The sequence below is a fragment of the Chelmon rostratus genome, chromosome 2 (assembly GCF_017976325.1).
Source record: "Chelmon rostratus isolate fCheRos1 chromosome 2, fCheRos1.pri, whole genome shotgun sequence".
Classification (NCBI taxonomy): Eukaryota; Metazoa; Chordata; class Actinopteri; order Chaetodontiformes; family Chaetodontidae; genus Chelmon; species Chelmon rostratus.
Window position 1 is genome coordinate 15,248,598 of NC_055659.1, and position 138,921 is coordinate 15,387,518.

Here is a 138,921-nt window from a genome sequence, read left to right on the forward strand (position 1 = left end):
ACATTTTGGAGCGGATCCAAATCACTATTAGATGCTGCATCCGGCCTTGATCTAGTATATCCAACCAATCCAGTAGATGGTAGCACAGCTCATCTGTGGAGATGCGGTGACTTGTGTTGCCAGTTTGAGCGGTTTTCCGCACAATTGCATGGTTTTGGGTCGCAATGCGCGAGGTAAGATTGGTAGGATTTGGACTGGTTTACCTTGAGTTTAGTTGTTTTTTTAATACTTAAAAAATAAAGTATGTTAAGAATATATTGACAAAGTATATTCCTTAACTATGCGGACACATCCAATTACAAAGCAGGACTCTGATATGACCCAATTTTGATTGATTGTGCTGATAGATGAGTTACGGTCGCACTCACGCGCAGGTTAACCTGTAAACACACACGAGCTGCGGTGTTTTTGCAAACCTGTACTTTCATTGTGACAGAAATCTCTGCGCTTGTAACTTTTGGCTTCTTGATTGCTTGTCAGCTACTTCTCACTCTTTCTCCCTGTCTCTTTCGTGTGTGTGTGTGTGTGTGTGTGTGTGTGCAATTTAAAGGACCAGTGTGTATTATTTGAGGAGATCTCAGAAATGTGATATAATATTCATAAGTATGCTTTCATAGGGTATAATTACCTGAAAACAAGTACTGTAGGATACACCCAAGCCTCCACCTTCACCTCCTGCTGGGCTCAACACCCCTCAACCAACAGAAAGTCAGGGTGGAGGATATGGTGGGTGTGGCAGCTCCTCATATGATGGCTGTTCAACCTTCCCTCTCTCTCACCACACTACCTGCCTTACCAGCGGCCTGAGTCTAACGCTGTCACCATGCTGCTCCTCCACACCCATTAAGACCCTACACCTAAAAATTCAACTGAATTTCCATGTGCATCACTGCAGAGACACACTTGTATATTATGCATGTCTTGTATTAATCTGATTATCTCAACATAAGTACCCTGCTCACACACAACTCACACACGTTTACATCACTTCACACAGCACAACACCACTCATTGCATTAGTAAGCCGTGTGTGACAGCAGTGACGGAGCCTTCTTCTCCACAGACAGGTGTGATGACGGTTCCTCACACAGAGACAGGTGTGATAGATGCCCCCTCACACACACGCAGACTCCAGTAACTGTGCCCGTGTGCGCCGTGTGTCACCCGCCACAGGTGTACGAGGTCAGCCCTGCCTCCTGGATGCTCCAACACCAGCGTCCACATCACTGGCCTCTTCTGCTGGAGTCAGTGCAGCATGAATTCATCAAATATCAAATACCTTTAATTAAACAATCAGCAAAATAAAGCAAATATTTAATGGAAAATATTTCACCTGAACTTAATCAGGAATACAAACAGCACTTCGATATGTGAAAAACTAACAGAGCACCACAGAGATCAAATCATCACTTTGAAAGCCATCACATTATTGGTTAAACACAGGAAAACAGCAGGCACATGCTAAAAGCAGCCAACTGGCAAATGAGCAGCATATACAGTGTAGACAGAAGGTGGTCACTGCTATGGAACATGGAACATGTACAGTGTATAAGTCGTCTTCACATTTTCCCATTTTGCCTGTTATCTGATACATGACATTGGAGGATTGTTATGCTGTACAGACTGTAAAACTGTATATAAATACAATTGACTTGATTTAATTTCCTGAATAAGCCTAAGAATAGCTCCATCATAGCTTCATCTGTCCAACACTTTGGTCCATAGCAAGAAATTACCCATAGCTACTGGCCAGATTCCCATGAAATTTGCTGTGGATTCACAGACTCCAACAGAAAGTTTTTAATGTTTTCTGAGATTCTCTGACCCTTTGTCATCGGTGCCATGATGTTTTTTATCAGGTTCATGAAAGCTGCCATTGTCTCCAGGAGTACAGCAGTACTTCTTCTCTTACTTTCATGTTAACGTGCTGCAGCAACAAGTAAACTTGTTTCTTCCTGTAAAAAGTATTGGAGGGGGGTGTGCTGTTGTAATTCAGGGGTCATCTGAAGTGAAACAGCAATTGAAACTTGCCTGATCCCTTTCATGATGAGGTAACTTCATGTTACCATTAAAGGACCCACATATTACAGGACAGTACAACTTTTGTTATGCAGTTTAGTGGCTTGTCTGCAGAGGAAATATGGAGGCTTTCCATTTGTGATGCTCAGATGCACAACATGAGCTGCAAACAGAGAAGCAACATTTAAAACCAGCTCCATCTGCTGGACAGAAAGAATTTGCTAAAGGCGCATGTCTTTGGGGTTTAATGATTATAATAATAAAATTAGATCGAATTACTAAATTTTGTTTCAGAAGGAGAAATACAATACAGGACATTATAATACTCGCAGAGTTTACTCAAAATTCTCCCTCAAACCACGAAGCAGATCCAAGCTGTCACAAAATCTTCAAGTTCATGAGTGCGTTTGAGTACTTTACTGTACATTTGATACAGGAATTTCTGCCACTTAAGAATAATATTAATAAAGGCAGGCCCCGCATTATTAGATCTCTCCTGTGTCTACATCTCTATTTAATATCTTTGCTATTTTAGTTTATGCTGTGTTCGCATGGTGCATATTCTTAAGTCAAATCACCACAAGCTGACGCACAGAAATCTCCATCACAGCGCAGGAGAGAAAACTTGGTCCAGAAGCAGCCTGGAGATATGTTACAACTAGGATTTTAAAATAAGACTGATGTGCACGTGCAGTGTGACTTCTTTGACAGCTGTCTTATTGATTTACAAAGTGAAACGCGTCACCTCCTCGCACCTGGACGTCACTGCTGTGTGGTTGATGCAAAACCGCGCTGCGCACGTGATGTTGTTCTTAATTGCTCACCGAAAACCGTGCGTGACATTAATTCGTCCCTCCACGCTGAGGTGAGACAGAATCATTGTTGCGGCGTTATAAGAGCCCCGCTAAGGCGTGTTCGGTCACTCGCTCGAACTTGTGGTCGCACGGCTGCAGCCAATCGTTAAGAGGCCGAACGCCGTCACGCGCACGCTTCAGGCGCGTGCTCGAGGTTGTGCAGTAAAGGAGAGTTATTTGGGGAGGTGGGCTGACCTGCGTGGTTCGCTGTCGGACTTCATCAAGTCACTTTTTACCTGTTTTACCATCAACTTCGATTAACAATGTCGCATGCCGATGCGCAGAAGGTAAATTACACTTGTATGTTATACAGTCAGCACTTTATCTTAGAGTTTAATTCCCTTGTTTGGGTTGTAGAATTAAGCAGAAAATTCTCGCAGGAAAGCGGAATACATGGAGGCTGTGTAGTAAATATGAGGTGCAGTGCTGTTTGAAGATCTTTTTTTTATCAAAGTAACAATAAAACAAAACTTTGTCATAGTGGACATATTGTCATACGCCGCAGGTGTAATTCTGATATTTCCTCTCCAGTTGCAGGTTGTGCACTTGCTTAAATAAATAATCTATCTATATCTGTTTGTATCAACAGAGCAGTTCACTGACATTGGTGTTAATGGTGGCATCTGCAGCCATTGGAGGAACTCTTCAGTATGGCTACAACCTCGCCATAATGAACGCTCCCACAACTGTAAGGTTTTTTGCAGCCAAATTGCATGTGTGTGTGTGTGTGTGTGTGTGTTCACACACCAGCAGATTTCACAGTGTCTCTCAGAATTAATTATTCATTCAAATATACCCATATAGGATATTTACTTATTGATAGAGCTGATAGGGCCCTGCAGGGTTACCACTCAAAAAGTTCCATCTACCAGTGTGAACATGTACTTTAATATTTGCATTGTGGTAAATAAATACTGCTGATACTTGTGTAATTTGTGTATGATGCTTTTCAATAAGTGCTGTGTGTGTGTGTGTGTGTGTGTGTGTGTGTGTGTGTGTGTGTGTGTTTTGTACGAGCTGAGTAGACCAGCATCACTGCTATTTCATATTTGGGTCGCAGTGTGAATTGGCACAAACAAGAATTAGGCTACTTGTTTCTGTGATTAGTCTTTCTCACTGTAACGCATCCAATTGCATTGTGCTGTTGAAACTAATTCTGGATGCAGGATCTTTCCTCAGTGCTTTGTTGAGCCGAGCAGCTGCACTGAAACATGAAAGCACAAACTTCCATAAGCAGCAAACAATTCTGCAACTCGCCAACAGAAACACATGTTTTATGACAGACGGACAAACTAAAAGACCTCACAAACTCTGTTGGCTGAGGTAATCAGTGTCAGTTTTAACCACTGCTCTGTTTGCAGGTATGTGTGTGTTTGATTAACTTAGTGAGACTTCAGTGGCCGACTGTCTTGTCTTTCCTCACAGTTTATCCAAACCTTTATCAATGAGACATTCCTGGAGCGCTGGGACATGCAGTTGGAGGACTACCAGGTGACCCTGCTCTGGACAATTATCGTTTCCATCTTCTCGTTGGGGGGCTTTGCAGGGGCTCTTATCGCGGGACCTATGACCATACGCTTTGGGAGGTAACATAAGATGCTGCATTGTGCTTATGTATAGAAATGTGTGAATGCATGAGTGCAGAAGATTAAAAATGGAGATTTTCACTGCAGTGTGCAGAGAGTGAATGATACACCTGTTGATATGCACATGTATGAACAAATAAAGAGACTGTTTACTTTCCTGGATACATACATATGACACTGGAATGAGTTTTGGTCCATCCATGGTCTATTTTCAGCTGTGGATGAATACGCATTTTATGTTGTGGTTAGTTTTTACAGCAGCAGGATGGGGTATGTCAGATTGATTCAAAATAAACTACCATGTTCGTCATAATGAAGGAACCGTCATCTATTGCAACATGATGTGTTTTTATTACTTTTTGGACAACAATGGAGCTGTATGGCTCAGAGGAATAAGATATATCCAGCTTGTTGGTAGGATGTATTCATTGCTGGTTTGGGGAAATTCATACAATCAGTATACCCACATGGTATTCCTGCAAGATGGCCAAACAGAAAGTCCATGAGTCTGTATTTCACTCTTTGACCAATAAGTCATGAGTTGTTAGCGATCTATTTATTTTGTCTCCTTCTTTTCTCTTCCCAAGGAAGAAATGCTTGTTGTTGAACAACATTTTCCTCATGAGCGGCGCACTCTTAGCTGTGACAAGCAGAGCTGCCAAGTCTTTTGAGATGATCATTTTGTCACGTGTCCTGGTTGGGATAAACGCCGGTATGTCATTTCTGTCAGTAAATATTTCTGTTTGCCTTTAAATACCTGTTTATACTGTCAGAATTTCTTCTTATGTCCTGTATATTCATAATGCAGGTAGCAGGCTGAACTGAGAACTGAACTAAAGTGAGACATTTAAGTAATAATGGAAACAAGAAAGGAAAGAAAAACAGGCGTTCAACAGAAACCTCACTGTGTGTTTGCAGGGATCAGCATGAATGTGCAGCCCATGTATTTCGGCGAAAGTGCGCCGAAGCACTTAAGGGGGGCTATCTCCTTGTCGTCAGCTGTTTTCACAGCGTTTGGTGTTGTGTTAGGACAGGTGGTTGGACTCAGGTATGAATGGTGACAAATTTTCATCAAAAAGCCCTTAGCTTTTACCACAAATAATGAACAATATGTGCCGTAGATTAGCTGTCCACAGTAACTCTCTTGATTATTAATTTATTTATAGAGAGATTTTGGGCAGTGAGCCGTGTTGGCAGTACCTTCTTGCCAGTAATGCCATTCCCGGCTTCATTCAGCTCCTCACCCTGCCGTGGTTCCCGGAGAGCCCCAGATACCTGCTCATCGACCGGGGGGACAAGGAGGCTTGCATTAACGGTGTGTAGAGTAATATGCTAATACAACATATGTAAATATTAGAGAAAAGCACAAAACAGATCTGGATAGCAGAATTGGTTTGTTCTTATTAGTCCCAGAAATCATCTTACAACCCATCAGACGTATTTTGGTTCCCCTTGCAACTGCTGGATTAGTAGCCACAGAACGAAATTAGCAAGCTTTGTATAAGATTAAGCTAAAACTAGCTTCACGTCAACTGTACAGTTTTTTTTTATCCTTTGAGTTGAGTGAGAATATGTTCTGTACTTTAGAACGCAGTATTTTTACACTGTTGTATTAGTACAACAAAGGTAAAAGGACCTGAGCACTTCTTCCACTTCTATTGTCAACTCAGCACATCAGTTTTATTAAACATATATATATACACACACACACATACATATACATTTATATATATATATATATATATATATACACACACACACACACACGCATATACATATACATATAGAAACATACAGAATAATGGTTATAGCCACAGAATAATGTCATGAAATTTGTGCTTTTTTCTTGGTCAGCTTTGAGACGACTGCGAGGCTGTGAGGTCCAGAGCAGCGAGCTTGATGAAATCCTGCAGGAGCAAGCTGAGGCAAAGGGCATGAGGTCCAGCCGACCCTGGGAGCTCTTCACTGACCGCTCAGTGCGCTGGCAGCTCATCTCAGTCATGGTCATCAGCAGTGCCATGCAGCTCTGCGGTAATGACTCGGTAAGAAGAGCCGCACCAGTGTTATTGTCAGATAGATTTTTACAGTGTGTTCATTGAAAATACCTTTACGTAACCCATGAGGATCACTGTTACTGTTCCGGAGCTACAGCAACAGTGTCAGATGTTGCTCTGGTGCTTTGCTCCGTCAGACGGTTGATTAGAAATTTGAGATGTTCCATCAGCGGATTGTGTCTTGTCGGGTTTTTTTACGTTCCTGCAGGTCATATTAATAATGTACGCTGGTGTTGGCATCGGTTCCTGTAATGTGAAATGACTGATGTGTAAAGACAGCCTATTGTTTTGAATGTGTATTATGTACTGAAAGTATTTTCTTAGTAGTTTTTGCTCTGTATACACAGTACAAGTGTTAATAACACGTCTTAACTGATTTTCAAAGCTGCAACAAGCTGCCTTCTCTTCAGAAAGTGCTGACTACAGGCTTGGCAGTTTTAGGGAGGGGACAGGGTATTAACATAGTTTCTCTTTGTACCAAATGCTGCATTAATCAGCTTATAAACAGTTGAAACACTTGTAATGATGCTCTGCAGAACTCTAATGTCTTTTTATGTTCTTTGTCGTTCAGATTTACTTCTATGCATCATATGTGTTCAAAGAGGCTGGAATATCTGACGATAAAATCCAGTATATCACAATTGGCACTGGTACATGTGAATTCACAGCGTGTATCATGTGTGTAAGTATCCGACATTAAAACGCATGTTATGTAACCGGCTGGAGGTAAAGAGAGACTGTTGTTAGCATATCTCACTCACAGGACAAGGATCAGCCCCCTGTAGGCCTTTTGTACAAACAGTAGGTTTTACATTTCATTTCACAGTCGAGATCACCAGGACATATGATGTTAAACTAACACCGTATGAACACTTCTCAGTAAGACACATATTTCTGAGTAGCTACAAAGAAGAGGAACAGATCTGGGGCTGACATGAGGGAAAGAGGGAAACATGTAGTTCCTAGATTATCCTTGAATCGACTATATTTTGACACTTGAAAAGAAAATGTTATGTTCAAGGTATATTTTGACATTTTGGGAAAAAGGTGGTTAGATTAGCTTAGCATAAAGACTGGAAACTGGTAGAAACAGCTAGCCTGGCTCTGTCCTAATGTACCAAAAGCTATCAGCACTTCTACAGCGCAATAACTGACTTCCTCTGGTCGGCTAGCAAACTCACGGTTTAGACAAGATTTCATGAAGTTAGTTGCTTCACCTAGCCAAGAAATATTCTGGCGCAAAACCTCCTTTTAAAAAGCAATCAAAAGATGTAACATGTTAATCAGGAAACTAAAGACAGATCAAAACAAAGCTAAGATAGCTGTCTCTCTGTTTCCAGTTTCCAGCTAAGCTAACCAGCTGCTACCTCCAGATACAGATTTACTGCACTGGTCGATATTTTCATCTAACTCTGTGCAAGCAAGAGAATATGCATATTTCCCAAAATGCCAGACTATTCCTTCAAAGAGCAGTGTGCAATGATTAGTATCATGATGTCTACCAACAGAACGTTTTCTGGTTCAAAGTAAATTAATCCTGATTAACTTTTAATCAAGTTCTAAATGAAAAAAAAAACAATATCTAATCACTATGTGCATATTGTATGCATATAGTTCCTATTTTTACATAGTATTAGTGCATGTAGTAAGTATTATTTTTTGCAGTAAATATACCATGAGCTCACAAATGCAGCACATTAATATCCATTCACTACAGGAAGTCCCTTATTTGTATTTGTTCTGTGGTTACTGCTGTGGACTTAATGTACTTTACTGTAAAGTTTTACATATAATTTAATAAAACAGCAACAGAGTCTGATGTACATATTTGGATGTTTCCCAGAACCTGCTGATAGAGCGCAAAGGCCGGAGGTTCATGCTGATGGGAGGGTTCATCCTGATGACCATCTGGGCTATTGTCTTCACAATTGCTCTGTTGTTAGAGGTATTATAAATCACTTACATGGTCTAAACAAAAAGCTTTCTCATGTCAAATCATGCATGTAGCTTCAATGTTAAAGTAAACAATGATAACCGTGATTATTATATGAGTTTTTTATGGTGAACTGGTACTAATAACTTAATAATTATTATAGTCTGGTTCAGATTAGAGGTCAGTTTAATGGGTGTTACATTGTGTTTGTGATTGTTTACTTTTTGTTGACCAAATGCTAAACGAGACAATAACTGTATCCGACATTAAGACAATTTCGACAACTCACAGTTATTGACAGCAAACAGATTTTGCCTTTAAAATCAAACTCACTGTAGATGTAAATGAAAACACAGAGATGCTGTATAAATGAATATGATGAGTGTGAGAGCAGTGAACTCAGTGAAATCCATTTCAGTGTGTAAGTCAGTCCACGAGGAGGCGTCGTGGTTTAATGTTCAGGCTTACGAAAATATTTGATTTTTGAAGAATTTAGGTAAAAGGAAGATGATATCAGAAATTTGACTGGATTTGCACTACATGATTTGGAGTTTGAGCAGTTTCTAATTTAAGTTACTTATACTAACTTAAAGACTTATCACAAACCTCTGGTCAATCTGTGGAACATTTAAGTGTCAGAGTGCGAGATCTGATTTCTTTCTTCTTGCTTGTGAAGTGCTCACTGTGCATATTTGACTTTCCTCCCCACATGCAAACAGCACCATATATCCTGGATGCCATACCTGAGCATGACCTGCATCTTCACCTACATTCTCAGCTTTGGCATGGGACCAGGTCGGTGTTTGGAGGCTTTCTTTATGAGGGTTTTGTGAGAAACAGACTCACAAAATGCCATCTCCAGGTGCAGTAATGAAATTAAAATAGCCAGTCTTCTCTCTTGAATGTCATCAAGACGGACCAGTTAAGGACTTGATTCATTGGGTCAATATCTTCAATACACTTCAATACACTTTCAATACAGAAGTCTTTACTGCAGCTATTTCAATGTAACTCCATAACATTAACTCAGATGTTGAGGGCCTTCTCACATCTACATGAGCCATAAATACAGCAGTTCCCTGCAAGTGTCAGCAGCTGCTAACATTTGCATACAAGTGTAAACTGTCTCCTCAGAGCACATTTCAGGTCATATACTCTCAGTAGTCTCAGTTACTATCAGTTTATCAGGTACATTTAGTTAACAACTGTCCTGCACTCGTCCATGCATATATATTTGTAAGGATGTGATCAAGAAGCTAACTCTGATCATGTTTTATATTTCAGCTGGAGTGACCGGCGTTCTGCCCACAGAGATCTTTAATCAGACTGCTCGGCCTGCAGCCTACATGATCGCCGGCTCCATGATGTGGCTCAACCTTTTTATCATTGGAATGATCTTCCCTTTTCTAGTGGTCAGTCTGCCAATATGTCCTTTTAGCTGTCAGCATCTGTCCATATGTACATTAATTCATCCATTTAACAAACATGCAGTGACAGTAAACAAGTATACATACAGAGTGGTTTGCTCTAAAATTATCTAAATTTAAAACACAGTGTACATACTCCTACAGCATTATTAATAAGTCATTATTTAAAACACACTGGTTTATGGGTGGTATTCTGACTGGGGATATACTGCTCTCTATCTCTGTTTTCTGTCTGTTTCCTTCTATAGCTCATACTGTAATAGCCAAAAATGCTTTTTCTAGTTTTAAAATTTTCAGCCACCTGACATGAGGCAATAAGTAATGGTTAGGAGACAGCAAGTTATCAAGCAGGTTAAAATGCAGCATGAAAGAAATATTTATATGTAGGCACCCTACAGCGCCCTCCAGAGTTCAGAGTCTCAAAGTGAGGAAATGAGGGATCAGGAATTTCTGTCAGGATGCTCTTGGCTTTATCTCTGATCTCTGAAACAGTCTCTCTATTATATGGAGCTTGAAGTTAAGGTTTTATTTAATAACTAACCATAATATTATATATAATAATTATATATGTATGTATTGCACCTTTCATACAAGAATTGTAGCTCAAAGTGCTAAACAACAAGGAAATCACATACAAATGCAACTGCTTCATATAAAAGACATATAGAATAAATATAAGAATAAGGATGATACTTAATGAATAGACAATGGAGAATAAGACTCACTTGATAATAATAATAATAAGATATAAGCAAGGATAAATACAGCAGCATCAAAGGCCTACAAACTCTGTTATTCTTTTAATACAATGGTAGTCAGCAATTTGAGACATAATAGGTGAGAACTTAAAGTATTTCACGTTGTGTGCGCCTCTGAAGCAAACAAGCAAAACAGTGTCTCCCAGTTTGCACACAGATTTACCACCAGTCTCGATTATTTTCCCACTAATACAAGTCGTTTTGGCATTCTTCATATGTTTTCATATACAAGTACAGGAAACACACAGAATTAGACATTTCGTTAGTCATTTATATCACATCTTTCATCAGTCTGATTGATCTTTCTGTTACCTTTCTTTTACAGAGCGAGTTGAGTGAGTTCTGCTTTGTGCCTTTCGGAGCAGTCTGCCTGGTGTCTGCTCTGTTTGTCGGCCTGTTTCTGCCTGAGACCAAAGGCAAGTCTCTGTCGGCCATCACAAGTGAATTCCACAAGCTCAACTTCAAAGGCCAGGACAGAAAGTGTGACCCACAAAGTCAAGCTCAGTATCAGCTGGGTGAAGTGTGTCTCTCCACGGCCTTGTAGACAAACTGTTTTCTCCTAAACCACACAGTCAAATCCACTGAATGCCTCACTTTAGGACCTGATCTGCTTGAGCTGGAAGAAGTCCTGCATGGTCTGACAGGAACGGGCGGAAATGTTCACTGTCAAATCACCAAAAGCAACTTAGATCCGCTGTAACTCCTTAATCTGGAGTGTGTTTTCTATGAAGAAAATATAGAAGAATTAACTTTGACGCCTTCACATGTATACACTTCTGTTTCCTACTCTAGTGATTGATATGAGACAACAGTAATATAAACTTCTGTTTTTTCAGATACCTGTGGCAGACGATGAGATCATCTGCTACACAGGAAGTGAAGTGTTTTATGTATCAGATGAAGCAAAGGTGGTCGTTCAGAATTAATTGAAAAATAATGGATTGTTAGCCTGAACACTTGTGTCACCATAGCTGAAAAAACACTGAACACATTTATTTATAAGGATGTTTTAGCACATAAAGAGTAATGCATTTTATTGCAATCCTGTTTAATGGGACAAAGAATATAGTTGTCAGGCATGCTGCCAGCAGAGTAGCAATGAACATGACAAACTATCAGTGGTGGAAGAAGTGCTCATATCTTTTACTGAAGTAAAAGTAGCAATACCGTTCTATAAAATACTCTGTCACATGTAAAGGTCCTACATTCAAGACTTCAATTAAGGGAAAGTGCAACAGTATTAACAGCAAAAATAGTGTTTAAAGTGTTAAAAGTGCTCGTTGGGCAGAAGAGTCCCTGTTCAGAGAGTCATATTATTGAAATTCAAATTAATACATTTTAATCTTACAGCTGGTGGAGGTGGACAACATTTAACTACTTAATATACTGCTAGGCAATTAAATATCATATTCTGTAAATTGATTTTATGTTTTATTTGCGAAATCTTAATCTATAACTAACTGGTAACCATTGCTGTTTATAAATGTAGTGGAGTAAAAAAGTGCAATAAGTAAAGTAAATAGCATAAAATTAAAATACTCAAAGTGAAATTACCAAAAAATGTAATTCAGTACAGTACTTGAGTAAGTGTACTTAGTTACTCTCCACCACTGCAGACTGTGTCATGGCTCAATCGGGATGTGAAAGGTAAGCTGTAGACCTACAGGCTGCTGAAGTCAGTTCTGTGTGGCAGATAGATCGCCATATCAAAGAGAATGTATTTAATTTCAGTGAATTTGCACCTTATTGAGTATAAATTGTCAGTGTGCACACATACATTCATGAATTCATTCATGCATTAGAATGACTGAATTTGTGAAATTTAACGTTTTTACATGTGTGCAATGTGTTGTGTGTGTGCTGAATATTTCTTTCATTCTTTTTTGTTTAAATGATCTAATTCTGAGCCAATAAAGTATCTTATATTATTAACATTGCTTTCTTTTTGTATTTCATTTAAGCATTTCACTTTTTATAAGCATTATAAAACCTCAATAAAATGACCCAACAAAAACATGACATAGTCATGCTGTGTGGAGAATAATCTTTTCTAACAGGAAATGAACTGAAAAAGAGGAAATGACAGTAAAAAGCAAGATGATTAATAAATATATTGTGCACATTTGACACGGTCATTCACAAATGTGAGCAGCTGTTTGACAGATTGCCCTGTTACAATTCAGAGAAAACGAGATAAAGAGATAAACTGAATATCCATGTCACATAAGGGTGTGTGGACGATGTGAGCAGGCAGGGCAGGGCTGTTTTACTTTACAAAGAAAGTCTCTGTAGTGCTTTACATTTCAAAAAAGAGACCTAACAACATCAAGCATATATGCATCACAATGGCAGAATAGTGAAAATAATGAAAAGCAACCAAGTTTTATACACACCGATAATACCTGCACACACATTCACACTAACACTTTTCATAGGCCTGAGAAAACAGAAAGGTTTACACACACACATGCACACACATACACACTCAATTACAATTTGAAAAAAACAAACAAAAGATCTGGTGGCTATTTGCAAAAACAATAGATAAATGGATTATAGTTTTTTATTCAAGATGTCCTGACTGTAGGTATCTGGTACAGATGCTGGATCCTACAATTCCCATAGTGTAACTCGACCGTGTCCTTCATCGGACCCCCCATACCTGGTGAACACCCACATATTTCAACTGTCACAACCCCAGTTTGTAATGCAGACGTCACTCTGACAGGGTTGTGTCCCCCTGGCCTGTCAAAGCTCCTCCACAGCCACATGGGGAGATTATGCAACTTCAATGAGTAACCTCATCTTCATGCGTGAAATCAGTGGAGTGCCTCTTTAATATGTGATGTTTTGTATGTGCACGAGTACTAATGATGTTTAAAGTACAAGCTCCATGTGACCGTAAATATGCAGAAACTGCAGGTCCTTTTTTTTTTTTTCTCCATCTAAGTATGTTTGGGATTTCTTTTTTTCCTGTCTGTAATGTCTAACCAGTGCATGTAATATACTCACATGACTTGTAACACCTACAAGACTCAACCAGACGGGCCAGGTTGGATCTAGTGCAGCGTCTAGTCGCCCCTATTGTAAGCGACGGAACATGACAATCTTGCTCAAGAACATGAATGGACAACTAAAGTCTATCGATGTGTAACTTCAGGACGCATCCTTCATATATGCTGGTCTGCTGGTCCTTCTGCAGCCAGCATTCATGGAGCCAGAGCAAAAAATGCATGGTGCAGTCAGAAAGGTAGGTGAATGCTGTTACATTGCTGCACTGTTTGTGAACTTACATCTGAAAACTTTTTCCATCAGAACTGCAGATTAAAAAACCTCCACTTAGCGCATATACAGTTTGGGAAACACTTTATTGTGTCATTCAGAAGGCGCAAGCAAAAGAAGAAATCACATTCATCATCTGTCAAGTTTTAGGGACAAAATAAACACAGAAACCTCGAGCAAATACAGAAAAAACCTTGTTTGTATTTTTTGTATTTGCTGTGAATTTTCTTTCATGTTGTCTTTGCACGTTGGGTATTTAAAACTTAATATCAATCACTTAATCAAACTTTATTATCTATGTTCATGCCTTCAAAGCACTTTACAGATGAAGCTGCTAAATAGTACAAATGTAATACAGCTAAACAATTTGAATGCAACACTAAAACCAACAAAATAAATAAAAATAGATCATTATGGATTTATAGAATGCATTTATAGATCACCTCTTGTAATAATTCAAGGGTCAGTTCACCTAAATCTCAAAACAATAAGAGACATTTAAAAACCTCAAAACATATAACTAAAGCTGCATAGCTAAATGTCAGTACAGTAACACAAGACAAGACAAGACAAGGCAATCTGTATTCATAAAACACATTTCAGTGCAAATACACTTAATGTAAATAAAGTGTACATACATGCAGTGGTGGAAATCAGATGTTTTACTACAATAAAAATGTAAATTCTGCAAAATAGAAATACTCCATTATAAGTAAGCATCTCACTTACAGTAGAATTATTAACTGTCCTTAAAATCTTGAAATGCCCTTCAAGTATCAAAAGTAAAAGTTCTCATAAAGCAGAACAATAAGCCTGAGCATTTATTAGCATTTATGAGCATTTATTATTGAGTATCATATAGATTATTTTCACTAATAAACATTTTACTGTTGTAGTTGTAAGTGGAGCTGATTTTAACTATTTTACATGTTCGGTGGTATAATCTAATAGGAAGAAGAAGAAAAAGAAGAGGAAGGCTCATCATCATATGATTTCTATGCAAAATATTAATGTGTGAAATAACTAGTAATTATACTTCATATACTACTTTTAGAAACATCTAAAAAAAATCATCATATTTTTACAATTTAAACAGGAAGTTTAAAGATTTTATACATTTTCTTCTTCTATAACATTTTGTGTCTGCATTTATAACAAGAAAGTGAAGCTGTTCAGCTTAAACTAACATCTGTAACGGAGCAGAACAATGAGGAACTGGTGAGAACCCAGTGTGGCGTCTACCGAGCTGCCTGAAGGTTAATACATGTGGGTGACATTTCTGATGATGAAACACATGTTTGGGCCCCATATTCCCTCTCCTGTTGTCCTCTCCTGCAGCGTCTAATTAGGTCCTGTAAGTAACCACTGTAAGACCAAACAGGTCACCGTGGTTTTCACTTTACATTCCAGCTGCAGTACTGGAGGCTGTATCTGCTGACGCTGGTCCTGGGGATTGGGGGATCGTTTCAGTATGGCTTTCAAGTTTCTGTCATCGCTTCTCCGGCAGTGGTAAGATTTCTATCAGCTGGGTGCAAAGCATGCATGAAAACTTGTGTGTGTGTGTCTGCACACAGTTACTGTAGATTTCAGGTCTTATTTCCATGTGCTGTCATTCTCCTAACAAGCAGGCAATCCCTTGACCTCTCTGACCTTTCCTCAGCACGTTCAGAGTTTTGTGAACCACACATGGATGCTGAGGTACCGAGCTCCAGTGGCTGATTCTACCAACCAGCTCATCTGGTCCTTCATCGTGGCTGTGTTGAGTCTTGGATCCTGGGCAGGCGCCGTTCACAGCGGCAGCCTTCCCGTCACTTACGGCCGGTGAGAGACACTCACACACATCATGGTTATATTGCCTAACAATGCATCTACGGGGAGATAGGCTTGTTAAATAATAGCAACCAAAAAATCCCATCTGTTAAATGCAAATATCATTACTTGTATAAAACGTAATGGAATGTGCTCATAGATTGATTATGTGTTGCTTTTTTTTTTCTATTTAGGACAGTGCACATTGATGAACATTGCCGTAAATGTGCCAGTTTATAGCTGATTAGCAAATTTTCAACTGTAGTCCTTGGGCAGAATGTTAATTGCCTAATAAAACAACATGGAAGTACACATTAAAAACATGGAAATACACATTACATAAAAATACAATTACAAAATACACATTTCAAAATTACATTCACAAGCACACAATTGAGTACAGTCCAACTTAACGAGATCAAGTGGTCTCAGTCTACTAAATGGTCACACTTCTGGTAATCCTTTAACCAGTCTTTGAGCTTTCCTTTACAAGACGAATATGTAAGACATTAGCAGTGCAAACTCCCATTTAATAAAATCTTTCTTTCGATTTTGCAGGAAAAAAGCTCTGCTGTTCAGCAACACCGTGGGGATCGTAGCCGCTCTCCTAATGCTCTTCAGCCGCATGGCCAAATCTTTTGAGATGGTCTTGCTGGGAAGATTTCTCTCCGGATATAATGTTGGTACGTTCTGACCATGTGCAGGGCTGCAATGGTTTGATATTCACTCGGAACATAGCACAGTTTCACAGCATACAATATTACACAATTAATATTAATATCCTTGTCATTAGTTGACCTTTAAAGGAATGAAAACTGATTGTTTTGGGGGGCTTTTTATTATAATTTCACAAAATTTTACACCCTGACAGACATGAAATATTTTTTTAATCACACCTAAACATCAGAATTCAACACGTAGAAGGGTAAATGAACATGGTAGGATAACTGTCAGTTTTCACACTGCTGCAGCTTGGGTAGTGTGTGTCTGCGTGTGAGTGTGTTACCTGTTTTTGAGGTTTTTGTCAGCCTTTCGGGTTGTGTTTTTATCCCTTCATCCCGCTGTGCTCCGCAGGCCTTGGCCTGAGCGTGCACCTCATGTACCTCGGGGAGAGTTCTCCAAAGAAACTGCGAGGTTTCCTGACTCTCACGACCTCAATCTTCGTCGGATTTGGAAAAGTCATGGGTCAAATAATTGGCATCAAGTAAGAACCGACTGTTGGCACTTTAAACTCAGTAATATTTACACAAAAACGAGCTAGTCAAGACAAACTGGGCAGAAAAGCAACGTCTTACTCACTTACTTATTAAGGAGACCAAGTTACTCTTAAACATTTCCACTGCAGTTGTCCATTTAGTGTCTTGCTGTTGTGATCAAAGACTTTTTCTTGTTCCCAACTAAAGTACACGACATTGTCGACCTGGTCTTACTAAATAGCACCGAGTGATTTGTCTGGGTTATGTATTAAAATCTTAATCACTGATTTACAGTTTTTCCCTTTTTCTGCTACTTTTTTGCACTCTGTTGAGGGAGATGATGGGCACAGAAGAAATGTGGCCATATCTCTTAGCTGTTAGTGGCATTCCTGCCATCCTGCAGTCTGTGACGCTGCTGTTCTTCCCTGAGGCACCACGATACCTTTACATTGACAAAGGAGACACTGAAGGCACCAGGAAGGGTGAGTGGACACAAAGGACTCTGTTTCCACGCATCACGCTGGATTATAAAGTCTGCTCAAACATTACTGCAAGTTTAGAAGCTCTTGTCTGTCAAAGAGGAGACTTTTAAAGCTGGAGTTGGTAGACGTAGAATCATTATCCAGACACATTATACTTCAGCACAGTCCTTGAGTAAATAAAGTAAAGACAGCTAACTTTTACTATATCTAGACTGGGTCATGAATGAACATCAGATTCATCACGTCTAACCTGTGTGTGTGTGTGTGTGTGATTGTGCATGGAAGCCTTGCAGTGGCTGTGGCAGCACGACGACTTAAAGCAGGAGCTGGACGACATGCAGAAGGAGCGAGAGAGCGCACGGGGACAGAGGGCAAAGACTGTGAAGGACGTCCTCACCTCCCGCTGTGTGAGATGGCAGCTGCTGACTCTGGTCGTCCCCTGTGCTGGTGTCCAGTTCTGCGGCATCAACGCCGTACGCTCATTTCAAACCCCACATGAACATGTCAATTCACACAACACAGCCCCTCACATCTCTCTCTCTCGTGCAGCTGTATTTCTACGCCTTCGACATCTTCCGTGAGTCAGGGGTGCCAGAGGACCAGATGCATTACTTGTCCATCGGTCTTGGAGCAACAGAGCTCCTCACTGTGATGCTGTGTGTAAGTACTGTACGTCTTCAGCCTGGCATGAATCTGGTCCTCAAAGGAGACTGAAATCTTGGTTTGGGTTATGGATGATGCACAAATATTTATGTCACAGAGCTCACCTTGTGGACTTTTCCTAAAACATAACATACATTATAAGCAGAGAGAGAGAAAACTTGGATAAGAGGAAAATGATAAAGGTTCAGAAATCCCCATGTTTTCTTTTACTAAATAAAATGTCAATTTGTCTCATATGTTGGGATACTACCTTTGTATATAATTTTGAAAAATCAATGAATTCAATCTCTAAAAAAAAGAGAAGGGTAAAAACAGATTAATTAGTTTGATATACTAGAAGGTGGAAAGTGATGATGTCACGTCTCATGTCAGTCTTTCCTGATAGATCGTGCTGGCAGAAAGAAGCTGATGGGGTATGGCTATCTATTTATGGGCGTCACCATGTCCATACTTACTGTAACGCTGTCCTTCAAGGTAAATACACTCCACCAGAAGTGCACCTTCCTCTTTGCTGCATTGCAGATGATAAATTATGTTTCTCTCATACAGGACCTGAACTCATGGATCCCGTACGTGAACATCGCCCTGATCTTTTGCGTCATCTGCATTTACGGGCTTGGACCTTGTGAGTTTTCTCATGCTTCTTCAGCTCACAGGTGAATCATTTCACAGGCGTTTTTCATCCAGCGTAAAACATATTGTTTTATCTTCCTTCAGCGGGAGTGTCTATGACTCTCCCTGCCGACCTCTTCCTACAAGCCTGGCGACCTTCTGCCTATGTGATCAGTGGGACCATCAGCTGGCTGAGCATGTTCCTTGTGGGTCTGTTGTTCAGCTACGTTGTGGTGAGATATCTGCTGTGTATCATCTCAAATAATCCACATACATCTCTCTGTTTGGCTGCTTTATCTAACACAGTCTGATTTCATGTGTGCCTCTGCAGGATGGACTCGGCCAGTTCTGCTTCCTGATTTTTGTGGCTTACACTTTTCTCAGTGCAGCATTTCTTTTATATTTTGTCCCAGAGACCAAAGGAAAGACAATGGTAGAAATTATGGAGGACTTCAGCAAATTGAATTACAAGAAAAGAGGCGCTGACATTGAGATGACTGGCACTGATCTAACAACTAAATTATAACTTTTTAAAATAGTTTATCAATTTAAATTTTTTTTTTGCATAAACCTTTTCTTGGGTTAAGCTGTAAAAGAAAAAAAAAACACAATTGTGTGTCACATTTAAGTCAAATATATTTATTACCTTGTAGTATAACCATCTAACTGATCATTTGAAACTTTGAAACCAGATCTGTCAGTAAGGATGTGGAGTTTGTAAATATATTCAAACGGAAAATAAAACATTTGCAATTGCATCTGAATACTGTCTCTCATATTATATTTAGTTACTAGATTTAATTGGTATTCACTACTGTAAATAATACAGTTTGAGCACATTTTAACCAAGATGAAGTCTAAGTTTTTCCTTGCTACCATTGGTTACTCGTTGGGTCTGTATGATCTAGACCTGCTCTATGTGAATAGTGTAACAGCACTCATTGCCCCTTGGATTGGAGTCGAAATGTTTTCATGTTTCTACAACCAAGTCCAGCTGCCCTTGATTCAGCCCTCCTTGGATAACCATGAACTGGATGACTGAGTATCTTGGCAAATGAGACCCTACGGCGGTCACTAAGAACGCAAAGGGCACTCTCTGGAGGCAGTGTTTGGGTTGTCCGCTCTAGGCTACAGTGGAAACATGGCAGTGCAACATGGGGGACTGTGTGGAAGACCACCTGCTCCCTCTGCAGATATAAAGAGCTCATTCTAAGGTAACGAAAACACAATGAATTTTATTTTCAGGTTATTATACAAAAGAAGAAATACTTATGAATATTACATTCCATTTCTGCCAGTAGATCCCCCTGAATCCCACACACTGGGACCTTTAAGACTCCCCAACAACACAGAAGCATAGCGTCCCAGACTGCCCCAAAGTAGCTGTAAAATTGCAACATCAGGTTAGCCCCCCCTCCAGTGAGGGGCTCCAAGCTCCTGATGGCCAGTCCTGGCCTAGATGGATTCACTGTCTCATTATCTACCAGTAATAATTACAAGAGAAAAGGTAGGAGCTTTTTCAATTGCAATTTATTTGACGCTCATCTCTGTACCAACAAGAGAGATGAGACTCCATAACAGAGTACAAAAACAAATATCTATAGAAAAGTATGCTTATATTGAAATATGTCCAAAGACGTTATAACAAAACATGTAGCTCACATGTTTTAAGAGCAGTCTTGTTGAGTACGATGATAAAATACCAAGTTAACATATTGTACATTTTGTGTGTTTTTATACAAAAGTGTCAATGCAAGTCACTCTGTACAATTTCTTAACCTTTAGAAAAGAGGACCTTTTTTAATCCACTGCTGTGCACAATCAGTATTTGGAAGGCACTTTGCAACAGACCAAAAGCAGAAAGCAAAACATTTAGGCCTAAATAATCCTTGAAAATCATCTTCTACACTCCAGTACCAACATGAGCGAAAACAAAATCATACATCCCAGTGAAGAAAAACACTCAAACAAAAAGGAACAGCATTTCCTTACAGCATCTTTCACTTGTTTTCGAACAACTGATAACAAAACAACCCTTATTACCTTTTGAAGGAGTAAATACTAGTGCAGAGTGGATCAAAAAAGGACAGAAAAAAAAAAAAAACTTGGTCAAAGACTTGAGTCGTGCAGCTGGCAGCGTGAGCACTGCCAGAGCAGAGTGACAGTACAGTGAAACCATTACTGCCACCAACCAGTGATCGACATTCAGTCCCCAGCTCAGCTCGCATGCCAAAACATGCAGTTTACACTTTCAATCAAATGGCCATAACTTAACACCCCTCCTCATGACAGACAAGAAAAAAAAATCTATATATGTACAGGACCACCACTGACAAACACTGATCATATTGGTTGGTTCATATATATTTATATATATATATTTATAGAATGTGTATATGAATGGTATATACACGTGTTACAATCACAACATAACCATAAATAATATAGGAATGCACTGAATTTAAGAGACTAAATTACTCACAAATAATAATTAAACAGAAAGCAGGAAATACAGATCAAACACAGAAACAGACACACACAGACATGTACACTCTTTTTTCCTTTTTCTTTTTACAAAACACACAAACGCACGCACGCACACACACACACACACGCACGCACGCACGCACACACACACATAAGCCCCTTCCTTGTTGGACTGTGTTTGATTTGTATCATAATACAGATTTTACAACACAAGAAAAGACAGCTACTGAGCAAAATGTTCATCTGATGTGTGAGTTGTATGAGAGATCAAAAAGGGACAATAATTTAGTATGGATACAATCTGACAGTGATCCAAAACCTAATTAAACTTTACATATGGTGTGCTGATCTTCACACACAATTTCTCATCACATCCTGTCTGATTTTTGGGTTGTTTTTTTTTTTTTTTTTTTCTGAGATGTAAAACCACTTCAGTATCATTTCTACACTGGACGTGGAGCAAGTTTTTAAAATCAAAGCAAAGCAGTAAAGTGGATGTGAGGTTCCCGTTGCGTTTTGATTTGAGGAACCATTCAACAAAGTTTGTTCTCATCGCAGGAATGTCTTGGACATAACAGTTTGGATCAAAACATTTTCACTGTAAGACACCCAGATGGATAAGCTTGTGCCTTAACCTAGCGACTACTAGTGCAAACCACAAGACATGTCACCTACTAACAGAACAAGGCAATCTGACAGGAGGTGGGTGAGCAACACAAGAAGAGGAAGAGACTCTGGAGACTTAAAGTGAGCTTCATTACGTGACACACCAATAGTAACACTACGTTTGGTCGTTCCAGAGGCTGGTGGATCGGGGTGCGACTCCTTGGTCTAACACACAAATAACCACGCGTCTCCGTTTAACATAATTTAGAGTGACAAATTATCAAAATGAGCAAATCAAAAGATTTTCATTTGACAATTAAAACAAAAACTGTACACAAAACTGAGGGCATGAATAAGTTAATAAAATATAATCTACATTTCTCAGAATATATACTGAAAATATACCTGACCTTGGTCCCTGTTTAATGTACACAACTGATTGAACACCGAACAAACACAACTTGGAAAACTTGTCATTGTAGGGCCGGAGGAGGATACAAAACTCATTCCTAACAAGCTCAAGGCATGTTTCAAGACAAAATTTACAGATTAAAAATTGTTATCCCAGGAAAATTCATTTTCAAAAGGTAATCCTGTACACAGTATAGATCAGAGTAACAATGGCTTTCCTCTCCTTACTTTTGCAATTTTTTTGCATGAAAAATCCATTTTACGAATCATCACATCAAAAAAAATGGTAAAGGGCTTTTCACATCCGAGTGAGCTGCCAGCAGATCTGCATCAATGCGAGCACATCACTCCAGCTGCCACGTCAGCGTGACAACTCTGCGCTCAACCACAGCAACACAACCACTCTGGTTAATGGTGAATGGTAACACTCCTCAAAGGCTTTGCTCAAGTACTGGAAATACACAGTTTACCAGTAGAACTACAGAAAAACAGAACAGCAACAAAAAAATTAACAACTACAAATGAGAAAGCTGTGGCGCTAATGGAGCTTTAAATACAATTTTTTCCCACTGACATTCTGCAGGCATTTCTCATTTCTGACAGAAAGAGCGTCTGTCTTCTACTTGTGAATCTGTTATGACTTTTTACTCTTTAAGTCTGACAAAGTTGGCGCAAGATTTAACTCGGTTATGACACAAAAAAACACTATGGTGTTACTTTCTTCTGTGAGGTAGCTTATTTAGTTTCATTTTAGCTGAAATCATATATCCGTGGTGCTTCGTGTGGATCATGTTAAAATTCTAATTTAAAGTTTTATTGACACACATTTTAAAAGTGCTTCACAACTGTAACCCTGTCAACAGTAACTCATTAAGGACCTTGACAGCTATCAATGCTAATAAGTGACCAGCAAACTGACACTTTCTGTATGAAGCCAAAGAAAACTGCCAATTCTAAACGTGTCGTGAAATATGCCTCGGGCCTGTTAGGAATGGTTCTTGGACTAGTTAATAAATCTAAAGAAAACCTGCCAATTCAAATCCCTGTCCTTAAGAAAAACAACATCCTTCTTAAAAAGATGCAGAGAAACAACATAAATACAGAATTCACCAACATACAAGAAGTAATTACTTGTTTCAAAGTTGCAGTAAATAATTCATCTCATGTCAAGAAACATTTGTGCAGCTAAGAAAGCTCAACGACACACAAGCCAAAAACAAATGAAAGTATACCAAACATAACTTCAACAGATCCACATCAGATAAAGGACATAAAACCTTCATGTCGTTTCCTTATAAAGAAAATTCAAACACCGTACACGCACTTTTCATACTCTGAAAAAGTAGAAAAAGTAGGAATCGTATGGCAGTCTGTGACAAAAATATCGCATACACATTAAGCAATGTCAGGAACAGAAAAAGTAGTCTTGAGGCAAAGTTATTCCCAAATACAGAGCATCTTCTGTGGGCAACCCGGCTTTGTCCTAAGAGTGAGAGGCTTTGCAAGAACTTTAGCAAATATGTCACTTCCCTCCAAAGTCGATCCCACTTTGACCGGCCTCGGCATCCACCAGTGAAGAGGCGAACGCAGACTGGACTATCTGAAAGCCAAATGATTCGAGCAGAGACATGTTTTGTTGAGGGGAGAAGGGAGAGGTCAGGGTGGGAGCCAGCTCGTTCAAGCCCGACCCTGAACCCCCCTGGGCCTTCTGGGCTTTGTGAACTCTGTGCTGGTGCTTGTTGAGGTAGGACTTGGTGCGGAAGGCCTGGCCGCAGATCCCGCAGGTAAACTTCTTCTCAGGGTCCGTCTTGGCTTTGGATCCCTCTGGAGACCCCAAGGCCCCCGCAGAGGCTCCGTTGCAGGCTAAAGAGGGCATCTCGAGCTCCGGCCCGTCGGGTTTGTGTGGAGATTTAAGATCGTCCCCGTTGGACAACTCCCCAAATGAAGGATCTGATTCTTCTGATTCCAGATGAGGACATTTCCCAGCGTTTTCCTGCCCGTCTGTGGTAAACACAGCATGGATAGCAAGGAGGAGAGAGAGAGATAGAGAGAGAGAGAGACGGGGAGAGAGGGAGAGAGAGAGAGATAGAGAGAGAGAGAGAGAGAGAGAGGGAGAGAGAATGGGAGGAAAGGGAGGCATGAATTAGGACAAATTGATTATAAAACAGGTTTTGTCTAATATTTTAATCCAGTAGATTGTTGTTACCTGCAAAAACTTCAAAAATTACCTTGACAACTTTCATGAGAAGGCCCCCAAGCACAAGTAGAACTTGTCACTATTAATTTTACAGCTCAATCACTAAATACAGTAAAAAGAACAGACACACTTCTTCCAATATGTGGCTACAGTATTAAATATACAATCATCCATCTCAGTCCTTTGCCCAGTGTCCACTGACAATTCTGCCGTGCTCATCCAACCAGTGGGCAGTGCTAGCGCCATGCCCCCACCCACCCCGTTGCTGGACTGTACTGACCTGCGGCAGGCCCATGGACGGGGAAGCCAGGCAACCCGCCAGAGCGACACTCCCAGAAATATGGAGGCCCACCTGCCTTCCCCATGAGCAGCTCAGGCTGCACGCCCAAGGCAGGAGGGCCAGGCTGGGGAAGAATTGGGTGTCCAGAGAGCCCATGAAAGCGACCCTCTGCCTCAGACGAGGTGAGAAGCAGCTGGCGACTGGCACACAGGTCTACACAACACCCGGCCAGGGAGAAAGGAAGGGGAGGAGGGGGGCAGACATAACAGGTCGGCGGAAACCACACGAACAGAATTACCTTCATTTCATCACTAGTATTGGAAAAGCTGTCTGTAAACAAAGCAAGCTAGACAGATTTACTAGTTTGAATGCTGTTGAGTGATGAATTAATTACCTTTCTCCTCTTTTCCCCTCTAGCAAATACCAAATCACTGAACTCAGTGACTTGATTATGAAATGACCATCAAAATCACTGACTGCAACAGTTGATGTACAGTATGTGCTACTTTTGTCAGATAAAATCAAACAAATTGTGACCTTTCACATGGGGACAATTTGACTTGTTAAACACAGGTGGGATTAAAAACATTAAAAATGACCACATTTAATAAAGGAGTAACAATGCCAGGACCCTGCTATTGTGCATGCTGGCTCACTGACACACGTGCATGAACAGGGAGCCCCCATTCATGCAGTTAGTTTCATCTGTGCGTCCTGCTGTGACATGTCAGAAGATCGCAGTGAGAAAAGCCCATACTGTGTATAACAAAGGACAGTGTTCACACACACAACTGTTCTTCTCACAAATGACACTAAATGAAGACTGCAGTAAATATAGGGACAGTACACCCATCTGGCTATGACCATTTTCAAGGGTAAATAAGATTTTCAGCTTTTTTTCCGCTCATGTAATGAGCTTTGTCACTCAGAATTAAATCATTAAAACCAAATGATTGCCAAGAATCCTCAGCTCACCAAATACTGAGTGGTGTTTATTTAAATTTCATATCAATATTCAAGTCAAGTCAATTTCATTTATGTAACCCACTATCACAAATATGCCTCAGGGGCTTTATAAAACATTAACCGCACAGCGTACAACACCCCCTCTATTATTAGACCCTCGATTCAGATAAGTAGTAGTAGTCAGCCTTGTTTGCTTTGCGACTTTGCGAGTCATGCTCAGCAGCACTTTAACTGCTTATATGACATCCATCTGCCACGTGAGTCAATAGTGCACAAATACAAACTGTTATCCACAGTGTTGAAGGAAAACACATTCATACTACTGTAACAAAAGGTCTGCTCATTTAGTGACACCACAGAATGACTCAACCAATCATCTCATCCCTCCATCTTGGAAATAAGCAGAAAAAAGACAAACTTGCAGCATAGTCTGAGCAGGCAAACAAAAACCATGAATGCTTCCCAGAGGACACACATGAAAAACAAGACTGACCATTTGACATTTTGACTATGCATATCTGTGAGTCACTGCATAATGCGACATGCTGTTCATGTCACAAACTGGCTGGCAGATGCTATGACAACCACAACTGATTTTATCATCCTGTACTCACCTCAGAGGAAAGTGCTTACCCACTGACTTCTAATGAGCTTTTCAAGTCTCCACTTGCCAAAGCAGGAAGCTTTTCCCCAGTTAGACCAGAACCGATAAGGTCAACATGGTGCTAATGGATTCCTATTTGTGGTACTGAGACTGATAATATCACTCATTAAAAAGACAATTTATCAAAATAACTCTAGCCCACAAGAGGATAATGGCAAACATCTATAAAAGCACCTGCAGCAAAACGCCTACCATGATGCAATTTAGAAGATGGTAAACAGTGACAAGGGCAGGATCAGTTTTAACGATTAATTAGGCGGCTAATGGTTTCACTTTATATCCGTTTTGGAAGCAAAACAGCTCTCATTATAACCAATAATTTGGTTAGTCAACCTAAGCTTGGCGTATTTTTCAAATTTCACTGATTATTCATGTAATTGGAGAAAGTCATTCACAAGTTCAATGAGAAAATGTAAATATTGTCTTCCCTATTATTTTAGCCAATCGTGGTTGCGGCTCACAGCTCACTGTGCACTGTCTCTATGCAACTGCCTCTCCCACAACAAGAGAACAACTATATAAGTTTCAATGAATCCAGGGCAAATGGTGTTCACATTGGGACGATCATGCAACACTGTGCATTGCTGAACAACTGCTGATGGGCCAGCCAAGCGGAAAACAGACACTGTTAACCATAGGATGCCATGGCCATGCTGGACACACACTCACAAATCAAAAAAAAAAAAAAAAAAAGAAAAAAAAAGAAAAAAGACTCAGCACCAAATTCATGGTAAAGTGTAAAAAGCATCAACTATGTGTGGATAACTTCTGCGTGTGGCGATAAGAACTTAAAATTTGTTTGCATTTAAATCAGATTTCCAGCCAAATAACAATAGAGTGTTTTAGGAGCATAGGTGGACATATTACCAGATGTCCTTAAACCATGTGTGAGTAAATGAGTCGTCTGCCTATTGACCTGAACTTTATGTGGCGCTACTGACTAAAAATGGGATAGAGAATTATTAGAGAAAATGTATTCAAAGAGGTGTGCAATTCTTCCAGCTGTTTTCCCTCTACCGAATCACCACAAAGGTTCTGTTTACACTAACCCCTCTGACTAAAAGACACCAGTTAGCTAGCAGAGAGACAACCAGCACATTAAATAGCACAACAGTAAATGTTTGAGCGAAAAGCTTGGCAGCAGGAGTTGATGTATGCTTGTGTTTTAAACATACACAAAGATGCAGCAGCATGTTTCTCCAAAAAGCAGCAGAGCAAATGAAAAGCCAGAAACATGAAAGTTTGGGATGGGGCGGGCGGCTGCTTGCCTTCCACTGAGCACTGGCGTCCCATGTGGTAAGGGTTGCCGTTGTGCATCTGCAGTTCCCCCCTTGGCTCAGGGAAGGTGTGCATTGTGGCAGAGGGGGGCAGTGGAGAGCCATGGTGTGTCTTTATATGCACCTTAAGGTAGGACGCAGTGGAGAAACCTGGGACCAAAAGAACAAAGAACAAGGCAGTTGTGTGACACACTCGAGGCCTCTGACTACGAGGAGGGGCGTCCTGTTACACAACGACAGGCGATTCGATGAAGATGATCCGATAGATGTCTGGTTTGATTTGACCAGAATAACTCTGGAACACAAATGATTAACTGAGGGGAAGTTAAATAAATATCCATCTCTTTGAATTTCATCTCTCAACAGTAAAGAGCATCTTGGGCAAGAGAAGTGTGCAGCACATTCTGAAGAGATGTTCTTCATGAACTAATCACTTTCTTTTATGCTTTTTCCATTCTTTGATTATCAACTGACGCATCAGCAGGTCCATAAGAAGGCTGCTTGCCACTTAGACCTGATAAAGGACATAATACCTGATGTATTTTGCTTAAACTCAGCTTTCCTCCACTGACTTTTTATTGCTGGTTTTAAAAGATGTTTTAATCTCTTCCCCTTCATTCCATTATTTCAGTTGCAGCTTCGTACATTTCATGTTTCTTATCTTGTTTGTACTTGTATTTGTAAATGAAACATTACTCTTATTGGCTTGTGTTCAAAGCACACTGGATGCAAACCTGTCATTGGACCTCCCTGTATACATGAAGGTTAAATTAGTGAAAGAAATGGAGTGTCCATCACGCATGATTTCAACGCCAGTGTTCGTGCTCTGTGGGTACAAAAAAGCAGAAGCCTGAAAAACATTTTCAGGTTGTAGCGCCAAGAGTTTATGTACAAGATGAAGGCCAACTTTCAGACATATTTGTTGCATTCAGTATGTGCCTTTTATCCCAGTCCACAGAGCAGACAAAAAAAAAAGATTAGAAATATTTTCAATATTTTGTACAACTCAATGCAGCCTGTCCCTGAAAGTCACAGTGCGTGGTCCAGATGCAATGATTTGAACTGAAACGTAGCTTTTACGCTCACAAGGAAGAGGCAATAATAAGGTGCTGAGTTTACAAAAATTGCATTTTGAGTAGCACCATCAACTCGGGAAACAGAAGTCGCCCAAAAGGGACGCCACACACCCTGAACAAGAGACAGCCATGTCGTTCATTCCAGTGACCTTCCTTACTTACAAGAACCCAGAGCAGAATACAAAAGCTGGGTTGCAACAAGCTTTGACCCTCTGAATGTCCATGACTTCAATGCCGCCTGAATATTTGTCTGGACAGGAAGAGCTTGAAACAGTGTGGTCTGTCGTGACGTATTCTAAATAATTACCTTTGTTGCAAATGCCACAGTAGTTATGCGATCCTTCACTGTGTTTCTTGAGGTGGTCTGTCATGTAGGCAGCTCGCAGAAACTTGCCACAAACTTTGCAGGGGATTTTGTCCTCATGGCATGCAAGGTGTGACCGGAGGCGATCTCTTGTAGCAAAAGAGGCGTTACAAATCTGCAATATGGAAATCAACATGTTAACACCTTTCTCACACATTTTGGTTTAAAGGCATTATTAGCTGGGTTGTGAGTTATAAAGTCTGGTACATAGATCCTAAATGTCACCTGGCACTTGTGGGGTCTCTCTGTTGTGTGAACCTGTTTGATATGTCCATTCAGGTGGTCTGGTCTGGAAAGAAAAAACGAAAATGACATTTGTCTTTGTCAAGTAGAGGCATGACTAATTTCTAATACATTTTCACAGAGCTAAATGTGCCCTTTCCTACCATTAGCATTATTCGTTTTACACTCATTTTTATTAATCTTTCTTAACTACTTCCTAAAGAGTAGCAACCAAAACATAAGCATGCACTACTCTGAAGATATTTTACCACCAATCTTAGAGATTGAAGAACAAAAGCTGCAGTTCTTGACTAATGTGATGTTTGCACCAACATCAGCACCAAGAACCCATAGCAGAGTTAGCCAAAAACCCAAACTTTCATCCTCTGAATGTCCATGACTTCACTCTAGTGGGTGTTGACCTTTCTGCGCAAACTAACGTGAAATGACTGCCTCTATTGGGACCACATGCTATTCGTGTGGGATTTTGTGAACTTAAAATTATTATATGCATGTTTTCTTTATATCTAAACATTGCATTTTATTTGTGTGGTGTCACGATATGTCTTGTAAAATATCTGAGGCTGACTCACATACTGAATTTGTCATATCTAGTAAAAAACTGAAAACAATGCAGCATAAAGAAAATAATACAGTTGGGTATGTCATGAAACACCGGTCCCAGGTTAGTATCAAATCATGGCTGTTTTGGTTATGTGGCATGCGCTGCAACCATTCACCGACCAAGTGCTGAGCTGACAGCTCCAAAAACTCTCCGTAGTAACTTTTTTTTAATTGAATGAATTTAGCAAACCTGATGGCTCTGCCACAAACTTCCACCCTCTCCCTCATCATTCTTTTTAGCAGTTAGCATGAGACTACTTGTGACTTCTTTTATCATCTGCATGTATTTCACCCTCCACAGCAGTAGGGGGTGACAGTGAGTTTGCAACAGGGCCTGAGAACGCTGAGCCTGGGAAACTGGTTTGAGTGGTTGAAGCCAAATCACACAGACGACACGCACTGAAGTCACTCAGTGACAGTTGTGCAGTTTCTGCCATAACAAAGCGAAAGATTGGTGTATGCTGATGTTTAAGAGTGTGTCATGGCTTGCAGAAAGAGCCCTTTTTAAAATTAATGTTGACACACAAACACACACATTCTTACTTCAGGGTTTGACCTCTGACCCGTCTCTGTTAATTGGTACCAACTCACGAGAAAGACTGCTAATTTATCTTAACTAATTTCGTTGTTTTTGGACTCGATCCCGACTTCAGGCTGCTGGTGGCTAACGAGCTGACTACATTACGTGTGTGTCTGTGCATCTCAATAGCTGATTAACAGCACGAACAACGCTGCCAACTGTGCACTGTTTGGTTTGGTTTTTTTGCAACTGTAAATCACAGGTCACGACGTCAGTGGGTCAACTCACCTTGAAAACCCTTTACCACAGCTTTGGCACACATAAGGTTTCCCGACAGACCCGTCATGGGACCGCACATGGTACGACATCCTGTCCTTGCGTTTGAACCGGAGCCCGCACACATGGCATGCGTACGGCTTCTCCCCGGAATGAGAGAGCTTGTGTCGGTTCAGGTGGTAAACGTCGCGGAAAACTTTGCCGCAAATGTCACAGCCGACATGCCGTCTGGTCCTCTCTCGCTTGCGGCCGTTGTCCAGCGTCAGCCCTCCGTGTAACTGCACGCCGTTTTCCACCAGACCTGGCTGAGAAATTAAAGGCATGCCGCCCGCTGTTGACAGGCTGTCACCGACGTTGTTTACAGTGCCGGTGTGGGCTCCATGTTGCGCTTCGTGGTTCTTCAAGCGGGAAGCCTCTGTAAAAGCTTTACCGCAAGTCCCGCAAGGAAACAGCCCATTGTCTTTCTGGGTGCTGTGATTAAAGTGTACAGCCTCCACTACCCCACCAGCTTTCTTTGGTCTCCCCCTGCTCCTTTTCGACCCAGGGGAGGCAGCGTCGTGCTGAAACGCGTTCCCCGGTATTTCCGCTGATGGGGAAACAGGCAGTCCTTCAACAGGCTCCAACATCGGCACCGACGACTCGCCGCCGTCCTCCAATAACACGGCGGCCGTGCCTTCACTCCCGTCCACATGCATTTGTGCATTGTTAGCAAAGCTCTGACCGTTCACCAGCATTCCCGTTCCGTTTACCAGATCCTGTTGTGCCACCGGGAAACCCAGCTCGGTGGCTCCCGTGGCCTGGAAAAGGCTGGCGTCTCCTCCGCGTGAGGTCGGGACGAGGATTTGCACGTTGGACTGTTTGATTACCTCCTGACATATCTCAATGACTGACCGCATCAGCAGAAACTTGGCAGCTGTCATCAACTCCGGGAAGCATTCCAGTCGCACCACAATCCTGGAGGTGTAAGCGAAGTCCAAAACGTCTTTAAAAACTTTCGGGCTAATGGTGTGCATCTCCAGCTCCTTGGCGTCGCCGTCGCCCTCCGCCTGGCGGCTGAACACCGATTCGAAATACTCGCTGCACGCGGCCAACACAGCCTTGTGGGCAGGGAAGCTCTCCTCGCCGACGCGTAAGATCACATCGCAGAACCTGCCTCCATCTTTCCTCTGAACGTTGAGGTTGTGTAGCATCTCCGCACTGTGCTTGCTCACCTGGTAGGTGTACGAAGAAGTCCAAGACGGCTCCGCTACCTTCTCCATGCCGAATTCATCCAATAACAATGGTTGTTAGCGACGACGGTGGGAGAAATGACGGATTTTGTGTAACGATTTCGAGCCGTTGATTCCAGCTAGCTACAGGATCCAAAACCAACCGCCCCTCCCCGTCGTTTTAGCATCTAACGTTAAACGTTAGCAGTAGCAACAGCAGGGAAAAATGGCAGCCCCCCAGCTTCCTGTGAACTTTGACCCTGGTTTCTTGAGGGGTGGGGGTCGCTGTTGTTTCGTGAAAAATGTCTCTCTCGGGTTTGATACTGAATGTGTATTTTTGAAATGATTTCCTCATTGCAATGGCAGTTGGGGGAGTAGAGCCCCAGCACCGCAGGGGTCTTTCATGTCTTTAGCTATGCCAAAATGTGAACACGCAGGTCTCTTCCTGCCTGGTCTGTTTGTAAAACCCCTCCCCCAACCAACCATGAACACGAAAAGCCCCTTTTCCTTCTCTGGACCAGCGCAGTCTGTAAGCCCATTCAAAACACATGTCAAAGCATTACACTGTGCCAGTCACCTCAGGTAAGTCCTGGCTCGACCAAAACACGCACAAAAAAAGTACCCGTGAAATTGGACGTAAAAGGAAACGAACGAGATTAGACGCTCATATCAGTATAACCCAGTATTACTGAAAAAATAAGTGGAAATAACCGAATAGCTAGTTTGGAATGTATGGATAACAGTGTTTGTCATTTTTAAACAGGTTTCAGGGCGTCAAATTTCATTTTCTAAAATCAGTTTAGATTTTTGGACCTTTAAGTCGAGAGACTCCTATACTGAGTTACCACTGATTTTGTCTACTACATACATGAGGGTGGCAGAGTATTAGAAGCTTTAATACAATCCACTCTACAACCACCTTGAAAATTAGAATAATAAAACACTTGACAGTCTCAATACCCAACATTGCAAGCTTAAAGATGGGATTTATTGCAACCCATTGCATTGGATTAGAGTCTGATCAATACTGTTTTTATATCAGATGTTTTTAAAAACAAGGATATATTATATGTAATTACTTAATTGTGACCAAGTTGTGCAATTAAAAGTTGTAAATAATGGACAATACTTCTTAAAATACCTCAGGCATGACATTTCTGCACTGACACTTTTCAATTACTGTCCCACACATAGTCGCCAATGCTGTGGTATCTGCAATAAGCTAATGTCTGCAGATGCCTATCATCCTGGCCAATTAATCGGTCTAGCTCCAAACTGGATTGTAGACTTGTACTAAAAAAAAGTTATCCAATTAAGTTGCTCAAGCAGCCAACCATGACTGCTTAGTATCCTTACATAAATGCAATTAGTGGTTGTATTCCAACAAATAGTTTGGATGAGATTAAGAGGACCTGCAAGACAACCTTTAGTATTTCTCCTGACAAGTACAGCCAACATAGAGCAGACAATAGACTACTCTGTTCAGATTTACACTCAGTGGTCTGAGTATACATTCAGTACATGAACAACAAATACAAATCCATTTAAAACAATTAAGCAAACTGTTTTACTGAAGATTTTATTTATTAATTCTATTTGTGCTTTTTATAACTTATAGCACATAAACTGAATCCCAACCACCCTCAAAAAAAAATGACAACGTGAGCAGTGCTGCACCCCCCTAGTGACAGGTTGGATGGGAGAGGATACAGTTTAAAAGAAAGGAAAACAAACAAACAAAAAAGGCACAACCAGCGCTAGCTGCATCCCCTGGAGTTGTCTTGAAATGCACCAGCCAGTCACATGGACAGAAAAGGGCCACTAGCCATGCCACAAAGGAAGGGTAAAGTATACACTTAAGTTACCCATCAATCCAACATTTCTCACTAGCAGTAGCCCTTTATCTGTGAACTTCAGGGGGGGAATTAAAGTTGAACAAGACAAAGGAATGCTACCAGCTCTTGGTGACTTTGTCTCACAGTTTTCAGTTGAACTGCAGGATAGTTTCACCTTCCCCCATACCAAGAAAAGGAAAAAATAGCTATATACAGGGAGAATAAGATTCTTTCCCATGGTCTGTACAATTGGGCCTATACATTATTTACTGCGTAGAGCCAAATACAAATAAAAAAAAAAAGGAAAAAAATTCACTCAGTCGGCAAAACTCCTCGCCATCGCTCGTCCTTCTATTTCTGCTGACAAGCCACTTCAAAAGCAGTGACTTCACGGTTGAAGACAAAGCATGGCAGGGTTAGACTGTCCAGGTCTGTGCTCTTTCAAATTAAAGTTCACATTTTTATGGTAGGAGGAGGTGGAGATGGGCAAAAAGACAAAAACAAAAAAAATCTTGCTATCCAGTACAGTGTTTATTTTCTCATGGCCGGAACTCCAGCTCATCCACACTTATGACCTTTGCCGGCATGGAGGGGAGTGGCTGTTCTAGCACGTCTGATCCGAACCACTTGGCAAGGCCTAGAGGGGAGCTGCCCCCATGTCGCTGGGAGCCGTTTGTCCGGTGAGGGCCTTGGCTCTGTGACTGAGGGCCTGGGACACTTGGATGTACTGCAAGGAGACAAAATGATAGTTTAATTTAAATGTTAGAACATTAAAAAAAATGGAAATGAAAAATGAAATGAAATGAAAAAAATTGAAGTGAAAATTGAAATACCTCTTAGAAGTCCTAAATAAATTTAAACTAAACTATTTCTTACTTTTATCACACTTTTATTTTTAGGTTATTCTATATGGCACAAATATGATGCAATGCAAGACACGACTGTAGTTTTGTTTGACGACAGAACAACAGTTTTCTGATTGGCTCTACCTGCTTTGCAAACTCAAAGCCTGAAAATGACAAAATACTCTCCGTACAGTTCCACATACAGAATCTAACTTATCGAGTTCAACGTACAACTAGACAGACTCATGTTGAAAACCTACAGATAATCCAAATCTAGAGCGGCCATAAGGCTGCCACTATTGCATCCCCATACTTAGTCGTAATATTTGACTTTACTTCCACTCACTTGGTCTCTGTTGCTGAAGTTGCTGCTGCATTACTGCTAACTGCATCTGAGTATTGGCTCTGGGAGGTAGAAGTGGATGCCCTGATGCACTTAAGGGGTACAGCGGTTGTCCAAGCAGGGCAGGAGGCAAGCCTTGAAGTTGTGCAAGGTCAACATGTGGAGGAAATATACCTGGTGTGTGCAATTAAAGAATTACATCAGAGGTCATTAAAGTGAGATGTTGAACATCAGGTACTTTACAAAAAGTCATTACAGTTAAAAACACAAAGAAGTTTTACAAAAGATGAGAACATGGAGAAAACAAAACACTAACCTGCTTGCACAAGAGCAGGTCCAAGTTGCTGGGGTTGGATACCCTGCGCCAGCATTCGCTGAACCACATTTGGGTGGAGCTGGGGAGGAGGGCGCACCATAGGTACATGGGATAGCAGCGGTACCGGATAGATGGGGCGAGGGAAAGATGAGGAGTGTCCTGGAGGTGCCATGGTGGACGTATGGTGTCCAGCGGAGCCAGGCCTGAGGCGCTCCTGGTCCTTGTTTGACAAGGTCTGCGAGCCAGCCTTTCCTCCCCCAGACTGGGCAGCATTCCCATCCATCACTTCCAGGTATAGATTTGGGGAGCCGCTGTCTGTAATCACACCCCAAATCCCAATGTTACAGTGTTGTAGTACTTGGGCTAAGTTCAAATCAGGATTTGTGGGTAGTTTAATGTCTGTACCATCTTGACAGTGCGTTGCTGCCTCTTCCTTGGTCTCCGAACGACTTGATGGCTCATCTCTAATTTTGTCTTTTGTCGCATACATTTTGCGGATCACAGATGTGGGTGTAAATGACGGGGACAACTGAAGTAAAAAAAAAAAAACAAAAAAAACATTGATACTGGTTGTATCAAGAGGTGAAAATACAGATGAAAGTTGAAAGTCTCTAACTTTCATTGGCAACTCAGAACAACGATGCCTGAAAGGTTATGCTCACCATGCTGGTGACAGCATTGGCTGGAGAGTTTCTTCCAGCGGGCTGAGGGCCTGGACCAGGGGAGCGATTTGCACGCTGCAGTCTGTGGACCACAAGCACATCAGCCATATGTAACTACCAGATGTTAGACAATCCTGGCTATTTGGCTTGGGTGCATACATTCAGTACATCGATGTGTGGCAATATGTAGCAAAATATTGCCCATGATTGTCAAGAGAATTTTATTCTTTTTACATTGTATGCAGTACTGCTGTAATGTGCAGCACACCAAGCTGCATTTTCCATCATTCCAGTTACTGCAAAAAATTAACAGAACAAGTAGCCCAATACAAATGTGTCCTCATAGGACATGAATCTCACTGATTAACTAGAGCAGTATTAATCACATTCAACTCTAATTATTTCTCTATGAATACATATTATACAGTATTTAAAAACAGGTTAAAAAAAACCCAAAAACTAACCTATTTCGAAAAGATTTATCCTGTGGTTGCTTGTAGCCAGACTGGAACGAGTGGTGGGCATGAAGCGCAAGATCCTGTTGGAATGCCAGAGCTTCAAGGTCTGCCTGATTCACGGGCATGGACAGCGCCCTCATCTGGACAAACAAAATACACACAAGTGAAGAGATCTTGCTTCAAGGCAGTCAATGTGACCTCTTTTTCACTGAAAACTGATATACTATGCAGGCAAGCTGAGAAACGCTACATGCAATTAAATGTTAAAATATGAAATATGTGTGGTTATCTTTTCATATCCAAGCCATCAGTGCCATTCTTATTACTGTTTACACCAAAAACAGGTGCAATTTAATTATATGTACAGTAATAAAGCAATTAATCCAAGCTAACATCTTCAAACATTTGTTACCTGTTGCTGTGCAGCAGAGCCAGGGCTGATAGACCTGTGTACATCAGCAAACTGTTCTGGCAGCATAGGCTGAGGACCAACAGGAAAACCTTGAGGTAGGTCAGGGAGAAAAACTATAAATGATCCAGCTTGTCTGACCAACACCATCTATGTCATGCAATCAGGGCTGTAAGTAAGTTTGGAGCTTGACAATGACACACTTAATATTGCTTCACATATAAAGTTTTCCATTGTATGTATTGTATTAAAATCTATCCAAGAATATTTAATTAGCAATACATTGCTTGAGGCAGTCCTGATGACATTTCATTAAAAAACATTTGCGATTCCATAATTCCAGGTACTCTTCTGAGCTCATTTCTGATGATGCACTCATGAAGTCTGTAGCTAAAGCCTTATGATTTTAAAAGACAGAAAGGTCAATGCATACAATGTACATTCCTCCCAATTCCAAGTTATGGTTTTGCAGCGAACTTACCTGCTGAAGGTTGCAACCGACTGTTAAAGTAGTCAGGTGAGGGTGCCCTCTGTGGAAAGAGAGGGGGTGACGGGCCCTTATGTAGTAGGCCATGTAGAGGGGCCGAGGTCGTTGGGCCCTCAGAGTTGCCCAACAGATTGCCAAGTATTGAAGGGGAGCCACTACGAGCAGGACCTCCCAAGAGCTCCTATAATATCAGCACACGCACACGTTCCAATATAAACAAGGCTCAATTCACTTTGTTATTGGTCTGGCAGTCAGATTTAGGTGCAAAACTACTGTTCATAAAATGTGGGACTGTGCATTTTCCCCTCATTAAGTTGCTAAATTGGGACCTAGCAACCATTCACAACAGCTCTAGTAAAGAAGCGCTGCTGGACGCAGCAGTACAAGGTTATAATGTTCTTAGACATTTAATCTTTATGTTTTGGTTGCCCCCCCAAACACAATCTGAACTAGTCAAGTTTAACAAGTGCATATACTGTGCGCTGTTGCAGATTTTTGCTGCAGGCACAGCCTCTATTTTAAATATAGTATTGAAATAAGGCTGCCTCGGTCTGACTGCAACAAAGGTGAATAATAAGTTTCAAATGTAATTTTTCTCCAGCAGGAGTGTGCAGAGGTTCAGTCTGACATGCTGTCTGGAGGCTACAGGATTCCCACACTTGCAATCATTTTTGAGCCCTATTTCGAGGGTCTATACCAGGCATGTCAAACTCATTCCATAAAGGGCCGTGTGGCTGCAGGTTTTTGTTCTAAGCAAGGAGGAGCACACCAGGCCAACCAATCAACATTAAGGGTTCACTTAGTTATCAGCTGAAGACTGAGATCAGCTGATTAATTGATTCCAGCCTGGTGTGCTCCTCCTTGGTTGCAACGAAAACCTGCAGCCACACGGCCCTTTATGGAATCAGTTTGACATGCCTGGTCTATACAGTGCAGTGTTGAAGCATTGAAGGGCTAGCAAGTCTTGCTACAGCAATGCATATTTTCATGTACCCAGTAGGGTAGTCTTAAAAGTTGTCATTTAAGCAGCCTTTGTCTGAATTCAAAACATTGTAGACCTGAACTGAAATGGACAGAAGACAGAACAGGTTGGAAACTGGAAATGGACTCAAGGACAATGTATAATCACAATGTATGATACAATGAATATAACTTGCGCCAGCCTCAATTCTGTTAATAGGAACTCAGTTGCCCTGTGAAGACCTCTAGCCTATAATAAACATTTACAACATCTGCTTGAGAGGATAGTCAACATACACACCTGAAATATGTTTTTCTGCTGCTGAGCAGGCACTGGAGCTTCAGACATTGTCACCACTGCTGGGTCTGAAGGCTGCTGCATTGTACAGGGAGAAAGACTTTGTTGCAGGTGCAATACAACCAACAATAATTTCCTTGTAAAAACCCATCTCAGTAAGAAATGTAGAGCTTTAGGGAGGCATTTTAAAGTACATCAATGGCATGCAAATTGGCCCTCAAGTATCTGACCACCTGGTGTAAAATTTGCACGTTTATCCAATATAAAATTAGTGAAATCTCCTTAACCTGCTAAACTGCAAGACCACTGAGATGGATTTGTACATGCAAGTCACAATCAACTTCTCCATCCAACCTCTAAAACCATTAAACAAATTTATGCCCATCACTTTCAAGTCCATTCATGAAATTTTCAACAAGTGGATTAATCTAGGTTAAGTTTAAAAAGCTTGCATGCAGCAACACACGAGGACAGACTTGTATGAACCGCTACCAGTTTCACTGCAACATACAAAATGTTGTTGGTTGTCCAGTCTAAGTCTGGGTCAATATAAACAAAGATATTAAAATACTTACATTGTTTGTGTTGGTTTTAGGGTGAGTTGGCAGAGTTCCACTTGCCTTCATGCTGCTGACCAGTTTATTAAAGGCCGACATGTCGGAGTCACGTGAGTGTGGACGGGTGCTGGTGCCACCAGTTAAAGCCTCCTCTAAATGTTCAGCCATGAAGGGCGTGCCATTTCCCCTCTGTGGAGGTGGCACCTTTCGCACCTGTGGTTCTGAGCCCAGCTTCATCCCCTTCATCTCTCCCTCCACTTCCTCCAGCGAGAGAACAGCTCCACAGTTAGCTGGGGACAGATGGGTATAATTAAACTTTATGTAGCACTTTTCAAAACAAAAAAGGAAAAAATGGCAATAAAAAAAAACAAATAGAAGTCAGCTCAGATGCCTGAACAAAGACAGTCTGGTCACCGTTAACAGCCGTTCAGATACTCAAAGGGCTGCATCGGTTTGCAGCTTGTTACTACAGGTGCCAGTGAGACTATGAAATGTAAAATAAGTCCAGTTTCATAAGCCATCATATGCCTTGATCTATTTCAGACATCCAAACACTGCACAGAGATTTATGATGCTACGCGACAGATTTTAACAACTCAAAAGAGTTACTACAGCAACAATCATTTCATCTGGTCTCAATGACCATGAAGTCATTCACATTACAAAATAATTTACCAAAAACATGCACATGGATGCATTTGAAGTTAAACAAATCACATATGTAAGTATTTACATGAAAGCTGTAAAAGCAATAGTACAAAATTTTAACATTGACAAAAAATCCAGTCTCTTCAGAGCGTATTAGCAACCTGGCAGCTGGATGCTGGACACAGCATTAGGAATGCAACTGTAAATATCTGGAAGAACAGAACGGTCGAGAGAAGTCTTAAAAGCCATGAACACCACTGACCTACCTAAACTTTAATCTCTAACAGTTCAAATATGGATATTCTTTTGTTTTTAAATTACGACACCATCAAACTAGGGTTGGGCAATATGACAACGCAGGCATTGAGACAAAAGACTTGTCAAAACATATATTGCTATACCTTTTCCACAGAGGTATCAATCCAGTTAATATATCTGGTAGTTCTAGGCAATGCTACAGGTCAGTGAGCAGGACAAGTGTATGGCCATACTGGATTTATAGGAGTTTGTTTCAGTTACTCAGATATGTATTTCACTGGATTACCCAGAAACATCCGCATCTGGTTTTTCCGTCAGAAATGTGTTCTCAGTTGAATTTTTATTAAGTGCACTGCAATCACAACACACGTTACCATGCACAAATTAAACCCATATTGCCGAACCATGCATGAACAAGTTATCTAGTACTCGGCAGTAAAAATTATGACATGGTATAACTGCAGATGTTTTAGTGAACTGGCACTCACTGCTTTCCCGTAGCCGAGCCTTGTTGACTGACAGGGTGGAAAGAAGAGGCTTCAGGTCTATTTTGGCCTTGTGCAGCAGCTCCAGGATGTCCACCTTCTCCTTACACTCAGATGACTGAATAGGTGTGAAGTATGGGGCAGGGCCGTGGTGACCAGGGGACGTGCAACGGGGCTCAAGCCCTTCAGAGGACCAAAACAGTCCAAGATTTAGGAAATCCATCACAGAAACAAAAGCAAAAATCTAATATGCAATCATTGGAGAATGGCAAAGTAAAAGAGCAGGTTGGTGACGAACTTCAACGATTTTAATGCCATGCCCAAAGACTGGGGTACAGTCAAGGTTGGCTCGTTTCAGTAGTGTATTTTCATACAGTAAGGAACAATAATGCCCTGAATGTACTTCCAGGGGCTTGTTCCGTGCTGCAGACTTATTGAAATATTTGGAGAATAAAATCATGCACATTGAAATTTACCTGCAAGTTTTTCCAGTTCCTCGTGAGGAGTGGACCTCAGACTGCTGGACCGGCTGCCTGAGGGGCTCATGTTACTGGAGAACCACTGACTGAAGCGACTAGCCGATACAGGGCCCTCCCCCAAAACGTCCTCTATCATCTGTAAGACACAAACAGGCACAGCTGAGACAGAGTGGAAAACAAAAATGGGCAGACCGAAGAGTACAAGGACAAAGGTGACACTTACGTTTAGAGCGTTTTCCATCGATTTAGCACAAAATGCGCTAGAAGACTGAGGTCAGTGTCAGTGAATGCATTGCTGTTTGACCATGTGTTGTTTTTATGCCACAAACCAATTAGTACACAACTCTTCGATATTAAGTCTGCGGACAGGTTCACTTAGGTGTCCAATTAGTAGCAGGCCTAATGTAGCTATAATGATGGGCATAAATTTGGATCATTGATACCTTTTTAACCCCATGCAGTAGCCCACAGACAAAAAAAAGAAAGTGCACCATTCAGTGACAATTCCCACCATATAGCAAGTTCAATGAGATCAAGCCAATGCAGCAGAGGTAATCTTGTGCTGAAACAAAGTATCTGCAAACTTAATACCAGGCTTCAAAAAGGCTCGTTTATTTATTAAAAAACATGAACCTGAGCAGACTTTGGAATCTGTCAGGTGAAAACTGTGTCACAACTGTCAACCTAGCCTCTAAAATGTGCTTCATCATGATATAAATACATGGAAAAGCCAGTCTGGTTTGAGGGGAAGGTATAGATACTCGACCTGAAAACCTCTACTGGTTGGCTTGGCGCAAAATACTATGTAAGAAGGAAAAAGGAGTTATAAATGCCATCCCATCTGTGATATTCACACCTTTAAACATCAACAAAACCACACAGTGCACCCCAAGTACTTACAGAGGCCAGTCCTGGCATGGTCTTCTCCAGATTGAAGAATTCATTGAAGTCAAAGTCTCCAGCTGATTGTTCAGGCAGAACATCAGGGTGGGGAACCTCCTGATCAGCAGAGGACTGCAAAATCACATCTTGCTCTCCGGCCTGTCCACCGTTACATTCCACTGCTGCACACAATAAATGTGAAAACAAAAACCCAAATCTTAAGAATCCCTAATGTGATAGCAGTCACACTACACAAGATATTAAAATAATATCACACCATTAAAGTATCTGAAGTAACAAAATACAAAAATTGGGCAAACTGAATTCTGTAGAACAAGGCCTTTACATGCCTTCTTTTAAAGACTCTGCCCGCTTTCTTGACCGCTTGGACTTGCGTTTATCATCTTCCAGGATTTTGTCGTCAAATCCGATGAGCTCAATTGTCTCAGACTGGCTGGTGGGACCCCCAGAGAACCACTCTGGCTCCTCCTCTGCATAAGAGTCATTCCTTCTCCTTTCACTAAACACACGTTTGTCACCAAAATCTCTCTGCAAAGGATCAGACAAGACAAACATAAGGTCACTGTGTTTGTACTTCTCATGTTGCTCAGAGTTAGATCAAATGAAATGGACCATTCTTGAAATACACTCTGGAGAAACTGCACTGAGGAAGCAGGATTCCTCGGTCTAAGCAGCACCTTCCTCATTCTAATAAGTAGCAAGTAAGTCATGACTGCTTTTCTAAAATGTGATAAACTAGAATGATATCCAATTCTCATAAAACATTTTCAAAGTTTAAGGCTCTATTTCACCTGCTCATTTCTCTTGTCAGCTTCCTTTACACGTTTCATAGGTAGTTTTTTGAGACACTATGAAGGGCATATGCACCTGTGATTTGGTGGACTTTCTTGGCAACCTACTTAAATTAGCACTGCAAAGAAATGCCAACCTGAACACACTGAATGCTTCGCATCTCAATGCTGAGGGAAACACATTATTGATAAACGGACAGCAATGAGCACCAACCCTGAATCTTTTATCCTTAAAGTCCCTCTCACGTTCCCTCTCTTTCTCTGCACGAGCTTCTCTCTCAAAGGCTCGGGCAGCAATTATGCGGCCACTGCCGATTCTGCGTGCGGCTCCTAGACGGAGACTCTCATTCTCCTTATTTTCCAGGGGGCTGATTGGCCTGCGGGCATGAGGTGCAAGTGCAGCGTTGCCTTGACATCCACCTCCAAAGCTGCGTCGCTGCGGGCTCAGTATGACATCCAGATCATCCTCCTTTAACCGCTCACGAGGATCTGAACACAGTGCAGTAGACAGGCTCAGTTTTACATATTTAAAGTACATAGAAAAAAAAACACCCAAAGTCACATCCTTACAAAACCTACAATCCAGAACCAGCCGAGATTGAAGTTTGGGTTTTAACTTTGTCACAAAAAATATAATTTCTTCCTCATATATACATTGCTTTGAACCGATGTTTTTCTCGGTCATGAAATCCAAGTTTATAGCACAATAGACGCATGAGTTTGATGTCATTGTTTGGCAATACGTTGCTGTCAGAAAAAAATGCTGGTATCAATAAAAGGAATTGATAAGCTCGGAGGGATCAGATTCAGATGGTTCTAACAATTTAGAACTGGTTTTCAACTGACAACAGGGCTTGATTCCCATCCTCACCTACAGACAGGAAGATAATTTAAATGATTTCTATGACATTTACCTGGGATTCTTCGTTTCAAAGGAACTCTCTCATCAACATAGTCCTTCTTAAAACCTTCCACTGGAGAGCTACGCTCTGAAGCGGGATACAGTGAAGCATGCCACTTCTCAGGGTCCCAGACACCATCACTGTAACAAAAACACCATTAGAACCACCATTTGGATAAATGCTTGGCTAAAATGATTCCTGAGTAAAAATCTCAACTATTTCTGAGTCAAGAGGGGTAATGTCATTTTCTATCATATCAGATAATTTTCATTGCATTCCCTTGTCTAAAAAGCATTGATTAAATATCTGGAATGAGAATGGCAGGGCTCTAAAGAATTGACAATTATTCAAGTAGAAAACACATAAAAGACTGACAATGGATTAGGTGTTAGGAGGGGAGGAGGGTGGGGGGAGACCAAAGCAAATATCTGCCACATAAGCACAGGCTTTCTTGGCATTTCTTGGATGGTTGTTAAAGGTTGAAAAAACATCACAATATTTTATGTATCAACAGGTGTCCTGAAAACCTGCTGTCATTCATTCACATCTCAAATTTGTATGCAATCCATACAGAATGTATTTATTAAAAAGTAAATAAATATAAGCATGTCAGGTCAAAGATGGCTTCCTTGATTTAATTACTTGAATAAAACACTCAAACGGTCCACACTTACATTGCCTCTACAATTTACAAGACTAAAATAATAAACACGTGATCTACAGACCAAACAATTGTTTTACATGCGCTTTTATTCTCATGAAGACATCACAAGACCCAACACCAGAATCCATCTTTGACCAGCCACTTGCAGCTGTATGTGCTCAATATTCTTCAAGGGTCTAAATGGTTTACACTGGGAATAGAGACTGAAGTAAATGTGACAAAAGAATGTTCATATATACACCCCAGGTTAACCAAGGTTACAAAATTCATCAATTAATGTCTGTTGTTGTTGCACACTCTTTTCGAATTACCAATGAAAGCCACTCATGTTGGAGACTCAAATGCTTAAGCTTTTTCCTTCTCATCAGCTTCATTCTCATCAGGGAAGACATATCTATGACCAGATACCTAGTTAAGCCAATTACTGTCAAAGAGAAGCTTTGAAGCTTTTCAATGCACTACATTTAAACTCTCATTGTACAAGATTAGTCTTGCTCTCCTTGTTGGCCCACATAATATTAGGACACAATCTGAATAATATCACGTGGATTATGTATGGTGTGGATTTTTACATCAGAGGAAATAAATTCTTACCTGTCATATTTCTCAGACAGACACTCTGGTCTTTCATTGGAGACTGGCAGTTCTTTTATTTCCAGAAGCTCCTCCTGCATATAATTGATCATGGTTAATTTCTATTTGGAAGAAGTCTGTGTGGTCACTAAACTATCATGTTATTGGTAGTTCTCATCACCTTGGTGTATCTGAAAGGAGCTGTGGCTGCTGGCTGTTGTTTAACATTGTCCTCAGCATCGTTCTCCATGACTGATTTCAGACGCAGAGCAAACAGCTTCCAGCCCAACAATGACTCTGTTCCTGTTGTAAACAAAGTTAACGTTTCTAAGTTAGTCAAGCATGACAATAACGGTTTCATTTACTTCATTTGGATCCGTCTCGACAGAGAGGATAACTGTTTCGGTTGACGTTGATCAATTGATCACTGGTGTCGATCAAATCAATGAAAGCATTTTTCAAATTGAAGTAGCACCGTGTCATTCTAGCGCTGATGTAATTTTAAACTTGTTTGCGTGGAAAAGCAAAAATAAAAAAGGTGTCCTGGCTTCCAACATGAACAAACAGCACAATCAAAAATAATCAAATTAACAATTAAGTTCACCTAACGTCCAGCCAATTTGCATGCGGACAGTTCAACAAACGCTGCAAGCTAATTAGCAAGTTAATTGACAACAGCCAGAGACCGCTGACATGAGTCGAGACTTGTCAATTACAGTAATTTACCTAGCGTTAGCGTTAATTGACACATTGCCCGCAGCGTCTAGACTACGAACGAAGCTATTTTGAAGAAAATCCATAGAACGTTGATGTTACTCAACCAAATCTACTGCTAAATGAATCATCTCTTTACTAAGTTTAAAAAAAAAAAACATTCGCTAACAATTAGCCCAGGAATTGGTAGAGTTAGCTAGGCTAGCGCCCCACGGTTAACTGTAGCGTTAAACCTCGCTCATGGTATAGAATTTGAACAAGTAACTGGTTAGCTGCTACATTAAGAAAAAAAACAAAAGGCCAACTTACTCAGCTTGAATGCTGCGTGGAATACTGGATGCTAACGGTCAAGCAGCGGCAGTTCACGTTAGTTAGCTAGCTAGCAAACCTAGCACTTTTAGCTAGCTAGCTAACTAGCTGGGGAATGGGGATAATGCCCACCCAGCAAGTACCAAATCTAAAGCCGGCTGAGTTGTAGCAGTGATTTCAGCAAAAGCACAGTGTTCTGGGGTAACTAAACACAACAACACAGGTCCAAATAACAAATTAATTCACACGGAGACTGTGTAATCTCAGTTAATTGTCTGGTCTTTCTCTGTTTTCTAAGTCGTAGCAGCAATTTTCCTCTGATCACCGCTTTAAGAAGGTCCTAGGAAAGATTACATTGTGTCCATCGCGCCTTTGTAGAATTAAAAGTAGTCTCGCGTGCATCAGCTGTGTTGTTTTTAAATATTCAAATCATACTAAATAACTACAATATAGAATTATGAAAACAATGGGAAAAAATGTAATTTGCTTTATGGTGGCGCAACTTACACTAAACTTAGAATATTCAAGAGGCACTATTTGGGGCAGCTACGCATCGTCGTGGGATGTGCCCGATTTGTATCTCTAGCATAGCCGTCCACTGGAGGTTCTTTGTATCAACGTTAGACCCCGCCCTTACGAGCTGTCAAGGAGAGACATTGCAAGTAGCCGTTATTCTGAAAGGACCCCGGGTGCGTTCCTGACTCCGCACTGCGCAGCGAGAATAAATAGCCACAATTTGAACTCTTTAAAAGGGAGAAGGTCTTATAACCGTTGCTTCACTTACAGTCTGTAAAGATTAGAAAATAGTGTAAAAACGCCAGAGAGACACATTTAACGTCCACATCCGGAACTTAGTGCATTATGTAGTGCGTATCGGCGCCGCCTGTTGCCATTGACTGCGCCTGAAACGCACCCCGGTGTCGCACCCACGTTCACGTGACAAGAAAAAACAAACGCGCGCCACTTAGTTACCCAAACAACTGCTTCATAATGACGAAGGATACAAATGGCTTACACCTGTCGTAAAGTTTTGGTCTTTTTAGCTTTTATTTCAAATGTGGTGTTCTACAGTTCTGTACACCTGTGGTCTAATTTAATACAATGCAAAGTAACAGCAGAAAGCCAGATCCAATAAGACCCCGACCAAGCTGTGTCAGTTCTGGTGATGAAACAAAACAAGTCCGCAAAGTTCATACCAGGAGAGTTCCTTACAGAGTTGGATACACTTGGAACAAAGGTGGAAGGCTCAAGGAGCTAAGAATAAGGTGCCGATGCACTCTCTGTATTTCAGCGTACACTCATCATTTATAGCTTATCTAACTTAGTTACTATCACCTTCTGCAGGCACTTGGCAAGGAAGTTCCTGAAGATATGGATTCAGAATACCTTTGGCCGAATTTTTCTTCATAAAGCCAGGTAACGTGTTACACTCATTTTGCAAACTGGATTTGTTGATATATATATAAAAAACTTATTGTTTTATATTTAAAGATAGGATCACATGCTGTTTGCCACTTTCAAATGTCCTACCTTAGCTTGAGTTTTCTAATCTAAGGGAATATTGCATGTTGCAGGTCCCACTATAAGAGCGTGGTCTTGAGACGAGCCTTTGAAGGATGGAGAGACGAGTGGTGGATGTCCAGGAGGGAGTGGAGTCTTACAATGCGGGCAGAGTGTCACTATAGGTACAGGATACAGTCTTGTACCTCAGTCGCTGGTCACAGACTGTACTTGTGTCTGCTACTGATGTATTTTGCCTTTCAGGTATTATCTGTATAGCTTGGCATTCCATCGCTGGCGGACGTTTATGTCATTACAGAGGGAAAAGAAGAGCAAAATCCAAAATGCACAATCATTTGGTACGATTTTGCCACATACAATGAGGGTGTATCTAACCTCAAAGCCTCATGTTTTGTTATATATCACAAGCATCTGTATTGCCTTTAATCACATTGTTTCCTTAACTAGCTGACAGGCAACGGATGCGTCTGGTTTGGGACAGATGGGAGCTTTTCACAGAGATGAGGCGAATGAAGAACAGAATGCTTGAATCTGCCCTTAAGCTGAACAGACTCACAACCCTGCAGTAGGATCATTGTATCTATAAATTAGACCAAACTTGTAATGCTTATCTGATTATTTGTTTGAAGTGTTGCCTTTTTTTCCCTTGTGCAGTTCAGCGTGGAGCCTGTGGCAGACAAGGCTGCAGCAGCATCGAGACTTTTACTCCTTAGAGGATCAAGCCCTGAAACAAAGGGCACTAACTTTACAGAGCAGGGTAAAGACACGATCCAACGTTCCTGCAAATCATCTACTGAGAAAAATTATGTGTGATTATTACTGATCTCCTTCCTGTATATTTGTGCTGTTCTGTTTTTAAGACTTGGCTTCAGTGGAAAGAAATGCACACAGCTGCTTTTTGCCAGAGAGAAAAAGAATCCAAAGCTGCACTTCACTTTATCCTCAGACTGAAAAGAAATACATTACATCACTGGAAAACTTATGTGTCACATCTTCAAATCAAGAAAAAGTCACAAGGTCATTATTCTTTGAATATAGATCACAAGCTCATGCATACTATACCTCTCATGTGCATTCACTTTTAAGCTACAATTTTTTTTTTTTTTTCAGCTGTGGCTCAGCGTGCTTACCATCTCCACCTGGTGATGATGTGCTGGAGTAAATGGAGCAAAGCCCTGCATCGCAAACAGAGTGAGGAGGACCGTTTGCACGCTGCAGAGAGTTGGGCCGTACAGAGCACTCAGCGCAGAGCAGTGGAATACTGGAGAGCTTGTATCCTAAACATAAAACAAACATACCTTCCATTTGCATCCCTCAATGGAAACTACGGGATAGTAAGAGCTTATAGTTATCAGTACAGCTGTTTGACTCTTGAGCTTGTCACTAGATGTGGCGTTGTGCAGAGAAGAGGATGAAAGAAACAGGATTGCAACTCAGCATCATCATCATCATGCGCTGGTGAGATCCCTGGAAAAGTAAGCAACTGCGTAGAAGTAGAGAGAACAATAATTCAATGTATTGATCACTGCGGGCTCTTGTTGCAGCATGCTGGATTGCAGGGACTTTCTCTTAATGTCATCTGGAACAAAATGCACCGACTGAACCACAACATGGCCGTCCAACATTATCATCAAACTGTAACTGATGAGTACTCCATCATCCTAATACTACAGTGTCAATTACATACTTTTGAAAGCTTCTGATGGTTTAATGTTTGTGTTTCTCATAGTTAACAAGTAAGTATTGGAAGCTGTGGCAGGACCGTCTAGAGGAGGCCGAAGATAAGAGTTTTCAACCCCTAACCGAGATGGCACTGACTAACCACAGGTGCTTTTATTTACCTTTCCCACTCTCTGCCAGGAGCTGTGTTTGACCAAGAGTGAAAAATATATGAATTTCTTCATGTTGTAGCATCCTAGCTACAAACATGTTGCATATTTCATATAAAGTTGTTCCTGTTTGCATAATTTGTACTGAAAGTTTGACTGAAATAGTTTTTCTCTTTACAGCATGTCCCTGTTGAGCAGCTGTTTTCACCACTGGAGAGAGAAACTTGCTGAGCAGAGACACATGCAGGTATTTTTAGATCAAACACATGACTAGCAGACCAGAAATAAGGACACATTTCTATAGATACTCTAATATTATTCTGTGTACATTTCCAACATAATATCACAGCTTCAGAATTTAGGCAAAAATATGAGGGATATTTGTGTGACCGCAAATAGTTAAATTGCAAGCTCAAAAATGTCATGTGTTTCTTCAGGAATTGGAGCGTCGTGCAGACATTTGGTTTGCTGAACGCATGCTGCCCCGTTGTTTCAACTCGTGGGTTGACTTTACTCTGCAGAGGAGACTCCATGAACGGAGGAGACACAAGGCAGAAGTCTATAATCAGTGAGTTACCATCCCAATTAATACTTGTGCTGGAATTAATATCCAAACTAAGAGAGTTTGTCTGACTGTTGTGATTTCTTTGTTCGTGTGTTATCAGGCAGCGTCAGTACACTTGGGTGTTTTACACCTGGTGGAGACAATCAGAGAAACACAAAGAGCAGACGCTTTCTGAGCGGATGGTATGTTAGACACAGTCTACAGCATGTTGTTGATTAAGAGCACAGCTGAGTCTCAGATACTGACCGATAACTTGACGTTGTCAGGCAATCCTACACGAGGAGCGGTGCCACTTGCAGAGAGCTTGGGGTCACTGGAGGCAGCGGACAGAGCAGCAGATCAGTGAGGAGGAGAAACAGGTGGCTTCAGACAGTCTCTATCTGCACAGACTGCTTCACAAGACGATGTCACAGTGGAAGGACAACAGCAGTGAGATACGAGACAGGTGAAGCAAACCAAGCCCTGCTGAAGTGATTAAGCAGAGCGGTGAACTTGCTGGTCTGCTGACTAAACACATATCTTTGAATGCATTTGTTTGCATGTCAGGAGGAACCGAGAGCTGCAGGCTTGTCATCAGGGTGACCTGCGGCACATGAGATGGGCTGTGGAAAAATGGAAACAGGTGAGTGTGTAGTATTTTCTCTGTGTTGCTTGCACAACATCTGTTCACATAAAACCTGATAGGTCTGGAAACTCATATCGTCATCTGAGCTGTTCTGTTAGCATCCCCGGTAGCCTGCATAGTGTCGCAATGAGACCCAAGCACTAATGTGTCATATGGCATCTGATTGAAAGGCTCATCATTGGATTATAACGAAGCTCTCATGTATTGTAAGCAAACTTTTATGTAAAATTTGTTTGAAAATCAACGAAGCAGTGACACACATTAGATGCACAGTTATGTGTGTGTGTGTGTGTGTGTGTGTGTGTGTGTGTGGCTGGTGTTTGGTCAGTTTGTTCAGAGCCAGCGAGTGAAGAAAAGCAGACTGAAGCAGATGCAGTGCTACCATGAAGTTAAACTTCTCAGACACACATTTGAGGCCTGGAAGGTACATCAGAATTTTCTAATCACATGATTTCTTAAGGTTGAGGTCATAAAGACAAAGTTAAGGCTGATACACTGTGGCCTTCTGTATTCACAGAAACACCACCTACAGATGTGTCAGATCTACGGCCATGCAGAGGAACTTTACAGACAACAAAAACGGGACTTTCTCAGGTATTGAACTCGGATATTTATGTATATAAGTCTAGGTTTTAATTTCTTTAATTAGAAACCACCGGTGTGGGACCACTAAACACTGTCACTGACCTGCATGTTCCCATTTCCTCTGTCTGAATGATTCATATCAGCTCCATCTCCTCAGGCTCAATAATTTCTCTCTGCAGGAAGGTTCTGTATGTTTGGAGGGAGAACGCAGTGTTGCAGATGGAAGTCAGGCTCGTGGAGCGACAAGCACAGAATCACTTTCAGCATTTTGTTCAACTAAAGGTTATAAACCAGCCTCAAACTATCATTGTTATTCCTTGTCAGAGCCTTTGCTCATTGCCTTCTATATCTGTCAAGGTGTTTCTTGCTTGGAGAGAGGTAACAACACATGCAGTGTCAAGGCGCCACCAGCAGGGGGAAGTAGTCATGAGGGCTCAGAGGTCCATACATCAGGGTAAGAACAGAACTCCTTTTTTACGGACACTGAGAACGGCCAGTCATTTTTCGAAATGTCACTGTCTTGAGATAACATAGATCATTTTATTCTGATAATAGCTTAATTTATTGCGTTATCTTAAGAAAACAATAAGCAGATTTCTGCAAGTATATCTCAAGATCACGGGATGATTATGGAGAACTCAAAAATTATTGTCTAGTTCATTTGAGTTACATCATTAGAGCAGACACTCTGGTTTTATCGTTAGCAAACAAACCCACCAAAGCCTAAAACAGGGACCTGAAGCCTAAAGACATTAGTAAGGTCATCCGGTTTGCTGTGAGACTTGCAAGTCCATCCCACTGGACCCCCGCAGCATCTCCACATAGCCGACTGACACCTGTTGACTGTGATCCCGGACTTTTATCAACAAATTTATGGCGTAGCTACTTTAGCAGGATGTGATGTGTACTCAAATGAACATGGATCAATCTGGTGTGCTCATCAGTAGTGGGTACTCCTTGATCTGACATTTACAGTTTGAGTCAGTTATCACAGCTGACTATCCATGCATGGTGGCATGCATGGTAGTAGTTTTCTTTTAAAAGCATTTATTTAGTCAAGAAATCTTGATTTTGTATTCAAAAATAAATATCCTTCCTTTTAGCCTTTCTGCCATTTTGTCCCAGACAAATAGGAGCTGCTGTCATCTACTTCTGTTGTATCATATAATTCTACCACAGATTTGACAGCATTAAGTAAATTTTGTATTGTTAAGATGAGGCATGTGTACCTGACTTGTTGTACACTTTTTAACCTGATGTTTCCCGTGTTCAGTGCGGCTGCTGTGGTCTTTCAGACGATGGAGAAAGCAAACCAGGGAGGCTCGGAGAGAGAGGATCTGCATGGAAAAATCCAGACGGCACCATGACTCCAAACTCCTTTCCAAAGCACTGAAATCATGGAAAGAGCATCACAACCAATATCAGAAAAATAAGGTTTCACTTCATTTTCGGCTGTTATGTAAAGCTGCACTGTGACTTCATGCTGTAACATGACTTTTTAAATTATGATTATTTTATAGGTAATGAAACGACAGGGACTCTTTTTGCTGAGGTTAAAGATGTACCAGAGATACTTTGAACAGTGGACAGTGAAGGTTTGTTAATATTCTTTTTCATACAAACACTCAAGCCTCTTAAGTGGCTCTGATTTTTACACGCAAAGATGCCTTTACTTGACATAAGGAGCACTACTCAGCCAGTAAAACAGTTGTATAATGTCCACTGTGGATCTGGAGGAGCTTTGTTAAGTAAAAATAACTCTGATGCATTGATGAAAGGACCCAGGTTTTTTTGTTTAGTTTTTTAAGCTTGACCCATAGTAGAGACAGAAAGTCAGGCTATCTCAGCCTCTGCTGCTTTGATTTGGACTATTCTTTTTAAACAATGCCTCTAACATGCCCACCAACTATGAAGGAAATATAAAGTAAAATACTAAATCGCTGGAGTAGCCCTTGTAAATTGATAATAGCAGCCAGAAGCAGAGACAGAGAAATGGGGACGAGTAGCCTCATTTGTATGATGTTGTTTCTTTTGTTGCTAATTGTTGCTAATTGTTGTGCCTTCTATATGGGAGCGATAACAGACTGACACAGTATATGTGCTTTCATTTGGTGTGTTTAAGCTGGCCATGACTTTGGTTTCCTTCCTACTAACAGCTGCAGCACAGACGGAGAGAAGCTGAGCAGACGGAGCGAGCGCTCTGGCACTGGTCCCTCTCTCTTCAGGCCAAGGTAACACCTGCCTGCACATTCTTCTCTCTTTGCAAAACTGAGCACTGAATCTGTAGCACCGGCGCTCACGTGGTTTCATGTGTGTGGACATCGTTATATGAACCCGCTGCAGGTGTTGCTTGGATGGAGACTGTGGGTCGCTGAGCAGCGCAGGAAACAAGAGCAGACGGCCAGAGCTGCACAGGTCTACAGAGACCAGCTGCTGAGGGAGGGCGTGACGCGCATCCTCACGTACGCTGCTCACATGAATGACCTCACGACGAGCCTAACGCAGTACAGCCAAGAGCAGGTGGGTATCTGTGTGTGTGTTTGTGTCACTTCAGACGTTAAATTTGACCTCACCAAGTCTGCCTGTGTCCTGCAGAGGTCGAGAAATCTCCAGAGAGTGGTTAAGCGCTGTGCTATGCGCTGGAAGCAGCGGGCGCTGTGCAAGCCACGAACGCAGCAAGAGGTCAAAGGGCAACCGTCGAAAAAGAGTGTGACCTTCTGTTTGACTGCACCTGGAGTTAAGAGTGTTGCTCCGTCTGACTCAATGGAGCAGGAGACTGAAGATGAAATGCTCAGGAAGCTGTGAGTCTGAGCCCCTGACAGGCTGTGAATCTGTGTTCAGCATATGGACTCAGTCTTAGACAGTTTTTCATTTTTTTGCAGACTGCTCAGCCGTACGCTTCGTCGTCAGCCACGTCGCCGCGAGGACTTGTTTGAGTCTCCACTGAACATAAAGTAATGTTTTTTTTCTACATACTTACTTACATACATTATTTTTAAAGGATCAGCGTGTAGGATTTTGTGGCATCGAGCGGTGAGGGTACAGATTGCCACCAGCTTAAAACCCCTCGATTCACCCTCCGCTTTGCCAGAATTGTTTTTTTTCCCTGCATGGGGAAGTCATGACCCGCTCTACTTGGCCAGTACTGCCTTTTTTGGTTGCAGAAGCATAGCAGGGCAGGTCATGCCATTGCTATCCTGGGGAAAGAAACATTGCCTCCCCTTTCTAGTGTGTAGCAGAACCTGCAGTGTTCGCTCAAGATGCTAAAGGCTCTTGAGCCAGTGCTAGATTTGTCCATCTGGGCTGCTGTAGAAACATGGCAGTGCAACATGGCCAACTCTGTGGAACAGGACCTGCTCCCTCTGTAGATAGAAAGAACTCATTCTAAGGTAACAAAAATACAACAGGTGATTATCCACTAAAAAAAACATGGAAACACACTTATGAATATCATATTCCATTTCTCCCAATATACCCCCCCCCAAAAAAAAAAAAAAATCCTGCACACTGGCCCTTTAAATACTACATTTAAAATTAGAAATCCCATTAAATCGAAATATTATCTTAAAACTCCATCTCCTTCTCTGACAAAAGTGTTTTCTCTTGTTTTGTAGCACCGGCGCTGAAACAGCCCCAAAACCATCACAGCTCCATCCTGTTAAAGTCCCCGTGACCTCCACACATCAGAGCATCATCATATCTCATGTGTCGTCCTCTGAGCCTTGTACATCCACCATGGACTCTCCTCAGGAGACCCAAGATGTTCTTTTACCGCCCTCGGCTTTCACAACCACCTTGACCAAAGATACGGTACTAATCATCTGTTCAACTCGGACAGACATCCGGATGTATTCAGTGCTAAATGGACGAACCTGACATGGGTTTTATCGTCTCCTTTTTTTCCCTAAGTTGGGGAAGACCAGCAGCTCAGATCTTGGAGATGCTCCACTTGTGCCTCCCCTTAAGCAACACTCATCAGCTTATCCAGGTATGATAGCTGCACTTTTTCACCAAGACGGGTTATTCTTCCAATTGAACATCAAATAAAACGATTGTCTAACATGTGAACAAATGCCGTGATCTAAACAACTTGTTGTGCTTCTTCAAGACTCCACATCCAGCGGAGAAACTGCAGCGACAGATCCAACTTCAGCTCTGACCGGAGAGCTGCTCAGCATCCAGTTGGACATGAAGACATACCAACAGGACAAGAAGCAGCTCCGGTAATAAATCAGTGAGAACAATGTTTCCATTCTTGTTGACTTGTTGAACACGTTGTCTACACAGTAACTGATTTTTGATTGTATGTGTGTGTGTTCACTCAGGTCTTGGCAAAGACTGAAGGAGGTATTACATAGTTGGCTGCAGACCAGCGGAAAGGACGAACAAATGGAAAAAGATGCTGTTGGTCAAGAGTTGCAGGAGGTAAGACGACGTGTCACAATACGAGCAGAAGTGTCAGCACTTGAATGGCACTTAAATTTGTAGATTAACCTTTACTAATGATATGGCATTACAGTATAAAATATAGAATTCATATATAATTTAAATGTGTAATCATGTTGCATAGTTTCTTAAAGATACAGTCCTGATTTAGTCGTTGCATCCAAAATCTCCACATTTTTTGAAATTCAACGCAGTTCACATTTGCGTTTCAAACATCAGCACTCAACATCAATCAAGTGCATCTTGATTTTGTTCAGATAGTCAAAAAAAACCTAACCAAACCATCAGTACTAACACGTGTTGTGTTCGTCAGTGGCCCCAACAGTCAAGGTGATTTAGCTTCTTTAAGCATGATTTAACTTCAACTAACTGTAAGTAGCAAATAGAAATAATAAAATGAGAAAATACTCATTTTATCCACACAGTTTGACCAGCGAAAAAAGAGATATTCATAACTAACTAAGAATTCTGCTGTGTGATAAAAAGATATTTACCTGTCTGAGTTTCTGTAATTATGAAGAGAGAGCGACGGGCCTTGTGAGGTGTTGATCATGAGGAAAGTTATTTCAAGGTAACTTCCCAAATTACCTCCACTGGTGTCTTAAATTATGCATGCATTCTTTTGAGGACAATAAATCACTGGCTGTGAAAAAAGCAGCAATCAGAGGTCACTTAAGTGGAAACACCATGAAATCACCAGTGGCGGAATGTAACCAAGTACTTTTACTCAAGTACTGTACTTAAGTACAAACTTGAGGTACTTGGGGAATTCCATTTTATGCAACTTTACACTTCTGCTCCACTACACCTCAGAGGCAAACATTGTACTTTTTACTCCATTACATTTACAGTTTCAGTTACTTCAGATTACGATTTTCATACCCTTCCTGTCCAGTGAAAACCACACATTTCCAAACTTGCTGATTTAGAATTTTTCTGAAAAACTGAAGGCTCAAGTGTTCCTTCACGGTTTGAGAAAATTATTTAAAAGCCCTCTGGATTAGCTAGAAAATACATCCTCACAAAGATGAAAACAGGCTGTTTTTCTGAGCTGATGAAAAGTTAACTTGATAGAGATACATGGTTCTCACAGGACAGCGAGGCTACAAACATATGATGTAAAATGAGCTCAACCTTAAACATCTGCAGCAGTAAAATGCAACATACACATGAGTGTCAGTAATATTAATCCAGAAACATGAAATATAGTAAAACACTGACAGGGAGCATTTTACTGCACAGTGAGTACTTTTACTTTTCATAATTTAAGTACATTTTACTGGTTATACTTCAATACTTTCACTGCAGTTAAGGATCTGAGTACTTCTTTAACCACTGGAAATCACTTGCACTCAAAGTTTTTCTGCCTGTTTTTTGATGTTGACAGTTGGAGGAGCGCATCGACAGACTGTCCACTGAACTGGCAAAACGGAAACCAGCGATGCTGCGACACGTTGAGAGGATCCAGCATTTACACACAGTCCTCAGAGATCATTCTGTGTTTACAACATTACAGGAAATAGCGCTCATACGCTCCAAAAGTGCCGACACCTGCTGACCATTTAACCGCTGTTCATCTGCTTGGATCACATTTCTTATAATAACATAAAGACTGAAGGAGTGAATTAGAAAACTGCTCACCAGCTGATGCAGTTGAAATTGAACATTTTTACCTCTTCTGCACTCAGCTTGTGAGGAGAAAATGTCCACATATTGCTATTTGTTTGTTAAATATCATAGAAAGGGTCTTTAAATCGACTGGGCATATCAGAAAAGCATCTGCTCCAGCTTTCTCTGCTACATCTACACCTAAAATTTAGAAAAAAACGCTGGCTAGGGGTCGTCCTTGTGACAGATGTGGCTAAATATTTTCCATATGTGTGGAAAAAAAAGTGACTTTACTGTTTTCAGAGGGGCTGCCCTTGCGCAATAGGTTTTCTATGTATCCGTTAGTACCAGTGCCTCTCATGCTGTGGAAAATCTATGCAGGACTATCTGGGATTTGAGACTGAAAGAAACAGAAAGGACAGCTGTCTGTTGTGCTCCGCAGACGACTTAAGACAGGTTTGAGCTACAACAGGCCAGAATGAGAGGACTGTATGCCATTTTACTCTTTTTCATCTTTGTCTGCTGCATCAGGGGTAAGTCTTGTTACTGAATGAGTTCATTTACTTACATTGTTCACTTATTTTATGTGCATATTCAGTCTCATTGTGTCCTTGAGAGTCTTTTTTATTCTTTTGTAAATGTTGGCTTCTGGTTGTTGACGGCAAGATTGTTTCTCTTTTTGCAGCTTTTTGTGGACATTATTAAAACTGATTGCAACATTAGAAAAGTTGTAAAGTCACTTCACAGTTTACAAAAATGCAAAGTTGGCTTTAGATTTTTATTTATTAATGCACAAAAAAAAAAGTATTAAATACCTGCATCTTACTAAAACACATATATGCGTGAAGTCGACAAAATGCGTGTGATGTCCTGATGAACTTGTGTGAACTGCCCCTTGCACGATAGCAAAGAAGATGCGGTGGTGTACAGTGTCCGACCCCGAGCAGAGGAAGTGTGCAGAACTAGCTAAAGCTCTGGTGGCAGTGCTGCCTCCAGCTGCTGTGGCAGCTTTTGCCAGACTCTCGTGCATACGAGCGTCCAGCACGACTGACTGCATCGACAAGATCAGGGTGAGCCTCCCTTCACCTGACATGTCATGAATTAAGCAGAAAGGTGTGCGAAGGACAGTTAAATCACAGTGGCAGACAGCAGCCATATGAAGTTAAGTGTGTGTTTTTTACTTATCTATGAAGTCAATACAATAAAACATTTCCTTTACAAATTCACACAGAAACCCCCTTAAAGCCAAGCTGGATTTCTGAACAAATTCTCAGAAATTAATTGACAATAAAAGCCTGAGTTGGAAAAGAGAATAGACGTAGAGAAAACAAATGCTTTGAATCAAATACTCCAGATTTTTACCTTTCAGTGTAAGAGAGATGACTGAACACAGGCACATTCGTCATATAAAGTCTCACAGGCGACCTTCGCTGGAGGGCAGATCAGGATATTGGGTTTAAAAATCTGATCATGTCTGCTAAATGCCCTTCCATTTCCCGCTGGCTAACTGACACCATGTTTTTTTTGAAACTTGAGAAAATTAAATGCGCGCTGAGAGGTTGTACTGACAAGTTTTTCCATAAATGGCAACCCTTTATTTCGTATTTCACAAATTTAGAAGTACTGTCCGATTGAATGTGTGCCTGTTGTTGTTGCATTTAATTATACTCAAGTAACCATTAGCAGGTACTGGTCGTGGTGAGCTGACGTGGGGTGGGGTGGGAGGGTGTAGTTTGTTCATTTTATTCAGTTTTTCCTTTCCTTTTTTAAGTTATCACATTCATTTTCTTCGACACTCTGTTTCGAGAGTGCTTTTTCCATTTAATGTTTTTGTGTGTATATGTGTGTGTGTGTGTACATATGTGTAAATTTGTGCACATATGTGTGCATATATGTATTTATTTTAAAAAAAACAAAACAAAAGAAGGTAAATTGTAATTTTGTGATTGGAAGTATCTTACTTGTTTTCAATAAAAATATTTGGGGAAAAAATCTGATAACAATAAATTAGCTGATATTTTTTTTAACGCAAAAACTTTTTGTAAAACATTTTTTTTAATCTCCTATATTTCTTCTTAAAGAATTCTGACCAAGGTATGAACTGAAGAGGTCATTTTGTGTGTTCTTCATGGCAGTTTTGTAATGCAGTTCCATACACACCGATGTCCAGTGGATTTATCTGTATAGATCTGTTCTTGATAATAACCTGATCACAATGCAAGAGGTTGGCATGTTAAATGGAGGAAATTTCAAAACCAGGAAGAGTCAAAAGCCACTGATGGTACTGTTTTCATATGGACATCCATTATAACTGTTCTGCAAACCACTAAATCTGGAAAAGTGAAAGGCTTTGAGTACTTACTACATCAACTGTTATTAACATGAACAAATAATATCTCTTGGATGATTTTGTTTAATGAAAGCCTTGGAAGGTGTATGAACCCTGATGGAGCAGCACTATAGTAAGGTCTCCTCTTTTATAATATTAAGAGTAGCTGTGTTAATTCTTTGTTTCAGGCTAACCGTGCTGATATAGTGACGCTGGATGCAGGGGAAGTTTATTCTGCTGTGAAGCAGTTTGGCCTCGTCGTCATTGCCAAGGAGATATACAGCGACGGTAGGTTTACCTCACCCTGCCAGGACACTTCAGCATCTCTCTTCAGCACTTGCGTCTGAGTCAGTGTACCTGTGTGTGTTTGTCCATCTATGTGAGTCCTGCAGGAGGCTGCATTCTGTCTGTGGCTGTGGTGAGAAACAGCACTTTGGACATACGGTCCCTGCAGGGCCTCAGGAGCTGTCACAGTGGGGTTCGATGGACGGCCGGATGGAGTCTTCCACTCGGCTTCCTGCTGTCCCGCAACTACCTGAGCTGGTCAAAGGAGCAGCCGCTCAGTCAGGGTAATGTAAAGTGTGCAAATCTTTCTATTGTGTCATTTCTGGTCCTCTCATCTTTCAGTGCCCTCACTTGTTTTTCTCCTCTCGAGCAGACGTCAGCACCTTTTTCAGTGCCAGCTGCATTCCTGGAGCTGCTGCCATGGCACCACCTCTGTGCGCTCTGTGCCAAGGCCAGAAGTCCTACATTCGCCAGAAGAATTACCACTGCGAAACGTCCCACAGTGAGCCCTACTACAACAGCCAAGGAGCCCTCAGGTCAGGCAACAAAGGCTCTACAAGCTTCCGACTCACGACGCACATTTGCTGTATTTCAAACATGAAGACGGTGAAACATTAGAGATATTTTATTTCCTTTTTTGCCCTGTCACAGATGTCTCAGGAACGGGGCAGGAGATGTTGGATTTGTGGACCATTTAGCTCTTGAAAGTATTGATGGTAAACTATCCTCTAATGGACTTCTGGAAAGCTTTTCAAAGGCGTCCTGGTGGGCGAGGGATTTAAGAGACTGACCACTTCTTCGCCACGTCTCTGATCCAGCCAGAGTTGGACATTTTGGAGTTGCTCAGCTATATAATAATATATAATAATCCACAAAAAGGATTACAAATAAGTCTGTAGTCTAATAATTGTCAAATTGTAAAAGTAAAGGATAAATGACTGAACTGTCTTCTGGCACTGTGGTACAGTTGTAATATTAGTGGTGCAAACACAAAACCAATCAACCCTCCTGAAAAATGAGTTCAAACCTAAACATCGACATTTCCAGGCTCACTGTGTCCTGCATGAAAAAACATTACAGCAACGTCCACTTATATGCCAATAATATTAACATCCATCCATCCATCTTCAGTTCAATGCAACACATTTGGGACATAACGAAGGATGAAGATGTACAGAATCTGAAGTGAAAATCTCATCAACATCTGCTTTTCTTGTTCTGTTTGATGTCTCAGACAGCGATGGAGACGAGTTCAGGTTGCTGTGTACAAATGGCACACAAGCTCCTCTCAGCCACTACAGAAGCTGCAACCTGGGACGTGGTCCAGGAGGCGGCATGGTCACCAGATCTAACTTTCGCAAGGTTGCTCGCAAGTTTCTAGTGACGGTGCAGGTACATATTCTCTACTCACACTTTGTTTCCACGCTGCATGTCCGTAGATCCTCCTTTTGCCCCATTAAAAGACTCTTAAGGGAATCCTTATTGTTGTTTAGATGCTGTTTGGCCAACAAGGACGAGAGAGGCAGCGCTTCAACCTCTTTAACTCCTCTTCTTTTGGAGAAAATGACCTTCTCTTCAAAGATGCCACACATAAACTCGCCGTTCTGCCAGACGGCATGGATGTAAGTCAGGTTCTGGGGCTGGATTATGTGGCACTCCTCAAAGGCCTTGGACATGAAGGTGCTTACCCGCATTGGTGTGTGGTTGTTAATCCTTTTAATTGAAAACAGGCAGGCAGTGACTGATGACCTCTGACCTCTGTGTGCAGGAAGCTCGCTGGAGGACAGTGTGGTGCGGTGGTGCTGTATTAGCCACGCAGAGCAGAAGAAATGTGAGCAGTGGGCTCTCAGTATAAAGTCAGACCCGCTGGTGTGCGTCAGAGCCGTCTCAATACGAGACTGTATCGAGAAAATCAAGGTAAGTCATTCCAGTAATATAAATCACAGGATGTCGGGATGTTGAAGACTTCACTGTAAATTGAGCTGCATTCTCTCTCTGATGCTACAGAGGGACGAGGTGGACGCTGTCTCGCTGGATGCAACTCACTCTTTCATCGCAGGAAAATGCGGTCTCGTCCCTGTAGTCACAGAATATTATGGTAAGACTCAGTTAACATCAACACAAAGAGACCAGTCCAAAATCAGACCTTTTCTACTGTATATGTCTTACTGACTGATGGTTTTCATTAGTGGCTTAATCTATTTCTGACAGATTTGGGGTTTTTTGGCAATTATTTTAATAATTGATTGATCTTTCTTTTTGATTCATGAAGCAAAAAAATTCTGACATTTGCTCAAACATGAAGATTTGCTGCTTTTTTCCATTTTTCTGTCAGTGTTTTTATACCAGTCTTTGAATAATAAGACAATATGCAAATAAATTGACTGCCAATAATGATAAAATGATAACACTAGTGGATGGGAAAAAAATACATCAACAGAAATTACTAATGCATAATAAAAAAGGAAATCTCAGAAAGTGGATCCAGAACCTTGTGGTGTATCATTATGGTCATACTCTACCAAAACAAGTCTTTCAGGTTTAATAGACAAGATCCAGCATTTCCCATATTTTTCTCAAACTTGTCCTGCTGCAGACTTGTGCAGAAAGTTGTTCTTTCCATCAGTAAGATGTTTTAATTGCGGTTAATTCTGTCATCAACTGAATTTATCTCAGGCTTTAGCCACTTTCTAGCAATGGCCTTTTTCTCTGCCTGCAGCATTTAAAATTACTGCAATTAACATTTTCTGAAGGCAGAGCATCTGGACAGAGAGCGTCTAATTTTAGTGGGGTTTCTACTCAGAGTTTTTCACTAAATTGTGAAATTTTATGAACTAAATAAGTAATTGTAAAAAAAATAATCATCTGATAAATCATTAAATTAGCTTCAGCTTCAGTCTTCATTAACTAGAAAAATACTGATGTGTGTCTGCTGTGTTTCTCATGGACTCTCAGGAGGAGAATGTGTGCCTGCTGAAGGATCGACCCACTTAGAGACAGATGGTAAGACGCTGCAGTCAGTGAGCAACTTGTAGCTGAGGGCATTAATGTCTCCACACTGAGAGCGCCACTTTCTCTGTCCTCAGTGTTGCCCTCAGTGGCGGGTGTGGCAGTGGCAAAGCGCTCCAGCAGAAACGTATTCATCGGGAACCTCGGAGGCCGTCGCTCCTGTCACGGTTACATGTACAGCCCAGCAGGCTGGCTGCTGCCGTCCAGACACACGCTGAGCCTGGAGCATAACAGCAGCTCCCCCTGTGATCCAAACCAGGGTACTGCTCTGAATCACTCATGTAGAGTCCTGCACATCGGCCATGTTCACCAGAAATCAACTTGACACTTACACAGACAGTGCTGTTGTTATATTATACCTCTTCTCTGTGTGCTTTGACCTCTTGACCTCACACAGTATAGCTGCAGAATGCCACTTTGTGTTTTCTTAGCCTACAACGAGGTGTTTTGGAAAGGCTGTCTTCCCGGCTCTCAGGGGAATCTGTGTAAAGTGTGTATGGGAGGCACCGGGGAGGCCGCCACCAAACGCTGCGCTGACAACCACAATGAGCGTTACTATGGCAACATGGGAGCTTTAAGGTATGCACAGCGGCTTACCTGAACCACAGCTTTCTGCTCATCTGCCAGCGCAGAGCATTTTTTATGAAAATTATGAAAGCTCATTATTTTCTCTCTTATCATTTGTTGTATCCAGCCATTTACTTTTGGTTTTATTTGTCCTGGTCCAGTTCTGTCCAGCTGTACTTTGTCCACAATTTACCCTCTGGGGGCAACAGGCGGTGTTTCGGGGCTTCCTGTGTTCCCAGCAGATATCTGGGTAACAAATATCTGGGCCAAGACTTCCTGTTTCATGCACTGGTCATTGTTTACAGTCTGATTAGCAACTTTAGACACAAAGATGACATTTCAGCTCATTTCTATGAACAGATATGTGGATTTGAATGCAAGTAAAAGTAAAAAATATAATAAAAAGCTAAATCGTGCAAAGATGATGGCCGATGGGTCCCGAGATTGCATTTCAGCCAATCTCTTTTGCTCTCCACAAGGACTGTTTACCTGAACGATTGGTCAATAGTAACTTGAATTACAAATGGCCTACAAGCAGAAATCACAAACAAATTTTGACCAATATCTCAAATAAAATCAAAGCCATCCATGTGGCTGGATGCTGCTCGGGCTAAGTGAGAAAATGTTTTTTATGAATTTGGCTGAACTGACCCTTTAATCCTTTACTCATTATTCCCATTATTCCCAGGTGTCTGGTTGGAGATCCCAGCGGTAAAAGCTACGGCGACGTGGCTTTCCTTGAGCAGCACAACCTTCAGGCCAACGTCCTCAGTGAGATATTCAAGGCGAAGTTTTGACATGAGCGTGCACACGGATGCAAACATATACTGTATGTTTATTATGTTACATTACGCCTTTGTCATGTTGTACGTCAGGTTTGAGTTCCACCGGATGGGCAGAGGGGTGGATGCCATCAGACTTTGAGCTGCTGTGTGGTGACGGTCGTCGGGCTCCATTGTCTGAGTGGGAGAGCTGCAACCTCGGAGTCGTGCCACCGAACACCATCATGACGCGCCCAGTTCTCACAGCGCGAGTGTACGACTTCCTCATGAAGTCACAGGTCAGCTTCTGTGGCTGTCTTTTAATGAATGGGAGTGTTTTAGTGTGTGTGTGTGCCCACTTAGTACCATGACAGCCCACAAGACATGAGGCTCTGCTCTTCAGCACCTCTACTGCTTAAAGACCCTTAAAGCTGCAGCTTGGAACAGATGAGACATGAAAGTCTTTAACTGGCACTGCATTCAGGACAGGCTTCAAGTCACAGTTTGAACTTTTCTTTAAGAGATATAAACACATCTTTCCAATAAAAAGGTACACATTTCTTTAGAGCTGCAACTAACAATTATTGTCGATTATTTTCTTGATTCATCGATCAGTTGTTTGGTTTATAAAATGTCAGAAAATGGTGAAAAATGTTTCTCAAAGTTTAAGATGACATCCTCAAATGCTTTCATTTGTCCACAACCCCAAACTATTCAGTTTACAGTCATAGAGGAGTGAAGAAACCAGAAAATATTCACATTTAAGAAGCTGTAATTTTGTCTTTTTTTTCTTTAAATTACTCACAATAGTTCAATTCAAATAGTGAGCGACTAATTTAATAGTTGACAATAGTTGCAGCTCTAAATTGTCTGTCTTACAAGACATTTTCCTGAACAAAATAGTCTAAAATGAGCAAAATCTTGATTTAAATCAGCAATTATCTGCATAAAAGAGTGCAAATCTGGCCAGAATGTAGATGCCATTTTTTTTGGTTCTACTATAATATGGACATATTTTAGTTTCTACCAAAACATTATTGATGTCCAGCAGCAGCTCTAGTCTCAACTCAGTTTTTTTTTTAATCTGATAGGAAACTTTGGCAGCCAACCCAAACTCAGAGTTCAAGCTCTTTGAGTCTCAGAAATATGGAGAAAGTGATCTGCTGTTCAAAGATGCAACTCAGTGTTTTGTCCACACAAGCCACATGGACTACCGCTCGATCCTCGGAGACGAGTTCTGCAGCCACGCAGAAGCTGTCTTCAACTGCACACACTCTGGTACGACTACGATCAAATACACTTGCCTGATTGTCAAATATATAATTAAACCACCCCTTACGTGTGTAGGTAATGCTAATGTTTACATCTGTTTTCCTTACTATAGATATCTTGGAGTTTTGTAATCAGGACGTGTGCAGCATATTTTGATGGTCATACAGGAGGAAACGTTACCTGTCCCTGTGCTGCTTCAGCCAGATCTGATGACTGCAATCCATCACTGGTATCATCCTGTTCACAGCAGAGACTGACGTCAAAATTCTTCTGCAAACCGAAGCGATTCATCTTTCAACTGTCACATTCGTCACCAGTCATTACTTTCACTGTCATGCTTCCCATAAGCCTTGTTTCATACACATGTTAAAGAATAGAGCAGAGCATGCAGCAACTTTCATTATAACACCATAACTTATAACCTTGTGCTGTGTATTATCTGCACGTCTTTCACAAACGCATTTACTTTGTATTTTTAAGGCTGAAAACAAATTCCAGACATTAACACAGCAAAGTGGAAACAGAAAACCTCATGCAGAGAAGCTGCGATGACTCACAGCACTGAGGTAAATACCAAAAGACATGACTACACCTGTAAATATATGAGTGTAAAATCAATGCTTGTATAACATGTAACAGGTGTGTAAATGATCCAAGCATTGCCTCAGTTGTTACATTTGCACATGCACCAGTTATATTACTGTATTTGTTAATACATTTCAAAGTAAGTGTGAGATTGGGAACCATGAGATGTGTGGGTATATCATTTTAAAGCAACAGTTATTACTATTTTATGTTGTTATTCTTATTTTATTTACTTGCTGTATGTTTTGCCTTTGTATTCTCTTTATTGTAAAGTGTGTTGGGACCATGCAGCATGGTGATTCTGCACTTTAAATAAAATTGATTGTTAATTAGTTGTAAAGCAGCTCAGCAATATATTTTCAGGACCTGAACACCTCTTTATAGAATGACTGAAGCTTTGGTTTGAATAAAAATATCCAAAGTCTTTGTTGATCACATGAAGAAAACTCATTACAGCTAGGACTAGTGCATTATAATTAGCTTTTACCAGTTATGTAATGCAGGGTATGTAATGGAGTTTAGTTGGTTCAGAATAATTCAGTCATCTTTTCCTATATTACCTGAAGTATCTGGATGCAATTAAACCTAGTATAAAACTTCATCACAAGGGCAAGTATATGGTCTTCTCGAGAACAGTGATAATATGATATATATATGGATATATGGTTACAAGCTCCATTCAAATAACAAGCAAACATGTAAGTATACGTATATTGTGTGTTATGTTTCTATGTTTACTGTTCAGGTAATCACTTGTATAAATAATTTAAAGATAATGATTCCTTTGGGCTACAGTTTTGAACACGGCTGCACACTGTTAGTACAAATATACAGTGATGTTAAAAAAATGTGGAAGATTTTAATCTCATCCGGAAAAAAAGAAATTTGGGCAAATACAACTGAACACTAGTAAGCTTGACTTTGACTACAATCCCAGACTACAACGGGACTGTTTGGTGTTACGTAAAACCTGGTATTTCCTGTTGCTGTGAAACAGTCCGACAAAGGTTCCCGTGTTGTGTCAGCTTGTTGTTGTTTTTCATAACACTAACTAGGACCAACACGTTGTAGCTGCTGACACTTTGCTGCAGTATCGTTAAACTGTAGCTAACACTGTAACTCACAAATAAGGTAAAGTATTGATTAACGCACCTAAACGAACTTAGCTAGCTAGCTGACTGTTAGCAAACCGGTTGAAACGTGCACTTTTAGAAAGTAGCTCAGTGAATGTTTAAGTAACATGTCTTGTTACATATTTTAATTTCATATATTAAAGCCTTGTTGGTATTAACGCTCATATGAACATTATTATGTAATGAGAGGTTGTGTAAAGCGAGTGTCGTGGCTTGTACTCGTGTAGCTTCTTAGCTAAGTGACTCTTAGCAGACTCTGTAAAGGTAACATGTCACTGACCCCCTTAGAGAAACATGGAGCAGGCTGCTAAGAAATGTGTGATTTGTATTCATCAGTGCTGTGTCTGTCTTGCTGTAGATGAGACTGCCACGGCGGATCCTCACACTGCACACAGCACCTGGACGGAGGGCTTCCTCAGTCCCCGCAGGTGTGTTGAACTTTGTCCCCGCCTGCAGCACCACTGATGCTCAGTCCCTGGAGCTGGTGCAGGACTTTGTGTCCCGAGCCAGGCGCCTGTTTGTCATCAGCGGAGCAGGACTCTCCACAGAGTCCGGCATCCCAGATTACCGCTCAGAGGGTGTCGGGCTGTATGCTCGCACTGACAGACGACCCATGCAGCATGTAGAGTTTATCCGCAGCGCGAAGGCCCGTCAGCGCTACTGGGCCAGAAACTTCGTCGGGTGGCCGCAGTTCTCCTCACATCAGCCAAACTGTGCGCACATGGCCCTGCAGCGGTGGGAGGAGAGCGGCAAGCTGCACTGGCTGGTTACACAGAATGTGGATGCTCTCCATTCAAAGGCAGGACACAGAGGACTGACTGAGCTCCACGGCTGTGCTCACAGGTGAGAAAACATCATCTGCACATGAACCTGCTCCAGTAGTTTGGGCAGTAGATTGTGGTCTTCAGATTTGTTTTATTTTGTCCAGGATTCATGACAAAGGAAAAGCACTGACTGACACATACTGGTGCATGATAAGATATTAAATTTGCTGTAAACAAAAATGGTTAACGGTGTCAGTAGAAATTAATTGGCCTTAAGAATATGGCAGAATATTTAAAAGATTTTTTGGAAAAAAAACGAACTTCATCCCATGTGGTGTCCAGCCAAACACACAGTTTTTGGTGTATTTGCCCAGGTTTTGAGGGTATCTGCCTTTGAAACTTGTGCTGCTGCCCAAATACCTTAGAGGTGAGTGGAATTTAATTTATAGTGCCCACAACAATAAAAAATTGTATTCAATACTTCAAAGAAAAGTGGTTAATCCACAGGCTTCACTGTCAGCACTTTCCATAGGGTCTATTGCTTCCATGTAAAGAAGTCTGTTCACAGAAGTCTTCTTAAGTATGTTGTCATGTTGTGAACATGTTAATATTCCATTCACCTTCACTGTGTCTCAAAACCAGGGCAAATAAAACCAAAACTATCTGCAACTATCAGCACCACTTGGGGTATGAGAGAAAATGTGTTGTGTGTGTGTGTGTGTGTGTGTGTGTGTGTGTGTGTGTGTGTGTGTGTGTGTGTGTGTGTGTGTGTGTGCGCGCGCGCGCGCGCGCGCGCGCGCATGTGTGTTATCATTTGGGTGAACTGACTCTTTAAGTCACCATCCACATGTCTGTCCACTAAAGTGCGTTTAAAGATGAAATGAGGAGTTCATGTACGTGTCTTCAGGGTGATGTGTCTTGGCTGTGGTGCCATCTCAGCGAGGGAGGAGCTCCAGGCGCGATTTGTAGCACTGAACCCAGACTGGAGAGCGCAGGCGAGCGGCGTCGCTCCTGATGGTGATGTCTTCATCGAGGACGAGCAGGTCCTCCATTTCAGAGTTCCCTCTTGCGAGGACTGCGGAGGGATACTGAAGCCTGAGGTCACGTTTTTCGGAGACACTGTGAACAAAGCGACAGTACAGTTTGTGCACGAGAGATTGGCAGAGTCGGATGCGGTGCTAGTCGCTGGGTCATCGTTACAGGTAGTTTTAGAAAAATGTATGCAGCACCTTGGTGTTTACAACACTTGTGGGTTTTTGTATTTAATTGTGTCCCTCTCTGTTATTCCAAGGTATACTCAGGATACAGGTTTTTACTGGCAGCGAGTGATAGGAAAATTCCAGTCGCCATCCTGAACATTGGGCCCACGAGGGCAGACCACCTGGCTGAGCTGAAAGTGAGTGGCCGCTGTGGTGAAGTGCTGTCAGCCATTCAGCCTGTCTGACTGTCATGGACATACGGTTTAGGTATTCTGTATTAAGCTGGTCAAAGGGCTGTCTAACTACCTCACATTTAAACAGAAAAACAACATACTTTAGTTTAACTGCCTCAGCTGTGTGGCACTCTTTTTGTGTAATGTAAAAGGAGCCATGAGCATTTTCACTTCTCTGCCAGGAGAATTTGCTGCTATTATCAAAGTAGGGCAAAAAACGGACTTATCTACTCTCACCTGTTTTATGCAGAACAGATGAATGTTAAACCTGTTTCTCATCCTATGTAGAAAAAAGTGCGCCTGCCTCAGAAATTCAGCCTATCTGCACACAACAGGTGTCAGGGGATCAATATCTTGGTCCAACAAAAACAGAGAGACATCTACTCTGCCAGCAGAAACAGAAAGACTCCAGCTGAACTGTGTTCGCCATTGCTTGTGTGGTTGATGATGTATGGTGTGGTCTGAAGGCCCCGGGTTGAAGGGTCACTACTACATTGATTGTGTTGGTTAGGAGGCTATTTGTTTGTGCAACAAAATTACAAGATATTTGTGGAAGTGCAAGCACTTCACGGGTAAGATACAACAGCGAGGTGAAGTTGTTGAAACTAGTTAAAGAGATTATACAACCTATACTGCAGTCAAGCGAAAGCAACGGTTAATCGAAACATGATCAAAATAAGAATATGGCCAAGTGCAATATCCAAATTGCAGGAGCTGCAATTTTTTAATAAAGGTAAAATGTGTCACAGCATGGCGTTATAAATGAAGCATTGTGGTGCTGCAGAGATGCCCTGACTGTTTGCTGTAGACCCCACCAACAATCACATCACCATCATTTTTATTTTTAAGTGAAGATGAAATGCAATTATTACCATTCCCACTATTATCACGACTCATATCTCAATGTTTGTAAAAATCGCAATACGTTTTTTTGTTTGCATATCATGTGCATTTCAAATGCTTGTATGGTCAACAGAATGGACCTTTTCTCATTTAACTTAGAATTAATTAACTGTACACGTGAGAGGCTTGAGACCAGAAACTGTTTTCAGCAAACTGTCGAGCAGTGGATCCTGTTCTACCTAAAACTGATGCAAATGTTAATATTTGAAATGTCATGACGGAAACATTTTATCTTCTGTTTTACGTCATTTAAAATAAATTATTTCAAAGCATTACAGCACTATGTTCATTAACTCGACGGATCGGATGTCTCCATAAATGTGTAGTTTTGCAGTGTGCTCCATACATTCAAGTGTCTCAGCGATACCAGTAGCCCAGTACACTTTGATGTCACTGCCAGTTAACCTTCACGCACCGCAAATATTTTTTTTGTTTGTTTTTGAGATGTTCCTTGAGCTGCTTCACAACATCCACAATTAGATTTTTCCAAGCTATAAGGAGCTCCCTCATTTACTTTGCATTGGATTCTTGGACAGAACACAGATACAGTTTTGCCCTCCAACAACTAAATGCAAAACAGGCATTTTTAATATTAGTTACTAGTACTAACCAATATGAGTCGGGTGTGGAATATTTGTTGTTCTGCCTTTATATTAATCATATAAAGAAGTCTCATCCTAAGTTTTTCTTAAATGTATTTGGTCACTTTAAGCAGTTACTCCTGTCATAGTGTGGCTGTATGTTTGAATAGCACTGTACATTCAGAAACAAACAGCTGTTTTCACACAGTTTAATGGAGTGATGAGGTGAACCCAAATATTCTCTGACAGTTTATTGTAAAAACAAACTTATCACAAACAGACTGAGGGCAGAGTGACTGTAGACTGACAAACTGTAAGATCCTTAAAGACATTTTGTTGCTGAAATCTTTCTTGTAAACAAAGCCTCCAGTTTTCCAGGGTGGACTGTGCCTCTTGAAGCAGATCAGCTGGGACACTGAAGGAGTACAGACGACATATGTGACCTTCGGAGTCCGCCTGCCATGTAGCTGAAGCTGTAGTCACCATCAGGGGAGTCATAGCCAGGCAGTTTTCAAAGCTCTCGGTCTGATCAAACCAGTAAGTGACAGGGTAACCCAATAAAAGACCAAACACTGTGCACAGGTTCCAGTCCTCTGCTTTCTCTCCAACGTAATGAGGTTTCTCAGCCTCCTTCATTTGTTCCAACCCTCTCAGGAGAAGCAGTACATCGTGTGTCATGCTCCTCAGCTCTCCTCTCAGTGGATCAGTGATTTTGGGCTTCTCCAGTGAGTGGCAGACATCAATCACAGCCACGTTGCGATCATGAAACAGCTGTTCTACATTTGATCTGACTGCTACTGGATTAATGACAAGAGCGTTTCCATTTAAATCCAGCGTGAGAAGTGATTTAGACACCAGCTGGGAGGACTGCAAAGAGCTCAAATACTGCTGCACCTGTTCTGCACTGGCACTGTTGCTATCATACAGTAAAGCTGGTTTCAATCCCAAATCAACAGCCGAGACCTGAGCAGCCAAGTCCAGACTCTGAGGGATGGACAGAGGTTTTCTACCAGCAAACAGCCATTTACGAGCTGCAGCAACAAAGAGCTCCTGGGTGGACATGTCACATGACACACTGTTCAAATGTATCAAAATGATACACTTCAGTGATTAGACTTGTTCAGAGAATTTAAAAAATTAAAGCTATTATATGGGTCAACAACAACAACAACAACAGAGACACTGATTCAATGTAATTCTTTCTCTTCAGGCCACCTACTGTACAATGACATGAAACAAGTTTAGAGACAAATGAAGCTAATTGAGGCCAACAGGATGATTTGTTTTAAAGTAACAAGTCACAAAAGTTTCATGAGCATTTAGTCATGTCCCTTGTTTCTTCTTTGTTGGTCCAAGACAGCTGAACAGGAACAAAAAAATATATATGTCAGTTTACTTCATGCAAATAATTTGTAACTTTTGCATTGGGCTGCATTTGTACAAATTCATGATAAATGAGGCATTTACAATGACACACAATAGTTTGGTCAATAGTAAACTGGATATAAATGGGCAGCACCGCCCGCTGGCTCCAGTAAAGAACATGGTCTCACCATCATCCTGGTTTTGACCAGGTTATGTCACAGGCTGAGGAGACATCAGGTCAAAATCTGAGAGATTTCTTGCAACCCAAACACCAGCTGCAAACAAGCCCAGGTTGACCAGAAGATTCCTGAAAAAGAAGAGTATGAGTAAACACTGTTGTGACTGTTGGTTAATTTATTATTATTATTATTATTATTATTTTAAGTTGTGACCAAGATATGCACCGAACAGGACATTTGGCTGTCTTGGCAAATTACCTCATACATATTTTGGCTATTCTGTACAGCAGATTCTTACTCGTGCACTAATAACTACATATCTGCAGTAATCCAGTACTAGCCGAAATATCAGCCCTGCCGATTTCTCGATATGGATGCAATATATTCACAATATTGTTACAAAACTGAAAGAATTAATATTTAGAAACTAGGTTTCGCCACAGGACTTTCTTCAAGACAGGACCCCAAGATCCACGTAAAACAGCAGGTCCCAAAAAGGTCATATGAGTGAATTCTTCATTATCACGGTGCAGTTTCTCGCGCTTGGTTATCAACTAAACTACCAGTTGACATACAGTCGGTGTGGAGCTTTCCGGGGCCCCTGGAGCTCGGGACCCCGGAGCAGTTGCCCACTTGGCCAAGCCTTGATAGTGACAAAAGGGTTTGACTGGTCCAAAAAACGAGAGAGACTGGACGAGGCAAGGACAAATCTCTCCGACGCAGTGTATGCTAACGTTAGCTACAAGGCTAACGACCACACAGTCCAAACACCTTACATATTGTTGAATCCACATAAGCTCACCTTCTGAAGTCGTTTCTGTCTGTTGCAAACCGACAAGCTGAACTGATCCACTCCATCACACCGGAGGAAGGTCCCTTTTTGACGTTTGATCCGCTCATCTTGCTAACGTGCGCTGTAACGACAGAAGCAGCAACGAGGGGAACAGACAGGATGAGGAAGAGTTTAGATGTAACACAAGTACGGGGTGCGATAAAGCTCAAACTTCTGACGTCCTTACCCAACTCGATTAGCGTTACATGTCCAAAGATGTCTGCTACAAGGTACCGTCGGTTCTTGAAACTATGCGAGGAATGGCCGCGGGACGAGTTCAAGAAAGGCCGTGATTTAGGAACATTTCTGCGGCAGAGAGTAGCTTTAGCCTTCCGTGAAGGTGAAAACACACAGGTACTGTAAAGTTATTTTGACTGACGCGACACACGGCTCCCCCTTTGCTAACAAACACACCAAAGCTAAGTTAGCTAAGTGGATAATCGTGAGGAGGACAGTCGGTGGCGAGAGTGCTAACAGCCTTCGACCTTGCCTGCCCTGGTCAGCATATACCTGTAAAGCCTCTTTTTAATGAACGGTATAAAAGCAGTTTTAAAGTGCTAATGCTAATGATGTTACATTTGTATCAGTTTGTCCACAGAAAATTAGCCAACCTGCTAGAACCAAAATTTCATGTAAACAGTGTTTCAGAAGTGGTACAGGCGCAATTTTAAGTATATTTTTGAGGTCGTTGCATTAAATTACAATTTTATGCAACTGTATATTTCACTGCATGTTAGAGAAAAATATTTTTCTTTTTAGTCCACCAAATTTATTTAAAGGGTAGTTTTTACATTTCCACTGATATCAGATTCTTGAAGTTAATACTGATATTGTTAATTGGGAGTTTTAAAAATTAAGTTTTGACCAATATTTTTTTTAACATATATGCAAATACAACACAAATACACTGTATTATTTAAAAGTTATTGTTACGTACTGTATCCGCTAACATATACATGTAATAAGCTAAAATAAGATGATAATATCTGCCTGCCAATGTGTTATGTTTTCTTCTAATTAATTACTTTTTAGGTAAATATTTGGATCCAAAAATGGTCCATTTTAAAATATGATATAATATGAAGATATAAAAGTGTGGTTTTGGTAGAATTAGATGAGTGTCTGTTTCATTGGCACAATGGATATGTGTGCACTTTTATAATTTCCAGATTTATTTGCTTATCAAATGTCAGGAGTACAAATATTAGACTTTTTCATTGAAACTGCTTATGCTAGCATTCACATCCAATCAATACATTTTTCATCCATCAGATCTCGGATCCAGAAAGGTGTGACCAGATGTATGAAAGTTTGGCCCGCATTAACAGCAACGTATACAAACAGCGAGTAAGTACAGCCTATGTTTCTGTAACTGTATTTACTACATCTTTGCATTAAAGGGTATTTTAATGAATAATTTTCTGCCAAAAACATGCATCATAACTTATATTCCCCTACAGAGCTGTCTGTAGCTTGAAGTGTATCAGCTAGGGAACTTCTCCATCATGTTCAAGGCTGTAAAGGAGTTACTTTTTAGCATTCATTCTGCGATGAGGATAGTAAAATATTTTCTCTACCAAGCACTGACATACAATGCTGTCTCTCCTATGAAACTTGATTTCTTTAGGATGAGGACTGTTAGTTTGTCACATAACTATAATTTGTGATGTTTAATACTTTCACCTTGAGCATTAAACATCAAAAATATACAGAAAATGGGTAAAAAGTACTCCAAACAATGTATTTACCTAATTGTTTTATGAGTGTGTGTGTGTTTTTTTTTTCTTTCAGTTTCCTCGTGTAAGAGACACAAGCTTTACTGGAGTAACTGTGGAAGAGTGTAAACTGCTTTTGTCAGGTATTCATCACAATTCACCACATTTATGCTTGTGACTTTTTATGAAACATACACTTGTTAGTTCTTTTTTTTTTCATTGCACAGGTAATGTGCAACAGATGGACGATGAAAAAAAGGGCTTGTGGAAGACTCTAATGGACAGATTCTCCAAATCACCTGAAGACGCTCCAGAGAAAGCTCCTGAAAAATAAATGTTTTCTTTCTTTTCTTTTCTCTTTGCATGCGTAGAAATAAAGTTTATTGTTGGTATCTTTATTGACTGTTTTGTCATTTCAAATGTCATTTTTATGATATTGTGATTTACTTTCCAAACTATTTTAACTTAAGTTTGCAGCTTTCGGGGGATATAAAGAAGGGTTAATTGGAGAGGAATACACAAATACCAAAAAAAAACCCACAATATACCAAATACATTTTAAGGATAAGAAGGAATTTGGTGAAGACCATTGGCCAAGACCATTGGACAGCCTATGACCTACTTTATATTAAGCAACTAATAAAGTTGCACTGATCCAACTTTCTCTCCCCCAGCACCAATTCTGATACCTTAACTCTGGTTTTGCAGTTAATGATGATACTCGTTTTTATGCAAAGTATGCTGTGCCCTTAAAAAAAAAAGGTACTAAACATGATTTCACACTTTATTTGAAAAACACACTGGCTGATGATACACTGGAACAAATGCACTTTTTTATTGGTGATCTTTTCCATTTGGTTAACAAATCAGAGCAGGTTGATTGACAGTAAGACATTCAACTCATCCTGATCAGACAGAGTAACACACCTGCTCAGCTTTAACATGCTGCCACATCAGTCGCTGCAGATAACTGTAAACAAATGTCTGCTGGACAAACTGACTATTTCTTCGAATTTCCCCAGCTGGGGATTAATAAGGACTTATGTCATTTCTCAGTTACCTTTTTTACAAATTTTTTTTTTCCACATTAGACAACATATTTGCAGATAGTTAAGCTGGTAGTTAAACATCGATCCTCAGAGATATCAGCAGGACATTCAAATTCAAATGATTCACAATGTCAGGTTTTTTTCCCTCCTACTCTTCTTTTTTCTCAGGGTTGTCTCTCCATATGCAGTAGTTGAGAGAGGTGGCGATGCACAGCCAGCCCAGGTAGGGTGCCATTAGCAGAGTGGCAGTGCGGCTGATGGGATACCAAGATGCCATGGTGGCTCCAACAGTCCCAGTAAGCAGCACAATCTCAATGAGTGCCTAAATTGGGCAGAGACACAGATGTAGGATATTGAACTGTCACACCTGCTACATTCCCCATAATCATCTCAATTTGGTCTCCCAGTTGAAAGGGATAATTACAGTTGAGCATTAAACTTACCAATTTCAGCTTGTGTGCACCAAAGAAAATAGGAGTCCAGGCCCAGTTCAAAGCCAGCTGCAGCCCATAAAGTCCCAGTGGAACTAGTGCATCCTCAGTAAAACCTCCCAGCTCTTTCCACACCAGGTAGGAGCCATACCTGCATTACAAATTTCAAACAGAATAACTCAGGTGGAGGTTGCATTAGAGAGAATAAAAGGCTGCATGACCCAGTCAAGATGATGCCTACCCCATGCCTGTATACAGACAGGTCCATATCACAGGGAATGCAGCATTCGGTGGGCGCCATGATGGTTTCTGCAGGGTTTTGTACCAGGTCTTCACCTCTCTGCGTGTGATGTAACCGCCATAGAGCCCTCCCAAGTGTGGCAGGGCGGTCATTCCAACCAGGGGCAGCCACATGTTCTGAGATAAGAGCAGGACACATCATAACTGTTAGGCCACAGCTAGGGCTGGGTATGAACCTCGTAACTTCTTCCGTAATGAGAAAAAAAGAAAACAACAAGGAGAATCAAAGTTGTGGGACAGAAAACCAAACCAATAAGCTGAAAGATGCTTTCAAGCGATGCAGAGCTGATGAGACCTGCAGAGTTAGGAGGTAATTTTATATGGGTCCATCACTGCTGTTGACCCCAAGTCTCAGACAGGTCGTTTTGCGATCCATTGTTAATGTGAAAACACTGACACCTGCTTAAAACACGAACATTAACATCACCATCGTCCTCATGAATCCAGTATCTATTTGAGGAAGCTATTTTAGGACAGTTATGGTCTAGCAACTCCAGTTTTTATCAGTTATTACTACATGGTAATTCGACTCAAAGTGCAGACTGACTTGAGCTAACCTGAAGTGCACGTTCTGTTAACTAACACATGGGTTGCAAGACTCCAGCAAGTCTCCTGAGGTGAATTGTCACGCTGTCCTGACAGAGTAACGACCACTGGCTGTAGACTCAGGAGGGCTTGAAAACGCACTCAGAAAAACGTAGTTGTAGAACATTAACAGGCGTGGTTTTTGGCCAAACTCTGGAGTCACGCGACTGGCGGTTGGCAAAATAAAAACGTTCGAAGTCGGATTTTAACTGGACAGCAAATGATGCTAATTTTAAGCTAATTTGTCTTCGTTTTAAGCGGAAAGACATTCTGGCGCAGTTGTAGTTTCGCACTCGGCGGCTCACGGTGTGGGATTCGTAACTTACAACACTTAAAAACTAGCTAGGTCAACGTTTAAAGCTAATTTCTCTAAAACTGTACCTCAGAAAGGTCAAAGCTGTGACATGTTACTCACCGTACGCTCAGCGCTCAGCTCCTTCGCACAGTATGTGAGTGTGTGTGTGTGTGTTGTTTTGTCGGACTGATGCTACACAGCTGCTGAGGAATCCTCGGACATGCTGCTGTGTTGTGATATAATGCTAAGTTTGTTGGACGGGCAGGGCTGTTTTATCTGTGCGGCCAGTGACACACTTCACAGACGCTCCCTGCGCCGCCACACACACACACAAACCCACACACACACACAAACACATGCGCGCGCGCGCACACGCACACAGCAAAACGCTGTGACGTTGAAGCGTGGTTAGCAACGATTGGTCGCCAAGACGGAGCTAAGAGGGGACTGACGGCTGGTGGAGTATTGTGGTAGCTAAATAAATATGTTGTATAACGCTACAGGGCTCCCTTAAGTCCAAAGGTCACGGAATACAGCCGCTAACGGTAGTTCCTGCTAGCACACGTTTCCTCGATGCTTACAAAACACACACACAGCTGGATACGTGACTGGTTATGCGACATCAAAGATTAAAAAAAACCGTCAAGATGAGTAGCGCCCCACCTCACATTGCAGGTTTCTGTCTCACTGTGGGATTTGGCAATAGGTTTCTTCTTTCAGCAGTTTAGCTAAAGATAAAATATGTGTCCGAGTAGTGAAGATTGACAAACACACAAACAGACTTGTTCACATGGTTGTAAAAGCAAAACTACATGCATTTAGACTCATCAGAGACTGTTTACCATTTTGTGCTGCAAATAGTTGTGTACATTATCTTCTCACATATGTAATGTGTTACATGTTAGATTATTGTAAAACATCTGGGCCACAAACAGCTTCTACAACAATCTGAATCATAGCAACAACAACAAAAAAGAAGCCAATATTAAGCTTATCCATTAATTCCTAAATAACCAGGCACCCAGTGACATGGTAGTAGTTCCCTCTCAGGGCTGCTGGTTCAGTAAGGCAGAGTAAATATATATGTTGATTTGTGGAACTTGTTATCCAAATAACTGAACAAACTTACATAAATGGCATCATTTTAACCTTAGGCTCAAACAGCTTTGCCGTGCTCGTCATTGAGTTTTTAATGCCAATTTTGCAATCCAAAATTCCACCAACTAGACGTTGCAATTCAAACAATGGTGAAAAGCACCTAGGTGTGGTTGGAAGTGTGCTTTGTTGAACTTGTAACACCCAGTAACGATGTCAGTGGCAGGCAGCAGAAACTGGATTTTTCAGGGTGTTTTTTTTTTTTTTAAATCTAGTGACTGCACTGTTAAAAAGGAGAACTTGTGGTCATCAGACAGTTGCCCCTCTGACAACGAGCTGGTTGGGTGACTGATGTTTAAGAGTGTAAGAGTGCTTACAGTCAGTGAGGTTGTGTGTGACTGGAACATGAATATGGGAGTCTTGTGCATTGCATTTAGTAGTTATTGTATTTTGTGGTGTTTGTTTGCCTGCCCAGGGACTGCAGATGGCAGCTAATCAGTAGTTGATTTTTTTTCTTTGAGAAGAGACATGCCTGTGAATATTCTCATTCATCCAGGTCATTGTAAGCTTTAGGGCATTAAATCGTTCGCAACTGGACCTCGTCAGTTTGTCTTAGAAGACGTTTCGCCTTCGATCCCCCCATTAAGGCGGGGTGTGGACAGCATTGTATGTGGGAGATAGGTGGTGTCTAACACCTCCCCCTCTGTTCAGAGATGGTTTTTCAACCTTGACATAGATTGCTATCTATGTCAAGGTTGAAAAACCATCTCTGAACAGAGGGGGAGGTCTTTGTGTCTGAGATGGTTTGAGATGGTTTTTCAACCTTGACATAGATTGCTATCTATGTCAAGGTTGAAAAACCATCTCTGAACAGAGGGGGAGGTCTTAGACACCACCTATCTCCCACATACAATGCTGTCCTTTCATCTCTCCCTAAGAGATTCAAAGATTTAGCCTCTGAAAACAAACAACAAAGCCATTCACACATGGCTCAAGGAGCCTCCCAATGACAACAATGGGACACTAACGAGGCTAACGACTGTCGTTGACACCAAAGGGTTGCACCCCACCCCGCCTTAATGGGGGGATCGTTTGCCTCACAATAGAGTGATACCATTCTTGTTTTTGTGGGTTGGTCTCACTCAGGGGATAAATACTTGAACCTAACATCATTGCATTGGACTAGAGCTGTCCTATCTAGTCTGGTTGCGTACGAACTGATGAAGCCTGCTCGGAGGAGAGGCGAAACGTCTTCTAAGACAAACTGACGAGGTCCAGTTGCGAGCGATTTAATGCCCTAAAGCTTTGAGAAGAGAGACACAAACTTTTCTTTCAAAGAATAGAAATATTTCAATTTGGATTTCAAGCATTAAGAATTGAAACTGAAGATGCAGCTGTTATTTTCAGAAATTCAGATATAAATCACGGCATTCAGTTTATAATAATAAATAAACCTTTGACACATTCAAAATGTGTGAAATTCTACAATACTGCTGAAAGATCCCCTCCAGTTATGTGTATGATATGGTTTTGACAAAAAAAGTTCAGTAATTGCTTAAAAAAGCACATCTAATCTTTATCCTTAACTGAAAAATCCATATTCCATGAAAGTGTGTTTCCTTTCAAAAGTGTAACTTTTTTTTATTTCACCACATCAAACTTTACACAACTACGTCACATATTGGACCACATTTGGCTTCCAAATTCCAACTATTTGTGATTTCAAAAAATCCTGCTCTTACGTACACATCTTTAACTTAGATTTAGGGAAAAGTTTGACATTTTGTGAAATTCGCTTATTCACTTTCTTACTGAGAGTTAGATGAGAAGTTTGATAGCACCTTCACATTTTTAGGCCTACAGTAAATATGCACAAAGACTATGGCTACAGTATCGTAGCAGTAGTAGTGGGAGTATCGTATAAACTATATTTACTGTCGGCAAGTTTATTTGAGTGCATGAATTTTGACTGTGTAAATGCATCCACTATATAGCACCCTCACAAAATCCATAACAGAATGAAATAAATAATGTCCAGCACATGGACAATCCCATAATGCAATCTGCTGCAAAAACAACCATATGAGTGTACAGCTGTCAGTGATAATGATGCAAAATAATGATGATTATAATTAAGCGTCAAAAATCTCAATTCACTGCCCACTGTTGACTAACTTATTGAATGCCTATCATTATAGGAAGTAGAGAATGAGAAAGTTATTTCGACACACCCTAAAAATTTCCTTTGCTGTTGCCTAGCAACCAGTCCTGCACATACACCTCTGACAAAGTGCCAATTGTTGTTTTTAAACTTTGTGTGTGTGTTTGTACTAATTAGACAAACACGAAAGTGTAACTCATTAACTGTTAGTTAGTGAGCTTTATATCTCCTGGAAGGTGGATTTTGTTACCTTTCGATGGCGCTGGGCTAGCTGTTCCCCTCCAGTTCCAGTCTTTATGCTAAACTAAGCTAACCACTTGCTGGCGGTTGCTTCATACTCGCCATAGGGACATTTATAGTACCGATTTTCTCATCTTGTCTCCCGGTAAGAAAGTGCAGGAAAGTGTGTGTAACTATTGCACATACACACAGTGGCCAAACATCCAAGAATAGTAATAACAAGCAAAACACACTTGTGAGTGTAAGGGGCTGCAATGATACACTGGAAAATAAAGCATTAAATTAGTAAATCATACACACATTCGCGTGTTGTTGTAAAAAGACACACTGTGTGTTCACAGTAAAGTCACGGTGGAGACGCGCCTTCCTCCCAGTGCGGTGGGTTTTTTTGCCCCTCCTCCGCGTCCGTCAGGCAGGCACACCTTTCCTCCTGGTCCTCCAGCGTTCCTTACCTTCTTGCCGCTTCTTTGAGCCTCGTTGTCTGGCGGTGAACTCTCACCCCAGCTGCTTGGGAAATGTCATACAGGCAGAGGCCCGTGCTGCAGTAGGGGGGCGTAATAGGAGAAAAAAATAACAACATTTTTTACTGCTCTCCCTGCATCTGTTACCCGCGTCTCTGCCGTGCAAGCGCCACATCCCGCTACCAGCAGCAGCCGCCGCCGCCGATAACTAATCGCAGTCTCAATGCTCACTTCGCATTAGGGCTAATATAGAAAAAAATCCGTGCCAGACATGTGAGTAGCAAACCATCGCTGTCGTTCTCCACTTACCCGTTGACTGCTACTTGCTCACGCTATTGTACCCTCACACCAGTGGGAACAAATAGTCATTGAACCGTGTCGTTGTGCATTTAGTGTCGGTGTGTTGGTTTGATGGTAGCATGGTTGCGCTGAGGTCTCTGCACATTGATTTGGCAGATGAAGCCTCGCTGTCGGCTTGTTTTTGGGGAGCTCTGCGTCGGCTTGGCTAATTGAGCCCAAAAGAAAAAAAGGAAAAGGAAGGCTGTGGATTTTGTGCTGCAAATAGCCCAGATGGAGGGGAAAAGCCCGTTCAGTCACTGGCCGTATGACAAGTGTGTAACGTAGCCGAGCTCTTTAGCCTGCACGCATCGACTCGAGGTAGCCGTGAATGTGGTGTGCGAGTCCAGTCTGGCATCTCCAGTCAGATGTGGAGGCCCAGGTTAGAGCACACATAATGCGGCGGTGTTGATCTGACATCTGTGTGGAGGCTGTGCGGGGGTGACAGGGAGCAGAAATCACAGGATGTTCACTGGTGATCACCACATCTGGTGCAGATGTGAGCACAAGAAACCAGCAGGCAGTTTTTGGCTGCTTTGTGTGCAGTGCTACGTTTAGCTTAGAGTTCAGATCTCAGATGTGTAAGATTGTTTTGTAAATTTGGTGCGTGTGTGTGTGTTCTGTACTCCTTATTTTAAGAGGCACAGCTGTCTTATATTGGCATTCATCTTGTGATTTCCAGTACTAACTTAACAGGAAACTTAGTGTACTTTTTAAAGGATGAATGTTATGCTAATAATAATTTGTAGTATTTTTTTGTTATAGCAACATGGGGATTGTTGTGGGACTAAAACTAAGTTGACAGCCAATGAATTGATTTATTTCAGAATAAAACTCACAAAGGAACTGGATTTAATGTAGACTGGTTATCCAGCTGTCGATACGGAATCTGCTCAGTGAGGTCAGAGCTGATACTGATTCAACACATGGAATCGGTGCATCAGGGACTGATGATTTTTTCCATCATTTAATTACACATAGGAGATATTTCATAGTGTTGACAGGGATACAATCAACAACACTCGTAACAGGCTCAGCATCTTACATCTCTCGACCACCAGGATGCGCTCACTGCACCTGTGTTTCCACTAAAATGTGTCTGCATTTGCTCCCAGGTGAGATTTATGCATTGATGTGTAAGTTTTATGTCTAAAACTGAATGTTGTTCACGGTTCCAGGGGGGAGAACATTGTGCTTCTCTTGAAGATGGCAGTCCAACAAACCAGCTGGCTTGTGACGACGATGCCCAGTCGAAGATCCTGGGATTGAGACGTGAATCCCTTTACACTGATGGCCTGGACTGAGTAAGAACTTTGTGTGTTCCCTGAAGGGGACGTTCAGCGTTGTTCTGTCTGAGATGGATAACTGGCATTAAGCTGCTGATGTTGTAAATGGAAAAGGGTGATGATGTTTTGATGACAGGTTTCAGCTGGCCTGCTGAAGCTATGGGGAGCTGTTGGAGCTGTCTGTACAGAGACCCCATCCGAGACAACCATCTCACCAAATTTAAGGTCAGTAATAACAACATAACTTCAAAGAACCTGCATAACAGCACCAGTTGTGCTGTTTGTTTCCATGTGCCATTATGATGTAATGAACAAATGTATTTTACAGATTCATTTCTCCTCCCTGTCCTAGGTCACCAATGTGGACGATGAGGGCAACGAGCTGGGCTCTGGGATCATGGAGCTCACCCAGACCGAGCTCATTCTTCACACACGTAAGAGGGATGCCATCCGGTGGCCATATCTCTGCCTGCGACGCTACGGCTACGACTCCAACCTGTTTTCTTTTGAGAGCGGCCGTCGCTGTCAGACCGGGCAGGGTAAGCAGCATTTTTTCTTATTCCTATTTATATGTCCTATTTAAACTATTTGTATGGTGTTGCTTCCTAGGCTTTTTTTTCCACTGAAAACATTTTGACATGTCCCAGGAGGAAAATTACAGGTTTAAATGATCAAATGAGTGATGGCTGAATTCCATTTAGCTGCTTCAGTTTCAGGGTCCTGGTGCTGTGAATGCTGGATCACTGTTACACTATATTTTACACCAAAATTAACATCCCGACAAAGAGACTAGCACGTCAGAATTTATTTCACCTTCTCTCTTATTTGACAAATTCTACCATGTGTTCTGCGATGCTGACCCACAGAGCACTCTTTCAGATAGCTAGTAAGACCTGTTGTTATGAACAGCCGCACTCGAGGGTGATCATCTAAATACGGCCACATTTTCAGATCGTCTCTCCGGGAAGACATCAGCGTTGCAGTCGGTGGTTCACGTGAGAATTTAAAGAAATAGTCGCAGAGCTAGAGAGAGAAGTTCAAACCCTGGCTCCTGTCTCACCTACGCACCGCTCGCTAATCACTGCGTGAAACGGGCGGGAATGTACAGATGTGGTTGGACGCAGCTGATCTGTGGTCAGAAAGTTGTGGGGAGAGGGGGGTCTGATGGAGCCCACTGGTCCCTTAAAACACGGAGAAGTGAAAGAACGATGGTTCATTATATCTCACTGAGCTCATAACTGTTTGACTGTCACGCTCAGGTCAGGAGCATAATATCAAATTAATCGCACCTGTGGGTGAGACATCACCTGTGCACACGTATACTATGTACGCTGTGCACACACTCGTCCTCTTTTTAACTGAATGGTGTTCACTCATGTAGGGTACCCAGACAAGAGGCATCCCCTGACTAAAATATTTAGTTTGCCAGTTTTAATGACTATACTGAAGCAATAAATGACATTATAATGTATCTACAAGAGCCTATTTTGGTGTGAAAGGGCAAAATATAACTTTGTAAACCTAAAGCCCAAATTGTCAGTCATTCATCTATTCCTCAGCTTTGAGTTCTCTGCCTTTCTGTTGTCTTATTGGCGAACAACTGTAGCCTAACCATGTTGTTATTTTGCTGGTTTGATCAGGAATCTTTGCATTCAAGTGTTCCCGGGCAGAAGAGATCTTCAATCTGCTTCAGGAGCTGATGCAATGTAACAGCATCAACGTGGTGGAGGAGTCTATGATGATGAGTCGCAGTGGTCACACACCAGAGATGGACATGTCTCGCACACCACAGACTCCCAACAGTGAGTCACACCACCACACAAACACACACACACACACACACACACACACACACAAATACACACAGGAGAAGGAGGAGGAGACCTGCTAATTATACACTTAAGATTAATTGTAGAACTTGGATGCTGCAATACAGCAGAAGAATTAGCAGAATTTGTGAGGTATTAATAGACGCAGGTTAAATTGACTCTAGCGAGGTATCATGGGCACAGAAGTATCCAAATAACAGCAAGTGGAGCAGAGACAGAGCTGCAGCCAGAGACATCATATGACTGGATAGAGCTGGGTGCAAAGTTACTATTATGTCTCTCATGTCTTCGTTAAGTTTGTGCCGTGACAGCATATCAACATATTGTGGGTCACAGCTCACCTGTTTAAATGCATAATAAGTTAAATTTTTACTGTGACTTGGCCAAGACACTGAACCCCAATATGACTATTTCAATGAAAGCATGAATTTAGGGTTTTATCATTATCGTCATTTTGAACACTTAAGTGGCTGTTATAGCAAATTTCTATCAGGATAATGCTGTGGGAGTGACTATAATAATTTCCTTCCTATAACGTGGCTAGACCCAGTAAATATTATGGTAAGTATGTAGCACTAGGACATTGAAAGTGTTTTGTAACTCAAATAAGAACTCAATGAATGAACGACACCCTCTGCAGGTGTGACAGTCTACAGTACCTCGCAGAGCACTTTAAAGTTAAAGACTTTAAACACATTATCCTCTTTAGCAGCTTGATAGCATAAAGGTCTGTGTCGGTGTTAGAGCACCGTCTGACAGCTCGTTGGCAGGCAGAACTTTATTCACTAGATCAGCTGCAGATCCACTGGATCGTTTTTGATGCTTTGGATGATGATGGTGGTTGCTGTACGGCTCCTGGTCTTAGAAGGGTTGCTTTGGTGTGGATACATCTCTTTTTACTCGGCATCATGTCATTGTTGACAGCGCTCTGCGCAGTTTACCAGTTAACGGACAAAAAAATAGCAAAAGAAACTTGTGCTAAACCTTTTTCAGAATATGTTCGTTTGGGAGTTTGTATGCATACAAAGTGTTTGACTACAGTGCGAAGAAAACTGCAGAATTTTGTAGGATCGAATGAAATTCTGATATTGTTTGCATGATATATATTCTCTTTGAAAAGATTCGTCTCAATAGCCACTGATAAGAAAACCCCTTAGGTTCCACTGAGATATAGTGATGTTATCCGTCTCTAATGTTTGCCTGCATGCAAGACTGTTCAGAACATCTAAACAGAGCCTAAAGACAAAGGTGACATCTGAAATATCAGGCTCTCTCAGCTATGGTAGTTAGCCCCAATGAAGCAGAAGTGGATGAACACTTGGGTTAGAATTATATAACTGATGCTATTTGATATTGCACCACTTATGACAAGAAGTAGTGATTTTTTTTGTTTCTCACAGATAATTATTATCTTTAACGCAATTCTTGCATCTTTGGCATATGTGATTGACCTGATGAAACCAAGATGGCTGAAAACAACAACACTGCACTGTTTCATTTTAGTGGACTTACTGGTACTTGTTTTTATTTGGCCATAGCCGCAGTGAGCACAGGTACTAATATCTGATTGTTTGAGCCAAGTCAGGCTTTGGCTAGTTTACTATGCTTCATACAATTACAGGAAATCAAGTAAATCAATCATGAAAACAAAAGAAATGGAGCATAGGTGACACAATACATCAAAAATACATTCATTCAAAAAATTCCCTTACAGCTTTTTAAAGCTTGATACTATTCATAATGTATAATTTTCTCTGGGTTTGGCGTGTTTACTGAATCAGGGCTCCACTTGATCACAACTGCCAGCAACAACAACAACAGCTTTCTTTGTCTGTGTCTTAATATTGTGGCATAAATGTGTTTGCAGCTCCAGCGTTCCCTGTCCAGGCTTTTCCCAATGGATACCCTGGTTATCCAATCAGAGGTGATTCCTCCCAACCCTCTCTCGCTGATGATCATGGACATAGCCTCATGGGTTTGGAAGACCAGGTAAGACCTCTCCACGCTCCTTGCAGTTCACTGTACGTGTGGTAGTTCACAGTTTGACCCTGTTTTTATTTTCCCCGGTAGACCCACACCTATGTGAATACTGTTAGTATGGAGGGGGATCTCTCTATGCGTCACTGTGTGCACTCCCTGCCCGAGGTGCGGCCCAGCACTTTCCCTGAAACCACACGGGGAGCCATGCCTGTCGGGGGCCAAGGAAATCCACAGTCCAACCTGCGGTGCTGTCCCCTGGAGGAGCATAACGATCCTCAGGTGTTCTTACAGCCGTCCTCACAGGAGGTCAAATTCATGCTGGGGCCCACTCCAGCACAGCGCCACCTGCTGGAGAGAGAGAGGGAGAGAGAGCGGGAGAGGCATGGGCACAATCCCCATAGCCTTCAGCCAGTAGAGGGTGCAACAGGCTCAGAGACGGAAGGAGACGAGCCCTCCATGCACCTGTGCAACTCTCACTCCTATCACCATTTCCATCACCACGCGCACCGGCACCCGGGCCTCGAGCATCCGGACAGCTGCCAGAGCGGCGAACTCACCTACGAGAACATCAACGGTCTGAGGAGCGGCCGCAAGCAGCGGCTGAGTCCCAGCAGCGTGTCGCAGTCTGTGGGTTCGAGCAGCAGCAGCAGCACCGGGGACAGTCACTCCCACTCCCTCCTGCATCCGCACGCCCACGGCCCGTCGTCTCTACCCCCACAGGGCTACGCCTGCGAGAGGGGCATGGGCGGGGGGCACCGTCGGACAGCTCTGCTTAACTACGAGAACCTGCCCTCTCTGCCGCCGGTGTGGGAGTACAGCGCTCTGCAGCGGGATGACGAACAGGAGGAGGAGGATGATGAGCAGGATGAGGACGAATATGAGGAAGAAGAGGAAGACTTTGATGAGTACGAGTTCTCAGAAGGCCCTGGGACACCCAACGGGTACCACCAGGATGGTCGGGGCATTCACAGAGATGCCCTGCAGAACTATGTCAACACAGAGCAGGTCCAGCCGCCCCGGCTCCGACACGCCTGCCCCCCGCACCCACGGCCATGTCAGCCAGACAGAGGGGGGCGAATATTTAGCTTTGATTTCCGCAGACGATCGAGGTCAGGGGTTGGAGGCTGTGAGCACGGCCACATGCCTCCATCGCGGCAGCTGAATTACATCCAGGTGGACCTAGAGGGAGAACCTCCCTGCCAAGCCCTCAGCAGCGGGGGTGCCCAGAACCAGCCACAGCACCAGCGCCTACCACCCAAAAAATGTGGCCCACAGGCACCCCGGCGCAGTGAATGCTACGCTGTCATTGACCTAAAGAAGACCGCTGCCATGTCCAACCTGCAGAAAGCTCTGCCCAGGGATGATGGGACTTCCAGAAAGACTCGCCACAACAGCACAGACCTGCCTCTGTAAACGGTGTTCAAGCTGAAGAGGAACGATGAAGACAGCTGAAGGCTTATCCTCATCTTAGCACACTGGACCCTTCACTGTCATCCATCCATTCAACTGTCGGGCTGACTAATACAGTACAGGTACCTAATTAGAAACTTACTGAAACCTATCTGTGCATATAAGAGGAAATGAGAAATCTCTTGGGAGAATTTGCCATTTTAATTCTGTGTTATTTATTAGATATGTGGTGTGAAGCTCTCTTGAGAAATTGGCAGTTTTTACTGCAAATACCGTTTGCTGGATACATGGATATTTATATATAAGCATAAAATCATATATATATTTGTATATGGTTTTATGCTTAGTTGTGACTTGGAGCAGAGACCTCTGTTTTCAGTGGAAGCAGTCATTGCCATACTGTATTAGCAAATTTAAATTCATAAACCCATCTCCACTCACAATATTATTGTTCTACCATTTAATTATTCTACATCCATGTGTTTTTTTTTTTTTTTTTTAACTTAAATACTGTGAGAGTCAGAACTGTGACTCTCAGTACAGAAGAAGTAGAGCAGTTGTTGGCATGAAAGAAGGTCAACGGTTCCTCCAAGATACCGGCCAATATTCATACCTCATCACAAGCATTGAAGTCTAATACTGTGGCTCGGAGAAGAGGCCGTTATTTGTTATTATATGCCTACAGAGCATTTTGCACACAATCCTATGGAATTGTATTTTATCATATGTTAGGAATGGTGGCGTCCAATCCGATCAGAGCAGATTTAAAGGAACAGAGATGGTGATATTTAGAGAATTATACGAAACCGAATGATGGTAAAAGTAGCACACTTGGATTAAAACGAGCATTTGGCTCCCTCCTGTCCACATGCAGCAAATGAAAAAGTAGCATATCATCTTTGATCACACCTCCTGCGTATCATCCCAGACCTGCAGGAGCTCCACGTGGTTTACGCTTGTCACATTGCACTTTCGACCCTGGGCCGCTGAAGCGCTCTTTGTCTCTACTCCCACTCCACTGGAGCCACAGGTTCGACCGCTTTCTTTTACCAAAAGCAGGGGGCCAAATATTTAATTCTTAAGTCAGCATTGTAGATAGGATTTATTTACATGTTTTGATGGAGACATCAACAACCTCAAATAGTGGCATTAAGCTATAACCTCACATGAAATGTGCTGAATCTATGATTTGTTAGTTATCAGGCGTGAATGGTCTGTGTTAAAGGGTAAATCAAGTATGTGGCAAAGTCATGCAGAGTTTTGTGAGGCTATATATCATCCTTCTTAGTCAGATATTTATTTATTTATTTATTTATTCTTTTTATTGTAATAATTTTTGTTTTCCATGTGATGACCAGCGTTTTGTAATCCAGTCGGTAATATGGAGACCAAAGTTTCACCTCAAATTATCACTGGACACTGGTGTATTACTGTTGTAACTGTGCTTAATTATATTTTAAAAAAGGACTGTATTTATATTTTAAGTGCCAAAACTTAATTGCAAACTGTATAATGAATAAAAATAAAACGTGCCAATAGGATTTGTAAAAAAAAAAAAGAAAAAAAAAGAAGAAGAAGAAAAAAAACCACAGGACAGAAAGGCATAAGGTGAAACCGGTCGGGAGACAAACTTAAAAAAACACAAAAAAAACAAATCCAACTTTTTGAGGAGAAGTAGAAACTAAAAAGACAAAAACTGCACATTCCACCTCATCCGCATCGACAGCCATTTCAGAGCGAGACATAAGAATGGTAACCTTGTAGTCTGATAATCACAGTTAGGGTGGTTTTATGCTGCTACATGTACATACTAACAGTAGCCCGTGTCGGCCACAGGTACTTGTCAAAATGGAAACATATGTGTTTGAATCTATGCGATGTCAGATCTTTTACCCTGTTCTTAATCGCTAATAGAAGTAGCATTGTTGTGTTCTTCTGAGATCATTCCTGAGCAGCAGAGATGTAACGTACCATTTCAGACAATGTTTCATTTGGCCAACGTTTCATCGAATCAGCATTTGTTTTCCTGACAAACTGGCCGTCTGGTAGGAGAAGTAACGGAAGCGCAGGCTGCTGTCATCGCTGCTGTCATCTCGTTGTTGAGAGCTCATATCGTGTTGGTGTTTTCAGCTGATGGAGGAAGGCCCAATGTTGTGGATTTTCGCGCGTTTAGGCCTTCAAACGCAGATGTATTGTGGCATTTGGCTGAAGTTGATCTTTTTGCTTAGCAACGGAGTGTTCAAGAGATAATTATGACACACAAATACAAATTGTCAACTTCAAATAAGGAGGGGTTTTTGGCTTCTGTGTGACAGATCAAAGATCATTTCTTAAAATTCCATTATGCAAAAAAAAAAGTTTTCAGGTCCTTTAAACAATGGCTTCCAGCGTTTAGATTTTTTTCATTATCTTTTTTTTCGATAAAATGTGAAGAAATTGTAGAAAATGCCCATCACAAAGTCCCTGAACTCACAGTTATGTTTTTAAATGGCTCTATAGATATTTATTTTACTTTACATATAGTCTATTTAGATATCTAACACAAGATTATATTAAAAAAAAACAATGAGAAGAATTTTTGTACAAATGTCCTGAATCAATTATCACAAGCGTATCAGCACTAGATGGTGCTCAAACTCATATGATATATTACTAATCTGATATTTTTAGATATGATAAAAGGTTCTGTGAATTTTAGTGCGTTCGCTTAACCAAAATAGTGAAAAATGCCACTTTCCTACTGCCCGAACTGAACATTTTGTTTAACTTACAGTCCAAAATTTCCAATGATATAAATCCAAAAAAAGTAAATGAGTAATCAGAATTAGTGGTTCCCACATTCAAGCAGTAAAATCATGTATTACCAATGTGTTGTTCTTAGATATGTGATAAAAGCATTTGCATTCCCAACACAGAAGCCTGAAGTAACCCAAAACCAAAAGCTGATAGTTTGTATTTTTGCTCGACCGTCATACTTTGACATTAAAAAATGAAATCTCTTCCTCAACAAGAAGGCCAACTTTTAGCTGATGTTTTTGACTGACTTGACTGAGAGATATTGTCACGACACATTAGAAGGATGTTTACATTTTTGCAATAATAGGTGGATGATTGTTTTGTCGATCTAAATCCGACCAGTGTGTGAAGTGGGGAAATTTAAATAGTAGTCTATAGAGCTGTGGGCTTTTGTGTATTTACTCGCCTGTTCTTCTGTGAATCAGCACTCTTATTTTTACTTCAGGTACGATGTTTATTTTGCAATCTTCATAGTTGGATTTTAGCTATGAAAGTTTAAAAAAAAAATTTGCCTGTTTTCCTGATTGTCAGACAACGTGTTTGCTTAAACTCATATTAACAGTGCCATTCAGTAGGTGACCATTGCCAGTACTTAGACTTTATTGTATAAAACCTTTCAAAGCAGTGGCGGAGTGTCATACAGGAATCAGCAAGTGTTTCATCAACTTTCTCAGAGTATTGTTACATGTGGTTTTATGGTCATTAAAAAAAAAAAAAAAACGACATCCATGTTGAAATGTGTTAACTATCTTTGTTATAACGCAGTAACCTCACCACCACCCGAACCAGTTAGCGTCGATAACGGCGTCATTACCACATACTCCTGTGTTTACGGATGAATAATGGAAGTAAATAGATGTGTTAAATAATTGTTTTGCAAACAGTTCTGCACAAAAAACACTCATGTGATGTGACTCTTGCACCGCAGTTCAAAGGGAGTTCAGCTATCACCTCGTAACTCATTGTCATCGGCTGATGTTATCTCAAGCATTTCATTTTCGTAACGCTCTGTGTTGATGCTCGAGGCGTGATTCACACAGGTGTCTGTGAAATCATTAAGCGCTGCTCATCGGTATGATTTGCTCCGCTGATGTAATTTGCAGGGCAAGGAGCTACAAGTCGAGATAACAGCTCCTGTCATTAAGTTCTCCAAACTGAATTTATTGTATGGGTTGATGAACTAAAGGGCTTTGCTCTCTGTTTACTGTACAAACGTGAACGTGTATCTCAAAGTCCATTTAAATGCATTTCTCACTGTGCCTTTCATATTCAACATGAAGAAGCATTGTCTTTACTGTTAATGAGGGCGGCCTGTTGTCAGAGTAAATCACCGCCTGTATGAGGTTTTAAGGTTGATGATGGTGAAGCTGAAATGGGCTTCAGTCAAAGTGGTTTCACACTTCAAGTTGTTTTTCATACTTGAAGATGTATTTGAAAAGAGTGCCAACTCCTGATTGTTTTACACCATATTTTGAAATTCTGTCTAAAGGAATATTTTGACATTTGGGAAATACACTTATATGCATTTTTTTTTTTTTTTTTTTTTTAAACAATTAGAGTAGAACATCAATGCCACACTCATGTCTGTACACTAAATATCAGGCTACGGAATGCAGATGATTAGCTTAGCTTAGCATAAATACTGGAATCAGGGGGAATGGCTAGCCTGGCTCAAAAGGAGTCCATCAGCACCTCTAAAAGTCACACACTAACAAGTAATATCTCTAATCAATAGAAAACCCTGAATGTAAAAATGACATGTTTGATGTGTTTTTAAGGGGGGCTGTGGTGACAGCAGTTGCCAGGCAACCACCAGAAGCTCCAGGAAGTCGCTGCCTCTGGCCCTAAAACAGTTCAGCACATACATTCATTCTCATTCACTCTCATTTGATTGATACCAAATGACAGCGGTATCAATCTTTTGATATGACGCCTGCCAAGAAAGCAAAAAAAAAAAAAAGTGCATTTCCCAAAATGTTGAACAATTTTTTTCTGCTTGTAGAAATAAAAATTGAATGAAGCGTGTGTTGAGATTACATGAAGCGTAATCTTAATGATCTGTTGAGTGGTTTAGGAGATGCAATGAAACAGGCAAACTCGATGTGACTGAAAAGGTGCTGAATCATGACTGGTGTGTTCTTGTGTTCTGTAGCATATAATGTTAATTATGAGTAACGACGGTGTCCTGTTTGTCATTATCATGCCATGTGGCTATGATGCACTCCATCTGATTCCTCATCAACTTCTCACAGTGCTGAAGAATGTGAAAATAAAGTTCCTGTCAGAGATTTCTGTTTTTTTTTCGTATACTTTAATCGTTTGTACTGAAAAGATTGCAAGAGTAAGAACAGTAAGAAAGGCCACCAACCCGGCGTGCAACATAGTGCTGCACGTCATCTTCATCATCAGTGGTATGCATCATCATCATCTCGTTAAGACATCATAACATCATGATCTCAATGATATATTGTAAAACTTCAAACTCTCTGTCCATGCTATGAGATAGATCTCTGTCAAAATACTGAAAGTATCAGAAAACTGTAATATCTCTTCTTATTATTGTGCATCTTTTTTTTCTTCCTTTTTTTTTTTAAATATCTGGTTTGTTTTTGTCTGGTACGAGGGTGTAGTCACCACCAGAGGGTGATGTACATGTACGGGTCTGAGCTGTACATTTTTGTGACAGATTTGTGTATTTACATACAGGTTGCTTTGGCCTAACTTTGTGACTATTATATCAATTTATGAATCGAAAGAGTGCCAAATATGCTTGAGCATGACGAAATCTGGGACCTACGAGGAACTGCAGGTACTCTGACTCATCGAGTGACTCACTGCTGTTGTAGACTCTACTTGTGATATGAAATCACAGCTGAAGGTTTAACCATGCTAAATATTTTTGCTGAAAGAGGGGAGAAAAAAAAAACTTCTTTATGTTTTTGTCTCGGTTTGAAAATGTTTCTTCAGATATTTGTTGTATGTTTCTGTGTCCATCCATGGCTTATAAATGAGTATGCAGTGATGGTCTTATCATGCTGCCATTAGAGGTGAATATAAAAAGCTGATTTGCTTCATTTGTCAGACTGTCAAAAAGAGACATTCGGGTCATTTTCATTCTTAAGTCATTCCACACAGAGATGCATTGTATGTTATCTGACCTCCTCTTCATCCCACACTGTCTCAAAACAAAGTGAGCCTGACATTTGGTGAATTTTATCAATTATAGAGTGTGGATTTGTCCAAAATGTAAAAGTAAATGTAATTCTAATATTAAAATGAAGCTATGAAAATATCTTATTGCGCACTAAACAGTGTCTATTTTTTTTCTTTAAGTCAAACCTTTAATTTCTCAAAGGATCAATAAATGTATTTGAGCAAACAAAGCTTTTTCCCTCCAGGATCACGTGCCTCCTCAGTTCATGACATGTAAAATTTTTAACATTACAACATTTACAAGATATTTTTTAAGGTACTCCTAGAATATTTTTATAAAATATACCAGAACAGGCTGCTCAACAATCAGAACAGTACAAGATCTAACAAAAAAAAATCTTTTTTTAAGCGAGAAAGAGAAACGAGTCAGGTCAACACAGCTTGTGCGAACACAGAACCCTTTTGGGCTGTCGATGATCAAACCCGATCACTCTTGGACGCGAAACGCTTTGTTTGCTCTGGTCTTTTTATTATTTTCTGAGGAAACATTGAAGACAGACGTGAAACGGACCTGTTTAAATGTGTGTAATACAACACTCGAACCATTCATCCTGCAGTCCGGCAGCTGAGATAAGCTGTGCTGTGTGATGGAGGTCTGTGCCCAAAGGAGAGAAATGTTAACTGTTTGAACGCCATTCAAAGTAGATTGATTGCCTTTTTATTGAGGACATGTACAGCTGCCTGTAGCTCACCAACTTTCCCAGAATATATTATTCACTATCCAAGTGGACGTAATCATGTTTCCCATTTTTGCTTAAAGCAGAAATTAAACCATCATTTTATTCAACAGTTGTTTTTGCAGCTGAATATTAACTTCTTTTGAGCATGTACTTAGTGTCTGCCAGTGTGTAAACGATTTTAATAATTTGATGTACAGAGAGCATGGTTCTTGTTAGCTCTAGGGATTTACAGCAAACTGTAAATATATGCCTTAAATAGTAGCTGTCTTGTCTTGTGTTCGTATGTCTGTCTTGTTTTATGGTTACTGAATAATTGTATCAAAAGAGGAGCCTCACAAATAAAGCAGAGCTTTTATTGTTTCTACTCTACTTGGCGTCACTAATGTTAAATCTGGAGGGTTTTAACAAAAGCGGTCAATTATTCATTTTGTTGTAATGGAACGCAGGTAGATAGACAAAGCCTGTACACGGCGACATGAAACTCGCTCAGCAGATTGTCAGTTGAGGGTTTGATTTCCGTCTGACCACCAGATGTACCTGAAATATGATCATCTGAAATTTCCAGTTTCCCAGCAGAGTTTTCACTACAAACAGTTCACTGTGTTACAAACAGAGGCAGAAATGGCTTGTGGCAGGGCTGCACATTTAAATGAAAAGAGATTTGAGACACAAAACATTGTAGATAAGGCAGCTAAAATATAAATTACAATGATTACTCAAATGCAACTTTATTCATGGTGCCCATTTTGCCATCTTGTAATTATGGCAGTTATACAGCAGGTGAATTATGGGTTAAAATCTCTGCCAGGCATTGCAAGAGGGCAAGTATTGAAGCAAAGTGTATGTAAGTCAAAACCTAATGGTGTTTTTGGTATTTACTTATTTACTTATTGCTCTAAAAACCCAGCGTACACTATCTGCTCAGCACCAAACAGCAGATAGACAGGTAGCAACTAGCTAGAGAACGCAGTCCGGAAATTAGCAACCAAAGAGTCATACATTACCCTCAAGAGTTGGTGGAGACCAAAAACAGAGCTAAAAGATGGTAAATATTAGACTTAACTTCACCAGGTGGCCAGAAACACGACTACAAATGAATGAATGAAAATGCTGCTCTATAACTGCTGGATGTGTAATTTAGCAACTGTTTGCTAACAAGTTCACCATATCAACCTGAAATATGTCAGTGTGGGGTTTACATGTTTCCGCTGCACCGAAGCAGGAAAAAAAAATAGTGATTGCAAGTGATGGATATTTGGGTCGTATTCCTATACTTTGATAGGTTTGATTACACACATATATTCTGCTAATAGTTAGATTACATGCACATGCTTACATTAATGATAGTTGGATCCTGATATGTTGATCTTATTCATTTTCTGCTGATGAATTGTGTGACTGAATAATCAACAGAAATTCTACTTTTCCCGGTTAAGTTTTTCCTTTATTATTCATAGAAGTGATTTAGACGAGGAGTGATTCTTTGTGTGCAAAATATATTTAAGGCCATGGGTGACCTAGAACAGGAGGTTTTGAGATACAGGCCTGGTATGGGAGACATCTTGTGGCCCTCGACTTAAGATAGAACAGGTTGGCGTCAGGGATAAGGTTGTCTCTCTAGATTTGTCCTTGCAAACAGGTTGCTGGGCTGTTGACATTGGATTTTTGAAGATGACCAAGCAGAGGAGAGAGAGCGCCCGACGGCAACAAGGAGGAGCCAACAACTGTTTCAGCATTTCCTCATGTTCTGTCTATAAAATACTGGGTCAGGGAGAGGTAGTGTGTCAGACTACGTGAACTGACCCAACTCTGTTGTGGATCAGGGAAAGGTTAAGTCAAGACCCAGAGCTCTGTAATCTTGCACATTCTATTAATGTTAGAATAAAACTGATTTTTTTGGGACTCAACATCTTCTCCTATTGCTTCATTAAAAGAACCCAGAGGACCAGAGAGATTTTTGAGATTTGTCCTCAACACAAGTTTAAACAAAGTTGGCAGGAATTCTAAACCACCGTGAGCATAAAGACGACTGCAGGTTGTGCAAATTCATCTGTCTTTTTTTTTTTTTTTTTTTTGCACTAAAGCCCAAACAGTTCAGCATGAGTCCACCTTTAAAAGTGCCTGGTGACCATCTGGCACCATGTCCGATTTTGGAGATCAATTCTGTTTCTGTAAGCCTGAAATTAAAATCAAGTAAAGTAACACAAACATAAAATACTAGTGAAAATCCAACCCATCGAGTAAGACCAGCGATGAACAACACTACAGGGGTCCACAACAATGCAACCAGCTTGGCAAGACTGTACGTAGCTACATGTTAGCATGATCACAGTGACATTGCTAACAATGTGAAGCTTGGCCACCATCCTAGTTTAGCATTAGCATGCTAGTATTTGGTAAATTGTAATAAACACAAACTACAGCTGAGGCTGGTGGTAATATTATTAGTTGTCACTAAGGTCCAGACTTGAAATCGGGGGCTTTTTATAAACACAAAGCTAATTATACAGGGCCGGATGCAATGTAGATAAGATAAACTTTATTGATGCCACAGTGGTATTTAAGAGTCACAGGTACCAGTACAATAAAGGTTGATGACCATAAAAACTAGAATACGGAAGTCAGGGAATTATAAAAGATAGAGGTAAGTTATTAATCAACCATAGGATTACGGTGCAGTGTACTCATAGTAAATAAGTAATAGGTCAATAGACAGGTAAAGTCAGAGGTCATAGAGATAAATATAAAACGAAATATACAATAGTACCTGAATAATTCGTAAAAAGAGCTGCAGATGTACATGATAAAGCAGTGCTTACATGTAACTGTATTACCATAACTGGATGCCATACAGTATAACCACATTATTATGTTCAATTATTTAAACCAGATTACTGTTTGCATGGAAAAATTCCTTTTGGTATTGTTTTTAAATGATTCGTAACCCAAAGCTGCAAATTCCCAATTGGCAGATGAAGCCTGTGTACAGCCACTAACATAACAGAGACGGCTCAGCTGATTTGGTTTAGTTGTTAGCAACTGAGCTAATCTCAATGACACAAGCAGCTCCTGTCTCAGTGGAAAAGTACAGAAGGGAAGTGGTATACCTTGGATCTTTATCAGAGCCAAACAGTTTTTCAACTTACACGGTGTGGCGTGCAGACCAATCCGACAATAATTAGGTCATAGAGGGGCCAAAGGAAACCATAGCCACTTTGTTTCTCACTGTGGCTCCACTCATGACCTGTTGTTTGTGTAGAGAGCCTGCGGTACACCCAGCTGAGAGGAATACTGATCAGTTTGCTGTAAGCAACTCTCGGGGGAGGGGGCTTTGCAATGGAGGGGTAAGTACCGCACTATGTTTCTGTTTTACACAGGGCTACACAGTGCATCGCTTTAATTCTAAAATGTGCTCTAATAAGTGCAGCTTACTGATAAAGACTTGCCAGCTAAAAACTTTCCATTCCTGATAATCCTGCCAGCTTCACTTCAACAAATAAATAAATAAAGCTTATGAACAGAGCCAAATAATCAGCTGAGGAGTTTTGTTTCTGTGCATAACCCAGAGCTACAGAGGTCTGGCAGCCCTTATGCTGTGTAGTTTGACATTTCAGATCAGATTTCACTGGAATTGTAATTAACTACCACTATTCCTGACATGTCAAGAGAATTCCTCAAAGGAAACAGCCTTGAGACATCGGGTAAAGACAACAACCTGGTGAAGAAGACCCAGCTGTTGGACCGTGGCCAGTGGGCAAACAAGTTGGAGTTCTTGCTGGCTGTGGCAGGAACCCTGGTTGGACTGGGAAACCTGTGGAGGTTCCCCTATTTGTGCTACAAAAATGGGGGAGGTAAGCAGGATTCCCTCAAACATACATCATACATGCATTATGCCTTTCAATTTCCTCTTCTGCACAAAGTCCAGCAACTGCACCAAATTTGAATGTAATGTCAACAAATGTGTGCAAATAAAACGACTCACAGAAACATTTAAACGATAAGGAGGTTGCTGCTGTTTGTTATTAGATAAACGTTTTTTTTCCTTTGTGTGATGAAATTCAAATGCGTGGACAAGGGGGATCATTGTTTTTCCTAATCATTAACATAAAAAAACACTGCATCAAAATTCAACTGTGCCTCGTATTTGATCGTTTCAAGGCCATAATCTGTGACTAGATGTGTTACATTTTTGGACTAGTTCTTTAGAATTTATGGGGCTGCTAAAAGTTTCAAGTAAAATCTGTGTATCTAATACTGTGGGACTCCATGTGAGCCTCATAAAGTATCCAGATGTTGCCATGCAAAAAAGAAAAAAAAAACAATAGAGCCACAAGAAAACATGTTTTTGTGAATCTTTCTCGAAAGTGAGTGTGAATTCTCAGTGCATGGAAATTAGCAGATTTGCCCTGTGAGATCAGAGTATTTGACATGCTTATCGCAAAATCGCCTTTCTCTCAGGTGCATTTTTGGTTCCGTACATCTTGTTTCTGCTTGCCTGTGGTATCCCAATGTTCCTGCTGGAGACAGCCATGGGACAGTTCACATCTCAAGGGTGCATCACCTGTTGGAGGCACTTCTGCCCTTTGTTTGAAGGTCAGTGGGTTGAACAGAGCTGTTTTATGTAACTGTGTTATGTAGCAGTGTGTTATATATGCAAAAAGATAACTTATAGAGAAAATGTGTCACCCTTCCAGGGCTTTTTCTTTCCTTTTCTCCAAAACTTATGCTGGATGTGCATGTACATGACATCTGATGTGATTTACAGATGAATAAACATCTTAATTTTATAGATACTGTACATGAATACGTATAGGCATAAACATAAATAATTCATTTATCAAATTAATAATGGTATGAAAATAATTTACGTTTCAATTTTCCTCATTAGAGATGTTTGAATTAAGCTGATTCAATGGAAAATCACTTATATGCTACCCCAAGTTATCTTAATCAAATGATCAAAGTTGGTGCAGCGGCAGTAATGTGGTTGTTGTACCGGTCTGTCGTGGTGAAGAAGGAGCTGAGCCGAAAGGCAATTAAAGCTCTCGATTTACCGGTCAATCTACGTTCCTACCCTCACCTATGGTCATGAACTTTGGGCCATGACCGAAAGAACGAGATCTCGGATACAAGCGGCTGAAAGGAGTTTCCTCCGCAGGGTAGCGGGATGCTCCCTTAGAGATAGGGTGAGGAGCTCTGTCACTTGGGAGGAACTTAGAGTAGAGGAGCTGCTCCTCCACGTCGAGAGGAGCCAGCTGAGGTGGCTCGGGCATCTCTATCGGATGCCTCCTGGACGCCTCCTGGGAGGGTGTTCCAGGCATGCCCCACCTCGAAGAGGCCCCGGGGAAGACCCAGGACACGCTGGAGGGGCTATGTCACTCCGCTGGCCTGGGAACGCCTCAGAGTCACCCCGAAAGAGCTGGAGGACGTGTCTGGGGAGAGGGAAGTTTGGGCATCCCTGCTTAGACTGCTGCCCCTGCGACCCGGCCCTGGATAAGCGGAAGAAGATGGATGGATGGATGAATGATCAAGCTCATACTGTATATATATTTGTGATTGGACGTTTACTTAGCAGGTGGTATCAACCATGGGGACTGAACGCTGTTGATCCAGTGTGACAACATGTATAATCTGAGAACACGGTCATTAACGCACGTTATAGGCTGCAGAGACACAAATACTCTCCTGAAACATCAGGACAAGCTTTTGGAAAACTTTGTTCAAACAGGAGTAAAGAGGTCCCACAATCAGAACCTTGATTAAGCTGACATTTATTTTCCCTTGAGTTTAAACTGGGTTCTCCATTCTTCACAAATCCAGCCGACAAAAAGCCTCTGTTGCTGGCTGCACTCGATGCTGGGATGGTGAGCACGTTCCTATATCTATAACTGTCAGGTTAGGAAACATTTTAGCTATCTCCTTCCAAAAACACGAAGCTTCAAAAGGATCGTCCTGGGGTGCCTTGAACTCATCCTGAGGCTGCAAAATTCCATCGCTGGGGTCCTCCACGTCGGCTAAATCATCACCTGTTGATCACAGATGGGGTCTGTTCTCTGGTGGTGGGCCTGCGGTATATTGCGGGGGGGTTCCACATTTCTCCTTGGGTTCTTGGAAACAGGAAAAATGAAGATCAACACTATTTTAAGAGGAAAGATCAACAGAAAAGATGGGGCAAAAAAATACAAGCAGAGAGAAGGGTCAAAAAAACAAGGGTCGTAGTTTGGAAGCAAAAACATACATTTAGTGTACTGCAGGAAAACAAATTGTTTAGTTTAATACAGTTATGATTCTCTGTGACTTTTTCAACTCTTCATGATGCAGATAAGCGCTTCAGTTACATAAAAACACTTTCTAAACTGGACGTTGGAATTTTTTGCCTTCACATATCCTACATGGGAGGCCAAGATTGCGATTGTTGAAATTACTCATTTAGCACGTCAGTAATTTGCAAGGATTACATGCAATGTAGTACCTTCAACAAGACGTCCCGCCTCACTGTGAACACTCATTACTTCACCCTGGTCTGCAAGCAGCTTCAGGATTTTCAGGTTGGGATGTAAGAATGTTGTGAGCATTTTTCCCTCAGCGATGACAGTGTCAAACTGTCAATGGAAGATGGTTGCTCAAACCATCAACAGGTCGGGGTTTTGTATGTCTCCAAAGCCTTGGTAGCATCCTTGAATCGAGCCAGAAATACAACAATGTTGCTCTCATTAAAGTCTCTGTACTCAGGTTAGTCAGGTGGCTTTCCTCTCCTCCTCGCTCCCCCAGAAGAGCATTGGTGTCCTCGTACTGGCTGGCTTTGGCAGATACTTCTTTGCCAAAGAAATCATCTTCAGCAGGTTTTCCAAGGGTGGCGTGGAGCACTGTGTTCAGAGCATGTGCCACTATGAAGAACCTACTGACAGTGTGGACCTTTGTTTGCACCTTTGCACCTCTGGAGAAAAACTCATCAAAATTGCATTCATGCAGTGCTTACATGATGGTGGTTATCTGCCATTTTGCACAATGTCTTGTCCCATTCAGATGTGCAAAGCACTCAATCAGCTCCCATGTGTTGCTGAGGTAATGCAAAGTGACACAAATATAAACGATGTTGCAGTAATCATCTGTCCACATGTTCAAAGTAGCTGCCATCAGTCAGCTGCATCCTCAGCTCTGAAAAACGTCCTTTGCACACTTTGTCGGTCTGCATGATAGAGTTGTCAGATCAGGTCGAGGCTGCTGAGCTTCCACATGGCCAGCTCAGGCACAGATGTCAATCAAATCCGCTGAATCCATCACCACACACACAGTTTCAAACAATCTGATGTTCAGGCACACATATTTTACTGCTAACTGGGTCATGACCTTCTTCTCCTCCCATTTTGGCAGTCTGTGAGTTAGTGCTCTTGGAAAGGTATCTGTCAGTCGGCACAGCGCAGGAGGTGTCTAGCTTGTGGCTATAATGCCTTTTGACACTTTCTACAAGCTGCAAAGCCAACAAAAGCGTTCACTGGCTCTCAACATTCTCATAGTCTCTGATCACAGCAAGCTTCTCCCAAACATCTGGCGCAGCATTCGATGGTGTATCGTCCACAATTTTTGTCTCACGACTGGGGTTTTTTGCCTCCATGTCATCTGTTTTGATGTGCTAGATAGCAGGTAGCCTACATTGCTGTCATATCAGTGACGTTCCATTATTTGGCCAGATATGAATTTAGGGGTCAAAGGTTGTATCGTAGACTTTAAAAAATAAATAAATAAATAAATAATAATTAAAAAAAAACTCCTGGTGACTGATTAGGCTTGATAATATTATAAATTATTTTAATTTATGATTTCTCCAGAAAAAACAAACACACATATTTTTGCCGCCTGCCTGCATTTAGTTCATTTTTACCTGTGCCCAAACACCTGATATTATGTAAATATATTTTTTCCTGTCACACAAAACTTTTTTGTGGGTTACCTGTTGGCACCGGAGCATTGTGGCTCAATGACATGTTTCTAATAGTTTTTGGAAAACAATGGAAGTCTGAATGAATGAATTCATTGTAGGTTCTGCTCTGTTCATGAAATTAACTGACAGTAATAAAAATGTAGTCCCAGACCTGGATAGACCCATCTGGATGACTGGAGACAGATTGGCGGTGTTTACCTCAGTTTCTTTTTCCTGAATGGTTTTCTTTGTCATACATCAACAAGACCACATAATTAAACAAGTCACCAGTCAATTAAGCTTGGCAGGTGCAGTGGCTGACAGAGTGGGAAGAAACTCTACACCTTTTAACACAGATTGCTGTGTTAAAAGCTAACTGATCGTGTCTGAGCAGGCCTGCCTGTCCTGTGCCAATCCACCTGCTCCAAGCTGCCTCACACACACGATCCACTGACAGTGTGAACTGAGTGGTCACATGACCAACAATCAAACCCAGATATAACTACAGTAATATGCCCTCTTTAATAATACAGATGTTATACACGCTGCAGTAATGTTTTGCCCGTCATTATCAATAGTCTACATTGACCACACTTGGTCTGTCTCCTCAGGGATTGGTTATGCTACCCAGGTTGTGATTGCGTATGCTGCCGTGTCATACATCGTCATCCAAGCGTGGGCCTTCTTCTACCTGTTCTCGTCCTTCAGCGCTGAGGTTCCGTGGGCCAGTTGCAGGAACACCTGGAACACAGGTCAGGAGACACATGCAGGAAGTTACGATGTGCATGACAGATGTTTGTGTCTATGTGTCGCTCATCAAATTGTTTTACCTTATGTCTTCAAATGGAAAGGTCTGCGAGCTTGGATTTGAAAAATTGAAAAGAAAACTGTTTGCATTCTTATTTGACTTATACGGAGCTCACAACACGTTAACAGATACAGTAGATAACTAAACTCTGTGGGTAGCAGAGTTTTCACTGCAGTCAGCCTTTTGATAATTTCAGACAGACTACTGGTTAATAGGGCACATTTTGGGAACAGAGAGAAGTGGAGGGTTACCAACATCCCAATTTAGTACTAGAATTACCGCCACACCAATGTATGCCCCACGAACCAGACAAGTTCACATGCATGTCTGTCCAGACTCATAATACGTGTAGGGAAGACTTTGAAGGAATTTAATAAAGGTTATTTAGTGTATTTTTTGGCGAAATGGAAGTTATGATTGCATTGGCATGTGTGTTTCCTGGGACTCATTTCCAGTGAGGAACATCTGGTTTTTTGTCCAGACTTTGTGAGTCAATCTGGATACAATCTGCAGATGGCAAAAATGGATTTTGGTTGGCACTCTGAACAAGGCCCTATTTTTCCAGAGGAGCACAGAGGACTGATATAGCTTCATCACATGCTGCAACCACAATCACCTGAAGCTCAATATTACCAAAATCTTGTGGTGGACCGTCTGTCAGTGTGTGAGTTCACTGAGAGAAACAATAAACAGAGTCAAATTCCTTGAATGTGTCCACATGTTTGGTGGGTGAACCTGATTCTGATAGAAAGGACAGCTGTAGCCATGACAGCAGACAATACAATCAAATGCTGAAAACTGTAAAACTTAATCCTCATCTTCACAATCTCCCCCTCTGTTCCTGATTCATGGTATCCTCTGAGACATTTGTGTGAAATTTGTGTGAAATTAGTGAATGAATTCTTCAGTTATGGCAAAAAACATGTGCTCACGTTCATCTTTGACCTTTGACCACCGGAATCGAATCCGGTCATCCTTAAATCCAAGTGAATGTTTGTGCTGTATTTGAAGAAATTCCCTCGAAATGTTCCTCAGATTTTGCGTCCACAAGACTGGAACGCACATACTTATGTACGTCCGGACAGACAAACAACCTGACAACATAATGTCTACGGCCACTGCTGTCTCCGTCGTGAAGGCATAATGAAGTGGTGGAGAATTATTTTGTATTTGATGAGTATATAGGACTGTATCTGTCTTGTTCGCCAATTGAAATATCTCCTCTCTTGTTTTTTTCCTCAGAGTTTTGTGTTGAATTTGATAAAAAAAATGTGTCTTCCAATTGGACAGCAACTGAGAACTCAACAACGCCTGCAACAGAATTCTGGGAGTAAGTGCGATTCCATGTTTAGCTGATATCAGATGATTTTAAGAGGCTAAACGCACCCTGTTGCTTTGTGTGTTTGTCTGTCCTCCTTATGTAAAGAAACAATACAGTAGGCCAGCAGGTCACATATTACGAACACTGGTTCACAGAAAGGTCAGCAGACAGCATGATTAGCAGACAGTAAAACGTAGTGACTTTGCTAATCCGGATTTATCCTGTTGTGCCACCATCAGGTTCAAATTTGTGGTTTTGCAAGAAATGTCTGCATAACTGTTGGACGGATGCTTAACATCACCATGTTACTGTTGTCATTTTGAGTATGTTAGCTTGCTAATTTTTGCATAAGTACTGCATTTGCATTGCAACGTGACAAAGCCACTGGAAGCGGCCGTAGTTTTGTTTCATGTGTCAAGAACCAACTTTTCTTCCACTAAGTCAACTTTCTTTGAGTCAAGACGGGGCCCAAAGATATGGTCCACAACAAATTATTTTGGCTGTTTTTCAAAAATGAAAAAACAAAATAAAATAAGTGCCTTGTCAAATTTCCAAAGATCCAAACTTCTGTACAACTTATACATTTCTATATTCACATATATAATCTCTGTGGTGCATCTGTTACACCTTTTTACCAGAATTTGGTCGTTACATGCAAATGCATTTGGCAGCAAAGTCAAAAACAGGGCGTGAAAGAACATTTCTCAAAAGATAACTGCCATTTCAACTTGAAACACATTTTTCTGCCAAGTCAACCATTTTTCAATATGTGTTAAAAAAATACACCACTGGGACAACCCACGGCTCTGCGGGAGGATTTTCATTTCCCAAACTATTTGGCCAGCCAACCAAAGTCGACTTTAGTGAAGTCATACTGTTTGAGAAACAGATTCGATACTGTAAGCTCGCTGGACAGCTAAAAAAGGAGCAATCCATCTTTCTTCCATGTGCTGAAAATGACAGCCTGTAAAAATAAAGATGCCAGAGCGAAAAATTAAACTCGCTGTTTCTTTATTTGGTTGTACTGGGCTGAAATGTATGCAGGGCATCACTAATGTTAAGTAGTATAAGTGATGCTTAGTTCTGAAGTTGTATTACTTTGTTTAACTGTTCTGCTCTTCTGCAGGGCCCAAAACATGAATGTGATGCAATGTTGCAATAGCGCTGTGTGATCAGTCACATTGATCAGTCATTATCATAATATTCTTTGTTATTATATGATCATTATTAGTCTTGCAGAAACTTCCCGGGTTTTTGTCTCTGAAGTGTTTAACTGACCCTGTTTTGGAAATATGATGTGTTTCTTTCCAGGAGACGAGTGCTGGGTATAAGTCAGGGGATTGAGGAGGTTGGTAGCCTGAGGTGGGAGTTGGCCCTGTGTCTCTTACTGGCGTGGATCCTGTGCTACTTCTGTGTTTGGAAAGGAGTGAGATCCACTGGAAAGGTACAAGTCAAGATTAGATTAGGTGCATGTGTGTGCTTTGCTTATATTATAGCAGGAATTACATTAAAAACAAGGTTGGTAATTGCTTAGCTGTGTCAGGCAGTACACGTGCATGGCATCATCAGCATTTCTCATTTATTCTATTACTTCCTTAAATTTGTTACCAGTCTGTATGTTGTTGAAAGGCAGAACGTTAGATGAGGTGTTGTGCCGTTGTTCTTAGATGTCTCTCCCATGAACAGTGGATATCAGATTCAGACAGGCCCTCTTCGCTGCACAAGCGTATCACAAACCGCCCGTGTCAACCTGATGAACGCCACCTGTTCATGTGGGCAAATTTCATTCCCAAAATGTCACACGAAAGTAAAAACACCACACAGAGCTTTAAGTCCTCCTGTCATAGCTCAGCAGACAGAAACAAAACACATCAGCAGAGTCAGAAGTCGTGCTGGGGGAAACAAATAGAAAATACCAACGCGGTGCTGTAGTGTGACAGAAATGACGAGCCAATGGTTTGATATGAAGTTAGATGCTGTAAAAAACTTAAAGCAAAATAAATCATGGCATGATGGGAGGTTAAGGGATAAGAGAGTCACGAGGATGGACAAGAGAATATTATGCAGTAAGTGTTGTCAGCAGGCATTTAGACCAGAAACAGTCCTGTGTTAAAACAGTGCAGGGGGCTGCACAGGTGAGGCCGTGTTTTACTGCTGAGGCAATCCAGGAAGTCCAGTTGGAGTAACAGATTAATGCTTGACAGATCCCAAAACACTGCACAACAGTTTGTAATACTCACAGGATTTTACGACTGTGGAAAGCTCACAGCTGACATCTAAGAAGAAATTCTAAGCATGAAAAATAAAAAAAGTGCCTCTGACTGGCTAGTACACATTGTCTTCACTGTTTTGGTTGATTAGGTTTGGCACAAGGAGTGAGACTGGTCAGGGTAAGGGTAAGAATATCAGTGTAAGCCAATGAGAAGCAGAGTAGGGCGGGTCTTGCCTTTGCAATCCAATCTGCCGTGTGCTCGCAGTGTGCAAGAAAACAAGTGTTTCTTTCATTAGCTGCGAATGGATACATTCAGTTCACCATATGAGCACGTTCAATGAGTGCTCTCTTTTAGCACAGTCATCCTAAACACTGCTGGCGGGCATGCAAATAAATAAATTCACCTCCCGCCAAAATGTTTGGTCAGTCTTTTTCAGACTGCAGGGGCGCCAGGTCGCAAAAAATACTAATTCTTGCAAAAGTGGCGAATGCAAACTAGTGAAGCACGAGTGAAGAAGAGCAGCTTTGACAAACACAACCAGCACCAAATATGTGCCAGAAAAGGCAAAGCAGACCAATCAGAACAATTGTAGCTGCACACAGGTAAAGATAAATGAATGGTAAAACACAATAAATGCAGATGCGCGAGGACTGAAAAGACCATGTTTGTACATCAGTATGCATGGAGCCACACCAAGGAATTCATGTGGTTTGGCATCCTACTGTGAACAGACAATGCTATGGTATGCTTAGTCTTTAAAGCTGACTTTGTTTCATGTTGACAGGTAGTTTACTTTACAGCCACGTTCCCCTACCTGATGCTGGTGGTCCTGCTGGCTCGTGGACTCACTTTACCGGGAGCTATGGACGGCTTAGCTTTCTACCTGTATCCTGACCCGACAAGGTTGGTGGACCCTCAAGTAAGTAATAAAGCCAAACATTCAACACAAACACCAAGACTGCTCAATACCCTCCTACCAGAGGCCCACATACTGAAAAACACTTTCACAGTATTGTGCAGCAGGCTCCATTCTTACAGTAGCTAAAATGGGGAAAGATCATTAATATTTCTGTTTTGGCATGTGTTTAGGTTTGGATGGATGCAGGCGCACAGGTTCTTTTCTCTTTTGGGATTTGTCAGGGCAGTTTGACAGCTCTGGGCAGTTACAATCAGTATAATAATGATTGTTACAAGTAAGTGCTCTCTGTTCTTTGTCTTTTTGTTCCTTGAATGCATCACCAAAGCATTCGTAGATTGGCCTGAGATTCTATCAATTCATTTTTCTCCTTTTCTCAGACATACCAGTATGACTTGATCAGTAACTTATGATTATTTGAACTTATGATTATTGATCAATATGCTGATTATTTCCATAATTGAGTTGTGTTTTAGGGTTTTTTTTCTTAAAAAAAAGGGTCAGAAATATTGAAATACGGCCATTATGATTAACCGAGGTGAAATTGCTTGATCTGTCCAACGAACCATATTTTAGTGTTCTCAGAGTTTTATTTACTTTTATTTATTTATTTCTCATTATCTCTATCGTGATTTATTGTTGTATTCCCATTGTGGCATTTTTACATAATTCCATTTGTTTTTAAAATAGAAAACAAAATCACCCAAGAGTCATTCATGCTAAATACTTTCTGTTTGTTTCCTCAGGGACACATTTGTTCTGTGTTTGGTGAATGGCGGGTCAAGCTTTGTGGCAGGGTTTGCAATCTTTTCAGTTCTGGGTTTTATGTCGTACGAACAAGGAGTGCCAATATCTGAGGTGGCTGCTTCTGGTAAGACCTGCATGTATAACAGAGACTTGAATTAGAAACTTCCAGTATGATAATGTACTGCAGGATGCACTATGCATCACTCTTTTTATTCATTTAATTGAATGTATTCATTTAAAAGGACAATGCACACTAATCAGCATGTCTGTAAACGTGCCAGTGTTAGCCTGCTGGCTATTTTTCAGCTGCAGTCCTCCAACGTTTTGAAACCAGTAAAGTTTGCTTCATTTAGAGCTACTGAACAAATCTGATCTTGAAGTGCAGATTTCATCACACATGCTTTAATTTTCAGAAAATCTGAAATCCTTGGAGAATGTTTCTGCTAATTTCAAAGACAAACACACAGTATGTTTTTTACTGGGCATGCTGTATTTTGGAGTCAAACCTCCTGGATTAGCCTTCTCTTGGCTAAAACACTAGGGGAACCATAAATCCAAAATCTAAGACAATGAAACACTCTACAACAGAACTGCTGCAGGCATGACCCTCACTTAAGTTTGTATTTGTGGGATTTCCATACCCTCAATGTGTCTTGATGATTGGTCAAAGCACAAAGTTTGCAACAATTAATGGGCCACAGGAAATAAATGATACCATCAGGTCAATGTGGTCCGCAGTTCTTGTCTGCAGTGATTGGTTGAATCTGTCCCTCAGACAGGCTCTGTGTGGAAGCTGGAATATTGGACATTATTGACCCTTGAAAGCCATCGAAACCGTATTATTAAAACTCGCCTTCTCAAATGCAGGACCTGGCTTGGCATTTATCGCCTACCCACGTGCAGTAGCCATGATGCCTTTACCTCAGTTATGGGCTGTATGTTTCTTCATCATGGTCATCTTGCTGGGCGCAGACACACAGGTGAGATAGAAACATCCTCAGCTGAGTTTTATTACTTACCAGCTTCACTCACATTGGTCTGTGCCTGCGGCAGTTTGTGAGCCTGGAGTGCCTGATGACCTCCGTGACAGACATGTTCCCCACGGTGTTTCGAAGAGCTTATCGTCGAGAACTGCTGCTGCTTTGTCTCTGCTCCGTTTGCTTCTTCCTTGGCCTCCTTCTTGTCACAGAGGTGAGACTGCAGTGGGTCCCACCCACAGCCTCTCGTATTTATGGTCTGTTCACAATGTATAAAAGCCTGCACGTGTACTGTCCAAAAACAGGCCAATGATGATTACTCCACTAGCCTTCTTTTACTTACTTCCTGTCCTGGACCTGTTGCATGCTGTAAATTTTTATTTGTTGAAATAGTTGCTTTTGTGTTTGACGCTCAGTAACAATTGACCCTCCATCTTCCTGCAGGGAGGCTTGTATTTCCTTCAGCTTTTTGACCATTATGTCTGCAGTGGCAACAATCTTCTCCTTCTCTCAGTGTGTCAGTCAATAGCAATCGGATGGATATATGGTGAGTTGTTATAGTTGTCCTGCATTAATCAGCAACATACTTGATACTTGTTTTTTATTTATATGCCTGTCGAAAATCGTCTTAAAAGTTTTAAAAAGAAAAGCAGAAAAAACACACTTTTTATCATTATTATTATGTGAAGTCAAACCTAGCCAGTGATGGACACCATGCTTTGTGAGGCACAGGTCAAAGGCACTGACTCGTAGCTGTAACTGCAACCGTTCACTCATGCACCCTCTCTGAGTAAATGCTCATTTGGGGCTGCTTCGAAACCTTTTAACATGCTGTCAAGGCCAGTATCCTTAATATATCTTATTATGTTAAGAATACGTCCAAGCTGCGGTGCACGGTCAGTTGATTTACTAGATTTTTTTCTGTTTTAAATTCAGATTTGTTCCCTCCATATCTCCCATTTAAGCTTTTTTAAGCTTGATGGACATCTGAACTTCTCTGAATGTGAATGAATACAAAGGATCTAAGAGAGCGCTACACACACACTTTTCACACTGCCTCCTTGTCAGAAGGAATTTAAATCGCGTCTCAGAGGGATTTGTGGTTAGAGTTTGATATGGTGAAGTGCTCATAATTGCAGCACTTGTACCCACAAAAGTTACTCTTAAATCACACTTCAAACATGTTTCCTGTTTTCTTTCTGGAATGCATATTTCCTTTTTATATCCCAGTGTGAGAATAGCATCATTTTTTGTGTTACAAAAAACAGGAATTTGGGAGAGCACTTCAGATGTGCTTCAGAAAGTGACTTGACTTTTGCTTATATGTGTGTGTTCAGTGTAAAATTTTACATTTTGCAGATAATAAGGTTACAGAAGAGAAGTGTCATTCAATAAAAAGGGACGTTATAACACTTTCAATGATAATGCTGTTACTAATGAGGATATTAGGACAGTGGCGAAACTTGGATGCTGTATGCCGTAATGCCATAAAATAACTTTACAGGAGTCTTTGCATAATTGTTAAAAATGGAATCGTATCTATGTGTCTTTACAGCCAATCGGTGCAACTGTATAACCTCCACAGTGTTTTCCTTGTATGCAGAGAGAACCACTCTGTATACTGTATCGTTGATTTATTGATGACATTTCATCTTGATCTTGATGCTCAAATCTGTGGTACAAGCAAAAATAGAAAATATAAACAAGCTAAAGTGTTCTAACTTGTGTTTTCAGGTGACTGTGCAGAGTTCCTTTTCATTTCTACAGATTTTTTAGTTCAAACTGGCAATTTATTTTCCCTTTCATTACCAGGTGCGGATCGTCTCTATGACAACATTGAAGACATGATAGGTTATCGTCCGTGGCCATTAATGAAGCTTTGCTGGCTTTATATTACCCCCACTGTTTGTCTGGTGAGTGGAATAGAGTTTCTTTTATTTTTGCTTTATATTTGCTTGTGTCTTTGTCTTTCCTCCCGTTTCATCACTGCCTCTTAATCGTGCTGTAACTTCTAGGAGGAGAAGACCGACGATGAAACGAGAACGAGGTTTTAAAAATGTGAACTGAAATGAGAATTTCATGTAGAAAACATCTGAGAGGTCTCACTTTAAGGACTGGGACACTAAGGGTGAAAAAACAGGCCTATTTTATCACTGTCTCCCTGCCTACCACTCAATGAGATGGTACCTACAAAGTGAGTGAATGCACAAGAGCAATCCTTACAATAATATCCAAAATGAGAAGGAAACAACGGATGAAAGAAAATGGTTCTGCAGATTTGGAAGTGAACAATGCTGCTATCAGTGTACTGAGTCAGCCACTGGTCAGCTTTGAGTTCAGTCAGTGGGAACAATGAAACTGAAAGTTTTGCATTTCAAGAAGCAATTTTTAAAGGAGCAGCAATGCAAACAAGAAATGTCAACAGCGTTCTCGTCAACAAATACTCCCACTACCTCATAATCTATAGTTTCATTATATTTAGGCTTTAAAACTAACAAGTAACTAAAGCTGTCAGATAAATGTGGCGGAGTAAAAAGTACAATTTTGCCTCCAAAGTGTAATGGAGTATATGAAGTATAAAGTAGCATAAATGAAAATAGTCAAGTAAAGTACAAAATGTCATTCAGTACAATACTTGAGTAAACTTTCCAACACTAGTTTTAGTTCGGCGAGAGTCTTAATTTACCCAGAATTTATGGTACATGAGGCCTACATAAGACAGTTGTGCATCACACAGCTCCCTGATGCATTTCAGTACAGACTTCAGATGCATTTATCTGAAATCTGACTGCTGGCATTAAGACACTGGCTCCAGGGCACTGTGGAGACCAGTCAAGCTCTTTCATACATAAATCAGGAAACTCTTTCCTTTTTGTACATTTTTGCTGAAAGGAATTGTCCTGTCGACCTGCCCAGGGTGTCCCCTGCCTTCACCCAAGCGATGGCTGGGACCCTGCAAAGGATTCAGCGGTGTATAGATAATGGATGGAATTGTCCTGTTGAAACAGGAACAAGCCTTCCCCAAACTTTAGCTGACATGTTTCGAAACATGCAAAAAATGTAATTTTGTGCTCAATCTAATTAAGATTTCGCTTGACTCGAACTAAACACCACAGCCCAAATGACGAATAACCTGCTCAGACTGAAAATACACACAAGTGTTAGGCCCAGGGTGTCCACATAGGTTTGGCCACATAGTGTGAACGAAGTGACACCACAATAGATGAGCGAATGATTAATAGATGTAACATTCTTGATGACTGGACCAGACTGAGACCTGAGTGGATGTCACTGGACTGGCAGTAAAACTGAGGTTTTGGTGAAAGTGATGCCAAACACTTGATTTCACTGAAAATTGATGATTTTTTTTTTCTCCTGCCAGGGTACCTTCATCTTTTCAGTGGTGAAGTACAAGCCGCTCAAGTTCAACAAAACCTACGTCTACCCGACCTGGGCTTACGCTCTGGGCTGGTTCCTCGGACTGTTTTGTGTTCTCCTGGTCCCTCTGTGGATAATCTTTAAAGTGACTCAGATGAAAGGGACAGTACGGCAGGTACGTACTCTGTGAAGAACAGATTAAAGCCTTGTGTGATCTTAACTATCATTTAAGCTGTAAGCTTAAAGCTAAGCTTTCTAAGCCAAAAAGGCAATAACTGACCAACGATAATAAGCTGAATAGCTTTAGGTTTGGGACTGTTGGTCGGATGAAACACACAATTTATTTACAATTTCTGTTGATTTGAGCCCAACTTCTCAGCGGTGCTGGGACGGTCTTTGATGGTTTGCACTTTCAACTTTGTGTGTCATGCCTAATATATTGGTTTTGTTATCATTTTAGTAATAATTTACAAGTGTACTTAGTAGCATCATGGTTTTATGGTTTTAATTCTTGCTAATCATAATTACTCAGACTTAAGACTGGGCTAGCCTCTGTACTCTGACCTGGAGGACACAGAGTCTCTTACAGCTGTAACGATGGAACACATGCAGACAAATCCATGATACTACTGGCCGGGTTAGGACTTAATACCACTCTGCACAGTGCAGTCAAGGCCGTTCCACAATGAGAACTAGTTACACACTGCCACAATTACAAGTACTGCTGCACAACAAGCATCAGAGTCCAACAATGTACTTCAAGTTTAAAAAGCTTTCAAAAGGAACAGCAGTACATCAATGAGGCCCTCTAGCCACACATGCTGGTCAAGGACATGCAGCTGAACTTGCCATCATGCTCAAGAGAAACACTCAACTTGACACTAATGATGTCTAAAAATGCGAGAAATTAGAGGTGAGAAGAAAGGCACTTCTCCACAGGCTCTGCTTTTGTGTTTGTGCCTGTACGTATCTGAGTGCCTGCAGGCTCATATTTTTCCCACCGTTTTATTTGACAGTTAAGTCTGTTGTCCCATTTTGAAGCAAAGGTGTGGCAGCATTAAGAACCACGGCTGTCACCAACACTTATGTGCATTATCGATTAAACTGCATGTCATCCGTTATATTCAGTATTCAACTTGCTTGTTTTTGTCCAACCAACAGTCCAGAGCAACAAGGATACTCAGTTCATTTTCACATAAGAAAAAAGAAAAGGGATAAACCTTAATGTTTGAGAGGGTAGAACGAAAAATAAAAAATGATTTAAAATATTAATGCCCATTAATTTTTTTGCCACTGGACTAATTGATTTGTCGACTAATTGTTTCAGCCATAATAAAACAATTCAGAACTAATATGAGAATGAATAGACTCTCTGACAGCACTAATTCAGCCAATGCCATACTTTGTTGTAAGAACACTTAAAAGATTGTCATACATAACATCAAAAACCTTCTCATTCATTTTATTTCACTATGACTGCAGGGGCCCAACAAAAAACTTGAACCTGACTCAACTTTTGGCAAAAAGTCAATGCAACATCATCCAGCAATGCACTGACCACTCAAATATGTGCAAGTGCACATTCCTAGTAGATTACTCTAAACCTCAATATGCTGGTGTGGCAAAAACAAGTCTGGACAGCCAAAAATCATGGAGATCAGACAGCATCTTTCTTCAAACATGCAACGATAATGAAAAAGTCTGGGAATTCTCGCCCCTCCCTCATCCTGAGGGGGGCATGAATATATTGTCCGTACGCAATTTCATAGCAATAGTCCATCTAATAGTTGTAGAGACAATTACTAAAAAACATAAATGTGAAGTTCATGGTGGCGCCAGAAGAAAAGTCAGGGGATTAAGAGACAAGACTGCAATATTCTTCACTCACTGCCCCTCCCTATTTCTTTAACTATTGCTACATTTATTTATAACATACATATTCTAACATAAATAAATGTGTTACAAATGAATTGTGATATTAATTGTTGTATCACCACCCTGTTTCTGCAGAACCTCAGGCAGCTGTGCCGCCCTGAAAACAAGACGCACAACACAGCAAAGCAACCTGAGCAGTGCCCTTTGAACCCAGACAACACCCTCACTCCTGCTGCCACTGAATACAAGGCAGGCGGTGGAGGGGAGGTGGAGATGCAAATGTGAGACACGGCACACATTTGATACTGCTTTATAATAAGATGTTATTATTTGAAACTTTTAAACAGGTTTTTACAAGCTACGCATTTTTAAGAAATCGTGATGAGCATTTAATTCTGAAGACTTCCACCTCTGCTGGGTTTCCATGTGAGGTCTTCAACCTGCACGGTAAGCAGTGAGTCTTATGTCGCTGTAACATGTCACTGCTGCAGACCTACGTTGTAAACACACAGTATTGACAAGCTTTTTCAGTCAAAGCAAACCTTTAATGTGTTGTTTTCATGTTTCAATATGCCACCTCCATAGGGGATCAGGAGATGCCAATCTTGATTGTCACTGCCCACTAAGATGCACCACAGATGTCTAAACAATCCCACACCACCAAAAAATGACAACGTAAAACAAATAATAAAAAAAAGAAATCCCCAGCTCCAATGGTAGCTATGACGCATTCATACAAAGCAGTATGCCTTTATAAGGAATTCACATTAGTGGTAAATGCTTCATTTTTATTCTTCCATATATTAAACTTAAATTATATCCTAAAAATAAGTGTATTTGACATGGTTCGCCTTATACATATCCAGATGCAGGACTGAAGTCTAAGTATTATCTGCACTATTAGGTATCTACCTATCCTTTGTTATAATGCTGTGGGGGCCATAAGCCTGAGTCTGCTACCAACAAGCAAATTGCCTCTCACAGTGCGGTGTACGTTTATGCTTTGCAGCGTAAACTAACTGCAACCCAAGCGCTCATTATCTCACTGAATGATGTGGTTTAATTACGGGTCTTCACACTCACAGTTTATCATATGGAGAAATGTTTGAGTGGATTAGACAGACATCCTGCTCAAAACAATACAACACACCTGACGGGAGTTACGCTGTTTGTCACTGTTGTGACCCCCTGATAAATGCTCGCTCTGCTAAGCAGGTCGTTACTGCCAACTTGAAATGTCTAAAATAAGATTCATTTTTGCAAAGAAAATGTAACTGCCACCTCAAGGACTTGAATGGGCATAAAATTCTCACTGCAAAAATCTGATTTAAAAGTAAAGTGTCAAAGGTAAAAGAGTGTGTTCATGAAAACCTGTGCAGAGAAGTGTACTACAGCTCCCAGGGGACACTGCAGGAAGAAACATAAAATACGGGTGTTTGTCAAAAGGATCTCCACTCATTAAATTCTGTTGCCGGTATCGCTACTGGCAGCCAGAAGCTGCTGATTATACTTTGTAGCTCACTGTTAATATATTGAGCAGTTTTGGATATACAATGATTATATCAGGAAGTGCAGTGCACTGTTTTAATCCTGATTACAACAACAAAACACTCTGATTTTCTGAGTTACACCTCTGTCTGACTTCTCCATAGCAACAGCTGCTGTGGCTCAACTGTAGTACTTGACCATACCTAACTGGTAAAGAAAAAAAGGAAATGAAATCCATGCTTAAAAATTAGGACACTGCGTAAAACATACATGAATGAGATAACTGTTTTGACACATATTCAGTTGAAAACAGTACAAAGACAGAATATTTAATGTTTCACCTCATCAGCTTCATTGATGCGTGTGTGTTTGCGTCCTCTATTTGATGTTTCAAACAAGTTGGGACAGGGGCAACAAAAGACTGGGGAAGTAGTGGAACACTCCAAATACACCTGTCTGGATCATTCCACAGGTAAACAGGTTGATTGGTTCCAGGTGGTTGGTTTGAAAATAGCACTTTTTTGGAATCAGGGTTGTATATTTGCACTGAAGTTATAATAAATATAACTGATATATAAAACAAACATGAGTTTAAAATGGGGGAAGCCACAGCTCTGCCCAAATGTGTCACTTAATGGATGCTTGCAAAGTCTAAGGTAAATTTTGTGTAAACAAGATATTCAGATATTGTCCAGTGTCAGACATGCACAATTTATGGCAGTCAGTTCTGACTTTTGCGCCCCACTGTAGCTGTTTTATTAAAGTAAACACGTGAAGGCATCCGTGACAGCTGATTGTTGGAAAACTGATGTTGAATTCTTGGCAATGTCGAAGGAGCACTGACAAGAGAGTGAAGGTGATTAAATAAAGCTGCTGAAGTCTCAATATTATTAGACATGATATGTGTTATGTCAATGTAAGGAATGAAGTCTAACATGCTGTAACCACATTGCACCTGAAGTATGAATCAATGTTATATCTGCCATAACTTCTGGCTTCCTGGCTGTATCTGGCTACTCAAGTAAATTCAAGTTCATATTATGTCTGTTTGTGTTTTTAGGTTTTTTTTTTTTCGATAGTCTTTCTAGTCTTACTGTAGCCGTATAGTCACTCATTGACTGATTTAAGCATATGACATTTAATGCTGTTGCCACCGCAAGTAAATCACAAAAGTGCACTTTTTCAGGTTACATAATTTTATATACATTTATATATGCATTGTAAAACAATTGTTTTTTGTCAAATTCTATTCATGCTATGATAAATCAATGACTTTGGTTTCATATTGTGCTGATTTTCAATTGTATTTATACACTCTGTTGTTATTGTATGTTATCCTAGACTGGGCATTACTTTAATGAGACACAGCTAAAAGCAGGAAATAAATGCAAATGTTCCTCCGCAGACTTCAGGAAAAACCTAAACAAAACTGTCTCCTCAGTCTCGTGAACCCGCACTGTTTGAAATAAAGCAACAAGAGCTTATTATATATATTATTATATAATGTGACATTTCTCTATCGCAAACTGAAAGGAAAGACATGTTGAGGTACATTTACTGTGCTGTAGTATTTCCATTTTATTCTACTTTATACTCTTACTCTACTACACTTCAGAGGAGGAAATACTGTACTGTTTACTTCACTACAGCTGTTAGAGTATTTTTTACTGTGTGGTATGAATACTTTTACTATGTTAAATGATCTGAATGCTTCTTCCAAAACCAGTGATCGAGTATATTGAAGAGATTTGGCTGGAATGAGCGAATGCTCTTGTGTGAAAGCTGAAAAGGCCACATTAGCAACCAACAAGCTATAGTAAGCTGCTTGAAGTGTCAGTCTGCACTTAAAGGAAAGACCAGAGACTCTGAGAGGGCCCCCTGCTGAGATCTTAGGAAACTGTGCTGCACAGAAATAATCCTTGAGGAGCAGAGAGGGTGGACAGGCAGAACAGTGCTTGCATAAGGGCAACTGCATTAGATGAAGAGCTAATATACAATAAGCAAGTACACTATAGGCAAGCCTATGCATGAACTTGGACTAATGCATAAATGAAAGCATGAACATAAAGTTTTGTTTCACGTTTGCTATGCTGTTTAAAAGCTTGAAATCTGAAATAACATATAAATTAACTATGCAAATATATGAATATGTCTTCAGTGTAAGAAGTACTGTAAAATTGTGTGTTTTTTATTTTGACTTTTTTTTTTGTCTTGACAAGATAAGAGGGCTCCCCCCTTTATGGAAACCAAATACTCTACAGGCAATATATAAAGAAAATAGCATGTAATGAGAATAGAAGAATTCTTGGCCCCTTGACAAACATTTATTTGGGGCTCTTTAGAGTTAATTATCTAAAATACCTGATGTTCTTTATTGTGCCAAAACCATATTGATGTATATCTATATATAATAAGGCTGACAGGCTAATCTGCACTCGTGACTGTGTGAAAATGAGTTTTTGCCATGGGGAAAGCAGTGAGTCTATTGGTTGTCAATCATTCGTAGCATGTGTGAAGTAGAGAACCCCACTTTCCATATTATGTCCAAAAGGTAATTAGTCACACAAGATCCATCACTCTCCTGTTTGTCATTTGTATGCTGGTATACATCTAGAGGTCCCCCTTGTGGCTAAAATACTTTGCAGTGAATCAGTTCAGGCAGTCTGTTACTAAACTGCACCAGGCAGTAGTCCCTGGCCAGTCAATCCAGAAACTCAAGAATCTATGCCAGTCTTCCCATTACAGCATTTCTCCGTCAGCGGTATGGCAGACTCTCTGTGCAGGCCTTGCCATCTCCCTCCAAAGACTGCTTCACAAACAGTGGAGGAGCGTGGCAAATGGGGGAGCAAAAAGGAGTTTGTTCTGTCTGTGGCTGGTGCTATTATTGGACTTGGAAATGTGTGGAGATTTCCATATCTGTGCTACAAGAATGGTGGTGGTGAGTATTTCTGTTTGTTATTCTCTCAGTGGAGTATTCATCCCCAGCCTCTACTTAATGAAAGGTGCCAGATTCAAACTATTTAAACTATTTCCTTGTTGTCTATAAACTAGAAAAATGACAAAATAATGGAAGATTATAAGAGTGTTGTTGTGTTTTGTTTTGTTTTTTAACCAAGGCACAAAAATTATTATTATTATTATTTATTTTTTATTTTTTTTGACTCTGCTTGTTTGGGTTGCCTCCTGCAATTGGTGCTGCAAAATAGTGAAAGACTGGTGAAACAGAGAGACAAGCCCACAGTGGACAAAGGGAAACTTCTGAAGCCTGAAAAACCCACAGCATTTTATATGTGACACACTGATGAATGCAGTTATTTTAAGTACCAACTCAGTTTCATAGTCACAAACTCTGAAGGCTATGCACTAAAATTCAGTCTGTGTCTCCCTCTGCCTCACATCTGATGATCAAGGATCTGACAGGTTATAAAAGGCTGTGAAAACAATGTACACTCCGTGTTTGTGTAAAGAGCACAGTCACATTCTTTGCTGAATCCCTACAGGTTTTATTGTAACACCACAGCCCTCAGGCTGGTTTCACATCCCTCAAATCGATCAGGTACAAAAAGTCGATCTTTTACACAAGTGCTGTAAACAGGATGCAGGAGTGGGTGTTTTAAACTCATTCACATAATAAGTAATATGGTGATAAACTGAACCTGACGAGACCCTGCTTGATTATAGTTATAATCTGATCAAAAAGCAAAGTTAAGTAAAGATTACTTCAAAATGTTTGTTTAGTTTTGTTTTTTATGTAATTTCTTTACATTTCTTTACAATTTCTTTAATAATGAGTAAAGAACATACAGTAGTAGTAAGTCAGGAGGTGAACATTCAATAACAGGCCATTGCTTTATCTGTGGAAGACAATACACTAAAATAGTAAAAGAGATATGTATACATACACAGTATATATGTCACATATATTTATGTCACATCAGGTTGTTCCAGGTAAATCTGTGAGTAGCACTGGCTTTATTGTGGAGATGCTCGCTAAGAAGTTGAATTTCAAAAACAGTGGCATATTTAAACTTTCCCAGTTTTTCCAAAGGAATGATGATTTTCCCAAAGTACTCCTGACTCTGTCTAGCTTCAAACTCTATCCAACCTGCCCATGTGTCTCCTATGTGTGAACTGTAAGAATACCAAATACATTTGAATGTATGAAACTGATGATCTAAAACTTCCCAACAGGTTTGAGTGTTTCTTTAACAACGGCCCATCACCTTACACAAGGGAAGCACTTTTCTTCGAGTAAACTACTACTACTTTTCCCATTCTTCTGTCACGCCCATCATTGGTTTTGTAACCATCTTTTTTTCAAGCACTTCCAAAGTTGTCATGTATGGAGGATTTTAACAGCCAAAACAAAATAAATAAATACATGCACAATTAATACATGTGTAATTATCTAATAAAAATATGAACTAAATGTACAACCCATTAATCCACTGAATCCAATATTTCAAATTAATTCAAAAATCAACACGTAATTTTTGACAACACTAATGAATACACAAACTTGGCTTGTTCTTTATGCACACTGGCTGCTAGTGACATGGTTATCTTGCTGCTTCCTGGTTGTGATATGCGAGGCTTCTCCACCAGCAAATGGTTATCCAACTTAACTTACCTGATGCCACTTTGTGTCACTCGCCTCTTTAAATGGGATGCTCAGACTTTCCAAACAGCTTTGCTCATGGATTTTGCATACCGCTATGCTGCAATTAGAAACTGAGTGCAATTAGAATAATTGTAATAATGAGCCTGATCAACCACCATCACTAAGCACTAATCAATACAAACACACATTATTAGACTGTAAACCAGGGGTGTGGAACCTCCAACATCCGGCCTTGAGGCAATTAAAAAATACAAAAGATTACTAGTGTAAAAAATAACTTCCAATCACTTTCAGTGATGCAGAACGTCAAATAAAATACTAACGTTCTTGCGAGTGGTCAATGAATGCAACACACACATAGTGGTTGATATCATGTCAATGCATCATGGCACCTGTCAACAAAATGTAAGTAGATGCTCTTTCCAAGAGAAGTGAACAAACCCTTTTTTGTTTTGTTTTTGTCAGTTTGCCAAAGGCAGTCTGTGGGGAAGCAATCACAGTGATGAAAAAGGCCAATCTCAAGAGTCATAACAGCCACAAACATGCTAAACTGGATGAATTGCAAGGGCAAATATGATTGGATAAAGATAGCGCTCTTCAACAAGCAACTTTCACAAAGCCACATTCTGACAGAAGCAATGCCGAAGGCGTTTTCACACATCCTTGAGGAGCAGAGAGGGTGCATAAATGAAAGCATGAACATAAAGTTTTGTTTCATGTTTGCTATGCTGTTCAAACATCACACATGGATTGACGTGATATCAATCGCTCCACGACTATTGCGTTCAGGACCCCTTGGAACAATGTGTCAGTCTAGTTATTGCTAGGCTGTAGGCTCCTGATGCCTCTTTTAGGCTACAATAAAGCTTGAGATTAGCCTTTCTTATCACTGCTAGCTCATTCCCACAAACTAACTTAGGTACACTAGAAAGCCCCAACTATTTGTCCATTTCTCTCGGAAAGCGCAACACCTCGTATCTACTTCTTTTTTACTTATTTTGTATTGTATTACTATTTTATGTTACAAGACATATGCTTCTTAACTTTAAATCACACGTGTATTGATATTTACACTGTGCAGTGTTAAGCTGGTCGTGCTTATCACATAATAATTAATTAATAGCTAGGCGACTAGCTGTCAATGTTTACGGAGTGGGAGAAATTTCGTGCTGCTGATGATGATGATGGAAACGTGACTTTGTTAATTTGCTGTGTCTCATGTTTTGAATGAGGAAATCCACAACTTTGTTTAAAGGCCCCAGTTACTCTTGGACTTGCTGGGCCTGATTCTGGTAGTTTTGAGCTGCCATATGGATACCACAACACGGCTAGCAGAGCTAACGGCTTGCAGAGCTAACAGCTAACAGAGCTAACGGCTAAAGCTTTGTTTATGCCGCTTTAGGGCATTCAATCGTTCGCAACTGGACCTCGTCAGTTTGTCTTAGAAGACGTTTCGCCTCTCATCCAAGCAGGCAGTTCGTACGCAACCAGACTAGATAGGACAGCTCTAGTCCAATGCAATGGTGTTAGGTTCAAGTATTTATCCCCTGAGCGAGGCCAACCCCCAAAACCAAGAAGGGTATCACTCTATTGTGAGGTAAACGATCCCCCCATTAAGGCGGGGTAGGTTGCAACCCTTGGGTGTCAACGACAGTGGTTTGCGTCGTTAGTGTCCCATTGTTGTCATTGGGAGGCTCCTTGAGCCATGTGTGAATGGCTTTGTTTGTTTATACCAGTGCGAGATACTGTGATGCAGACCTGAGCAAGCGTAAAAGTGGTGTGATATTATTATGCCCTGTGAGTAAATCACAAAAGTGCACTTTTTCAGGTTACATAAATTTCTATACATTTATATATGCTCTCAGATTAACTGCGTAAAAAGGACTCACTTATTTCCAATTTTATTGACATCACAGCCACACAATCAATAACTATCTCAATCATGAACCCAGTCGTATCGGATACAGTCCTCTGGGACCCAGCATCACATTGCTGGCCCTCCTCCTATACGTGACAAGGTGTGGAAGGCTCCGAGTTGCTTTGCCTCCATCCACAAACATCACCAATTGCTTTGCCTTGCTGGTGATGCGACAGCTGACCATGTCCCTGTGTCCCCGATGCTGTCCCCTTGGCAGATGATGCCAAGGGGACAGCTGACTCAGCTGGGACAACTTCTGCTGCAACAGCTGTCCTAGCTGCTGCAATGGCTGACCCACCTCCCTCTGATGCTACCACTTAGGGTTGATGGACTTATTCAATGGGGTATCAGCTCTGTGGTCCTGGGTGTCCTAGATCCCTTCTCCTCCTCAGTTGACCAGGTGGTCTTTGCTGAACCAGCCTGCTGCCCACCTCTTTGGACTGAACTGCTTCATCAAGACCTGCTGTGCACCATCCTCCAAGGTGCTCATCTCAGAGGAGAAACCTCCCAAAACCCACTAACATTTTTTTAATTGGAATTTTCTGATTTCTTTTCTTCTATTTTCTTTATTTTTTATTTTGTTATCACCGAATTTTATTGGTCAGTGGTTTTAATATTTAGCTGTATAGACTGGCGTTTGTATACTATTTATATAATGTCTTTAATGTTGTTCATTTAGATTTTGTTTTATCATTATAATTTTATTGCATTTGCTGTTCACAAGGTTCGTTAATTTTTTTGTTTCACTTTGTATCTTTGCACCTATATTGTATTTTGTGAATCACCTTGTAACTCTGGTTTTGAAAGGCACTGTAGAAGTAAAGTTTTTTCTTCTTCTTATCATCATTATTTTATTCACAATGTTGTAGAGACAAGGGGCTTGTAGCTCTGGTTTCAATATGAATTTTTAAGTGGTGATTGTATTACATTGAATGTGTGCAGCCATATTCACTATGCAGCTCTGTGACTCAAACCCACACTGTGTTGACACAGCACACGGCACAAAAATGGTGGAATCTTGGCTGCCAGCACTACACCACAAATATATTTGAGTTGATTAGACGGTTGCTCCTCACACATCCAAGATTAACACAACAGCTCAGACTGAGGGTGGAGATGAGCAGAGACAAACTGTGAATTATGTATAAAATATTAATGTATGTAATATAGTGAAATATCCATTAGAGTATTTGCTGATTTGCTTGTTTCAACTGTTTTACAGACTACTCTCAATTAATTTGAAAATAATGAGCAGATTTAATTGTAAAATCAAAACAAATATTAGTTTTAACACTTGCAAACAACCTTATTTCTCAGAATGTTTGTGTGTTTCTGGCCCATGACCCTAATACAACAGACTCGGGTATTTGTGCATTTAAGCATAAGACACAGAGAGCCCCAAAAATGTTGTTTCTACCAGGCTGTAAACATGTGTTGTTCCGCTGTAAAGTTGGCCATTTTAATATGGGGGTCTATGGGTATTGACTCTGTTTTGGAGCCGGCCTGAAGTGGCCATCCTAGGAGCTGCAGTTTTTGGCACTTAAAGTTAGCTTATACTTGTTATGGATCACTGTTAGTTGCATCACAAAAGCACATACACGTGCTTTTTTTTAATATTTAAACATTACATGGTAATTATCACCGAATAATGTTTAAATGTATGTATAAATTTATGCATTTATTTATTTATTTAATTTATTATTGCTTGGTAACAAAGCTAAACAAATAGTTTCAAATAACATCCTGTAATGGAGCTTCTCTATTTCTAAGTGTGAGATCACTTCAACCTCTGAAAGAAGCATATTTACACCCTCTCCCTCATCAAGAAATTACAGAATTTAAGAGTGCACTATCCTGTTAATTTTGAACTTGTCCATCTCCATACGGATCTCCTCCTCTATGGATTGTTCAAGAAGAGACTGCAAATGCAGAGCTGGTGCTGTTCAAATGATTTATTTCAAAAATGGCAATAAACAAAAGGCTTACGGGATGATGTGGCAGGCAAAGTTCAAATCCAAAGAAAGCAGTCCAAACAAGCAAACAAATGTAAGTAGGTGCAGGCTAGAGGCAAAAATCTCAATAAAGGCAAAGTCCAGGAAAACAAAGCGAAAATCCCAAAAAACACAAGAGAGCACTGGAAAGGGTACAACAACGAGCTGGCACAGACCGAGGGAAAACACAGACTTAGATGCATCTGGGAGGGGAAAACTAATGAGGAACAGGAGAAACAAATCAACAATCACAAAGATGGGAAAACACAGCAAGTACAACAAAAGATGACTCATGAGGAAAACTGTTTCATTCACTCTTTCACTCTTCTTCATTTTTAAACCGTTAAAGCCATGTCAGGTGCACACTTTTTTTTTTTCATTGTACCTTTCCATCATTCGTATCTTACTTTGATTCAGTAAGTAGTCAGTAAGCACAGCATCAGCATGTAGCCACCTCATGTTGTGCCTGTAGACGGTCCCAAATGTGGTAAACCAGACAAAATCAGCAACCACTCCAACATTGTCTGGTTGCTTAATTTACAGCTCAGTTTATGTTTACTCATTTAATTCTGACCACAAAGTAGAACAGACCCTCAATGGTTTGCTCAGTATTTAGCAATGAGATTTTGTCCATTTTCTAATTAACGTCACTTGGCATCATCATTAACAGGCGTAGAGTCGCAGAACTGTAATTTCCCAACAAAAAACGCATTGCATTGTGGGATTGCTAGCAGTAGTATGTCATGTCATGAAGACTACTTTTTTCAGTCACACTTTATATGAAGGTACACATATTCACCATTAACTAGTTGCTTATTAGCATGCATATTAGTAGCATATTGGCTCTTTATTAGTCACTATAATGCACTTAATTAATTAATGCCTTATTCTTATTGCATGTTACCAATTCTTGTTATTTCCATTATTAAAGGTTAGGGTTAGGGTTATTGAGACCGTCATTCATGAACAATAACATCCTGACTTTCTATCAATAAGCAATAATTGGGAGGTTATTGAGGAAATGCTCTTAGTTAATTACTTAGAATAGAATAATGCATTAACAAGAGCTTTATAATGACTAATAATGTGCCAACATGCAACTAGTATTCATGCTAATAGCAACTAGCTGATGGTAAATATGTGCCCCTGAATATAATGTGTTACCCTTTTTCATTGCATTGTGGAATTTTTGAGGGCATCACGTCGTGGATAAATTCAGACACTTAGATGAAATGATCAACATTAAAATGCTGCAATACTGTAGATATTTTGACTTGTCATGTAATTATTATTTATTCACGCTTGCAGGTGCATTCTTCATCCCTTACATCCTGTTCCTTGTGACCTGTGGCATCCCTCTGTTTGTACTGGAGACGGCACTGGGCCAGTACACCAGTCAGGGAGGAATCATGTGCTGGAGGAAGGTCTGCCCACTGTTTGAAGGTGAGGTACGCCTGGAAGGATTGTGATATACTGAGCAGAGTTTTAAAAAAAAAATGAAATACTACAGCGATACAATGTTAACATTTCATGTTGTTTTCAGGCCTGGGATACGCAAGCCAAGTCATCATTTTCTATGGATGTATCAGCTACATTGTGATTTTAGCCTGGGCTTTTCTCTACTTTTTCTATTCCTTCTCTGGTGAGCTGCCATGGGCCACCTGTAATAACACATGGAATACGGGTAAAGTAATTATTTGCCTTAAAGGATTCTAACTATTATCTCTCTCCCATAAATACACCACTATCGTGTCTTAACTGTATTTGTTTAAAGTATATATACATTTATTTGAAATATCAATGAAAGCTTTATCATTTAAACAAGTTAATTTTGAAAAAAACACTTAATTTATCATGTTGCACTGATCTAATAACACAATAATTGAGTATGCATTTTCAGTTTTAACTGTGTTTAACAATACTTTGATATATTTCAGATTCTTGTGTGGTATTGAACACCTATAATGCCAGTGCTAACGGGACCTCGCCCGTGAATATATCATCATCTGTATTAGAGTTTTGGCAGTAAGTTTTTACCTGAATGAGACTGAATAATAATAGAAATGGTTCACACACTGTGTTATCAGTGGATAACAAGGTATACCCTGCAAACTTGTGCAACAAAGACGTGCTATGCAAATGGGTCAAAGTTCAGACATCCTCAATTAAGACAGAACAATAACGAGTTCCTCTCCAGAAAGGTATCATATGCGTGTTCATACACATACACACACACAGAAGTGCTGTTTGGCACTGGTTGGGCGTGAACAAAATTGGCATAATTCACTGGCGACTAATCATCCGGCTGTACGTGTTAGGGCAGGACAGATTCCATCGTTTTATAACATAGTTTTATGTGCTCATGTAATTCTGGAGCTGAGGCTTAATCAGCCAGAATAACTAAAAACTGTGTTTCTTTCAGATGACTCTTTTAAAGTGACAGTTTTAACAATTAGATCTGTTGAGTAATGGAGGTCACATGATCAGCACTGACTCAGGAAAACATAAATCAAGCATGCTGTTTGACGAAATAGCACACTGGTCTTTCAATTCGCTGCACTTTCCCTCATTCCTTGAATTCTTCTTTGTGTTTTATAAATTTTAGCGACTTTAACACCTCAGACTTTTTATAATTTTTTTCCCTGTCAAGTCAAAGTCAGCTCCAGTAATTTGAGTTATTCAGGTCTGTGTGTGTTCAGGTGTTGGGGTTGTTGTGTTAGGGTTAATCCAGTGCTGATGTCATGTTTGTGGCATATAGGATATGAAGGTAGAGATGGGAAAGATTAGAAGTTAAGGACTTGCGAACGTTCGCATCATCAAGGGGGTTGCAGAGTCGGTTATGAGCCGTCCATATTTGACACTCAGGCACTTCTGCATTAATATGTGCCAGGTTGGATTCAACAGAGCAATATCTATATCTAATTTAGGAATAGCATTCATGTCAATTCCAAGTCATAATTATGATGTTCCCAAGACAGATCCAACATAGTTGACTTGGTGCTCATTGATATGCACTTGATGAAGAGGTGTGGTTGCCTCACGCGAACCAAAGTCTGTCATTGAAGGTGATTAAACCCATTTTTGTTGTATATATTGCATCAGTAAATTGTCGACACAAGCTTCTTGAGCTACGATGTGAACGCTCCAAGTTGGGACTTGTTTTCCATCTCTATCATCCATCACATGTGATGTAAATGTGGGATCAGCACCGAACAGCTTTACTATCTGGCTTGTTTGCCAATTTACAGGCTTCACACATTGAATTTTTCGTTCATTTTGGCTGATTAGACCTTAAGTCAGGACTACGTGGACATCTCCATCACTCTTTTGATGCATCTGTTAGGGCGGGACTGTTTGCACCTGATGCAAACTCCCCCAGTTCAGCCTGAAAAGGGGTCTAATCAGCCAGAATAATGGAAGGCAACTGTGTATTGAAGGTGTGAAGCTCTTTGATTGCACATTCAAGCGTGTATTATTGTGAATAGTCTGCTGAGATTCAACATCATTAGACCTTTTCGTGATGGACTTTTTGAGCTGTATTCCAGTGAAGTGTGCCAGTGCCAGGACTCCGGTATGTTCCTTGTTGGCTTACCTGGACATCTAAATGTAATGAAGCCATCATTAATGGGTGGATGAATTAAAATGTCTGTATTGTTGTCAAGGGAGGGCCCATGAGAAAATGAGAAAATCAACAAGCTGTGGCAGGCATCATTTTCTTTTTGTCATCTTATTGTAATGAATGAATGCAATAAAAAAGCCAAATTGATCAGTTAAATTTTTACATTTTGACACGCGGACAGTACGTGCAACAGTATGAAGTCAGATCTTTCTCAGTATTAATGAATGCACACAGAAGAATTCACAAGTGTATTCGTGTACAAAACACTCCACATAATGTTTTTTAGTGCTTACAAAAAAGTTTTTTCGTTGTACATGAATGTGAAGCAAATTCACAGATGAAAAATGTTTTTGCTTTAACTAAATGTAGCAGAAGTCCTCAAATACGTGTAAAAGTATTTTAATCTGAAACATTCATGAATGTTGTTACATTTATATACAGACTGTTGAGTTTATGAACTGATTGTCATGTGTGAACCTCACTGCATTTGTCTGTGGGTTTTTTGAGAATCAGTTTTTCAGGGAATTATTTGCAACCAATCAGATGGCTCCTTCCATTTCAGCCAATGACATTAGCAGAGTAGATTGGATGTGAATACGTAGCGTTACAACCATATGCACAATGCATAATATTGTGAAACAACTTCTCAGCTGTGAAATGTTATTTCATAATACTGTTGCTTAGCTTTGGCATTGCTAGAAAATCCAAAAAACAGACGGACGTTTTCTCCTGTTAGAACAGGTATAAATATCTCTGAAAGATGGCGGCAGCAGAGCCCGATTACGGCCACTACCAGATGCTTGGCAGCTGTTTGACGTTCGTTATCTCTTTGTGTTTTAATTCATAATTGCAGAGTCCTCAGATGTAACGTTGTGTGATCACATTATATCATACGCTGAAATCTACGCCTGCATGGTTGGCTGGAACAGAAGGAGCCATCTGATTGGCTACAGATTCCCTGTTGAAAAAAACACAGGTCCAACAGTCCAAATATGTTTTTGATGAGAATACGTCTAAAAATATAGTACTGTGGATTTCTATTACTTTTATTTAAAAGAAGAAAAAATTGTGTGTGTATCAGAAATACATTCGTCAACCTTCTCTTATTATATGTGGATTTGTTTTACATTTATAAACAATGATTAATATTTTTGTAGGCATTAAATACATATATATATAAATCCCGAACTACATTTGTGAATCCTGTGTTCATTCATTAATACTGAGACTGATCTGACTGCGCATTCATGTTTCCCGCGTTGACACTTCTCGCATTTTTTAGTTGTTGTAGTAGGAAATATATTATAAAAACTAAATATGAGTGTAATGGATATGCATGATACGGTATATGTTTTTCCTCAAATTACAGACGACGGGTGCTAAACATATCCACCGGCATAGAGGCCTTGGGGAGCATCCAGTGGGATCTTTCTTTGTGCCTTCTTCTGGCCTGGACCATCTGCTACTTCTGTGTCTGGAAGGGAGTGAGATCCACGGGAAAGGTGAGACTGAAATGACCAATCCTAACTTTTATTTATTTATTTATTTTCTCATTTTTACTTTGGCGACTCAGGAAAAAAGTAACTTACATTGGAGTCCTCACCCTCCAAACATTTAGAGAACCTAAGGGTATGAGGAAAGCCTCTCTGGTCGTGTGTATTTGCCGTTTGTAAGACAAAAGTGTTGTTCATTCAATAACATCATCGTTAACTTGGCATGCAGTTTTCTTTTCAAACCACAGCCAGCGACCAACTGTTACAAAGTTACATCACCTGCTGACATAACAGGTCACTGACATAACACATTTACTTGATGCTGCGCAAAAGTAAAAGGCATGAGACGGAATTTCTGCACTGCAGGAAGTTCACGTTCACAAACATGGCACTGAAGTGGCTGGCGAAGAATCTGAAACTGTTTCACACCCAGGTCTGAATATGTCAGTCTTTATCCACATGCCCTCTGTGAGCCTGGCAGGGTGCCTGAGGTGTGTTATGAAAAATAACGAGGAACATAAATACGCAGGCATCCACTGGTTATGTGGGCTTACATATCACACTCCCCTCAGGCTGCTTGGCTCTCATGTGTGCACATGCCTGGCCTTCTTACAGAACACTTCTGTGAGACTGAGATTTCTTAAGGAGGATGCTGATTCGCTGATGCAGCTCCAACTCAATACAGGTTCGCAGCAGCTCTTGAACACATAAAGCCCTGCGATTGGCCTGCGATTGTGAACTGGAAATGCCAATTACCAAACTGTGAGAGATGCTTGCAACAGCTCTTTGGTGTCTGTGCCACACACAATAGTTACTCAACGTGATTCACTCCCAGCAAATATATTTTCCAATCAGCATCTCAAGTAGGTTATGTATGATATTTCCAAGGAAATGTTGTTAGTTACACATGAAGTGATATGCTTAATCATTTTTGCAGGGTATGTAGAAAATCCTTGGTAGTAAACAATGGCAGCACTGTTGGGTTATGAAATAATACCTTGGTATATTACTAAACTAAAACAAGGTCACAGCATTGCTCCCAATGTCATCTGGCTACAATCACATGTTACAGAGCGGTATTCTTCACTTACAACAAAATAATTTTCTTCTTAAATATAGGCTACCTACTTCACAGCCACATTCCCCTTCATCGTGTTGCTGGTGCTGTTTGTCAGAGGAATGACTCTACCCGGAGCCTTACATGGGATCAAATACTACCTGTACCCCAATCCCGGACGGCTCGCTGACCCACAGGTACCGTTCAGCTCAAATTCGAATTTGCACTGAATTATTCTCGAGCAGAAGTAGGAGTGCTTTGGGGTCAAATAATGTGTTACTTGTTTGTAGGTTTGGATGGATGCTGGAACCCAAATATTTTATTCCTATGCCATTTGTTTGGGATGCCTGACTACGCTTGGGAGTTACAACAAGTACAACAACAACTGCTACAGGTGAGCACTTCAGTGTGACTGAGAATAATGTCATTGTTTCAGCGACTGCAGATGCAAATTTTTACTTAGTTTCATTTGACTGCAAGCTATTTTAACGTTGTTGTTTAAAGTTCAGGGTGTCTGTAAGGATGTCCTGTGCATTGATTTACCGTAATACAGTTTAACAGTCACATTGTTATCGAGAGAGAAGTAATGGCAGTTTGTTTCTGATTTGCAGAGACTCCTTCTACCTCTGCTTGTTGAACAGCGGGACCAGCTTCGTTTCTGGCTTTGCCATTTTCTCAGTTCTGGGCTACATGTCACAGAAGCAGGGTGTCGACATTCACACAGTTGCTGAGTCAGGTATGAATGTGAATCTAGTCAGTGCCAGTTTTTACTTTAAACTGTCAGAGCATATGAAGTTGTTTCATGCATTTTTCCTCAGCTTACAGATTTTGATCATACAATGAAAATGAAAAGAATGTAAACAACTAATGGCTCTTGTTATTTGGAAATATTCATAATATGTTCAAACAGGTATCAGCTTTGACACCAAAAAAAAAATCCAAAATTTGTCACACCAAAGCTGCATCAAAAATGACACCTCAGCAGACGGCAAGGGCTCACACACTGTTGCTTTCGCTCTGCAGGCCCTGGCCTGGTGTTCATAGTCTACCCACAAGCTGTGACCCTTCTCCCGTGGCCTCAACTCTGGTCCGTGTGCTTCTTCTCCATGATCATCTTGTTAGGAATTGACGGTCAGGTCAGCTGCAGCCTTCCTTGTGTTTACCAATAACTTCCTGCAATTTCGTCTTTCGCTGTCCCTACGCTAACCTGTCTTTCTGTCATTCTCCAGTTCATTGGGCTGGAAAGCATCATAACCTCTGTAACGGATCTCTACCCTTCCCATATCCGAAAAGGATATCGTCGAGAGCTTCTTCTGCTGATGATCTGTGCTGTTTGCTATTTAATTGGCCTGTTATTGGTGTCAGAGGTAAGCTGGAAGAAGCGCATTCGTTGACGGTCATGTAAGCAGTTTATCATGTGAGAGATGTATTTGTAGTCTGATCAACACCTTGTAACAACACCTTTTTTTTTTTCTTTCTTACTGAAGCCGAACATCAGAGGCAGCTGTTTACTTGGCACAAAAAAAGCAATTGATATTCAGTCCAATTTATTTCCTGTTTTCATATCAGGCTGGCGCATACATTCTGCAGATCTTTGATCACTATGTATGCAGCGGTCCCGCTCTTCTTCTGATGGCAATCTTGCAGTCAGTGATTATTGGATGGATTTATGGTAAGATACACTTGTCAATGGTACAGCTGTCTATTGATGTCATACTAATTCTACAACCCTATAACCAAAGCTGTGTCCATATTCCACACTATGTATTGATTCTAAAGGCTTTGTAGCCCTCTTGCCCTGTAAAAGTGGCTACATTAAGCATAGCAAAGCTGTGGTAGACATCAGGCAAAAATTCCATATAAAACTTTCAGTGTGTTGTAATTCAAGTGGTCTGAGAGAAAATTTTAGAGATAATAGCTGTGTGGAGTGTTTCCCACTAGGAGCACAGGGAAGGAGGAAGGGGAGTGTCTTGTCCAAGAAGCAGAGATGGAAGACAGTACTTTGCAGTATTTGAATTTAGAAGGGGAATTACCAGAGAAAAGTCTATCTTGACTATGTGTGGCACAGGATGAGGCCATGTGAGAGAGCTCCTCTCAGATGTTTCTGTTGCCAGGAATACGGACATGTTGCAGCAGTCGGGAGATGTAGGAGATGTAGAGAGGATAACTGAGATAATAAAGAGCAAGCAAAGTGTCTGCACTGTGAGGGAAATCGTCATGCCAGGTCAGTGAGGTGTCCAAAAATATGACAGAAAGTAAGAGAATGGAGAGAAATGTCAAACTGATGGCAGCTAATCAACCAGAGAAGAAACAGAATAGAGCAGATCAGAATATCTGCATGGACATGAAAGGATTTGGGGCATTTATTGCAATGGTTATTAATTGTGCTGTTGAAATACAGGGTAAGTCTGAAAGGATTAAGATCGACTGAATGTTGTAGACATATCTGGAGAGGACCTTGGATGCTACACTGAGGGAACAATTTGCATCAACTCAGACAATTGGTTCTGGGTTATAGAATATACAATGTGGGGAATGGAGTCACCTTGGTTTAATGCTGTAAGTTTGACTGTTAATATTTGCTTGGTCACAGATTTGAGAAAAAGGTGGATGTAACAATGTCAATTAAGATGGAAAATGCTATAGAACTTTCCCAGTAGCGGTTGCCCCTAAACCCCCAGGAAGTGCACTGGACTTTGAAGCCAATTTGACACAGTGGCCACACTGTAATTATAATGTCACATGATGCACAGGGTTCCAAAAACACTTTTTTCCCATCTACTAACATTATGAAAGAAGCATCTGTAACAGAATTTCCAATTACCTTCGGAAAGGTGAGAAGAGCCATACTATTAAATCATTTTATCCCCATTCAACCGGAAGTTTGCCGTCTCCAAATGGTCCATGGGCAGTGGGGCCCAGATAACATGCAAAGCATACATGCGCCCTGATGATTTCTTTATAGCAAGAAGTGCTGTGGCTTCATGTGCCCGTTCATAGGAATGAATGGAGCCCTGCCACAGTAACCAGGTGGCAGAATGTAATTTCCTCATGTGAAAGAATTCTAAGGCACAGTGCTATCTTTATACTAACTGCAAAAATGTTTTAGAAAAAGTTAGAACACACTATTTGCTATGCAGTACATGTAAGCAAGTATGGTATGTATGGAGCTAGGACAGAGCTTTTGTAATGTGTTTGTCTCTGTCCTAGGTGCTGAACGCTTCAGTAGCAACATTGAGGACATGATTGGGTACAAACCTCTGTCACTGTTGAAGTACTGCTGGATGTATGGCACCCCTCTTATTTGCAGTGTAAGTGTTTGAACTATTTTTATAGAAATGACCTCTCCTTTTGATCCCAACAATGTTTATGTACAGTATTTATGATTTATTTCTCTTGGAAGGGCACACTTGTATTTTTGATCCTGAGTTACACCCCCCTGAAGTTCAACAACACCTATGTGTATCCTTGGTGGACGTATTGGATTGGCTGGTTTCTGGCCGTGTCATCTCTTACACTGATTCCAGTGACGATGGTCTGCAAACTGGCCAAAGAAAAAGGGACTCTCCGGCAGGTCAGTACTGGTTGTTTGTGGGTGACTTGTTATTTTGCAGTTTTAAGAAGCCTTTGAAGTTTATCAACTATTTTTTGTTGACTGTGCATAGGCCTACTGTTCTGCTGCACATGATATTCTTTGACAATATTGATACCTTCCCCTAGCGTCTCAAGCTAAGCTCCAAACCTGCTGATGACCTTCCAGTGATGGCAAAGGAACTGAATGTCGCACTGAATGTCCGTGATGATGGAAAAAATGGCAAGATGTAATGAATGGCCAATCCCTTTGAAAAAATGATTAAAAAAACAACAACAACTATTTTTTTCAAATATGCAGAGCAAGTTATAAAAAAAGTATATGCAACCCAGGTCACAAAGAGTTAACAACACAAAAGTGCCTCAGCCAATCACAAACGCAGGTAGATAGATAGATAGATAGATACTTTATTAATCTCCAAAGAGATTTCCACATCAGCAGTGGCAGGACAGATATGTTAATCAGACATTGGGTGAGGGGACTTCCCCGTAATGTAAATCATTCAATTTTAGGATGAAAATTTGAGTTAAGGTTAGGGTGAGGTTAGGTTAGGTAAAAGTAAGGGTAAAGATTCGGGTCAGGCAAGTAGTGGTTATGGTTATGGTTAGGGTAACCAGGAAATTCATGTAAATCTACGTAATGTCCCCAAAAATGATGGAACACGACTCTGTGTTTGTTTGTGTGCAAAAGGTTTGCTCACTGAATTCTGCCAAGGGACAGAATGTTAAGATAAATGAATATGTGCTGTGCCATGAGGTGCTAAGCTAAGCTAGTGAGTTTGTGTGAATGGAACAGAAACGGCAGTAAGTGATGAACAGTGCAATAAACAGACTGTTTGACAACTCAGCAGGAAAGAATATAAAAAGGTGACATATAGAGTGTTTAAATGCTCAATGTTGCCCTGTAGTCGGTACACTTGGTACAACAGAAAGATTGGGATTGCGTCCGTGCATGACCAACTCAGAAAAGTCTTTCAAAATTACTGTCAAAGCCAATGAAAAAAGGCAGGAGAAGTCCTGCCTTCCGTTTGGGCTACAAAAGACCCTGCACAGTCTCTCCTCCTCAACCTTTTTGCCCTTCACCAGCTTAATCTGACTGCAGCAGAACCCTTGCTAGCGATTACATTTTCTGAGAGGAGGTGAGCTAGCTCCCTTCCCAGGGCATTGCTAACAAGGCATGTTTCTGTGCTGTGCTTGTTTAGCTTGCTATTCAAGCTTTGCTAGACCCACTAGGAAAGCTTGAATTCTCTCTCTGTCTCACTGAGATGGACACACATGATGCTTGCCCAGTTTGTCTTGGCACGTTGCATGCAAAAGCTACACATGTTTTACAATGATAAAACTGCTGTTTCTGTGAATGGAATCTGGTGGCTTTGCGAGAGCATTATGTGGCTTGTTCTGGCTAAACAAAAAAGGTTACTCTGAAGGGATCATTTCCACAGTTTTTGTTTTCGTTCATGTTTAGGCCTATATGATGACGATTTGTCAAATATCACGTCCATGAGACCGTCCTCAGTAGAAAGATCAAAAGCAGTGAACTTCGGATTTCATACTCCCGGAAGTTCATGCTGCATACAAAGCTTATGTTCATTCAATATTGATTAGCATAAATGGCACTGTTTTGCTGTAATAATAATTGACCATCAAATAATACACTAAAGTGATTAGAAACCCATAGCTTTATGTATTTTCTCCTTGGTGCATTTCAGGTTGCTTAAAATATGACCCATGTGTTTTGACTGTGGCTGAAGTTACACATACGTAAAAAACATACACAGTTCCCAGAATTCCCAGGATAGCGTGTTTCTGTTTATGCGAGAGAAAATGTCTCATTTTCAGACACAATAATCAGAGAAGGACATAAGCACGTAGTCAACTTCGCTGTCACTATGGATAATACACCATTGGGTGTGCTGTCTGATGATGAGCCATCTCTTGCCACTTTGGGAGGTTTCTTGAAGGGGACGTTGAAGCCCGGACTTAACCGCCTTTTGCTGCTGAGGGGCCGAGCACCTCGAAGTGCTGTGGCCAGCTGCCGCCAACAGCAACCCCATTCATGGGACTATATGTATAGCCAAAACTAGAGCTGCAATAATTAATCGATAAATTGTCAACTGTTGTTTTAATCTGGAAGTGTTTTGATCAATTAATCAGTTTGAGTAATTTTTCGACAAAAAAAGTCAAAATTCTCTGATTCCAGTTTCTTAAATGTGAATATTTTCTGGGGGGGTTCACTTCTCTATGACAGTAAACTGAATGTCATTGGGTTCTGGACAAAACAAGACATTTGAGGACGCCATCTTTAGGAAACACTGATCCACGTTTTTCACCATTTTCTGGCATTTTATAGACCAAACATCTGATCGATTAATCGAGAAAGTAATCAACAGATTAATCGACAATGAAAATAATCGTTTAAGTTCCAGTCTGAGCTGAAACCTCCCAGTGACCAGAGACACTCTCATCCCGACTCTCACTCTTTCTGTTTTAAAGGGGTTTCACTGAAGCGTATATTCGTAAAAAATGTTTTTTGCCAAGATGTGACAGCACAGGATGTCATTAAGTCTGTGCTCTCAGCAGGGACATCACAGTTACTGTTGTGCCTGCCAGGACTGGATCTTCTTAGTATAGCTGGGGGAGGGCTTCGTAGTTCCCCATAATTATGTGTGCTAGTGCACCAACCAAAGGGGAACTGAGGGTTATATAGATAACCAATGTTCCCTGAGGGAGGGAGATGAGGTACAACACAGATCAGCTCCTCGCCACCTTCCAACTGTTGAAGTTCAGATTAGATTGAGGTGGGGAGACTGTGGAGGGTCTTACTGTAAAGGTTATTTTTATACTATTTAGTTCCATTTTGTTTAAGTTAAAGTAATTCATCATTCCTGACAAACCAGAAAGGGATTTGAAAGACAATTGATTGATTAACAATTCTGGCCATGTCAATGACTCCTGGTCAGGGTTTTGAGTTGATTTGAAGTTGATGGCAAGCCAAACCAGACGAGACCTCCAGATCCCTGAATTGAGGATCCCTGAGTTGAAGAGCCCAGAGCCATGAAATGCCAACTGTACCCCTCTCCTGCCAAGGCGATAGGATACACATCATAAACTGTACAAGGCCAGCACCAGTCTTACATTCAATTCTAAGCACAGTTTACCCAACCCCAAATCCCAAACTCTGACTTTCCCTTCTTGAATCTTCTTCAAATACATTCCCTGTACCTGCGGAGGGAACCAGTCTTAACAGTCACCGGTTTAAGTGTATGGACTGCATATTCATATTATTGACATTATGTATTGTTGTGCCTTGGTTAGGGTGATTTTGTTATCGGTGATAGGGTAAATAGTGAACTAATGTAAGTTTGAAGCAAGTTATAAAGTGATAATGTTACCTACCCAATGGTGGATCCAAATATTGAGAACAGAGATTCTGAATTACCAACAGGGTGCAACCAGTCAGACAGAGAAGTAGCTGAAAGGGACGTAGTGGTTCAAAACCAAAGAAAGAGTGACATAAAATGCATTTGTTACTGAGGTTATCTTTGTGCAATTGAACTGTATACTAAACTTATGGGTATTTATTTTATTGTCTTCATTTCCAAAAAAATACAAGATGCCAGTTCATAGCGCCTTGTCTTATGTGGTCATTGAATATTGCAAATAGCCTTTTTCTGCCTCCCGTTCAAGTCTGGCATCCTCTGATTCTGATCTGGTATAGAAATAATCTTTATTAACTAGTTATTCATTTACTGCATTACTCCACTACCAGTGGTGTTAGGAGCCATGTGCTACATATATACAGTATATGGTGGAAGTATTTACAAATATTTGTTTCAAGGTGAAGTGACCTATATATTAAATGTGTAATATCAGGGGCGGGGGGATGATCATTAAATTGTATTTGGAATTGTTACAGACACTGGATGTACAAAATACTACATGGGTTGCAACCAATTTATGCAGTCATCATCTCAAATACCTCAACACCTAAAAAACAACAGTGGTATTTCTGCATGTCTTAGCCAATTTACAACAAACAAATACTTTTATGTTGTTGCCTTCTATGGGCAGGGCATTACTGTAGTAAGTAAGACACAACTCTGCTGTGGAATAATAAGCCTGGTGCTGAGAAGATTATTCCACCAGCTCCATTACAGAACCTTTCTCTCTTCCACAATACCTGCTGCCAGTTTATACCTG

General features: G+C 40.9%; 14 protein-coding genes across 17 annotated transcripts; 9 read left to right on the top strand and 5 right to left on the bottom strand.

The window, feature by feature from the left end:
- Nucleotides 1-3,136: 3,136 nt before the first annotated feature.
- Nucleotides 3,137-11,175, top strand: slc2a11a (solute carrier family 2 member 11a). Its single transcript, XM_041956006.1, has 12 exons — nucleotides 3,137-3,160; nucleotides 3,463-3,561; nucleotides 4,299-4,459; nucleotides 5,047-5,171; nucleotides 5,378-5,507; nucleotides 5,626-5,774; nucleotides 6,314-6,501; nucleotides 7,085-7,195; nucleotides 8,357-8,458; nucleotides 9,166-9,241; nucleotides 9,731-9,858; nucleotides 10,957-11,175. The coding sequence occupies exons 1-12, from the start codon at nucleotides 3,137-3,139 to the stop codon at nucleotides 11,173-11,175; spliced, it is 1,512 nt and encodes a 503-aa protein (XP_041811940.1).
- A 2,685-nt stretch (nucleotides 11,176-13,860) lies between these two features.
- On the top strand, nucleotides 13,861-19,201 carry LOC121612568 (solute carrier family 2, facilitated glucose transporter member 11-like). The gene is made up of 12 exons (XM_041945543.1): nucleotides 13,861-13,881; nucleotides 15,324-15,422; nucleotides 15,574-15,734; nucleotides 16,281-16,405; nucleotides 16,797-16,926; nucleotides 17,252-17,400; nucleotides 17,686-17,873; nucleotides 17,950-18,060; nucleotides 18,436-18,537; nucleotides 18,613-18,688; nucleotides 18,781-18,908; nucleotides 19,007-19,201. Exons 1-12 carry the CDS (start codon nucleotides 13,861-13,863, stop codon nucleotides 19,199-19,201), a joined length of 1,485 nt encoding a protein of 494 aa, XP_041801477.1.
- A 771-nt stretch (nucleotides 19,202-19,972) lies between these two features.
- patz1 (POZ/BTB and AT hook containing zinc finger 1) lies at nucleotides 19,973-32,198 on the bottom strand. 2 transcript variants are annotated; one of them, XM_041956724.1, is made up of 6 exons: nucleotides 30,658-32,198; nucleotides 29,229-29,292; nucleotides 28,947-29,118; nucleotides 27,555-27,713; nucleotides 24,657-24,869; nucleotides 19,973-24,180 (listed from the first exon to the last, which is right to left on the bottom strand). In XM_041956724.1, exons 1-6 carry the CDS (start codon nucleotides 31,902-31,904, stop codon nucleotides 23,702-23,704), a joined length of 2,334 nt encoding a protein of 777 aa, XP_041812658.1. In that variant the 5' UTR covers nucleotides 31,905-32,198; the 3' UTR covers nucleotides 19,973-23,701. The 2 variants fall into 2 exon arrangements, with proteins under 2 accessions (XP_041812658.1, XP_041812650.1); XM_041956716.1 differs by lacking the exons at nucleotides 24,657-24,869; nucleotides 27,555-27,713.
- Nucleotides 32,199-32,864: 666 nt separating this feature from the next.
- On the bottom strand, nucleotides 32,865-46,064 carry eif4enif1 (eukaryotic translation initiation factor 4E nuclear import factor 1). Its single transcript, XM_041961907.1, has 19 exons — nucleotides 45,750-46,064; nucleotides 44,908-45,029; nucleotides 44,748-44,821; nucleotides 43,502-43,629; nucleotides 42,802-43,076; nucleotides 42,126-42,324; nucleotides 41,794-41,957; nucleotides 40,891-41,029; nucleotides 40,418-40,597; nucleotides 39,042-39,313; nucleotides 38,470-38,544; nucleotides 37,203-37,389; nucleotides 36,725-36,813; nucleotides 36,319-36,452; nucleotides 35,855-35,936; nucleotides 35,598-35,721; nucleotides 35,193-35,507; nucleotides 34,880-35,050; nucleotides 32,865-34,415 (listed from the first exon to the last, which is right to left on the bottom strand). The coding sequence occupies exons 2-19, from the start codon at nucleotides 44,974-44,976 to the stop codon at nucleotides 34,228-34,230; spliced, it is 2,865 nt and encodes a 954-aa protein (XP_041817841.1). The 5' UTR covers nucleotides 44,977-45,029; nucleotides 45,750-46,064; the 3' UTR covers nucleotides 32,865-34,227.
- A 656-nt stretch (nucleotides 46,065-46,720) lies between these two features.
- On the top strand, nucleotides 46,721-56,903 carry sfi1 (SFI1 centrin binding protein). 2 transcript variants are annotated; one of them, XM_041950436.1, is made up of 31 exons: nucleotides 46,721-47,014; nucleotides 47,094-47,165; nucleotides 47,324-47,434; nucleotides 47,514-47,608; nucleotides 47,718-47,835; nucleotides 47,925-48,027; nucleotides 48,131-48,287; nucleotides 48,381-48,542; nucleotides 48,658-48,728; nucleotides 48,815-48,907; nucleotides 49,000-49,097; nucleotides 49,280-49,346; nucleotides 49,537-49,667; nucleotides 49,765-49,846; nucleotides 49,931-50,109; nucleotides 50,211-50,286; nucleotides 50,618-50,713; nucleotides 50,807-50,883; nucleotides 51,054-51,156; nucleotides 51,232-51,328; nucleotides 52,148-52,308; nucleotides 52,395-52,469; nucleotides 53,031-53,105; nucleotides 53,218-53,394; nucleotides 53,470-53,675; nucleotides 53,757-53,828; nucleotides 54,489-54,684; nucleotides 54,784-54,862; nucleotides 54,983-55,097; nucleotides 55,200-55,299; nucleotides 56,708-56,903. In XM_041950436.1, the coding sequence occupies exons 1-31, from the start codon at nucleotides 46,851-46,853 to the stop codon at nucleotides 56,876-56,878; spliced, it is 3,579 nt and encodes a 1,192-aa protein (XP_041806370.1). In that variant the 5' UTR covers nucleotides 46,721-46,850; the 3' UTR covers nucleotides 56,879-56,903. The 2 variants fall into 2 exon arrangements, with proteins under 2 accessions (XP_041806370.1, XP_041806379.1); XM_041950445.1 differs by lacking the exon at nucleotides 52,395-52,469.
- Nucleotides 56,904-57,203: 300 nt separating this feature from the next.
- zgc:172271 (uncharacterized protein LOC100000381 homolog) lies at nucleotides 57,204-66,058 on the top strand. The gene is made up of 17 exons (XM_041961717.1): nucleotides 57,204-57,461; nucleotides 57,835-57,998; nucleotides 59,446-59,545; nucleotides 59,650-59,826; nucleotides 59,916-60,078; nucleotides 60,194-60,258; nucleotides 60,777-60,934; nucleotides 61,036-61,222; nucleotides 61,311-61,459; nucleotides 61,550-61,640; nucleotides 62,498-62,545; nucleotides 62,629-62,811; nucleotides 62,983-63,130; nucleotides 63,807-63,889; nucleotides 63,994-64,178; nucleotides 64,971-65,157; nucleotides 65,264-66,058. The coding sequence occupies exons 1-17, from the start codon at nucleotides 57,407-57,409 to the stop codon at nucleotides 65,305-65,307; spliced, it is 2,187 nt and encodes a 728-aa protein (XP_041817651.1). The 5' UTR covers nucleotides 57,204-57,406; the 3' UTR covers nucleotides 65,308-66,058.
- Nucleotides 66,059-66,736: 678 nt separating this feature from the next.
- Nucleotides 66,737-70,240, top strand: sirt4 (sirtuin 4). Its single transcript, XM_041959446.1, has 4 exons — nucleotides 66,737-66,867; nucleotides 67,228-67,712; nucleotides 68,541-68,835; nucleotides 68,925-70,240. The coding sequence occupies exons 2-4, from the start codon at nucleotides 67,228-67,230 to the stop codon at nucleotides 69,075-69,077; spliced, it is 933 nt and encodes a 310-aa protein (XP_041815380.1). The 5' UTR covers nucleotides 66,737-66,867; the 3' UTR covers nucleotides 69,078-70,240.
- A 545-nt stretch (nucleotides 70,241-70,785) lies between these two features.
- Nucleotides 70,786-71,612, bottom strand: c2h1orf74 (chromosome 2 C1orf74 homolog). The gene has a single exon (XM_041957130.1). It carries the CDS (start codon nucleotides 71,609-71,611, stop codon nucleotides 70,820-70,822), a length of 792 nt encoding a protein of 263 aa, XP_041813064.1. The 5' UTR covers nucleotide 71,612; the 3' UTR covers nucleotides 70,786-70,819.
- A 118-nt stretch (nucleotides 71,613-71,730) lies between these two features.
- On the bottom strand, nucleotides 71,731-73,042 carry tomm6 (translocase of outer mitochondrial membrane 6 homolog (yeast)). Its single transcript, XM_041957131.1, has 3 exons — nucleotides 72,896-73,042; nucleotides 72,103-72,221; nucleotides 71,731-71,909 (listed from the first exon to the last, which is right to left on the bottom strand). The coding sequence occupies exons 1-2, from the start codon at nucleotides 72,991-72,993 to the stop codon at nucleotides 72,125-72,127; spliced, it is 195 nt and encodes a 64-aa protein (XP_041813065.1). The 5' UTR covers nucleotides 72,994-73,042; the 3' UTR covers nucleotides 71,731-71,909; nucleotides 72,103-72,124.
- Nucleotides 73,043-73,098: 56 nt separating this feature from the next.
- Nucleotides 73,099-75,038, top strand: LOC121623214 (ubiquinol-cytochrome-c reductase complex assembly factor 2). The gene is made up of 4 exons (XM_041960424.1): nucleotides 73,099-73,279; nucleotides 74,198-74,272; nucleotides 74,717-74,783; nucleotides 74,868-75,038. Exons 1-4 carry the CDS (start codon nucleotides 73,142-73,144, stop codon nucleotides 74,972-74,974), a joined length of 387 nt encoding a protein of 128 aa, XP_041816358.1. The 5' UTR covers nucleotides 73,099-73,141; the 3' UTR covers nucleotides 74,975-75,038.
- Nucleotides 75,039-75,411: 373 nt separating this feature from the next.
- Nucleotides 75,412-77,651, bottom strand: tspo (translocator protein). Its single transcript, XM_041955808.1, has 4 exons — nucleotides 77,421-77,651; nucleotides 76,362-76,537; nucleotides 76,133-76,271; nucleotides 75,412-76,011 (listed from the first exon to the last, which is right to left on the bottom strand). Exons 2-4 carry the CDS (start codon nucleotides 76,532-76,534, stop codon nucleotides 75,838-75,840), a joined length of 486 nt encoding a protein of 161 aa, XP_041811742.1. The 5' UTR covers nucleotides 76,535-76,537; nucleotides 77,421-77,651; the 3' UTR covers nucleotides 75,412-75,837.
- Nucleotides 77,652-83,008: 5,357 nt separating this feature from the next.
- On the top strand, nucleotides 83,009-88,361 carry frs3 (fibroblast growth factor receptor substrate 3). The gene is made up of 5 exons (XM_041961104.1): nucleotides 83,009-83,104; nucleotides 83,232-83,418; nucleotides 84,520-84,681; nucleotides 86,576-86,697; nucleotides 86,779-88,361. The coding sequence occupies exons 1-5, from the start codon at nucleotides 83,009-83,011 to the stop codon at nucleotides 88,099-88,101; spliced, it is 1,890 nt and encodes a 629-aa protein (XP_041817038.1). The 3' UTR covers nucleotides 88,102-88,361.
- Nucleotides 88,362-97,963: 9,602 nt separating this feature from the next.
- Nucleotides 97,964-118,250, top strand: LOC121611924 (sodium- and chloride-dependent GABA transporter 2-like). 2 transcript variants are annotated; one of them, XR_006007125.1, is made up of 16 exons: nucleotides 97,964-98,131; nucleotides 98,454-98,638; nucleotides 99,246-99,380; nucleotides 103,320-103,460; nucleotides 104,759-104,846; nucleotides 106,149-106,281; nucleotides 107,835-107,969; nucleotides 108,140-108,243; nucleotides 108,713-108,837; nucleotides 109,581-109,693; nucleotides 109,767-109,904; nucleotides 110,135-110,237; nucleotides 111,503-111,603; nucleotides 113,073-113,243; nucleotides 115,079-115,390; nucleotides 115,529-118,250. XR_006007125.1 is itself a non-coding variant. In XM_041944660.1 (15 exons), the coding sequence occupies exons 1-15, from the start codon at nucleotides 98,124-98,126 to the stop codon at nucleotides 115,226-115,228; spliced, it is 1,830 nt and encodes a 609-aa protein (XP_041800594.1). In that variant the 5' UTR covers nucleotides 97,964-98,123; the 3' UTR covers nucleotides 115,229-118,250. The 2 variants fall into 2 exon arrangements, 1 of the variants encoding a protein (XP_041800594.1); XM_041944660.1 differs by having other exon boundaries at nucleotides 115,079-118,250.
- Nucleotides 118,251-119,194: 944 nt separating this feature from the next.
- On the top strand, nucleotides 119,195-134,955 carry LOC121624372 (sodium- and chloride-dependent GABA transporter 2-like). Its single transcript, XM_041961999.1, has 14 exons — nucleotides 119,195-119,369; nucleotides 126,270-126,404; nucleotides 126,505-126,645; nucleotides 126,899-126,986; nucleotides 129,950-130,082; nucleotides 131,193-131,327; nucleotides 131,421-131,524; nucleotides 131,742-131,866; nucleotides 132,154-132,266; nucleotides 132,360-132,497; nucleotides 132,700-132,802; nucleotides 134,341-134,441; nucleotides 134,534-134,704; nucleotides 134,851-134,955. The coding sequence occupies exons 1-14, from the start codon at nucleotides 119,195-119,197 to the stop codon at nucleotides 134,953-134,955; spliced, it is 1,767 nt and encodes a 588-aa protein (XP_041817933.1).
- The last annotated feature ends 3,966 nt before the right edge of the window (nucleotides 134,956-138,921 follow it).

What these genes read in the sequence shown, in the direction of transcription:
- slc2a11a (XM_041956006.1), top strand. Translation starts at nt 3,137, where the DNA reads ATGTCGCATGCCGATGCGCAGAAG. An exon ending in TAATGAACGCTCCCACAACT is followed by an intron (nt 3,562 to 4,298) that starts GTAAGGTTTTTT and finishes CTTTCCTCACAG; the next exon opens with TTTATCCAAACCTTTATCAA. An exon ending in CAAGGAGGCTTGCATTAACG is followed by an intron (nt 5,775 to 6,313) that starts GTGTGTAGAGTA and finishes TTTCTTGGTCAG; the next exon opens with CTTTGAGACGACTGCGAGGC.
- LOC121612568 (XM_041945543.1), top strand. Translation starts at nt 13,861, where the DNA reads ATGCATGGTGCAGTCAGAAAG. An exon ending in CACTGAAGGCACCAGGAAGG is followed by an intron (nt 17,401 to 17,685) that starts GTGAGTGGACAC and finishes TGTGCATGGAAG; the next exon opens with CCTTGCAGTGGCTGTGGCAG. An exon ending in CATTTACGGGCTTGGACCTT is followed by an intron (nt 18,689 to 18,780) that starts GTGAGTTTTCTC and finishes ATCTTCCTTCAG; the next exon opens with CGGGAGTGTCTATGACTCTC.
- patz1 (XM_041956724.1), bottom strand. Translation starts at nt 31,904, where the DNA reads ATGGAGAAGGTAGCGGAGCCGTCTTGGACTTCTTCGTACACCTACCAG. An exon ending in CTGTGGCATTTGCAACAAAG is followed by an intron (nt 27,714 to 28,946) that starts GTAATTATTTAG and finishes TTTTGGTCCCAG; the next exon opens with GTTTCTCCACTGCGTCCTAC. An exon ending in ACGCCAGTGCTCAGTGGAAG is followed by an intron (nt 24,870 to 27,554) that starts GCAAGCAGCCGC and finishes GGTGTTGTGTAG; the next exon opens with ACCTGTGTGCCAGTCGCCAG.
- eif4enif1 (XM_041961907.1), bottom strand. Translation starts at nt 44,976, where the DNA reads ATGGAGAACGATGCTGAGGACAATGTTAAACAACAGCCAGCAGCCACA. An exon ending in TTAAGGATAAAAGATTCAGG is followed by an intron (nt 42,325 to 42,801) that starts GTTGGTGCTCAT and finishes GATCCTTTGCAG; the next exon opens with AGAGATTTTGGTGACAAACG. An exon ending in CCATGCCAGGACTGGCCTCT is followed by an intron (nt 41,030 to 41,793) that starts GTAAGTACTTGG and finishes TGTGTCTTACAG; the next exon opens with ATGATAGAGGACGTTTTGGG.
- sfi1 (XM_041950436.1), top strand. Translation starts at nt 46,851, where the DNA reads ATGCAAAGTAACAGCAGAAAGCCAGATCCAATAAGACCCCGACCAAGC. An exon ending in CTGAGCAGAGACACATGCAG is followed by an intron (nt 49,347 to 49,536) that starts GTATTTTTAGAT and finishes GTGTTTCTTCAG; the next exon opens with GAATTGGAGCGTCGTGCAGA. An exon ending in CCCTCTCTCTTCAGGCCAAG is followed by an intron (nt 53,106 to 53,217) that starts GTAACACCTGCC and finishes AACCCGCTGCAG; the next exon opens with GTGTTGCTTGGATGGAGACT.
- zgc:172271 (XM_041961717.1), top strand. Translation starts at nt 57,407, where the DNA reads ATGAGAGGACTGTATGCCATTTTACTCTTTTTCATCTTTGTCTGCTGC. An exon ending in AGTTTCTAGTGACGGTGCAG is followed by an intron (nt 60,935 to 61,035) that starts GTACATATTCTC and finishes ATTGTTGTTTAG; the next exon opens with ATGCTGTTTGGCCAACAAGG. An exon ending in CAAAGGCCTTGGACATGAAG is followed by an intron (nt 61,223 to 61,310) that starts GTGCTTACCCGC and finishes CTCTGTGTGCAG; the next exon opens with GAAGCTCGCTGGAGGACAGT.
- sirt4 (XM_041959446.1), top strand. Translation starts at nt 67,228, where the DNA reads ATGAGACTGCCACGGCGGATCCTCACACTGCACACAGCACCTGGACGG. An exon ending in CTCCACGGCTGTGCTCACAG is followed by an intron (nt 67,713 to 68,540) that starts GTGAGAAAACAT and finishes ACGTGTCTTCAG; the next exon opens with GGTGATGTGTCTTGGCTGTG. An exon ending in TCGCTGGGTCATCGTTACAG is followed by an intron (nt 68,836 to 68,924) that starts GTAGTTTTAGAA and finishes TGTTATTCCAAG; the next exon opens with GTATACTCAGGATACAGGTT.
- c2h1orf74 (XM_041957130.1), bottom strand. Translation starts at nt 71,611, where the DNA reads ATGTCCACCCAGGAGCTCTTTGTTGCTGCAGCTCGTAAATGGCTGTTT.
- tomm6 (XM_041957131.1), bottom strand. Translation starts at nt 72,993, where the DNA reads ATGAGCGGATCAAACGTCAAAAAGGGACCTTCCTCCGGTGTGATGGAG. An exon ending in GACAGAAACGACTTCAGAAG is followed by an intron (nt 72,222 to 72,895) that starts GTGAGCTTATGT and finishes CTTCTTTTTCAG; the next exon opens with GAATCTTCTGGTCAACCTGG.
- LOC121623214 (XM_041960424.1), top strand. Translation starts at nt 73,142, where the DNA reads ATGTCTGCTACAAGGTACCGTCGGTTCTTGAAACTATGCGAGGAATGG. An exon ending in GTGAAGGTGAAAACACACAG is followed by an intron (nt 73,280 to 74,197) that starts GTACTGTAAAGT and finishes TTCATCCATCAG; the next exon opens with ATCTCGGATCCAGAAAGGTG. An exon ending in GCAACGTATACAAACAGCGA is followed by an intron (nt 74,273 to 74,716) that starts GTAAGTACAGCC and finishes TTTTTCTTTCAG; the next exon opens with TTTCCTCGTGTAAGAGACAC.
- tspo (XM_041955808.1), bottom strand. Translation starts at nt 76,534, where the DNA reads ATGTGGCTGCCCCTGGTTGGAATGACCGCCCTGCCACACTTGGGAGGG. An exon ending in TGTCTGTATACAGGCATGGG is followed by an intron (nt 76,272 to 76,361) that starts GTAGGCATCATC and finishes TTTGTAATGCAG; the next exon opens with GTATGGCTCCTACCTGGTGT. An exon ending in GTGCACACAAGCTGAAATTG is followed by an intron (nt 76,012 to 76,132) that starts GTAAGTTTAATG and finishes TGCCCAATTTAG; the next exon opens with GCACTCATTGAGATTGTGCT.
- frs3 (XM_041961104.1), top strand. Translation starts at nt 83,009, where the DNA reads ATGACAGGTTTCAGCTGGCCTGCTGAAGCTATGGGGAGCTGTTGGAGC. An exon ending in CACACCACAGACTCCCAACA is followed by an intron (nt 84,682 to 86,575) that starts GTGAGTCACACC and finishes ATGTGTTTGCAG; the next exon opens with CTCCAGCGTTCCCTGTCCAG. An exon ending in TCATGGGTTTGGAAGACCAG is followed by an intron (nt 86,698 to 86,778) that starts GTAAGACCTCTC and finishes TTTCCCCGGTAG; the next exon opens with ACCCACACCTATGTGAATAC.
- LOC121611924 (XM_041944660.1), top strand. An exon ending in GTGCTACAAAAATGGGGGAG is followed by an intron (nt 98,639 to 99,245) that starts GTAAGCAGGATT and finishes CCTTTCTCTCAG; the next exon opens with GTGCATTTTTGGTTCCGTAC. An exon ending in GCCTCCTTCTTGTCACAGAG is followed by an intron (nt 109,905 to 110,134) that starts GTGAGACTGCAG and finishes ATCTTCCTGCAG; the next exon opens with GGAGGCTTGTATTTCCTTCA.
- LOC121624372 (XM_041961999.1), top strand. Translation starts at nt 119,195, where the DNA reads ATGGCAGACTCTCTGTGCAGGCCTTGCCATCTCCCTCCAAAGACTGCT. An exon ending in GAGTGAGATCCACGGGAAAG is followed by an intron (nt 130,083 to 131,192) that starts GTGAGACTGAAA and finishes TCTTAAATATAG; the next exon opens with GCTACCTACTTCACAGCCAC. An exon ending in GACGGCTCGCTGACCCACAG is followed by an intron (nt 131,328 to 131,420) that starts GTACCGTTCAGC and finishes ACTTGTTTGTAG; the next exon opens with GTTTGGATGGATGCTGGAAC.